Raw genomic sequence first — 144,179 nt, 5'->3', positions numbered from 1 at the left:
AATCAGTTTGTGATCCACTATAAATCCCTTTTCAGCAGTACTATCACCTAGTCAAGTATTTCCTATTTTGTAGCTTTGCACTTGATTTTTCTATCCTAAGTGTAGTACTTTGCACTTGTCTTTATTAAATTTCATTTTGTTGATTTCAGACCAATTCTCTAATTTGTCAAGGTTGTTATTAATTCTAATCCAGTCCTCCAAAGTGCTTGCAACTCCTCCCAGCTTGTGTCATCCAGAAATGCTATAAACATACTCTCTACTCCATCATCTAAGTCATTAACAAAATTATTTACTGCTACTGAACCAGGACTGAACTCAGTGAAACCCCCTATATATGCCCTCCCAGTTTGACTGCAAACCACTGATAGCTACTTTTTGAGTATGGTCTTTCAACCAGTTGTGTACCCACCTAACAGTCATTTCAACTAGACCATATTTCTCTGGTGACTACCAGATCTACATATCCATCACTGACAACATCCTTCTCTCTGGCCTCCTGGGACTCTCACATTATATCCCTCAAATCTATCTAACATGCAGTTGCCAAAATTTTCTGGTCAGCTCTAATAATGATTTTCTCATTATTTAAATGAGAAAGTGGCAAAATCATATGAAGGAGATATTTTTATTCCTGGATATTTACCAGATAGAGGAGATAAACCTATCCCTAAACTGCTGGCAAATATGTTGACAATAACAGAGAAATTATTCAGTCATTTAACAACACCATGAAATTCCCCTAGACTAGACTCTGCACATATATTCAGATAAACATACTCTATCATTATGATACCCTTATTTACTTGGCCACATTTATACTAAAGCATATCAAAGAATCATAGAACTAGAAGGGACCTCAAGTAGTTATCTAGTCCAGTCCCTTGCACTTATGGCAGGACTAATTATTACCTAGATCATCCCTGACAGGTATTTAAGTAATGATGGAGATTCCATGACTTCCCAAGGAAATTTATTCCAGTGCTTAACTGCCCTGACAATTAGGAAGTTTTTCCTAGGGTCTAACCTAAACCATCCTTGCTGCAATTTAAGCCCATTGCTTTTTGTCCTATCCTCAGAGATTAAAGAGAACAATTTTTCACTCTCCTCCTTGTAACAATCTTTTATGTACTTGAAAACTGTTATCCTCAGTCTTCTCTTCTCCAGACTAAACAAATCCAATTTTTTCAATCTTCCCTCATGGGTCATGTTTTCTAGACCTTTAATCATTTTTGTTGCTCTTCTCTGGACTTTCTCAAATTTGTCCATATCTTTCCTGAAACGTGGCACCCAGAACTGGACACAATACTCCAGTTGAGGCCTAATCAGTGTGGAGTAGAGCAGAATAGTTCCTTCTCATGTGTTGCTTAAAACTCTCCTGCTATACATCGCAGAATGATGTTTACTTTTTTTGCAACAGTGTTACACTGACTCATATTTAGCTTATGATCCACCATGACCCCAAGATCCCTTTCTGCAGTACTCTTTCCCAGGGAATCATTTCCCATTTTGTATGTGTGCAACTGATTGTTCCTTCCTAAATAAAGTACTTTGCATTTGTCCTTATTGAATTTCATCCTATTTACGTCAGACCATTTCTCCAGTTTTTCACTTGCACTTGCAACCCCTCCCATTTTGGTATCATTCGCAAACTTTGTAAGTGCACTCTGCATGCCATTATCTAAATCATTGATGAAGATATTGAACAGAACCAAACTCAGAACTGCTTGCCCTCTCAGCTTGACTGTGAACTACTGATAACTACTCTCTGGGAACAGTTTTTCAAGCAGTTGTGCACCCACCTTATAGTAGCTCCATCTAAGGCTATGTCTACACTGATGGCGGCAAAGTCACCATCGTCAGATCGACTTCTCTGGATCGACTGAGTGGTCAGTGAAGACCACCTTCTCAAGTGGTGTAGTGCTGCGTTGACCGGAATGTGGTTCCCCTCGGCGCAGTGCAGTGAAGACAGCGCACAGAACACAAACAGAGAAGTCGATGGGAGTTAACGCAAGTTTTTTGCGTAGCTTGCATAACTCTGGTCGACTGTAGCCGAATCTCCGAGGTAAGTTTAGACAAGTCCTTAGTTGTGTTTCCCTTGTTTGTTTATGAAAATGTCTTGTGATACAGTATCAAAAGCCTTACTAAAGTCAAGATATATCACATCTACCACTTCCTCCCTGTCCACAAGGCTTGCTACCCTGTCAAAGAAAGGAGTTAATTTGATTTGACATGATCCGTTGTTGACAGATCCATGCTGACTGTAACTTATCACCTTATTATCTTCTAGGTGTTTGCAAATTGATTGCTTGATTATTTGTGCCAGTATCTTTCCAGGTATTGAAGTCAATCTGACTGGTCTTAAGTCTGTAAATGATTCAAGTGCAACAAGCTGGCAAATACACATACCTTTAAAATAAATACTCTTAATTCTAAAATTTAATAGTGTTTTTCTTATTTTTAAATGGAAAATAAAATGTAGTTCTTAAAAATAGCTTGCCCTCTAATATATGTTTTCCAAAAGCATGGTATTTTAAATCAATTTTAATTAAGTTTTTCGTGGGTGTGGGGATAAAGTTAAGAATGCTCACCTTACACATTGGAATAGACCCTTTATTTGGACTGGCAGGAAAATAGACACCTGGGATCCTTCTGTTACCTGTGTGTGTGATCTCCATTTCTAACAGCAATGTTGGTCAGGAGATTTTTGGGGATGGAATTAGGATCCTCAGTGATTAACTTCACTGATAGGGGAGCTTTCAAAATACTGACACCATTCATGCAATATGTTGGAGGGAGAGTAATGAGCACGAGGATGCACAGTAAATAAAAACAGTAAGGAGCAAGCAAGGAAGGACAGAATAATGTGGCCGATGTATTGCTTTTCTGCAAATACAGCAACCCAGTCTCTCTGGCCAATTTCATTGTTATGCAGGAAAGCAGCCTAGATGATTACAGTTGTCACTTTTGACTGTAGACTCTGTGAATTGCTATCTGAAAACCACACTAATGTAATGTCTGCCAATATTTTGCTCCAATTGCATTTACTAGGTACATATGGACAATATGAGAAGGACAGGATGTCGTGTAAAGTGCCCTCTTCTGGAGTTAGGGAGAGGAAAGAGGAAGCATAAAAAGAGGAAGAGATCATGGATGTTTAAAGAGGGACAAAACTGGAATATAGCCTTTAGTTTTGCTGTGTTTAAGGTACACAAAAGTATGCTGCTTTTTACATAGTATTTAATCCTTTGGGCCATTACCAGAAACAATTACTCTTTTGTTTGACTAGAAAGGCTGCTATTTTCAGCTGCCAAAAATCTGTGCTTTTCTTTTTTAAAATACCCAAAGCACTGAGAACAGTAAATGTTCTGTTTTGCTTTAAAGTTTATGATGGAGGCTATGGAAGGGCTTAGGGAGTTTATAAGTTAAAGTGATTCTTATTTTCTGTGTATAAAACTATAATAAATGTCCATAGTAGTATTTGCCTCCCTTTTTCTTCTTAGCAAAATTATAACATTCGTATTTCAAAGAGTGAATTTAAAGAGTATCTGACATCTAATGGAAAGCTTTTAAAAACTCATTATGGGCTTAATGCTGACTAGCCATATAATATACTCACACCATAAAAAAAACGGCACAAAAATTCACTCTATAGCTGTTGAATACAGTGGGAGAAGCTGAATCTATTGTGTCCCCTCTGAAAAGTTGAAGAGAAAGCGTTTCACAGATCCTCCATTAAACAGAATGCAACATGGAAAAACGTAACTGAGCATCAGTAAGACATCAGGGGAGTGGTTTGCATGGCTATGCATATACTGACACTTGCATCAAGCTATGGTGCCTGAGCACATCTACATGCATTTTAACATGCATAGAGAGTGCTCTCAACTCCCACATATTTCACTGGGTCTTGCAGATTCTTAGCAGTACTTCTGAGGGTGTGACACACAGTGCATGTGGACTTTGCAGAGGATTTCCTTTTAGGCAGGATACAGAATCACTTTCTTGCTTACATGTATGTCTGAATAGGAGTGGATTGGGAATGGAGGGTCTATGTCAATATCTGTAGATATGCCAGAACTTGACTAGTTCTGTCAATACACGTACCATGTTTTCCAGTAATTTTCTTTATTTTTAAGAAAAATTAAGAACTTAAGAATAGCCATACTGGGTCAGACTAATAGTTCATCTAGATCAGTATCCTGTGTCCTTACAGTGGCCAATGCTAGATGCTTCTGACGGAATGAACAGAATGAGGCAATTTCAAATGATCCTTCCCCTGTTGTCCAGGCACAGCTTCTAGCAGTTGAAGGTATTAGGGACATCGGGACCATGGGGTTGTCTCCCTGACCACCTTGACTAATCATCAATGATGGACCTATCAACCATGAATTTATCTAATTCATTTTTTAACCGAGTTATACCTTTGGCCTTCACAACATCTTCTGGCAATGAGTTCCACAGGTTGACTGTGCATCATGAGAAGTACATTCTTTTGTTTGTTTTAAATCTGCTGCCTATTAATTTCATCGTCAAGTGACCTCTAGTTCTTGTGTTATGTGAAGGGATAAATAACACTTCCCTAATCACTTTCACTATACCATTCATGAGATTATAGACTTCTATCATATCACCTGTCAGTTGTCTCTGTTCTAAGATGAACAGTCTCAATCTTTTTAATTTCTCCTTGTATGGAAGTTGTTCCATACCCCTATCATTGTTTTTGCGCTTCTCTGTACCTTTTCCAATTTTAATATATCTTTTCTCAGATGGAGAAACCAGAACTGCATGCACTATTCCAGATGTGGGCACACTATGGAGTTATATAGTGACATTATGATATTTTCTGTCTTACCATCTATCCCTTTCCTAATGGTTCCTAACATGCTGTTAGCTTTTTTGAGTGCTTCTGCACATTGAGTGGATGTTTTCAGAGGACTATCCATGATGACTCCAAGATTTCTTTCTTGAGTGATAACAGCTAATTTAGACCCCATTTTTGTTTATAGTTGGGTTTATTTTTTCCAACATGCGGTACTCTGCATTTATCAGAATTGAACTTCATAAGTCAGTCTGTCACCCAGTCACATAATTTAGTGACATCACTTTGTAACTCTTCACTGTCAGCTTTGGACTTAACTATCTTGTGTCATCTTGTATCATCTGCAAATTTTGCCACCTCCTTGTTCACCCCCTTTTATAGTTTGCTTATGAATAAATTGAACAGCAGTACAGAACTGTTTTGGGGTTTACCTCTGTCCAGTGTGAAAACTGACCATTTATTTCTACCCTTTGTTTCCTATCTTTTAACCAGTTACTGATCCATGACAGACCTTTCCTCCTATCCCATGACTGCATACCTTGCTTAAGTGCCTTTGGCGAGGGCTTTTGTTAAAGAGTTTCTGAAAGTCCAGATACATTATATTGACATGTCCATGGGCTTGCTGAGTCCCTCAGAGAATTCTAATAGATTGGTGGAGGCATGATTTCCCTTTACAAAAACTGTTGACTCTTACCCAACATATCCTGTTCACCTAAGTGTCTGATAATTCTGTGCTTTACTATTACTAGTTTGCCTGCTACTGAGGTTAGCTTTACTGGCCTGTAATTGCCAGGATAATCACTGGAGCATTTTTTAAATGCAGCATTACATTAGCTACCCTTCTGTCCTCTGGAACAGAGATTGATTTAAGCAATAAATTCAATACTACAGTTACAGAGGAGTAGCTGTGCAAAACAGCGAGAGTTCTGTGGCACCTTAAAGACTAACAAATTTATTTGGACATAAGCTTTTATGGACAGAAACCCACTTTGTTAGATGCGACGAAGTGGGTTTCTGCCCATGAAAGCTTATGCCCAAATAAATTTGTTAGTCTTTAAGGTGCCACAGAACTCTCGCTGTTATACTACAGTTAGTAGTTCTGCAATTTCATATTTGAATTCATTCAGAACTTTTGGGTGAATGCCATCTGTTCCTGGTGACTTATTATTATTGTTTAATTTATCAGTTTGTTCCAAAACTTCCTCTACTGACACCTCAATTTGGCACAGTTCCTGAGATTTGTCACCTAAAAAGAATGGCTCAAGTGTGAGGATCTCCTCCACATCCCCTGCGGTGAAGACCTATGCAAATAATTTATTTAGCATCTACACAATGGCCTTGTCTTTCCTGACTGCTTCTTTAGCACCTCCATCATCCAGTGGTACCACTGACTCTTTGGCAGGGTTCCTGTTTCTAATGTGCTTAAGATTTTTTTTTGCTGTTAGTTTGTGTATCTTTAGCTAGTTGCTCTTCAAATTGTTCCTTGGCTTGACTAATTATACTTTTATACTTCACTTGCCAGAGTTTATGCTTCTTTCTGCTTTTCTCACTGGGATTTGACTTCCAATTTTGAAGGAATGCCTTTTTGCCTCTAACCTCTTTCTCTCTGCTGTTTAGCCATGATGGCATTTTTTGGACCTTTTTTGGATGACTTTTTTCTATTTGGGGTGTACATATGGTTTGAGCCTCTATGATGATGTTTTCAAAAATAGTTTCCATACAGTGTGCAGGCATTTCACCTTCATGGGTGTTCCTTTTACTTTCCATTTAACTAACTTCCTCATTTTGTGTAATTCGCCTTTTTTTGAAGTTCAATGTTACTATCTGGGTTTCTCTGGCATTTTCCCCCCTACAAGAATGTTACATTTAATTATATTATGGTCGCTATTATTGAGCAGTTCAGCTGTATTCACCTCTTTGACCAGATCCTGAGCTCCATTTAGGACTCAATCAAGAATTGCTTCTCACTTTGTGAGTTCCAGGACTAACTTCTTCAAGATGCTATCATTAATGATGTATAGAAATTTTATATCTGCATCCATTCCTGAGGTGATATGTATGTCACAGTGGCTGGATTGCGGGGGGTGGGGTGGGGATTTATTATATTATTTAACATCAGTATGTCAAAATCATAATAATTCATATGAGATACGCCATGTCAGGTACTGTTAGAAAGGCTATAATGTGCTAAGTAAGATGATGATATTTATGTTCATATGTTATATGTGTAATGGAAGTTATGGATATGGTTGATATATCTATATTTCAAATTGTGCTGTGTCTGGGCAACACCCCAGACAGGATGGCTGCAGCACTAGCCTACTTAATGGCCCATTAAGGAAATTCACAGGTACAATGGGCCCAGGGGGAGAAGCCAGGGACATATCTGATGAGTCACCAGGACTTACTCATGTGACTCTGGACTCCATCTTATTCTTGTAAAATTCCACAAGCAGCATGGAAAAGACCAAAGGACATAAAAGGTAGCTGCACGACATCCATTTTGTCTTTAGTTTCCAGCCTACCTCTGGATCATTTAATCTACAACTGAACTGAAGCTGTGAAACAAAGGACTGAGACCCATCCAGGTACTGGATGTATACCAGAGGGACTATACAAGCCTGCAAATTCCACAATTCTACTAGAAACCTGATATATATAGACTTTCAAATCAATTGTATGTATCTGATTGCTTTAATCCTTTAACATTTCTCTTATAGTTTGTTTCTTTCTTTTTATAATAAACTTTTAGTTTTATTTACTAAAGGATTGACTGGCAGCATGGTATTTTGGGTAAGATACAAAGTTATATTGATCTGGTACTGTGGCTGACCCTTTGGGGTCAGGGAAAAACTTTTTGGTAAAGAGCATAGAGTTTTAAATAACTGATCTCTTTACTGGACCTAGTGGCTGATTGGGAGCCAGAGACTGAAATGCAGTAAAGGGTACTGTGTATATTTGTATTTTGGCTTCTTGATAACCAGTGTGGGGAATCAGAAGCACTGTTTGTGGCTGGTTGGGAAGTCTGACTTCAGTGTCACCCACCTGTGCTGGGAGAATCTGCTCTCCTTTTGCAGTCTGCCCTGACCTTGACATTTTCAAGTGGCTACCCTAGGCACAGACAGGTCACAATGTACTCAGTCAGTATAAGCATAGTTCAAATCTCCCATTATTATTGCATTTTCTGCCATTGTAGCTTCTCTGATCTCCCTGAGCATTTCACAATCACCCTCACCAGCCTGCTCAAGTGGTTGGTAGTATATTCCTATTGCCATGTTTCCATTGCTCAAGCATGAAATTTTTATTTATAGAGATTCTCTGGTGCAGTTCAATTCACTTAAGGTTTTTACTTATTTGACTCTGTGCTTTCTTTCATATATAGTGCTATTCCCCCACCAGTGTGACCTACCCTGTCATTCCTATATATTTTGTACCCTGGTATTAATGTGTTCCATTGATTATACCCATTCCACCAAGTTTCTGCAATGCTGTTATATCAATATCCTCATTTAATGCCAGGCACTCTAGTTTACCCAACTTAGTATTTAGACTTCTAGCATTTGTATATAAGCATTTGTATATTATGTCACTATTCAATTGCTTGCCTTTATGTGTTATATTTAAATGGGACTATTTTATTGTTGTTAGGGACATTTATTAAAAAAACCCAGGATCTTGTTTTTTTAAAGAGTCCTTCTGCTTACCTGATCTCACAATCTTTCTACTTGTACAATGAGTGACATGTGGTGTGAGGAGGAGAGTGTCTGTGCTACAAGTTTCCTATGACTGACAGACAGAGCAGAATCCCCTTCTCTTAGTAACAGAGGAGCAGCCACTAAATTTGAAATACTCCTCTCTGAGCAAGGAGGATTTTGAATTAGAAATCTGTTCAGAAATTTATTGCTACTTGAACCAGGAGTAACTTTTCTTTCATACAATAAGCCCCCTGGGTTTGAGTCTAGTCACCATCCGGGGTGACCAGACTGAATAAATAACACTTTTTTATTGATTTTTTTATGAAGTATCAGCAGTGTGACATTGTATGTAAATTTATTTTTCTTTTTGATAGTTAGACATTTTTTTGCTTCTGCCTCCTGCATATCCTTTAGTAACCCAAAGGACTTTAAGAAAAAGAGTTATTTGATGAAGTGAGCTTCTAGTGAAAACATTCCAAGTCCAACATGCAAATTTAATTACCGAGTTTATCCCTGGGACTGAGTTACTACACTATAGAGACACAAGGTCTTCTATGATCGTGTGTTCAGAAACTTAATTAACCATGAAGGTGCTTTATGGTGAGGAATCCTGCTCATTCATGGTACTTTAACATCTATGAAAAGGAAACACCATGGGTTTTAAGTCTGATGCTGCAGCCATACATTTCCATCAACACACATAAACGGGTGTGATGTGTTCCTTAAAGAAATAAGTAAACCTGCTGGAAATGTATGCTGCTACTCTCAAGATAAGAGAATGAGGGATGATAGTTTGAACCAGGAGGCTGATCAAATTTACTCTAATTAGAAATGGGTTTCATTTTTTGTAATAGAAGCAAGATGCTGAAATGCTTCATTATCTCAGTTTTGCTGAAAGTGTTTCAATCATTAGCATAAATTAGATGAACATAAGACAAGCACTTGAAATATAATAGTTTCAAAAAATGTGTTAAGGAAAGACATATTTGCAAATGAGTGTGTTAAGAAGCTTCACTCACTGCCTCTTAGTGTCTCAGTTAAGGGCTCAGTTCTTCCACCCTTAGATTGATTAGTTCCTTACTTAGCAGTCAGTCTGCTTGTGAGGAAGGCTGGCAAAAGTAGGTCTTCGGGAACCATATTAACAAATAGAACCATGCCAATTCATACTTCTGTGCAAAACCTACATCAGAAGTTGAGGTTTACCTTAGGTGTTGATCCTGCAATCTGAATTGCATGGACAGACCCTTGCCTTGATGTGTAGTATCTCCACCGAATCTAAATTGCATAATCAAGGCCTTTGGTCATGCTTTGCAAGACTTATCATGATTTTGCACAAATCATGTACCAAATCCTAGAGTCCTTGCAAGGGCATGGGATTTTCTGTTGAGTATTGACTATGTAGGATTATTCGTATTGCATGAGGGATTGGAGTGGACCAAAATAAAATATGTGCCTGAAATGTTGTAATATAAAACATGTAAACGACAAACATGGCAGAAGAAAACAGTTGATTTCCAATGTCTTCATAAACTATAAAATATCTTCTAAAGTAAAATAAAATCTCTTTGATGGTGCCAAGTGTTTCTCGGTGGTAATTTTTCATTACACTGAATCCATTTGCAGTTGCATGAGCCACTAACTTTTGTTTGTAGCTGTCCACTGGTCTAGACAGACAATTCTTTTGAGATCCATTCCTTTTGATAGGTATATCAGATTTCCATCCCCTTCCCCCTCTCCCCATTTGTAATTTCTATTCCTTCCTTTCTTTCTATAGTGCTTGTTGTTGCTGCTGCTATGTAATGCCTTAGCTGCTGAGATGGGTCAACAGCACAAATTCTGTGGCAACAGCAACAAGAGATTGTTTAGTAGTGTTCTCTCTTCTTTTTGTATTGTTTCAAGTTACCCCATCCCTTATTTATTCAGATTTGGAAACTTACTGCTTTTATGGTAACTTTAAAGCCCACACAATACTAAAGGATGCACAACTGGCTGAGAACAGAGAAAGTTAACACACTGCTCTGACTGGGTTAAAAAACCTCAGTGCTTCACTGTCTTTATTAGTGTGTATTCTCTGAACATACACATTAGCGCAGTGTATATACTGTGGATATGCCAAGTTTAATATTGCATGATATGAAAAATGTTGATATAAAAAGAGCTTTAATAAAGCTGTTTTCTAACATGGTAATTTTGGTTTATTTTCTGAGCTCAGAAGCACAGTGCGTTGGTAGTTCTGCAGTCCCGGATGTGTAAGATATTTAAAAATCAATCCCAGAAACCAAAGTAGTTCTAGCCAGGGTAGCTCAATGGCTATATTCCAGCCATACATTCAGTGTAAATAATGTAAAGCCATCAGTCACGTTTTATAGTAAAAGAAGAAAAAGTGAATACAAACTAATACAATCATTAATATTAGTGGAAAATAACTGGCATACTGTAACAAATACAGTTCTGTAGACATACCACTTATCTCCAAAATATATATATATATATATATATATACACATATGTGATGGCTACAAATGAGCTTGTGATTCTCTTCCAAAAGTATTTGAGCAGGAAGTAAAACATTTTCCCAGTGGATGAAATAACATTCATTTTTGCCAATCTAAGCAAGGCAGATTTAAATTTTATGTGTGTCTAACTGCTTGTTCCCCCTCAGCTAATAACCTGCATGCTGGAAACCTTTCAAATGAAAGGGAGTTCACAGTTCCTAAGCCCAGCTCTGAATATATCTGCCGTGCATGTAAACAAGTAAACCATTATGTTTCTTATTGAGATAAAGAATACAATGATAAGTGGGGATTTTTACAAAACAAAGGGCTTCCTATTGCGAGTGTGGATAATCTTCCAGAAAACCCTGTGTTTTGGCAAATCGCACCAGATTAATCTATTAAGCATCTCCTTTCATTATCAAATTTCCGCTGCCTATCACAGTGACTGCCTTATCGAGCACCCTTTTTTCAATAGCAGGCCCATTCCTAAGATTTCAGGTGCTAGCCTTCCATGCTCAGAAAACAGGTGTCCCTACTGTTTTCAGGAAGGAAAGGTCCTTCCACAGAAGCCTGGGAAAGGGCAGGAGTATCAGCCACTGTTCTACCTGAAGGAACAGGTAACAGGAAACTGTTGATTCAGTGAATTGAACTTAATTGGCACACATTAGTCAGCAGTGTTTTTGTGAATTAAAATTCTGTATAAAAAATCTGACTGACAAAAGCTTTAAAGGGGGGGAAAAATCTTTAAACCTCGCAACAATAATAACCATTATTGTAATTCTGTTTTAAATATTACATTCTGTCCCAGAAAGTATGAGCTAGGATTTGAGGGCAACATGTCAAGCTTTATACGGTTATGTAGAGTGCCTAAGCTGTTAGGCAAATTGCCTATATTCAGGAGGAAATGAATTTCAAATCTCAACTAAAGGCTAATATTCCAAACCAATTAGTATGATGGATCAGGTTTTCTAGCTCTCAGTGCCTCCACTTGCCAGGCTGTCTTTCTTGCCTAGTTAATGAAACTGGGCATGTGGTTTCTGACCAGACCATTCATCTCCTAGGCCCGGGTAGCCAGCTGGTCATCCAGCAATATAGGGATAGAAAGCACGTTGCCAAGGACAAAGCAGGGGATATGAAAAGTATCATCTTAAAGATGACTGGGAAATCTGTTTTGCAGTAGTCAGTAAATCCTCGCGCTTCTTATTTAACTTTCAGTGCTTATCTCTTCTTGTCAAGCCAGCATCAAACAGCTCTTGTCTTGGCAGGTATCTCTATGCCTGTCTGCATTCACTGGTAGAAAGACCTTCATTCTCTGCCCTCAACTTCGTTCCTGAAAAATTGGCTGCATATACTTTACTGTAATAAAGTAAAGGAATTCAGGAAGGCCACCTTAGTGACAACAGGAAGAGCCAGTCTGCTTTCAGCTCACTAGTTTGACAGCAGGGCTGTTCTGAAACACAGAGATGGGTTCCTTGTTATGCTTCATGGGTAGGAAACATTTGATAAGCGCATACCTTTGCTTCCGGTACTCCACAGCATAGGCTTTGTTTCATCTACAGATGATTAAATGGTCTACAGGGCAATTATGAACTGGAGGAAGGAACAGCCAACTCTCTCCAGGTTTCCTCAATCAGCATGATTGAATTTCTCAGAGGACGGCAGCAGTAGCAAGGCAGTCTCAGTGACTTTTCCTGGAAAATGTTCTCCAGCTTAGAAATGAGCTCTCGTTTAACTACTTGCTGTTTTATTTTATTATGTGCAAATTGTGGCTTAATAGATTTACAGTCGCTATAAACCTCTGCATTGTGAAAGCTGTCAAAGTGGCCAGTTGGATTGAAAATGACCAATATGAAGCTGGATAGGGTGACCAGTTCAAACTGAGTGCTGAAAAATTCTGTATTACATTTTAATAAATTGGTGCGCGATTTAAAGAAGCACTTTTGCACATATACAATTAAAACACTTTGTGTTTCTCTAAAGAAGTTTCTTATGCTATCTCCCCTAGGAATTATAATAGATGGTGAAGATTTTCAAAGTTTTATGTATAAATGAAAAATTGGAAGGCATACCTTTTTATAAAGGTTTAGAAAAATAGCTCCACTATATAGTATTTATTAAATATCTAAAGATATAGGTTTACTCTATGTACCTATTATACTATGTTCAGTTCTGAGCATATCATTGCCAGAAAATTTAGACAAACTGGAGAGAGTTCAGAGAAAAACTTCAACAGTAATTAAGGGGCAGGAGGGACTGACTTATGTGAAAAGATTAAAAGAACTAAATATGAATACTTTGGTTAAGTGATGACAGGGGCAGAGGGCACGATAGCTGACTACAAAAGTGTTTCTAAAGAACAAAATGGGACAAATTCTGCAATCAGCAACAGCAGTGCTAATCCACTAACTCCACTTCAGTCAGCTGAATTACTCTGGATTTACACTGGTGTAACTGAGGACCATCCAAGCAAAAATAGTGGGGAGAGGGCATAGAGAAAAGAAAAGTTACTTTGTTTACTTTGTTGATTTTTCATGGAACTATATTCCATGGATTCCTGGTTATGCTTTGTGGGTAGGAAGCATTTGATAACCTTTGCTTCTGTATTCCAGGTTGAAGTTTTCTTTGTTGATTTTTCATAGAACTATATTCTTCCTTGGGAAGATATTAATATTGGAAGCTACATCCAATGGATCCACCTATATGGATACTTGCAAACTGTAGGAAAAGGAGCCCCCTTCTGCCTGGAGGCATAGCTACATTGCTGAGATGACAGCAGCTTCACTGGCCCTCTCAATGCCCTGCCATTGGCTGGCACCTCCAAGCAGAGAAGGAGAAAATACGGACCCAAACTGTACCACATCCCACATGGATTTGGGCATACAGATCCTCAACCTCTGCAGAGAACAGAGCCACAAAAAACAGCACTTCCATTGTTCTATCCCAAGAACATTAAAAATTGCCGGTCTAGGAGCATCTGCACCCAACAAGAAGGTAATGGGGATGACACTGTGGAGGCAGCACTCCTTCCCTTCTGCAGAGGAAAGATTCACATGCATGCGTGTGCATGGGTCCACCAGTGATGATTTAGGCTAGGAAGCAGAATTTGGCTAAATATGTATAAGCTTGGCTAAATGACAACTAATTGGGAGGAAGGCATGACAACTGCATTAAAAAAGTCTGTGCATGTAGGCGACACTTGCCTTATGAGATCAAAAGTGAAGAACTAATCTTTCCAGAGGAATAATTGTACAGTGAATTTCGGGCGTCCAATTCACACATCCTCAGAATATGTGTTCAGTTTATTTCATAATTCCTTACAGATTCGCATGAGACATAGCAGAAAAGGCACAATTATAATGTGTAGGTGCAGAGGTTCAAATTCTTCACAGAAAGAAGCCGGAAAAAAAGTCAAGGCTAAAAAAGAAAAGAATAAAAAAGGATAGCATATATTCTAGACCAGCATTTAGTATAGCAGCTAAATTATATTTAAAGGGAAATAATAAAATATCATTCTTACATAGAGCTGGGTGAACTTTTTCAGATAGTTTGTCAAAAAAAAAAAAAAAGCAGTTTTAGGTCAGCCATAAATATGTTCAAATTTAACACAAATTGGTCAGGTAGTTTGGCCCAATTCTTTTTTTCCAAGTTAAAGTCACAAAGGGACTTAAACTTTCAGAAGTGTCGTGAGTGGTGCCTAGAGGCATGTGGTTTGATCAGTCACCTGGGACATGGGAGACTCAAGTCCCCACTCTGCCAGATGTGAAGTAGGGATTTAAACTTGTATGTTTCTCCCATGTTGCAGGTGAGTACTTAACCACGAGGCCATAGTGTATTCTGGGGTGGAAGTCTCTCCTGTTGACGCTACTCTATTTTGTCTAAAAAACTAAATATTCAGTGGATGAGGACTGGAACCCATATGTCCCCTCTCCCAGGTACATGCCTTACCCAGCAGGCTATAGAATCACTCTCATTTGCTTACTGGGGCCCAAGGAGTACTTAAGAAGTTATGCAAGTAACTGCTCTAAACCTGAGGAAGGGGGCATTTCCAAATTTCTTTTGCTTTTAATAATAATTGCAGTTAAAATGCCTGAAATTGAAACAAAATGTTTTATTTTGGGTCAAATGAAATGAATTTTGTTTACTTGTTTGTTTTGCCAAGAAATCTGAAAGGAATAGAAAAGGTTTGTTATAGGTTTATCCAAAAAGTTCGGGTTTTTTTGTTTTTGGTTTGGCCAGTGAACTGGAAAATTGAGTATTGGCAAAGGTCTGTTCTTAAGGAAGCTCACAGTTAAGGTTGTGAGAATATGAGAAAATGAAATGCACCATATTCCTTGCAAGTCAAACTAAAATTGTATGCTTTAGTTGTCAATTTCACTGGAGAAGACCACACTAGGCACTTGTTAGTACAATCAACATTTTTTTACAGTGCTTTCATGTGTTATTACAATCAGTTTCTTACTGTAAACATCTCTTCTATACAGAGAGAAGACAACACTTTTAAAACTATCATTCTATGCAGCTATTTATGGCACAAAGCACTCTGTCACTGCTGCGTATTTTGTTATGAAACATAATTTTGATATTGTTCCAATAACCCCAAAGATTGCCTAATCTGTATTTTATTAACAAATTGCAAATGTACAGATAGTTAGACTCATTAACGGATCACATGCTAATGGGCAGCTACTGGTGCTCTGTAGCCAGCAGAGAGAATTTGTCATTCTCATTAACAGTTCTACCATTTTCAGTTGAATAAAAAGTGATAATGCACAGATCTAACAGTCATTAAGAACCTTTTCTTACTCCTTTAGGATTAATTTGCGCTGACCCAGAATTCTGTATTTGCTTAACACAAGCAGTGGGCCACTTTGATGTTATCTGCTTCTATAAACAATAACGTACAGTCCTCTCTTGGGCTAAAACAGCTCTTATTCTATGGAGAATTAGCTGTATTAATCATTTTGAAGTCCAAGAGGGCATGATCATAAATTGTGTGCAGGGACCTCACTTAGCAACTCCCAGGGCTCCCATTTATCAATAATTTTTTTCCTTCCTGGATGTTTCGTATATAGAGAGTAATTTATTTCTGAGCCGGTGTCTTGTGATGTCCGTAAGGTTGAGGTAAAGTTGGAAAACTTTCGACAACAAATATTTTTTCTTACTGCTCTAGTGTGTAAAGACACAAATTGAGGACCACAGCTGCAGTCTGATTCCCTCAAGTGGCCAGAATGGAAAACACAGTGCAAAGCACCATTAATTTAAATCTAATTTATATGAAATATATAATCATAATGTGAAATGAGGAGAATCAGGTAGCAAATTGCTTGGTTATTCAATTACAATTACAAAATAAAGTAATGTAGCATCTGTAAGAAATAACCAGGCTCCTACATAACTTTTCTTACTACTCTTTAAACTAAAATCACTAACTTTTAGTTAAGGGGTATGATCAAGGCAAAAAGAAACCTTCAGACTGTATTAGTCCGGTTTACATTTTCCTGCAAAGATCTTCAGAGCACTTTACCCAAACAAATGACGCTTTCTGTCCTTACTCACTATACTAACCTCCCCATCTCCATGGGACATGGAGATCTGTAAAATGTGTAAGGAGTAAAATGTACCAGAACAGCACAGAATAGTTACGTGACACATTCAAGATTGGCTACAAATTGGTATTTTCTATGCAATCAGGAGGAGACTTTTCTTCTCAAAAAGGTAGGTCAGATCTTAAAGACACTGAAGTTCAGGATTCATTTACAAAAGCACTTGTAAAGGGATGCAAAGGGTACAGGAAGCCGGAGTAAATGTAGGGAAAACATTTGGATTGAATGGATGGAAACCTGCAGCAGTTGGATGGCAGTCTTTTAGCCATGTGACACAATTTCTTCAGTTTTGGGGATTTTTCATCATATAAAACAAGAATAAAGCAAACACAAGGGACCTGATTCTGCTTTCTATAACAGCAGTATAAATCTGAAGTAACTCCACTATCTTAATGGAGCAACTCCCAGTTTAAGCCATTAGGAACAGAATCTGCCTGTCCTGGGCAGAACCAAACTCATAATCAGAGACATTTCTAAAGCTTTCTAGTTTCATCCTGAGCTTAACTTGGATTTGGGTATTTCAAAGCTTTCACTGTTTTATTGTAAACATATGGTTTTAAAATACTGCACTGCTCCAAACTTATCTGCATGTGAGTTTATTTTATATTAAGTACTTAAAAAAAATTCTGGACCTTAAATGCCAACGAAAACAACAAAAATATAAATAAATCATTACATTCAGAAAGAAGTTTTAGTTCAGGATGAAATGGAGACAGTCAAGTTTTAAAAAGTTTGTGCCAGAGTGTAAACTGAAGGCATTAGTAAGATTTTCTATAGACACTTTGTCACTACCGCCAAGAGATTCATGATGGTTCTCTCTCTCGCCCCCCCCCCCCCCCCCCGGCTCCCTTTTCTTTTTTTCCTTTTTTTTAAAAGACAGTGGAAAAATTTCCCTCAAGAAATTCTGATGTCTGCCATTTGGCATCATTCTCAGCCACTGAGAGCATTTGCTGCAGGAAAAGCCAAACACTTCTGTTAGAATTTTTTTCCAAATAAATTAAACGATTAGGGGCCAACTTGCATCCTCACTTATACCTGTGCGACCCCACTCACGGTGTGCAAGCAAATGTTGTGGAAGATTCACATACTTTAGGAACTGGCCTACATTTTCTCAGGTTGTTCATTAAGAGGCACCGTTGCTTTCAAAATGAGAGGGCCAAATTCTGCCATCATTTACATCTATTCTTCCCCACTGATTTCAACCCTGTGAGTCTGCAGCTATCTACTTGAGGGAAGAATTTGCTCCCATGAGTCTGAAGTAACTTTCCCCTCTGCTATATGTTAACATTTGCTTAAATTTAAGGCTAGTTTTGAAAAGTTGTAAACTCTCTACCCTATCTGTCATTCATGTTGGTTTTTTTTTTTAGAAAAAAATCCAGAGAGTTGCAAATTTTGGGTGCCATTTCCATTACGTTGAAATTCTCATAACTGGAAACTATATATATATAGTTCCTATATATATAGGAAACCATATATATTCATTTCCATTGTAAAACTACCTGGCTACAAGTTTTAAAAAGCAGAGATTCCCAAAAGTTTCAATAGTGAGGTCTGCATTAGTATTTTACCAGGTCCCAATCTAAACTACATATAACTTTGCAAATTATAAAAATGAACAACTACAACATTTGCTAGTAACTTTACCCTTAGTAAATAATTGTTTTAAAAATACATTTCCTTTCCTTTAAGTCTGCCTGAGGTGGCTTTTTTAGAAGTCTGTGATAAAATAATAGAAGTTTCAGAATACTTCCTTCTGCTTTTTCTGCTTCTCCTTCCTTCTGTTTGTTTGCTTTTACTTTTTGTTGTTGTTGCTGCAGCAGCTCTAAGTTTTAATGAAAAGAGAGCCCTCACCCCTGCAGCAACAGCCAGATGGAGCAGACAAAATGCACCCCTGCAGCAACAGCCAGATGGAGCAGACTGGAGCAGACAAAATCTGCAGGCATGGCAACAAGGTAAGCGCCAGTGGTTGAAGCAAGATGGTCAGAGTCAGCAAACAGAGCAAGGTGGGTTGAGTCAGCTAGCAAGTAGAGTGAAGATCCACCTCTGTTGTGAAAGGGCAGTAACAGGGGTACTAACTCTCATGAGCTTATTGAGAGTCAGATGATATTTGTTTTTCTTCAAGTTCCAGCTCCTGGAGTCAGGCAATTGCATGAGGACTTCAGCTTTTTATTTATTTATTTATTTTTATTTTAAACACATTTCTAGCTTTCATGCTGGAGGAGAAAAGCTTGAAAATGCAACCCTATTCTAAAGCCTCAAAAGCCAGAAGGCAAATAAGAAGAACCATAAAATCTAATTTAAAAAAAAAAAATTCTTATGAGTTTTAAGCCAATTTCATGATTTCCTGCGGTCTGACTCATTATTTCTGAGTGCTCAGGGTTGGCACTACTAAGTAGCATTGTTGCAGTCTGTAAAGAAAAATATGCACCCTACTCATTTAAAATAGCTCAGTAATATCAAAGAAACCTTCCATAGTTGAGGGCCCTTCACTAAAACTCCCTGCCTCTAGTATCTAGCCATTCACATTTTGTCAACAAAACGGACCTCTACTGACAAAGCAACATACTGGAAAAGAAGAGGTTTTTCAGGCAGCCAGAACCTAAATTATATAGAGCAACAATTTTCAAACATAGAATCCCATAGTCATATGTGCTTTGTATCTCCATCTGAGACATGGAAAGCCAGGAAGTTGCTTCTCTTTGGTGGACCTCTTTTGAAAGAACACAATCTGTTTAAGCTCCAAAATTTAGAAGATGAAAACATGTTTACTTTAATGTTACATTCAAGCTCTCTGTGATGATTTAACAATGCATCAGGTAGTACAGATCCTCTGGGGCCCAGAAGGGATCCCTCATGGTTATGCTTCCCTAACAGTGGAAGGAAATGTCTGCTTAAGGAGCAGGAAGGTCAGATCCAGAGATGTTCCCTCAGGAGCTCAAGGGGGAAGAGAAGACAGTTGAATCTACTTCCCAAAGCATGTATAAAAGGCTAGTCTGGTAGAAAGGGTGGTTGCTGCTGTTGAGAAGAGAAAAGCTCCCCCACTATTTGGAAGGGTATTTAAAATAATATGTACTTTAGTTCTGTTTATTTTGATGTGAACCTTGAATGAGCAGCCCAGAGATCTGAGGGTCTTTTGAAGAGACTATTTTGAGGAGCAATCCTGAAATAAACAAGGAAACCTCCTTTTCATAAGAGTTTCTCCTTCTAAAGCATTTCCTGTAGCTTGAGAGAAGGACTCTTGAGCTGAGACTTGCCACAAACGGCTTTATTAAAAACAAACAAAAAAAAATTCAGTCACCACCATAACTTGGGTCTCGTTGAAACTGTGTGGGTCTGTGCCTGTTTCTTCACAGCAGATCATGGCTGGAGGATCTTGCCAGCCTATGATCAGAGGTGTGACGTGACAGACTTCTCCCACAAAACCCACCTATACTGGGGTGGGAAAAGGCCATCTATTGCTCCCTCAAAGTATAATTTTAGGAGGGGAGTGGGTGAGCCCTCTCTTCCCCAGTCCTGTCCCAATGTGTATGCCACCTTGTCCCTAGGATGACCAGATAGCAAGTGTGAAAAATCGGGATGGGGTGCAGAATAATAGGCACCTATATAAGACAAAGCCCTGAATATCAGGACTATCCGTATAAAATCAGGACATCAGGTCACCCTACCTGTCACTCCCTTAAAACCCGATTTTGGCAATAGAAGCAAGGCCATGGAATTTCATTGCCAAACGTAAGCTGTGATTTGAGAAAGGTCTTACTTGAGAGATGGGATATAGCCAAGTTTTAGCCAAACAAGCAAAGTCAAGGGTCTCATTTCATCCATGATCCTGTCTGGCAACCTTGCATTAAACAGCAGGAAATGAAGAATCTGCTCCCTGTCCCCTGACACTCCCTGTCCTCTGCCCACCAAAGCAGAGAAGCCAGATGAAAGCATTTGGACTGATATATTCCTCACACTTTGGCTTTGCATCTTACACATGGTGTATCAGCCACTATTACTCAAAGGAGTGGAGGAAAAAGAATGCAAGTAGTATTCTACAGCAGTCTGCCAGCACGGTACTCATCACAGACAATATATGAATATATCTTTTTGTTTTGTTTGTGTTTTTTTAAACAAGATGAGGGGACCAACTGAAAAATTAAATTGCCACAGATCACCAGAACTATACTGCATTTAACAGGGCTCTGAAGGTGAACTGTTAAGTAAGTTTACAGGCAGTCTGCTGTTGAACTGGAGAATAGCCAGAATTGTGCCCGTGAATTATTGGAGGTCTCAGTAATTAGACTGGACTGATATATGGTGGGGTGTACAACGAATAGATACAGGTAAGATGTTTTTTTTTAAAACAGAAATCTGGAATAATGAGTTCTAAGATTTTTTTAAAAAGGGAGATGTGTAACTTACTTAAGGGGGCCATTTCCTTTCTGTCAATGAATTATGGGTAGACATATACTTTACTTACCTACACTAGCTCTCTGAACTGTGAAGAGGTAACAGGAATATATAGATTCTGTTGCAATGAACATATAAGGTCAAATTCTACCCTCAAAGAGATGTGACTACATTGAATATAATGGGGTCACATGGATTTGGAGGTAGTCCATAAGGTTGGCTTCCGGACTATAGCTAGGGCACTCAATCACTAGCCTGCAGTGGGAGGGGTGAAGGGAAATCAGCCACACCCAGATCAGTTTATAGCCAGTGCTTCAGGGCTCTGTTATTGTCCAACACACAAAAAAGGAAACATGGAATGACAACATAAATTAATAGTCCTGTTCCCACCCTAGATTGTGGGGCTCACATACTTCCAGAAGCTTAATGGGCAGGGCTACCACTCAGCTGAGAGGGGCCTAACAGGGTCTCTCATCCCCTCAGAATTCTCTTCTGCAGTTACTGGAGAGCTTTCTCCTAAGCTCATTCCTGGTCTAAAGCTTCTTTATGGATCTGGGCCCTCATCTATATGCCCTAACTGGTAATCATCAGATCCAAACACCTGATGTTGCCCAGCTGGGTTATTCCCAACACCTGCTGGCCAAGTTTCTCTCCAGAACAGGTCTCACTGCTTCTTAATCCCTCTAGTGCTTAAGGGCTAAGACCAGCCAGATACACTAATGAGTACTACAATGCCCCATGGTGTGTGTAGCACATTCTAACTTAGTTTGATAAACAGTTGCTTTTTAGAACTGCTGACGTTTGGAAACTGTTCAACAGGAAAAAAAAGAGAGAAAAACTTTGAGCCTGCAAAGTTTGAGGACACAGGTAAGTACATGGATTTTAGAAGTTTGCATCAAGCAGAGAAGAGCTCCCCATTTCACTTCATTACAAACAATTAAAAAAACCCAACTCCATTTTGCTGAATGAACAGGTGACAAAGCCCAGCAGTGGCAGCTGGAACTGTACAGATGGTGTTTCAACTGAAGTCTGAACAGCCATGGTTTATTTGATATCCAGATGTAACAAAGGATAAGGCTGTCCTGAGCTTTGCTTCAACAGAAAGGCTAACGTTTCCCACAGCCAGAGCCTGAAACAATGCAAAGACAAGATAGTCTCTTTCCTTGGAGTTGAGCCTATTTTTCATACTAGAGAGGCCCCAAACAAAAAACTTCATCTGACAAATTTAGCTGTCTTTTTTTCTGTTTGCAGAATATCTATGGGCAGATTGCAATTTCCCAAGCATACAGAATTTGAACATATTTTACCATTCTTTTATTTATTTAGCCATTTTTCTTATTTGTATGGCTTAATGGTGTGCTGTTCCCTTTGAGTATCTGATGCCTAAATTGTGTTGGTTAGATAAGTCATGTGATCCTTTTTTTTTTTCTTTTCTGTTTCCTAATTGGACATGCTGCAAGCACTATTGTGAAAATCCCATTTAGTGACTTGTGCATGTGAGTGAAACCCATTCTCGAGAAACGTTATCTGTAAATCTTGATCACGCCCATGCTACCAGAAAGTGCCTGAAAAGGGGGTGTGAACATTTAATTTAAAATTTAAAGTGAATGTTCAGTTTGGGGTGTTTTTTTGTAGGCACCCAGGAACTGTGTTCACCAGCTCAGCTCTGTTCCCAAAACAGTTTGCGATGTTGACACCCTGAAAAGCTTCTCTCCCAGGTAAAAAGAAATGAGAACTGGAGGAAGTTACACAGAGCCCCTGGCTTTGCAGAGCAGAATGGGAGACAATGGCATTAGAGGATAGGAACACTGGGGCCCACAGAGTCTTTGGCATGGGAGAGAGAATGGGGGACAATGGTATGGAAGGAGAGACATGGGGGGTACAGAGCCGCAGGAATGGGGCAAATGGGGGGGAAGGTGGCTGGCATGTGGGGAATGAGGGATGCACAGAGCCCCTGGCATGAGGGAGGGGGTAGAAGCAGTTAAAGGGAGACCTTGCAATAGAAGGAGATGGGAGATGAATAAAATTAAGCACATGCATATATGCGTGCAGGATTGGAGCCCTACTGTTGACTATGGAATCCTAGTCTTTGAACATAGAGGGGACTAGATCCTCTACCTGGACTCCATATCCTTTAGAAGGTGTACATCACCATTAAGGTCCTCTTGGGAAGACAGCAAGTAATTTCTTCCGTTTAATTCAGTGCAATGATAATGAAAATATCAACTTCTTGGTACCTATCCACTCCCTACATCCATCTCTAGTTAAATATGTGCAATTACATTCTATCTCTTCATTATTTCCCCTGTAGTTTCTCAGTTGAAGAAATGATTTATCCTAAATACTGCTGCTTGGCATTATCAGTAGCATTAATGGCACAAATATAAGGCTTTTTTAATTTGCGTGATTTCTTTTCAAGTCCAATCAGGCAAATGGATTTAAGATGTCTATACTTTTTTACAATCAGCTACCTGCAAGCAAAATCAAGCTAGATTTCTTCATTGAACTAGTTACCATTTAAAAAACAGTTTAAAATATTGTGTTCTTCTTTCCCACCCTTAGAATGAATTTTGAAGATGATGGTGGCGTCTATATTTTTAGGTTTTTTACACAATTGATGCAGGTACGGCTAGAAGAGGCTTTTCCTTTTAACCTTTAAAGATTTAACATTTAGTCTAGTTAGTGATTTAATAGAAAGACTCTGCAGCAGAAGGAATGGAATGCCAAAGTCTGTCTGAAAGTACAGATGTTTTGAACATTTTAACACACACGGCAATATCTCAGCCATTATCTTTCTGTCACATATCAGCACATATTCAAAGTATTCAATGGTCTCCCAGAACAGGAAAAAAGCTAGCTACTGGATCAGATCTGAGAGAGACATTTATTCACTTAAAAATCAAGAAGAGTGATCATTTCATTCTCAAACCTTTGGAAACTTCCCATTTGAAGTGGCTGTTTAATGTTGAGCACATCTTTGATATTCTTACTTGCCTTGGCAACGATTCTGAAAGGTCACCTGTGGATATTGTTTTTCATGGTGTTAAATAGACTGTAATGGTCTCATTATTTCTCCAGCAGGACAAGTGAAAGTCCCATTGGTCTTCTTGCTGTCTCATAAATAATTAACAGGCTGTTTTAACTGGGTCTAACCTTTGTACAGAGTGGTTGAACTTCACTGCACAGCAGAGGTAAAGGAGATTCAGAAAAATACCATCCATCACTGATAGTACTAAAACGTTCAGGTAATCTAGGAAGAGTAATTGATGACTAATAATCATCTAAGTAATTAAGTAGTTTTAGTGGCAATGTTATAGAAGTGACCTTTTTATATGCATCTGAATCTTTTTAGTTTACCCCTTTATTCTGGACCTATTTGTTTACCTTCTTTTCTCTCTGCATTTACTCTACATGAGCTCTATAATTGCATCCTCAGCTACCTTTCTCTAAAGTGGATATTTGAGTCATTGCAAAATGATGGAGAGTGAACTCAAAAAACTTCTCTTCCTTCTGCCAAGGATGAAAAGTCTCAGCCTTTACTAGCCTAACAAAAAGGGCCCAGTTCTCCTCCCAGTTACAACAATGTAAATCCAGGGTAATCCCATATGGGGGTGTTTGTAAGTAGTGCCCATTTTAATAAAAGGTCCAAACTGAAACCCTGGTTCTGAGCACCACTAACAATGTTTCCAATATCTGCATCAGGAGCTGAATTTTGTAGCTTGAGCCTACATCTGCAATAAAACTCATAAAAACAAACCACCTCCCTCCTGGAAAATGACCAGTTATCCAGGATAACTAACCAGTCTTACTTCGAGAGCCATGCTAACAACAGAACATCACTGACAGTGCTACGGACAGATATGTAGATAAGTCAGATCAAGGTTAAGTGATTTTTCAAAACAATGAAGGGGGGAAACAAAAGCATGCTTGCTATAAGGCAAAGGGGGAAAAAAGTCACCAGGAAAAGAAATGTTAGTTTTTAGCTTTAAAAAAGAGCAAAAGGTTAGAAAGCAAAAAACTAGAGATGAGCAAAAGCAGAACCTCAGATATGAACATCCTCCAACTTTGCAAAAAATCAGATCCAGATCCAAAATCATGGCTCCCTTCATCTCTATAATGGAGCAAACCAAAACCCCAGATCGGAACATCCCTGAACTCTGGAAGAGTACAGATCTGGATCTGAATTTGGGTACATCTCTTGAAAAAGAAATCCCTCCCCAAATAAAAGAACAATACAAAAGTTCTCGGCTGTGGTGGTGAGATTGAGAAGTTGATGTATCCTAGATAACTATTTCCTTACCTCTACATATTAAACCAGTAGAAATTAATCGAGTGAACCAAAATGTTTCCACTGCAACCACTCCTGTTGCCACCTTTAATTGACATCTCAGGAAAACAAAGAATCCTGTATTCAAGTCATGGCAAGTCCATAAAGGAGATTTAAATTAAAACTATTTTGCCTTTGAATTGTCTCTACATGTAATTTTCAAGTCTGCTCTTATTCTCTCATAGGGCTTTATATTCTCCCTACCATAGAGAGACATGTGTATGAAAGTTAGAGTAGGAAAGCCCCAAAACTCGTGGAAGGAAAGGAATGGGGAGGTAGGAAGACAGCTCTGCAGTATAAGCCCCCTTTCTTGGGAACTGGCAGAAGACCTTTCATGGCCACTTTACAAAGTCAGAGGGAAGGGACACACTAGGGTGGGAGGCTGGTAGGGACTCAGAACAGAATGTCTAAGGCCCTGTCTACAAGGCGATATAGTCCACACCAGAGGGGTGTAAATGTTAGTTTGCACTAGTGTGTCATGCACTAAAGGGTCCCATGTGGACCCTGCTGGCACACACAAAAAGGTTAATGCTGTACTGCTTGAAAGTGACATGTTTTTCTCACTCTCTGGTATTATTTCTATTAGGAAAAAAAAATCAGCAGATATTAGTGTTACTGGGAGCATCATTAACTTCCATTCCATATGATCAACTGCGTACAAAGGTTGCTAGTTCCTGAGAAAGCCAGGATACCAAGGGGTGGGAGAGCCCAGAAAGTAGGATAGGCTTGTCACGCTGAGGCCCTGGGACCTGCAAGTTTAGAGCTTCTTTAACCTACTGATCCATGAGCTTTATGGGGTTTAGAGGCCATGCCCCCTGCCCTTTCCACCAGGAAACAAGCCTTTCTCCCCCCCATTGAGAAGCTCATAAAAATCTCAGCTTAAAAAAAAAAAAAACCCACTCAGCAAGGTTCCTGCCATGTCTTTCTGGATGGGCTTCCTAATGCCTGTGGGAGCTCTTAATGATTTTATATTAATCATTTTTAAACAATTTGTTTTCCACATGTTAAAACAAAGACACGGATAAACGGCATTCATGTACAGGTCACTTTATTAAGCACTTTTAGCAGGCTATCGCCATGCACAAAAAAACAAGTTAAACCCCAGTTTCATGCCACTAAATCTCAGTGGTGAGGTTCACTATATTCACGATATATATTGGGGGTGAGAGGGAACCTAGAGTAAGGAATCTATTAAGTTCTTAACCTTGAATTGAGAAAAAAAATAACCGGAGATGAGTATTACTGTTTCCCCCCATGGGAGAATGTCTCCCAATGCCCCTGACAAATAGGGGGAAGAAGTGTTGACAACTCTTGTAATTTTTATCGCAAGTCTCATGATATTTGGCATCCTTCTTACAGTTCCAGATGTTAGGATCAAGTTATTACAGTATCAAACATTAGCTACTTGTCCTCAGTTTCAAGGACCTTCAGCAACCTTCATCTCTCATTCCATATTGAAAGGCTGACTCCCACCTCTGATTGGTTCATAAGGCCAGCCTCCATTGGCCATTTGTTACATTTTCAAATGAGTACCTTTGTTTTTTCCCTCATGCCTAGAAAAAGCTCCCCATAAGCATCCACCCAGCTACCTCATTATCCTGCTTCGAACCTCTGCTTAAAGCTCTCATTTGCTATGATGCCTACAAAAAACTTGTCAACAGTTTGACTGCTGATATGCTGAGACCATAGCCTATCATGCTGACCAATACTGTCCTATTGTTTCCGTGTACACCCCTGTCAGTATCCATCTGTTGTCTCTTGCCTTATACTTAGATTGTAAACTCTTTGGGGGCAGGGACTGTCTTTTTGTTCTTTGTTTGTACAGCACCTAGCACAATGGGATTCTGGTCCATGACTAAGCTCTATAATACAAATAATAAATAATGAGAATCTCAACTTTAATTTTAAAAAAGTCATTTGTAGTCCCTATGGCTGAGGAGAAAAGCATGAAAATATGATCCTTAAATGCTCCAACATCAAAGTCAAATCAGAAGAGCCGAAAAAGTATTCATTTTAAATCTCATTATTTTTAAGTCAGTCTCATGATCACTCGGGGCCTGACTCATGATTTTTGAATACTTGGGTTTGGCAACACTGGGGAAGATCGCAGCCAAAGTTCATGTATAGGAACCCTTATGCTTGCATGAGCTTCTAGCATCCAATCCAAAGTTCCCTGAAACCAGTGAAAGCCTTTCCAATGACTTCAGTGGATCAGGCCCCTACTGCAAAGGCAGCACAGGCTGGAGAAAGACAAGAAGGAAACCAAACCTAAAAAGAACATTGTGTTTATTTGTATGAATATATTTTCTATTAAAATATTGAACTGTGTATGGAAATGCATTTTGTAATCATTTTCTGTGTACTGTAACTCTTTTGAAGTATCCATTAATTCCATGTTAAAAGAGAAATACGTAAAATTAGTGCCCACTAACTGGATTCAGTTTCCTAGGGTCTAAAGGAGAAACAATTCCTGGGATAATTTACATCTGCGCAGTCTGACTATGTCTCAGTGTTAATTAACGTGACTTATGGGCAACCCGAAGGCATTAACATGGGCTGTTTGGAACACCCCAAGTTACCCTGGTGAACTCTCATGTCCATTTAATTCTAGAAAATGGAATATGGATTTTCCCTCATTCTAGATGATAAAAGCATGGTGTTATTGACTTTGCCTATTGTTTATTGAATGCAGCCATGGGATGGAAAGTAAGCAAACCTTGAAGATGCAGGTGTGTGGGGTGTTAATCTGATACAAGGCACAGCTTGTGAGTAAAACAAACAGAATTTGATGATGTGGGCTATAACCCTACGGTCATTTTTTCTTTTCTGAATATGTGCATTTGGTGACATGTGAAACCCCTAGCTTTTAAATTAATTTGGGGGCAGGGAGGGGTGTTTTCTAAACTTGTGAACCAGATTGTGATCTTACTTACATTGGCGTATAATGGGAGCAACTTCAAGGGCTTCTATGAAATTACTCCGGTTTTACCACTGTGAGATCAGAATTTGGTTGGCCCTTTATTGCCAGATCACAGTTATCACAGAAATGTGAAAACGAACAAAAAGCTAAAGGTAGGACTGGAAGGAAACCAGCCCGCAGGTCAGGTTTGCATTACTATTGGTAAAAAAAAAAAAAAAAAAAAAAAGAAAGAAAGAAAAATCCTATCTTTTAGAAAAAAAGATACTGTAGTTAATAAGAGATTTAAAAAAATCTGATTAGCACATCTGTGATGAATCAAATGCAATCAAAAATAATTTAATAAAAGCTGCCCTTTGTTGAACCCTACTTTGACTCAAGTTACAATAATTTTCTTAGCAAATGTGCCTGTCTTCAGCAATGAACACCCTACAGCACTATTTTAACTAAAAAGTTTCATTACACCTTTTACACCTGCATAGTAACATAAATTATACTACTTCCACATTTGTGCAGTACTTACACAATGGATTTATATACTTATTCTGGGTATGCATCTTTAGTTCTGTGGGCTGTGTTATGTCGTAAGATCTAAGCAAGTTTTCGGTGTGATCAGTACCTGAGTGGAAGACCCCCCCATGGAAGGTCCAGGGCAATAGCAAATGATGCAGGTGATACAGTAGGTTGTCGCTTGAATCAGTATTTGACCCAGGCTCCAATATGGTGTTAAGAGGAACTGTGCTATATAGAAATCCCATTTTTCTGTTGAAATGGGAAAGTCAGGTTCTGGCTACTTATATTCATTAAAGATCCTACAGAGCCTTTCACAAGAATACAAGTGTCCTTGCCAAATTCTAAGAGGGTAATGATGTTCTGACCACCTAAATATCCCCTGAAGTTTTTATGGACAGATTGGTTTTCACTTTCCAGCCTTAAAAAAATTCTTATAGGGTACAGAACTAAGGGCATGTTTCATCCTTGCACTGGATGCTTTTTAGTGGTGGGTCAGTGATCCCTATATATACAGCTGGTCCGTGATTCTCCCCAATCTCTGAGTTCCTTTCAGAGGTGGTGGACAGTGATGACCAATTCTGGCTTTGTGATGCTCAGCTGCCAGGTCCTGACAGAAGTTAGAACAGCTGGAGGTCTACCCAACTTCTGTCACTAGTGTAAACTCTGTAACAGAACATAACATAACAGAGGATCAGACATAGCTGAGCTCAGCTCCACCACATCCCCTACTGCCCTGCCTCACCTCCAGCCGGCCTTTGTTATGTCTTCTCCCGACCCTTACTCTGGGGATACAAAGCTGTGCTCCCTCTATAAGCTCTATGCCAGTGGAGCCCAGGGAAATTCTCCTGTGGGAATCTCCAATCCAGTTTAATGCCACTTTGTGCTGTGTAAATAGCACAAAGTGTCCTTAGTGGACGGGAGGGTCCTGCCCTATGAAAGGATTTTGGAATCTTTCTAGATGAAAGCTATTAAAGGAATGTGTACACAGCCCCTACCCATCCCATAATATATTACAGATGGGTCCAATCTAAAAACCCTATATTCATCTCCTCTCCTTCTTAACACACATTTCTTCATGAGGCTTATCAAAGAAACAATACTTGAACCTGGCCCCACACTCCCCTACACACACCATTGTGGAACTTCCAACCTATAATTGCCAGACTTTAGGATTGTACGACTGTTCTGCCTTAGCCCTACCCAACACATTGTTTGTTTTTCTTCTTTTGCAATTCATGCCACAATTCAAGGTTGTATAGTGCTGTTTTCACAGAATCCAATGGAATAATACCATTTCAGGTAAAATACAATGGAACTCCCAGGATGTTGTTAACATGATGTGATAGCACGCAGTAAAATTTGATACAGTGTTGTTACAATTCTCTACAACCACAGTCTTGGATATTGTATAAGCCCGGGAAATAGGACGGCTTCATGGATAATAAAAAAACATGAACAATGAATATCTGATCCAAACTTTGGTGGATAATTACTATTAGTACTATGAGTATTTCCATGAAGGGGCCTTCTATTATTGCTCATGGATAGTTTATTTTTGTAGTTCCTCCCCCAGCCTCCAATTACCAGGAAAAAGTCTAGGGTGGAAAACCATAGGCAATTCACGTCAAGAAGTATGTTCAAGCCAGCAGTTTTGCATTAACGTATCTCCGAGGCTGTAGTGAATTTATAACCCCTCAAAACAATACAAAGGGTTTTGGTAATAGATATAAATTATGTATAAAGCACTCAGTATGACCTGCTGTCCAGATATTGAAGTAGATACATTAGGCATAAAAAATAAATGACAAAACCTACATTCATGTTAGAGGTCCTTGACAAAATCAAGGAAATTCAGACTTATTGATGAATTTCTCTGTCAATCATATTACACCTTATTTTATTCATATTGGGCCTGCTTCTTTTCTTACGGAAGTCAATGTTAAACCTTCACTGATTTCCCTGGGAGTAAGACTGAGCCCCTCATAGAGTATGATGAGAGTTTATTGGCTGATAATGGCTAGGCAGGTGGGAAGCTGGGCACCTTGCTACTGAGATGTTTATCTCAAAACACATACGCAAGCTAGGGATCCAAAAGATTGTTTCCAATGTGAAGACATACTGCTATTACTCCTCCTTCCACCTGGCTCCCACCTAACACGCTTTGTTATACCCACTACAGACATCTGCTCTTAAAGTTAGTCTATCAGTTCTGTGAGGAAGAGAGAGACTGATTCCTACTAGCTGTTTGTATGGCACCTACTAGAATGGAACCCCTATATGACTGTGGCCTGAAGGCACTACTGCAATATACATAACTAAAGGCATTATGGTTCAATGTCCCACAATTCCTGGGGACAGCTGACTTAACTATAAAGACCTAACTTTGGCTCTGAATATCTAGAATTCTAACCTAGGCAATATAGGTAGAAAAGTAAGTGGAGCTAGCATTATGCAACAGTCAGGTGCATTCTCTCATGCAGAAGCTACAAAAACAAACCCATGTAAACAGCGCTCAGACTAAAGTGGCCCCTAGCTCTTTGGTTTATGTGTTCCCAATTAGTAGTTTAAAAATAGTGAATAAAATCCAGTTAAGTTCTTTAAGCTTTGAGCCTCCAGGGTGATTAGAGATAATTGAATTTAGTGAAGGACTGTGAATGACACAATGAGTGATAACATTAAAAACTTTGCTTAACTAGCTATTTTATATTACATAAACAGGTTTTACAACATAACCACACATGGTATTTATACTCATATTCTAAGATGAAATGATGCATTCAGACGTGATCAATCCCTGACTGAGAAGAGGTAAAATCCTTTCTTTAACACCTTGATGGTGGATGGGCATACCTGGGTAGAACAATAGTACAAGAGACAGTGCATTCAGAAAATGACAGATCATAAGGTCTTTGGCCAGGGACAGTCTTTTTGTTCTGTGTGTAAAATACATAGCACAATGGGGTCTTTCTCCAGGACTGTGGCTGCTCAGTGCTACCATTATACAAATAATAATAATAATAATAATAATATGCTGAAAGTTGTGTCACCACTTAGGTGCAATGAATACACAATACAGCATGTACATTTATGGAATCAAGTGTTGCTTGCAGTCAGTAATTACAGATTATTAACTAGTGAATCTCAGAAATCCTACCCTTAATAATAAAACATAACCCATAGTCACTCAGGAAGCCCAATAAATCAATGTGCAGAGGGGCTAGTAGCCTTTGATACAGCTTCTCCAAGTTACATCAAACACTGATTAGCTACACCAAACACTGTGTTAGCTAGATTGTGTGCCAAGCCACACTGGTAACTGTGCTCAGGGTACAGAGAGGTGACGAGGGAGTTGGCACATGGATTGTTTTTAGCCCACAATTTTTTTCATGGACACACAGATAGGAGCACCATAGTTAAGGCTGCAGCAAGATATATAGTTAGACTAGGAATAAAAATTCCTCCATAAATCCTTTAGTGAGTTCTTCAAATGAAATGCATGGGGCTAGATTCTCCAGTCCATCAAGTTTACTTTGCATGGCTTGTATGCTACAGAGGGAACTTAAATCAGCCAGAAATTCCTGCAGTAGAATTCCTCCTGTATAGAGAAATTTCCAATAGCATAGCTGTCTGCTATGCCAGCTGCCCTTTCACCCACAGCATAAAAGAAGACAATGGGGCAGGCTAGCTGCATGCCACAATGGGCAAGGTCTTGGTAGAGCAGGATGTACTGACTCGGGAGCTAATGCCATATCAGTTTATACTAACTGAGCTCGGATTGAAAGACAGGCAGTTAGCAAAGGAGGCCAATTAACTGAGTGTAGATTCAGCTGAGGGGCTTATTGGGTGAAAGGCTCCCCCAGCAGCCAGGCCTATATCAGTAAACAGAACAGCGTTGATGGGAGGAGAGTAGGGAGTGTGCAGAGCAGCAGAAACAAGCAGGACTTGTTGCTGCACACCTCTTTTCACACTGCCCTCCTCTTTTCCTCCGAATGAAGTGTGGAAGTTGGCTGCTGACTGTAATTATAATAAAGCACGGGAGTGGTTAAAGAGATCTGAAGTGGTTGTGGTTAGTGACTGAGGTTGGAAAGGAACCTCGGAGACCACCCTGTGATATGTCCCTATACGTGATCCTCTGCTACCGTACATTTATGTCACTGGAAGAGGTTAGAATAGGCCCCTTCCTATTTAACTTTCCATGGGGCTGGGCAGTTGAGGATGAGAGTGTTGCAGATGGTATTTTGCAGCCACCTCTGTCCACTATGTCCCAGTGCAGAGGACAAATCGGGTCAAACTCCTCAGAGGAATATTAATATTTCTACTGAACCTTTCCTGTGTTTGTGTTCATTTATGTTAAATTGAGACTCATTAGCTTGTTTATGAGGCATTAACCTTAAAAGTATTACCCTTGCTTTTCAAGCATTGTGTTGCATAAGGATAAATAAAACCCACCCAACCCTGACTTTAAACCAATGAAGATTTTAATCGTGTGACTTATAATTGGTTTTGGAGAAGGCATTTATTGATCATACCAAATTTCAGTAGCAAATTCAAAGACTTGAGCTAGGTAGTTCAAGATCACTTAGGATAGATTCGGTTTCTGGGCTAAGTAGCTCATGCAGTTCAATACAGAGAAAAGTAGCAATGAAAATAAACGTTTGGTATCACTCCTGAGAAGCTAGAAAAGGTAAGATTAAAACAACAGGAGGAAGAGGTTTCAACATTGCTTCTATGGATGCAATGCTTTCAAAAATGCTTAATAGTGAAGAATGGTTTATTAAGGTAGATATTTGTATACATTCATTTTGCTATTAATTTCAATAGAGCCAGGATTGCACCTGTGGATTTTAAGGCAAAGAATGACCACTAAGATCCCCTAGTCTGACCTCCAGTTGAGGGAATTATTCTTCCCTAGTATAGGCCTGATTCAAGGCCTATGGAAAGATTCTCATTATATTCAAAGGGTTTTGGACCAGGCCTTAAATAAGTGAACACTATTATCAAGACTAGTAATTTGTGACCAGAATTAGAAAGACATCCAATTTTAAAGGATTCCAATGATGGTGAATTTATCACATCCCTTGGTAATCTCTGACCAACTTGAATGTTTCTAACTTCATCTTCAGTCATTGGATCAGGTTATGCTTATGTCATCAGGATTAAAGAGCCATGTGTTGGTAATTGTAGACTGTGATCAAATTGTCTCTTAACCTTCTGTGTGCGAGACTGATTATCTGTAACAAAGCAGTTACTACATCTCTGCTACCAGTATCTGAACTACACGTGCCAGAGTTAAATCTCCTCCTCTTGTATATTTTGTCAATGGTTGCCATAGCAGAAGCCTGGCTTAATGACTCAAATTATTATGACCTGATGCTTGTTCACTGAATCCTTTAAAGGACATCTACTTCTTGTGCTACTGCAGTGCAAAGGAAGATGTTTGGAAGGACAAATCTTTTTCAGCATCCGTCTCACTTTCAGTAACTGAGATATCCACAGAGTGGAATTCTGGTCAACTCTTGGGGGTTAGTTATCAGTGAAATGGCTAGAAGAGGAGGGATACATGGGTTCTGGCTCTGCAATGCACTCACAAGAATCTATTAAATACAAATGTTACTGCTTTATGATAAGTTTTCATAGGAGCAAAACGTTGAACTCTCAAACAAGGCTGTTTGCTGCTACACCTTATTTCAGGAAGATCAGTCATTCACCACTGCATCAAATGTATAGTGATGCAGCTAAAATGAAAAACCACCTCCAGCAAAATGGTCAAGAAGAATGACCAACATAGTAATGGCACTAGAACAGGGGAATAACATTATTCCACCTAGCTTTCTTTAGTGTCATTATTTATTCTAAAACAGGGTATCCAGGGCTGAGGTTCTAAACCATCTTGCCTATCTCATATTGTTAACTGGGAGGTGAGTCTTGGCTAGGTAGATGAAGCAGGGCAATTGGGGGATGCATGCATGGGAAACGTTGAGAACCACTGTTTAAATATTTCCTTCCCATAATTACTGTTGATATTGGACACTTAGTGATCAGTGTGAATACCAGTGAGACACGGTACACCCGATTTGCAGATCAAAGATTTAATGTGCAAGGTTTTCTAGAGATATACTAGTTGAATATAAAACCTAAAATTAACTACAATCTATCATACTCACTAAGCCATGAGAGCTAAGCAGTTACTCAGAAGGCTGTAGACAGGAAAGGCTTTCTTCAGGGGTCCCACCAGGGAGTCAGTGGCCTCTGGTCTGACCGGCAGCACTCCCGCGGAGTCAGGTGTTCATGGAGCGCCCCCCTTTGTCTAAGTAGTAGCTTCTTATATCCTTCCATAAACAACTTTTACCTAATTACCTCTCTTCTCATTATCATATATGCTAATTACCTACATTGGGTTTTCACCCTTAACTACATTCCATTCTCACCATAATAATTGGGGTCGTCAAAACAACTTCTGGTGATAGATGGGCAGTGTAAAAATATGCCCCTTGGTAATGAAACAGTGTACCCCCAGACGTTCAAAGATAACTTGTTGTTCCCATCACCGTTATCTATGTGCAGCTGCAAACATACATGTTGTGTATTTTGTCTTGTTATGTGCCATGGTATGCAGAAACTAAGACATCTGCAAGGTTACTCAGTAGTCTTATTCATCTCTGCTAACTGGAAGATGTCATGCTACAGGGGTCAGAATAGCCAAGCAAGCAACTGAAGTTATGCTAGGCCTGTAGGACAGTGGTCAAGCAACTCAAATTGTAGTGTGCCTCCAGTTGTCTCCAACTTCTTTCTTCTCACAATACCCAGTACAAAGGAACAAAGTACTCCTTGCTGTATTATATATACTATAACCACTTTAGGAATGTTGAGTCAAATGCTACATTCAGTTATATGGGTGTAAATCTGGATTAAATCCACTGAAATCAATAGTGTTTCTTCAGATTTACACCCGTGTAAAAGAACAAAATTTGCCCCACTGTGTATTTCTGATAACAGTATTATAGGAAATCTATTGCTGAAACTGGAAAGGTAGAGCAGCAGATACTAGTTCATATGATATCAAATGTCCACTCTCCTTGGCTTCTCTTAAACAAAAAATGTAGATGATTTTCAGACTGTTTGTAATTATATGTAATCTGAGATGTAATTTTGGTATTTGCTGCTGACATACTTGTCTTTCCAGGATTCCATAGAGGATGAGAAGCTTAATCTCAAGAGGCTCTTGTAAAATAATTAATAAATAACCCAACTGGCTCAGGACTTTAGGGGCATATGAATTATGAAGGGGGATTAGATAGCTGTGGTTTATAACATTTAGAAGAAAATTAAACTGTGATCTCAGCGTGGTACAGAAACCAGTAAGAACAGGAAAGGTATAAATTGATGTTAAATTGTTTGAGAAAGTAACTAGTTCAAAAACAAGAGCTCATGAATGAATTAAGGGTAAAGATCCAAAAAAGCAGTTGTATGGCAGGTGACACAGAAGTTGTGGTAGCAAATTTGCTGAAGATGAATGGAACAGATTTTAGTCAATATGAAAACATTCACAGTTAAGCACATCATGATTTGTTTTAGGGGACTGAATGAGCACATTGGCTCAACCGCACTCTTGTCTTGACTTTCCCTATTTGCTGTTTAATAACATTTTAAACACCAACTTAGTCTTACCATGATATCTATCCCACCAATGTCTTTTTGTTATAATTTTTCTTGCAGGCATTATGGCTTCTGGGTACATTAAACTACCCTTTTTGTAACAACACCCCTTTCTCAGTACAAAGCAAATCATTATATGGAAAGGAGAGAAGTTAAAAGCTCTAAATCTTTGACTCCCAAGGATATTGTTACATTCAGTTAGAATGTACTTTTAATGTATGTATTTACCACTTGAATGTAGTATGTTTAAATAAAGGTATAACTGACAAGATTTTAGGGAGATTTTAATGACTGATTTATTTATATCTATATCTATATCTATATCTATATATATACATACACACACACATGCACATACACATATGTTCAACTGGCCATGTATTTTTTGCTCCTGTTTCCTCACATAAAATTATTACCTTCCATGGAACAATGAAAATGGAACAACTGCTTTCTAGGTTGGTGACTGCTCCTTCTTTGAAGAGGCTCATAATAGGATGCATGAAACATCTGGAAGAATTAAATCAAAGGGTGGTGGAATTCTCACTGGAGAACACATGTCAAACAAGAATAAGAGTCTTGTGGAACAAATGAGATTTTGCCCTGTGAATTAGCAAGTACAACAGTTAGGCTTAACATTGGATTGAGACAAAAACTCCTAAGAGGCCTATTGCTACAACTTTTACCCACCCTCTGTGCTCCAAAAAGAGAGAATGTATGTAACTCAGTCAAGGAGCAAAATGTCTGTTTTTCCCATTCACAGAACAGTATATAAAGTCTTCACAGTGCAATTCCTGGGAGCCACAGCTACATAAAGTGTGGGAAAGACAAGCTGCAAGACAAACTGTCCCTGCAGCTAAGGATCACTTTATTCAATTAGGAAAATAGTAAATCCTTAAAGCTACAGTAGAAAAGGATCCATTGAATTCAATAGAAGTTTAGGGTATGCATAGAATTCAGGATCAAGCCTACAGTTCTGTTGAGGGAGGAGTGGAATTTGTAGTGTCCTCTTAACCACTGAATCCTCTACTCCCACATCTCAGCAAGGACATCTTTTTGTAATAGGACAAGCCATTCAGAGACTGTATGTGTTTCTACGATTCAAACATCTCAAGGGGCCAAACTGATCACTGGTGAAACTCCAAAGCATTATCGCAAGGATGACTTTGGTTCAATAAATATACCAAATATATATTCTGAAATATAGTTTTAAGAAGGAGGATATTTACATATAAAAGCAACTTCAGAAATGATTCACATGGAATTCTAGGAACAATTGATTTAAATACAGAGCAGTAAAACCACAACAACATTGGAGTATTCTGTACTAATTGCCCAAATACTATAGTACAACTATTGTAAGATAAAGTATTTTAAACCATTATTACAGAGACCTGCAATATGTTATTTTATTAACAGAAAGAAGTCCATCCATATCATAACAGTTCTTTCCCCCTTGCGTTAGCTGTTACTTGTATCTTTTACACTCTGTGTAAACTAAAGAAATTGAATAAACAAAGAATTAAAATATAGGAAAAGATTGTGACTTGTCTTATGCAGCCAGGCAGGGGAATCAAGGAACATTTTACATCCCTTTAGTCTCTTGCTGGTTTGAATGTGGCTGGGGAGAGCACAGATATTGTGTCATGCCTGTTTTTAGTCCTCTTTAGTCCTAAGTGTAGGATCCTTGTGTTCTGTTTTTCACTGCTCTGCCTGCTCACAAAAATGGAGTAGGAGATCAGTATTGAAGGACAACGTGAAGTGTTGGTGTATAATTGTTGTCGCATAAAGCAAGCACTAGCTGATTCTGGGCTTGCTATATGAACAAACTGGCCAAAGGAGTTGATGGCTTTCTCTAAAACATATTTTGGCAGTTGTGGATCTATTTTTTTAAAGCCTGTCATTTCTTCTGGTTGGTAAAATGCTATCATTCCACTGCAACTGTGCTCCAATAGGAAGAGTGCTGTCTAGCGGGGAGAATTGGGATCAAGGGGGAGCAACTTCTATTCTGGACTCTGCCATTGGCTCAGTGTATGATTCTGAGCAACTTACTTAATCTTTCTGTGTGTCATTTTGTAACATTGGAGCAAACTCAGATCCTTGCCCTCCTCAAATGAACCTAAGGTTTATTTTTTTACTTCTCAGGCACCTGGAGTGTCTATCATCAACTGCTGTGTGCAGCCAGGACACAGGTCCTTCTCAGTACTCCTCCAGGAAAATAAATGAACCTTTCCCAGCTGCAAGATTATAAGATGAACATAATCGTAGTCACACATTAGGGGATACATTTCCAGAAATGCTGAGGCTTGGGCTTCCTGTTTGCAAGTGCAAATTGTGCCTGAAAAGTGTGCTGCTTTTCATGTGTCCATAACACTAATTGCATTTGTCAGCTAGAGGTGCCTTCGGTTCAAATCACGAACATGTAGTCGGTGTTATGAGCAGTGCTTGATAAGTCAGTGTGATTAAATCTTTTGTTAATAGCCATATGTTTGAGGAGTCTTCACAAACTCAACAACTGGACAGTTCTGAGCATCTCTAATGTCATTTTGAATATTTCATATATCTCTGATCATTCTCTCTCTTCTTTGAAGGATGATTTTGTGATATTTACAGACTGCTAGTATCCTAACAATCAGAAACAGAAAGTGGCATTCTGCTCTTCTTAGTTCCCAAAGTGAAAGTGCTCAGTGTACAAGTCTAGACTGCGGAGTGAAGTCGATTTATTTTAAATCGACTTTCACTCACCGAATTGTAGAAGTCGGAGGAGCGTGATCACACCACGCTCATTGCACTGGGGAATTGCGTGCCCACTAGCCGTGCTTGGGTTGACAAGCATAGCAGTGCACCGTGGGTAGCTATCCCACAGTGCAACTAGCTGCAGATGCCTTTGGGAAGGTTATCATCCTCCCATGATACAATGTACTCCCCCCTCCTTCTTGTCCCAGTCCAAAACAAACTGACAATCTCCTTTTTGTGCCATTTTTTCAAACCCTTCAGTTTCTGCCATGCGCACGCCATTGCCTGAGAGAAATGGAGCCTGCTCAGCTCTGCACTATTATTGTGAGCATCACAAACACCTCACGACTTATTCTGCAATATTTTAAGGGGCGAGACAGGAGCCACAGCACTGAAAATTGTGATGTTTCAGAGGCTGCCTTGCTACAAGCCATAGAACGAAACAATTCCCGTTTGCTGCAGGCTGTCACGTACCACCTGCAGCTGGTGGAACACCACTTCTGGTCCCAGGAAACAAGCTGTGACTGGTGGGATCGCATCATTATGAAAGTGTGGGATGATGAGCAATGGCTGCACAGCTTTTGAATGCGAAAGGCCACTTTCTCTGAACTTTGTGGAGAGCTCTCCCCAGCCCTGAAATGCATGAATACTTGCTTGAGACCAGCTCCGACAGTGGAGAAGACAGTGGTCATCACTCTGTGGAAGCTAGCAATACCAGACTGCTACCGATCAGTTGGGAATCAATTCGGAGTCGGTAAATCCACCGTGGGAGCAGCTGTGATACAAGTGTGCCGGGCCATTAATAGACTTCTGCTAAGAAGGGTATTGACTTTGGGAAACGTGGAGGACATAGTGGAAGGCTTTTCCTCAATGGGGTTACCAAACTGGGGGGGGTCCATAGATGGCACACACATCCCTATCTGAGCCCTGGACCACCCTGCTGCAGAGTACATAAATCAAAAGGGATACTTCTTAATGGTGTTGCAGGCCTTTGTGGATCACAAGGGACGCTTCACCGACATCAATGTGAGGTGGTCTGGAAAGGTGCATGACATGCACATCTTTAGGAACTTAGGTCTGTTCCAGAAGATGCAGACGGGCACTTTCTTTCCTGACCATAAAATAAATATTGGTGATGTTGAAATGGCAATAGTGATCCTGGGTGATCCTGCCTACCCATTGCTCCCCTTGGCTAATGAAGCCCTACACTGGGCACCAGTAGGGAAGGAGTGTTTTAATAATAGGCTCAGCAAGTGCAGAATGGTGGTGGAATGTGCATTGGACCTTTAAAAGCTCGCTGGGGAAGTCTGCTCACTAGGTTACACCTCAGTGAAAAAACCATCCCAATAGTTATCTCTGCCTGCTGTGTGCTCAATAATGTCTGTGAGACAAAGGGGAGAAGTTCCCATTGGGTTGGGTTCTGGAGGCAGATAGGCTGGCCACAAATTTTGAGCAGCCAGATACCAGTGCAATGCTGAGAGCCAATCGTGGAGCACTGTGCTTCAGGGAAGCATTGAAAAACTACTTTTGCAACAAGACACAACAGTAATGTGCATTGCTTATCTGTGCTGTGCTTTCACTTCACATCCCCTACCCATTCCCCACCAAACCAGTTCCCATCTCCCCCTCACCCACCGTTCCAGGCCCCGCTTTTTTCTCCCACCCTTTATTCCATTCTTATCCATAAACAAACAGTAATGAAATGTAAACCAGTACGTTTTCCCCCACAACCTTCCCCCTCTGATCCATTCCCTCCTCCCCACTTCCTCCTCCCTTTACTCCCTTTTTATCAATCAATAAATAAAGAGCACTGAATTGGAAATCAGTACTTTCTTTACTGGTGATCCTTCACATGGGGGAAAATGGAATAGAATGGAATTTTCCACATGCATTTTGTGGGGCCAGGAGTACACAGCCCTTTTGGCTGTGCACACTGAAAAGAATCACACATCCCCACTCCATAAAAGGGCTGTCACCTCTTTCTGCTCACCTCAACCGGTGAGGAATGCAGCACATACTGCACCCTGCTCAACCTCCTCTTAGATCGCTTAGAGTTAACTCAGAGTTTTGCAGGAGCTGCAGATGGAGTCTGTCTTGCCACTGAGCTTCCTGAAGTTCAACCAGACACCTCAGAATGTCTGACTAATCTCACATTATACACAGCATCTCTTCCTGTGTTGAATGCTCATGCTCTTGTGCTGCCTTCCTGTTGTCCATGTCCATATTCAGTTTGTCAGATAATGAAATCCTCCACGCTCTTAGCTCTGTGTCAGCAGCCGTGGAGGTGTTCATTAGCTCATTAAACATGGCATCCAGGGTTTTTTCCCCCCGCTTTCTTATCTTTAACAGGCGCTCCGCAGGAGTTTGAGACGGTGACTGTTGAAGGCCATGTTTTCCACTGTGAAGAAAGCAAAGCACAAGGTACACATTGTTAACTCATCCCATGGATGAAAAGCAATGTTACAATGTAAAAATAAGTCCCCTGAACATTCCCAAGGGAAGGCTACAACTGCATTCCATTGTCTGACTATTGGAGGGGTCAGAGTGCCGTTCCAGCCATGGTAAGCAAGTGTTAGTGAAATCCCCAGGGTCCATGCTGCACATGGCCATGATCCCTAGAGCAGCATGGATGTGGGGCTCCCAATTGTTCAGGCTTTTAATGGGTGGAAGAAAGGTTGAGGGGTGGGTATGGTTTAACTGTCTCTGGAGTAAAAAAATGGGAACCCATTTGCCCAGTGGCCATACAACAATGTCCTGCTTAAGAACTTGTGGTGTGCTGAACCAAGAAATCACTCCTGGCTATGCAATAACACACACTTGAAAAAATTTTATTGGTCGGTTACTGTAAATGTGTGCCATCTTCCCTAGGTAACCTTGAGTGATATCAGCCTGCTGAGGATCACAGGGGTGGAAAGGGAGGATTTCCTGCAACCATCTGGCTAAAGGTCTGGCCCTTATGCTGCTATGCTGTGTTCCACGATGATGCGTGCATAGTTAATAACGGAGTGGCAGGGGAAAGTGTTCTATCGCGGTTGAAGAAATAAGGCTGCCCTCCCAAGAAACCTTCTCCAAAGGATTGCAGAGTACCTGCCTGAAAGTTTCCTGGAGATATGCACGGAAGATTCTCTGAGCATCTCTGTGCACAAAAATAATCTTTTCCGGGATGAACCCAGTGCTTAAGCCCACCAAGTACGAGGAAGCACAGCCCCACCGCCACACACACCTCTTTTTCCCGCTGGTACAAGATTCTGGACAGGGGATATAACCAAAGACATGCAAGTTGCAGAACATACTCAGCAAATGTGCCTTCCTCAGCAACCCGATCAGTCACGGTTTCCTGCATCTGGGTGGGCTACTTCCGTGTTGCAAACAGGTCCTGGCTTTCAGGGAGAAGGGATACCACACTCTCCTGTTTCCTGTTCTTCTCATCCTCCTCCTCCTCCTCCTCGTCCACAGGCTTGTCCTCATTCATCCTGGACTCGGATTCCCCAGAGGTATCAACACTACGTGGTGGTATAGTGGTGGGGTCTCTGCCGAGAATAGCATGTAGCTCCTCGTAAAAGTGGCATGTTTTGGGCGAGGATCTTGAATGGCTGTTAGTTTCCCTAGTTTTTTGATAAGCCTGCCTCAGCTCTTTGATCTTAACACGTCACTGCTGTGCTTCCCTGTTGTGCCCCTTCCCCAACATGCCGTGAGATATCTTCTCATAGATATCCAATTTTCTTTTGCTGGCTCGGAGCTGAGCCAGAACAGACTCTTCGCCCCACAGACAGATGAGATCCAAGACCTAAGGTTGGCTCCATGCTGGAGCGCGTTTGGGGAGTGCAGTAGCCATAATCAGCTGTGCTGGCAAGCTCTCTCCATGCTGACCAAACATGAAATGGGAATTTAACATTTCCAAGGGCTTGCAGGGAGGAGCTATTTCCTGCTTATGTGGCCAAAGTGCAACAGAGTGCGAATGTGCAGAACGGTCAGAACAGAGCATTATGGGAGGCAATGATATCGATTTATATTGCGCTCTGCCTACACTGACGTTCATTCGACCCACAGAATTCGACTTCAGCACTATGCCACTTGCAGAGGTGGTTTTATTAAGTTAAATTTCACCGCAATTTAGGTAGGCAGAACTGACGTGCCAGTGGAGATGCATACTTTAGGGGGTTGACGTAAGTGGCATTACATCAACCTCCATTGGCAGTGTAGACCAGGCCAAAGATATTTTTAACTGCCAGTTTTTCAAACAAACAATCTAGGACTTGGAAGTCGATCTGTATTTTTCTGGCTTGTGCATCACTGTCAGTGACAAAGATGCTGTGGGCCAAATTCTGATCTCCGTTACACCTATGTTGCCTGTTCCAAATGTAGAATTGATGCAGACTTCCAAATGTAGAGTAGATAGAACTGCACTCAGCTCAGTAGCAGCCACTTACATAAGATCTGAATTACATCCACTGTCTTCAAATTAGGTTTTGATTAGAACTAGGCAACATTTTTTGACCATAACATTTTTTGGAAAAAAATGCAGATTTGGGTTGACCGGAACATTTTGCTAATTCATGTTAAGTTCACCAAATTATTTTGGTTGAAGAAAAAAACATTCAGAAAAAAATGAACTCTCTCAAAAATATCGAAATAAATCAAAACTTTTTCATTCAAAATAACTTTTTCTTTGGAAATTTCCTTAAATGGTATTTATTTTTTTAACCTAAAAAAATCCAACTCAAAATAAAAAAGAAATGTTTCATTTTGCATCAAATAAAATGTTTCAACTGACCCAAAATGAATTTTTAAAAAAACTTCTCAGTTCGTCTCCAAACAATCTCCCCCTCTCCCCCGATTTTTCAGAACTGCCAGAGAACTGAAAAATCAATTACTTGCACAGGTCTACTTTTCACTTACACATACATGTGCAACTCCATTTTCAATGGAATCCAGTGAAAAGAACTGCTTACTGAGGACTTGTCTATACTAAGAAGTTAGGTAGGTGTAACTACTTTGCTCGGAGTGTGAAAAATCTACACCTCTGAGCAATGCAATTAAGCCAACTTAATCTCCAGTGTAGATAGCACTAGGTTGACGGAGAGATGGAGTACCTATGTCGACTGGAGAACACTTACCATAAGCATAAGTAGTGTTTTCACTGAAGCACTACTGTGGCGCAGCTGCACTGCTGCAGCATATTAAGTGCAAGAAGCCCTAAGTTTCAATTGTGGTGCCAAATTCTGCCCTCATTGTTGCCCTCAGTTAACCTTGTAAAGAATGGTACTGTAGTAAGAATTTAGGGCCAGATTCCCTAAGGGGTTCCAGGTAGGTGAGTCCTGTGCCTGTGTGTGGAGCTCCTTTACATAAATAAATGATTTCTTAACTGATCTGGTCTCTGGCTATTTCTTTTAAGGGTAGTATCTGCTTACGTTAGAGACAAAAATAAATATTAACTTTTGCTCCTGCCAACTCTAAAGAGCAACCACGGCCATGGGCTAGTGAACTGAATTCTATTTCTTCTCAGGTATCTTCAACTATAATTTGAATACAAATTACAGGGTCCAGTCGGACAAACACATGCTTAACTTTACACATGTGAGTTTACACACGTGAACAGGGATTATGAGTCATATTAAGCCTGTTATGTTATATTAAGCAAGGACATAATGCATTATGTTAAGCATATGCATAAGTGCATATTGAAACAAATCCGCAAATCCTATGAAATAATAAAAATGAATTGAAAGGCTTCTTGAATTTTGAAATAGCATTATTTATTTTAAAGGTCATTCTGCAATTTACCTATAAAATCATTAAATGTTCTTCTATCCAAAAAATTAACTTTCATAATCTCAGCTGTCAGCAAATAGAAGATCTCAAAGCATTGTTGTTAAGGGCTCTTTTCAACAGAGACTCTGCTCCCTTCCCTTCAAAACAAGAAAGCATCTGGGTTTCTGAGGTGTCGAACTTCCAAAGCCTACTTCCAATTTGGCAGCTATTGTTTTTTTTAAACACACAAAACTCAACATTGCTTCTCTTCCTCCGCTCACGTACAAGTTGAAAATACTATACCTCTCCCAGTAATTAGACTTATATCTGAGGTTTTGACCATTGTGGTCACTAACGATCCCATGCACTTTTCGGAAGGGAAGGGGCATTAACTGTGGTTCCCTGAACAAATTCCAAGTCAGATAATCACATTCTGCCTGCCTAGAAATCTCCCATTTTGTTTCAACTGGAGACATTATTCTTCTCTTACCCTTTTATTGAAATTATAATGGAGTGTCAGTAGTATAGAATGATTGCTATGTTCTACCTGAATGCCCTTTGCTTCACTAAATATGAAAACTTTGCTACCATAGCACAATAAAGTGAATAAGTGTCAGAAATATATTTGCCATAAACTTAAGAAATAGCAAACAATCAAGCAAAAGTATTTCATAAACCAGGCCATTAAACTTTACATAAGATTAGGATGTAGTGCCATATGTAGCCAAAGGGAGTGGAAATATTGATAGCCTATGTTTCACACATAATGTATCTCTCAACTGTATCAATCAATGCAAGACTAACATTCAAAAAGGTCAGAACAACAAATACTAAAAGCAGGCATGTCCTAGGTAAATAAGAAAACCACACATTTGAGTGATTTCAGATTTTGAAGTGTGCACACTAAAAGCACTTCCTGTGACATTGGCCTCAGGAGAGCCACGCTGAGATAGCTTAAACAGGGCACAACTGCAAAGAATGGGGCAGGCAGACTCCCAATACTGGTGGTTTTTCTTCCATAAGATATATCAAGCCAGCAACAAACAACTTCTGATCCCCTCACTGGTTATTCAGAAAACAAAAACACAGTTCCCTTAAAGCCATCCAGCCCTTTGGCTAGCACCCAGACAGCCAAGTCAAATATGATGGGGGATTACTGAAAATCTTTGTCTATCATATGTAAAAAAGTTCTACCAATATCAAAGGATTGGACACATTACCAACCATGTCAATGAATATTTCAGATCTTACCAAACACACGCTGAAAGCCAATGCTTATTAATTAAACTAAAATTTATTTTAAAAGAGAGAGTGTATTGGTTAAAAGATCATATATATGCAGATGAGAATAAAAGTTTGTAAGATGGTTTCAAAGTAGAAAAGATAACTGAGTTGCAAGATTCTTAATTTGCAGAAGTCTCTGGAAATTACCCACACAACTTGAGAGGCATCAGTCCTTGTTTAAAGCTTCCTCATTAGAAATCCAGTCCAGAAAAGTGAAACAGAAGATGAAAAGAAAATGGAGACGTTTTCATGGCCTTAAAGGTCCTCTGACATGTGGGTGGATGCTCTTTGTTTCAGCTTGTGAAAATTTACAGAAACAAGATGGAGGCCAGGGTCACATGAGAAAGTCACATGTCCTTGCATGCTTTGTTGAGTCATAGGAGCAGCCATTACATATTAATTGGCTAAAGCGTCCATAGGAAGGCTTACCAGGTGAGAACGAACTCCATTTATGGCCCATTGTAAAAACTAAGTATCCCTTTAATGGGCCATCAACTGGCACTGTTCATTCACAAAATAGCTAGACTGGATAGAAAGAAGTGTTATCCCAGGAACAAAACACATTTGAAATCCAGCTGGAAAGTCATATTTATAACTTCAGATACAAAGATGATACATGCATATAAACAGGATAATCATACTCAGCAAATCATAACTTTTCCATTGATACTTTACATGACATACTTTGTATAAGATTTGTTGCAATTATATAACAGTGGTAGCAACAATGATATGCATGGTCAGATTTTAATCATACCATGTTATATTTTAATCATACAGCGTCACACTCCCCATTTAGCATCACACAGTTGTTTTCTGTTATTTGTCTCTTAGTTCCTTAATGGAAGACAACAAAAGATCAGGAGGCTCAGAAAGAACTTCAGTGGTAAAACTTAGAAAGATTTAAGCAACACAGCTTCCCAGATACACTCAAAAAGATATTTAACAGGACCTGTCATAATCCATATGTTGTCCTCAAAAATAAGAATAAAACCAGCTGCCTTACAATAAATCCTAACTACAGTATGAGTTAATTTTAAACTGATGTTACGTTCAGTCAGTTTTCATTTAAACTGCCAGGGGATATCTTTGCCAGAGTATGTTTGCATTTGTAAAAACAGATAAGGAACCATAACATGTTTTTACTTTCCTCCAGCTAAACATTACTTTTTAACATAGAGCTTTTCATAGTAGAACAAGTATTCAAGTGAAGAAAGACTTAACAGTCATTGCCATACTGTGGTCAATTTCTACGATACCTTACTTTTGGCCTCTGTCATAGGTCCCCGTGGGACAGTTTACAGCAGAGATGGTAAATGGTGCATGATGCCAATTCTGCTGGCATACACCCTGAATCAACTTCCTGATTATGTGGAGGCAGGGGTAGTCAATGTGACTAAGCACTTAATGTGATGCCAGCTGATTGGAACCATAAATGTCAACGAAGCAAAGAAAGCAGCAGGCAGGGCTGTGTTTATGCATTTTGTTTCTTATTCCTTTAGATTGATAGAATTGCCTATGCAGAGCTCCAGGCGAGTCATACATTTCAAAATACCATTTCATGCAAATAATTGAAAAATAACAAGAATCCATCTTAAAGCCACCAGCATCCACGTAACAAAATAAAGCAGCTGGCTGACAATCCACTAACACCCATTGCTCCAACAATCCCATTCACTCCCTACCTCTCATCTGACCCCACATGCCTGAGAAAGGAAGTGGGTCTGGTAGCGTGTCTGAAAAATCAAGGAGGAAGAGGAATGAAATCAAAATCTGAAGGTCCTTGGCAGAAAAAGTCCTTAGAGCACCCCAGGTCAGGTGCCTTCAGTGACTGCAACTATGGCACCGCCACATGGGAAGAGAAGCATGCCCGCAGGCATGAAGGTTCCAGGCCATGGCTTGCCCATCCTGGAAGTACAGATGTCATGAAAGTTGGTCAAATACTGTTGTTTCTCCTGATAGCCAGGCCATTAGTTTCTATAAAGACTGGTTCTTCTCTGTGATCATCATCCACTTGCAGCTGTCTTCCCCACTGAATTTGTAGCAAGGTTCATAAAGTTTGTCTTAGCAGCCATGCTTTTGCCTGAGTAGTTTAGGGTGGTCCTAAGAAGTAATAATGAAATTAAATTAAGCAAAGGTATGGGTGGCGGGTATGATAGGCTAAGCCTCTCCTGACACAGCTGCCGTTGACCTGCCACCAGACGCCTGGGCTATGGTGGCCCTGCCTCTTACCGTCCCGTTCTCATGGGCGGTGTGTTATGGAGTCTGGGGGGCCTGGCCATGGCAGGGATCAGAGCTCCTCTGGGTGTTGGTTGGGGCTCGGGACTTCTCTGGGGGCCAGGGTTTGGGGGCCTAGGGCTGGGCGCTGGGGCTCGGGGCTGCCCTGACAGCCTAGCCAGTGAGATTGGGGGGAGGGGAGGCGGAAGGGGAAAAGTGGGGGTGGGGTCTCGGGCGGAAGGTCCCTGGCAGGACAGGGTCTCGGGTGCAAGTGGCGGAGCAGTGGTCTAGCTTCCCCTGAGGGGAAGGTGCACGCTCCATTCATGAGCAAACGAGTATTAAGAAAGGCTGAATAGTAGGAAATAAGCAGCAAGATCTATGGAACTATGAAAGAGAAGACCCATAGCTGAAATTCTTTAAAACAACATTGGACAAAACACTGTAGAATATACTTCAGGGGAAAGGAGATGGATACATTTTATTGGTCTAATTGCAAATCTTCTCCTTCTAAGTCTGAGTTTGACTTGAACTCAGATGTTAATAGTTTTGAGTTCTCCTTAGGAGAAACTTGTGGGGAAGAGAATGGGGAGGGAAAAGGGCAAAAAGAGATTAAATACACAAGAAAAGCAGAGCATACAATGGAGTAGAATGGAAAAACAACTACAGAAAAGGGACCAGAAGAGGAGGGAGGAAAAAAACGTAATGAAACACTGCAGAAAGTATATTTCCTTACACAGCCATCCACTTCTAACATCATACCTTTTATTTTGGGAGTGGGAGGAAGGGAAGAGGCAAAAAGGGAGGTCATGGACAGGATATTAACTAGGTAAATACAAAAGAAAACCTGAATTGCCTTTTAAAATGGGTTTAAGGGATAGGAAAAGATGGTCATACTACTTTGTGAAGCCCTGTGAGCACAAAAAATAATTTGCTAAGTTTTCCCATCCCTACTAGGGACTATCATAGACTCCTATCGTACCTATAAAATATTTTCCATTTCTAAGGCCTAATCATTCAAACAGTTTTACACATGCTTAACTTTAAGCATGTGAGTAGTCCCATGCGGGCCATATTTCTGTGTTTCAGCGCTGTGTTGATATAATGTCTGTTTAGTTTCCTGTTCAGAGTTCAATTATATGTAAAAGTGGACATGTGCACTGATGCTTTAATGTTCTCTGTGTGGCTTAGAAACTATTAAAATGTGTCTCATCAAAGCCTCAAGAATAAATCCTATCAGTATCTTCAATATTGGAGCAATGATACTGTGTGCCCAGGCTGAATGTAAGCACCTTTATTTTAAAATATTTTAAAAGCAACTAAAACACAGAAAAGTACTGCCACTTTAAGACCCATACTTAAGGCGTTCTTCAATTGTTGTTCTCAAAGTACCAGAAACAAACCCTTGTTTCAGCAACTGTGTGGGCTGAGAGCCCAAGAGGAAGTGTCCTGATCGTCCTCTGATTCCCAACTCTCCCTCCCCCTCATCACGGTCCTGCAGTTCTACATGCCTCATCCCTCTGGGAAGTAGCTGGATACAGATGATTAGCATCCCTTGGGGGGAGCATCTGAAGACTCACCCATCCCTGTTAATCAAATGCAGAGACATTTGGCTATTTGGAGGATTTCCCTGCTGGCATATGAATTGTCTCAGTATGATAGGAGAAATAAATCTATTTTTATACAGTAAATGTTGTACTTGCATGGTTAGTACTTATGCGAATGAAAACTTTTGGGCCAAGTTCAACAGTAGAAGTCACGCAGACAAACCTGGCACTTGAGATCTTGACAAATGAGATATCTTCATGACTCCTGGAAGCTAAAGGGTTCATCCTCCCTGCTCTGTAGAATATTTCTCAGTCCATGACTCACTCGCTCACTCTAATGATTTGCATTGCTAGGTGTGATATATGTTGCCAAAATGTAAAAATCAGGGCCTAGCTTTATTAGAAATAAGCAAAAGGAAACAGGAAAAAGAAGTTAAAAGCAAATAAGAACCCACAGCCTTTATTTAAATAGAAAAACGTTTACTGCCAGGCCAGGTTCTTAGAATTTTAGTTTTGTGTTCTAAACATGAAAATACACTATTAACAGATTCATTTATTATAATATCTCAGGGAACTATACATTACAAATTTTATGCAATGATATGCAATTTTTAAAAATGGAAAGCAGTCTTAATGAGGTGTAAATAAACGGAGATTATAATTTTATCTGGGTGCATGAATGATTTTTCTGAGACTTGAAAATTTTTGTTTGGCAGCTTGTTGATGGGGTTAGTTTATAAAGAATGGCATAAATAATAGTAATAATACATACTTTCTGTGCTGATGGCATATTCCATTTGAAGTTCTCAAAGCACTTTACAAATGTTAACTAATCCTTGTGGCATTCCTGTGATATGGGGAAGTATTCTTATGCACTTTGACAAATTGGAAAATGGAGGCAGAGAGCAGTTAGATGATTTGGCCAAGTTCACAGAGGAAGTCAGTGATAGGGCTGGAAACAGAGCTCAGGTTTCCTGGCTCCTTGTTCCATGTCTTAACCATAAGACTATCTTTCCTTCCTTCATATAATGCATATTACTATTCTATGATTTATTGGGTGTTAACAGTATACTTGATACTGTACACACAAAAGGAAAGACAGTTCCTGCTAGAGTAAGTTTCTTTCTACTACAGTTGTAGACAAAAAAATCCAAGTGCCAATCTGAGTTTTAGCTGAAGTGGGAGACATAGATTCCAAAGCCAGAAGGGACCATTATGATCATCTAATCTGACCTCCTGTGTAATACAGGCCGCAGAACTTCACCAAACTAATTCCCATACCAGATCTTTTAGAAAAACATCCAATCTTGATTTCAATGTTGTCAGTGATGGAGAATCCACCACAAACCTTGGTAAAATGTTCCAATAGTTGTTCATTACTCTTACTGTTAAAAATGTATACCTTATTTCCCATCTGAATTTGTCTAGCTTCAACTTCCAGCCATTGGATTATGTTATACCTTTTACTGCTAGATTGATGATCCCATTATTATTTTTGTTCCCAATGTAGGGGAACTTACAGACTGTAAATCAAGTCACCCCTTACCCTTGTCTTTGTTAGACTCAGGGATCTTAATCTATTTAGTTTATCAGTATAAAGCATGTTTTCCAATCCTTTAATCATTCTCATGGCTCTTCTTTGAACCCTCTCCAATTTATCAGCATCCTTCTTGAATTGTTGGCACCAAAACTGGACCAAGTATTCCAGCAGCCATCTCACCAGTGCAAATATAGAGGTAAAATAACCTCTCTACTCCTGCTAGAGATTCCCCTGTTTATGCATCCCAGGATCGCATTAGCTCTTTTGGCTACATTGTCACACTGGGAGCTCACGTTCAGCTGATAATCCATCATGAGATTCCCCCAATCTTTTTCAGAGTCACCGCTTCCCAGGATAGAATTTCATCTCTAGTATAAGTATGGCCTACATTCTTTATTCCGACCTGCAGAGATGACTGGTAACTGCTGATCGTGTGTCTGGGGGGCTCTTTTGGCACTTCCCTGCGTTCTAGCTGGCAGAGAGCTGTGCTACCAGCCTAGTCTCGCTTTCCAGCTCTGGGCGCCACCTAATGAGGCTCAGTGGCTCCAGTTGCTTGTGCCTTTCCCTCCCACATACATCTCTTCAGCCACGTTCAGACCGACTCCCACCCTGGGAGAAATCTGGGGGGGCATGTGATCCTGTGTGGGCCCCCCCACATGTCCCCTATGCCTATCTGTATACATATACGTTTGGCCATATTAAAATACATATTGTTTGCTTGCACCCAGATTACTAAGTGATCTAGATCTAGTGATCTTCAGAACAAATCTCTCAACCTGTCTGTGCAGTGATATTCAGAGCCAAACGCTCCCAAAGGGCAAGGATGTTTGGCTCCAGACTTTGCTTCGAACTATTAAGAGGTAAGAGTCAGCTACAAAGGTCAGGTCTAGAGTTCACGTTCCCCCAAAATCAAGGGTGTTTGGATCTGGGGTTTAGATCAAGCTACACAAACAGTACAATGTACACGGGCCAGGGACTGCCCTGTTTTGTGAGTCACTGCGTACATGCAAGAGCTCATCTAGCTACCACCTCTCCTGATAGCAGCACCCACCCATTCACCGACTGGCACATGGCAGTGCTATTAGCAGAGGCTTGGTTGGCATATAATGTGTGTAGAGAACCCTTGGATGTACAGGGTCTTATGAGACTGCATAAGTCTAAAACCACCGTTAATTAATTTAACAAAACTGGTTTCTATTTTAATCATTAAGGTACTGTATGTACATACAAGATGTAGCCGTATAAAGAAATGTGTGGTGGTTTACGGAGCCAGCCCCCATGAAAATGGAAACTTGTCCTTGAAAATTCAAATGAAAATGTTTATGAGGAAGCTAGTAAGGTAGAATAAATCCCTCTAATTGAGTAACCTAATCTTTCAAACAATCTCGTTGAATACCATTCTATTTACTTTGGATTCAGAGGAAAAAAGGAGTTCAAGTCCTGATGGGCTTTAGGTTTCCCACTAAACTAGCTACACTGAAGGACTGGGGGAGAGTCTGAGGTGGTATTTACTGAGTACAAATATTTGTTAACAAAGCATGAAAAGACAACTACTCAGTAACTGAGGCAACTAATCATCCGCTCATGGCTGGAATTCATGTGGAAATAATTCAAAGCACACACTTTTCACTCACGAAGATAATGTAAGATGAAGTTTACATGGCTAGAAAATTCTTCAAATTATCAGGCATTTTAAAGAAAGCCAGTGGTCATTATAGGACATCAGATAAAGAGACAGTACAGACCAAAGTCTCCCGAGCTCTTGCAACTGTGAAAAATATCCTGTAGGTACCTTCAACTGATTCTAATGGATGGACTCTGTTTAGTACTCTAAAGGAAGAGAACTTCATAAAACCCTCTCTGGGCAGTGTAACCCCAGGGACTAGAGTAAAACTCCTTCTTTAAAAATCGAAGCCCATGCATACACCAAGATGTTCTTAGCATTCATTTAAAAAACAAAACAACATTTTGCCAGCATTTCTGTAAGCTGGGAATTCACACCGCCCAGCCTCAGGTTGTGGAACAGCTGTTCCATGGCCTCTTCTGCAGCCTTGGGGCTCCAGTGACTGCTAAAACACAACTCCTTCATGGGGATTAGGGAGGGAGAGCCACAAACCCACACACTGCATTCCCTGCTTCACCCCACCCCAATGCTCCTGCAACCCCTGAACCACACCAAGTAGGAGGCGTTCATCTCTGCACAGTTCCCTAATTCTTGTTTCACTTTGCATAGCATAACCACATCATTTCCACTGCCCGGACACCCTCTGCACTCTCAGAGGAGGGAGTAAAATATGCATATCATCCAGTTGTGAGAAGAGACCATACAGCACATTCTTTCATGTTATAAGAGTGAGGTAGGTAGCTTTCACGAATGTCTTGTGGTTGAAATTATTAGAAAGGGAGAAGGTAAATAACAGAATCTTCATTTACTGATGTGAAACCCATGATTTCATTCTACTCTCATAGCACTGGTGTAAATCCGGAGTAACTCCATTTAATCAGTGATGCTACTCCAGATTTACATACAGAAGGACAGAATTTGGCTCAGCATGTTTAGCACTGATTGTTATCCACAGTTTAATTTTAAATGCATTAATACCATCAAGCTGTTTGCTTGACCACCCACTCTACAGAATGGAATTGAAGTGGTAGAATATTTCCTTGTCAAAAAATTGACACACATGCTTATTCAGATAAGTAATACATGTACTGTACAGTTTACGTTTCAGTGTTACTGCTCTTAAAAACACTAATATAAAAAAAGTATAAACAATATGACTAGAGTGATCCCTAGTTTACAATAAATATCTAGCATGCAGTTATAAGGATTAACTGACAATCTACTATTTGTTTAAAATGCCTGCCAACTATGTTTTAGTCTTCTTTGAAGGATCCAATATGCGTATAATATCTCCTGTTAAGTCTAGATGACTCTCTTAAATGGAAACTGCACACTACTGACCTGACCTCATCCAAAGTAGCTGTTTGGACTACTATAAATTTACTGCAGAACCGTTTACATTTCTTAGCTGTTCTTTATCTACTATGTTTACTGAATATGACAGGTTTAAGTAGATCTAAAGTGGATAATATTTTTAATTGTGTTGCTGCTACAATTGTAACTTTTCAGACTCCTCTTAGTTTCAAACACAGGAAGAAATGTAATATATAATTTAACTTACAGAATTAAGGCAGTCAGGCAACCATCTTACACCTAAGATATAATAAACTTTTCTACTACCAATTTTGAAAAACTAAACGGAGTACAAGATCATAGGGTCAGATTTTGTGCACAGCCTAGTACATGAAAGTCCAGCAGGAGCTAAGGGGAGTTGTGCGCATTAATCGGAAGCAAAAAATTGAACTCATAAATGACAATGTGTAGTAGAATCTCAAATATTTTACGAACACCAATCTTACAGATGACCAGTTATATGAATAACTTTTTCCTAATAGAAAAAAAATCATATAACAAAAGTGATGTCGATAAAGAACAAGAACAAGTCGACATTCATTATTCCGATGGGCATACGAATGGCATGATCTCCCTTTACAAAAGCTGTGTTGACTCTTCACCAACGAATCATGTTAATCTATGTGTCTGGTAATTCTGTTCTTTCCTATATTTTCAGCCAATTTGCCTGGTAGTGAAGCTAAGCTTACCAACCTGTAATTACCAGGATTGCCTTTGGAGTCTTTTTTAAAATTGGTGTCACATTAGCTATCCACCAGTCATCTGGTATAGAAGCTGATTTAAGTGATAGGTTACATACAACAGTTAGTATTTCTGCAGTTTCATATTTGAGTTCCTTCAGAACTCTTGGGTGAATGCCATCTGGTTTTGGTGACTTATTACTGTTTAATTTATCGATTTGTTCCAAAACCTCCTCTACTGATACCTCAATCTGGCACAGTTCCTGAGATTAAAAAGAATGGCTCAGGTGTGTGGGCATCTCCCTCACATCCCATGCAGTGAAGACCTATGCAAATAATTCATTTCTTATTTCCATGTGATGCTGACATACCAGGTGCCAGTTCATACTGAAACCCCAGGTCAATATATCAAAGCAATTGTTAAATGTATAAGAGTGTATTTGGTGTTTAAACTTCATGAAAACTAATGGGATGCTACTTGCATTGTTTTCCCTTATCTGTGTCCTCTGAAAATGTAATGACAAACATTTACATTGGGTATGCCCCTGTAACTAAATAACCCATCAAAAGAGCCATAAAACAAGAAAGAAGCATTGTGAAATGCAAATGAAGACCTTTAACAGAAATGTGCTAATTTCAAAGCACATGGTCATTGTGTGTGATGATGTGAGGTCAAAGACTCAAAATACATTCTTCAATCTCCATCATCAGAGGAAAAGCCCATGTGCATAGTGACACTGTCAGCTTGTTTTATGTGAGAAAAAGCTGTAAGTATGGATTTAACAAAAGATCCTTCATCTCTGGACTGTTTGGATTCTAACAGGGCAGGATAACTGAACGAGAAGACAGAGATCCCCATAGTTATTCTGGATAGCCCTGAGAGACTTTTGGGAAACTGGCGGATTCTGTATTTCTGCTACCCTTTAGAATGATAGACTGTGACTCACCTGTACATATATTTTATCTGCTTTAACCTCTCAATATTTCTCACTTCCTTTTCTTAGCTAATAAACCTTTAATTAGTTTACTATGGAATTGGCTACCAACATTGTCTTTGGTGTAAGTTCTAGAGTACCAATTGACCTGCAGTAAGTGACTGGTCTCTTGGGACTCAGAGAAACCTGATCTAGAGTGATCTAGACAAATTGGAGGATTGGGCCAAAAATATCTGATGAGGTTCAACAAGGTCAAGTACAGGGTCCTGCACTTAGGATGGAAGAATTCCATGCACTGCTACACAGACAATCCAGGAATTTTTTTGGAGAGCGTTGTGGACAACTTCCTGGTGCAAGTACTGGAGGAACCTACTAAGGGCTGTGCACCTCTTCACCTGCTGCTCACAAACAAGGAAGATTTGGTAGGGGAAGCAGAAGTGGGTGGTAACTGGGCAACAGTGACCATGAGATGATAGAGTTCAGGATCATGATAAAAGGAAGAAAGGAGAACAGCAGGATACGGACCCTAGACTTCAGAAAAGCAGACTTTGACTCCCTCAGGGAGATGGGCAGGATACCTTGAGAGGCTACTATGAGGAGAAATGAGTCCAAGAGAGCTGGCTGTATTTTAAAGGTACCTTACTGAGGGTGTAGGAACAAACCATCCCTATGTGCAGAAGGAATAGCAAATATGGTAGGTGACCAGCTTGGCTTAACAAAGAAGTTTTCAGTGACCTTAACCACAAAAAAGAAGTTTACAAGAAGTGGAAGCTTTGTCAGATGACTAGGGAGGAGTATAAAAATACTGCTTGAGCATGCAGGAGTGAAATCAGGAAGGCCAAAGCACAATTGGAGTTGCAGCTAGTAAGGGATGTAAAGGGTAACAAAAGGGTTTTTACAGGTATGTTGGCTACAAGAAGGTCAGGGAAAGTGTGTGCCTCTTACAGAATGGGGGAGGCAACCTAATGACAGAAGATGTGGAAAAAGCTGAAATACTCAGTGCTCCCAGACTATTGCACTGGATGGGGAAGAGGTGAGCAAACTTCAATGCTGAAAGTACAGGTTCAGGACTATTTAGAAAGGCTGGACATGCACAAGTCCATGGGGCTGGATGCAATGCATCCGAGGGTGCTGAGGGAGTTGGCTGATATGATTACAGAGCCGTTGGCCATTATCTTTGCAAAATCGTGGTGTCTGGGGGAGGTCCTGGATGACTGGAAAAAAGCAAATATAGTGCCCATCTTCAAAGAAGGGAAGAATAAGGATCCAGGGAACTACAGACCAGTTAGCCTCACCTTTGTCCCCAGAAAATCATGAAGCAGGTTCTCAAGGAATCCATTTTGAGGCACTTAGAAGAGAAGAAGGTGATCAGGAACAGTCAACATGGATTCACCAAGGGCAAGTTATGCCTGACCAACCTGATTGCCTTCTATGAAGAGGTGACTGGCTCTGTGGATGAGGGGAAAGCAGTGAATCTGATATACCTTGATTTCAGCAAAGCTTTTGATACAGTCTCCCACAATATTCTTATCAGCAAACTAAAGAAGTATGGGTCGGATGAATGGACTATAAGATGGATAGAAATCTGGCTAGATCATCAGGCTCAATGGGTAGTGATCAATGGCTCCATGTCTAGCTGGCAGCCGGTCACAAGTGGAATGCCTCAGTAGTCTCTGTTGGGGCCCGTTTTGTTCAATATCTTCATTAATGATGTGGATGATGGGGTGGATTGCACCATCTGCAAGTTTGGAGATGACACTAAGCTGGGGGGCAGTGGTAGATACGCTTGAGAGTGGGGATAGGATACAGAGTGACCCAGACAAATTGGAGAATTGGGTCAAAAAAAATCTGATGAAGTTCAACAAGAACAAGTGCAGAGTCCTCCACTTAGGACAGTAGAATCCCATGCACAGCTACAGAATTGAGACTGACGGGCTAGGCAGCAGTTGTGCAGAAAAGGACCTGGAGGGTACAGTGCACAAGAAGCTGGATATGAGTCAGCAGTGGGCCCTGGTTGCCAAGAAGGCTAATAGCATATTGGGCTGCATTAGTAGGAGCATGGTCAGTAGATCGAGGGAAGTGATTGTTCCCCTTTATTTGGCACTGGTGAGGCCACATTTGGAGTATTGTGTCCAGTTTTGGGTCTCCCACTACTGAAAAGATGTGGACAAATTGGAGAGAGTCCAGCGGAGGGCAACAAAAATGATTAGGGGGCTGGAGCACAAGACTTATGAGGAGAGGCTGAGGGAACAAGGTTTGTTTAGTCTGCAGAAGAGAAGAATGAGGGGGGATTAGATAGCAGCCTTTAACTACCTGAAAGGGGGTTCCAGGGAGGATGGAGCTAGGCTGTTCTCTTTAGTAGTAGGTGACAGAACTAGGAGCAGTGGTCTCAAGCTGCAGTGGGGGAGGTCTAGCTTGGATATTAGGAAAAGCTTTTTTATTAGGAGGGTGGTGAAGCACTGGAATGGGTTACCTAGAATGGTGGTGAAATTTCCATCCTTAGAGGTTTTTAAGGTGCAGCTTGCCAAAGCCCTGGCTGGGATGGTTTAGTTGGGGTTAGTTCTGCTTTGAGCAGGGGGTTGGACTAGATGACCTCCTGAGGTCCTTTCCAACCCTGATCTCCTATAATTCTATGATTTTTGGTTTAAGTGACCTTTTATCACAAAGTCTAGTTTGTCTGGATGGTAAAATAGACTGGAGAGTCCAATGGGACTGTCTGTGACTCCATGGTAAGACTGGTATAGTGATCCAGGAGTTCACGTTTGTTCCTGGGTTGGTGAAATCTAATTTTAGAACATAATGCCAGTTTGGGGTGTCTGTCCTGTGTTCTGACAGTCTGGCATTAGGTAGGCATTTACAGTTGTGAGCCACTCCAGCCAGCATGACACTCCACTTTGTCTTCTTTAAGTGTTCCTTCAGCACCTCCATCATCCAGTGGCCCCATTGATTGTTTGGCTGGCTTCCTGCTTCTGATGTACTTAAAAAAATTTACTGTTAGTTTTAGTGTATTTTGCTAGTTGTTCTTCAAATTCTTGTTTGGGCTGCCTAATTATATTTTTACACTTGGTTTGCCAGTTTATGTTCCTTTATATTTTCCTCAGTAGGATTTGATTTCCAATTTTTAAAGGATGCCTTTTTACCTCTAATTGCCTCTTCTACTCTGTTGTTTAGCCATGGTGGCATTTTTTTTGGTTCTCCTACTGTTTTATTTTATTTGGGATATACATTTAATTTGAGCACCTATTATGGTGTTTTTAAAATTTTTCCATGCAACTTGCAGGCATTTCACTCATGTGACTATTCTTTTTAATTTCAGTTTGACTAGCTTTCTCATTTCTGTGTAGTTCCCCTTTATGAATTTAAATGCTACTTTGGTGGGTTTCTTTGGTATTTCCCCCTACAAGGATGTTAAATTTAATTATATTATAGTCATTATTACTGAGTGGTTCATCTATATTTACCTCTTGGACCAGATCCTGTGCTCCACTTAGGAATAAATCAGAGGATTGCCTCTCTCCTTGTGGGTTCCAGGACTAGCTGCTCCAAATAGCAGTCATTAATAGTGTCTAGAAATTTTGTCTCTGCATCCCTTCTTGAGGTGATGTACCCAATCAATATGGGAATAGATGAGATCCCCCATCATTATTGGATTTTCTGTTTTCATTGCCTCTCCAATTTGAGCATTTCATAATCGCTGTTACCATCCTCATAAGGTGATCAGCAGTACATTCCTACTGTTATACTTGATTGCACATATGTATAGTAAATTATATAGATAATATACAGTACTTGGAGAAATAAAATGCCCATAAATCATTTTTTTCACAGAGTGAAAATAACGCCCCCTAGCATTCTGTTTATATAAATATTGTGTGTGTACACACACATACACACACACTTTTTATTTTTCCTGAAGTTCATTGCCAGCAGGATATAATACATTTAACTTTTTGTTTAAAATGCCCCACATTCTACCACAATTCTACCACACATTCTAACAATATTACAAAAATATTTTATTTGCGTTCTAATGAATAGTGGAAACTGTAACATGGCTCCGTAGTGAGGAAAATTCAGCTAAACAGTGGCTACCCCAAGAATGTAGATGTAGGAAGAACTACAAATATAGCTTTCTATACTGTATAATGATTTAGGATTTAAATATAGAGTATTATTTTCTTATGTAAAACTTTCTTTCTGAAGTGCTACCCCCACACACATCATAATCTTTAAAGTTGCACCCAATAATTTTTAAGAAGTCTCTGCTAGTAACAGAAAACTCAGTAATGAGTCTAAGCAACAGCATAAAAAACTGGAGGAACTCATTTAATATTCAGTATATATTTTCCTCAGTGTGCTTGTCACGTTGTCTGGTGTGGCTCACAACTGTGAGTGCATACCTTAGGGCAGACTATCAGAAAACAGGCCAGACACGCTAAACTGGTGAAATGTTCTATAGTTAGATTTCACCAAGACAGTAACAAATGGGAACTCTTGAATCACTATGTCAGTTTTACCATGGAGTCTTGGTCCATCCTCTTAGACTTTCCAGCCTATCTTGTCACCCAGAAAAACTGATCTTAGTGATACAAGGTTACTTAAACCTAAAATCACATCATGTCAGGTTTCTTCAAGTCCCAAGAAACTAGCGACTTACGCCAGATCAGTACATATTCCAGACTTTACACCACAGACATTGCTGACAGCCAATTTTATAGTAAATTGACTTAAGATTTATTAGCTAAAAAAAAAAGAGAGAAGCTAAAGTGGGTAAAATATAACAGCAGGTGAATCACAGTTTGTAACTCCAAATGGTGGCAGTGATGTAATAAACTGCCAGTTTCCCAAAAATCTTTCAGGGCCACCCAGAATTTTTAAAATATAAAGTGCCTTTCTCAAGCTCTGGGAGCATTTCCAAATGTTACAATGTACACTTTTAAAACAAAAACCCGCAAAACAAAAGTGACTTTCCAAATCCTGCCAAATATCCTACAAACACTTATGATCTTATCAGCAATTCATCCCTCCCACTCAGAAGGAATTACCAAGAGGCTGTTAGCACATAATTTAATATTATTTATTATTTGCATTACTATAATTCCTAGGAGCCTCATTGGACTAGTATCCCATTGTGCTGGGCATTGTACAAACACAGAGTAAAAACATGGTCCCAACCCAGGCATAAAGCATCTAAGCATAAAACAAGAGACAACAAATGGACAGGTTGATAAGGGAGAACAAGAAAACAACAAGACAATATTGGTCAGCATGATAAACATCATGGAAAAGGAGAGTTTTAAGGAGGGATTTGAAATTGGATAACAAGGTAGCTTTGTAGATGTTTGCAGGGATCTCTTCCCAAGCATGAGGGGAAACGTGAGAGAAAACACGAAGGTTCTTGTTTGAAAAGCTAACAAGTGGGTGATGGCATCTGGCATCATTGGTCAATTCGAGGTGGGAAATAATAGGTATGGTGGAGTTAGGCCATGAAGGGTCTTGAAAGTGAAGGCAAATAGTTCACATTTGATATGATAGGGAAGGGGAGTTAGTGGAGGGATTCTAAGAGAGGACTGAGATGGTCAAAGAAGCAAATGAAGAATATAAACTTTGCAGAAGAGTTCTGAATGGATATGATCAAGGTAACATTGCATTTGTCAAGGCCATAGAAAAGGATAATGCAATAACTGAGATGTGAGATGATGAGAGCTTGGACAAGGGTTTTAGATTGTAATTGAATTTGTGTTTGCTGATAAGATTACCAAGTAAAAGGCTGTAGAGAGAGAAGAGAAGGGGACCAAGGACAGAGTCCAGTGGACTCCCCTCCCCACACATCTGGAGGGGTGGGCGATGAAGAGGATGTACTGAAGGAATGGTTTATATAGAGAGCAGTAGATCTAGCCAAGGAATGAGCCAAAGAAGCCAAAGGAGAATAAATTTCAAGAAGAGCACGTCCAATGGTATCAAAAGCAGCTGACAGGTCAAGGAGGTTAGGATGGAGTACTGGTTCTGAGCTTTGGCTAGGAACAGGTCATTAGAGATTTTGACAAGAGCAGTTTCCATGGAGTGTAATGGACAGAAGCTGAATTGGAGCAGTTTTAGAATGGAATTGGAGGAAAGGAACACCAGCCAGTGATTTTAGACAGTGTTTTCAATGAGCTTAGAAATAAAAGGGAAAAGATAGCTATGGGACAGTAAATGGAGATGCAAGCAGGATCAAGGTTGGCATTTTTTTAAGATGGAAGAAACTAATGCATTCTTGTATTGTGAGGGGAAAGAACCAGAAAAGAGTGAGAAGTTAAACAGAAGAATAAGTGAGAGGATGAGAGTGGGGATAAAGGAGATCATGGAATAGGATGGGGTCACTGGGGTATGTGGAGGGGTAAAAGGAGGCTAGTAGATCTTTGTCTGTGACAGGGACAAGGAGGAGAGTATTGGAGGAGGAGAAGAGAAGGCAAGCCAAAGGGAGGGGGAAGGTCAGTTTTCTGTTGGAAGAAATCAGCACGATCCTGTGCAGCAAGAGAACTGGAGGCATGAGGAAGGGAAGGTTTGGGGAAGGAGCCAAAGGTGGCAAAAAGGCAGCTGGGAATGTGGGCATGGAATTCAATTAAGTCTGAAAAGTAGAGTTGTTTGGCTAGCACCATAGGAAAAATGAAGGAGAAAAGGACCAATTTGTAGTGGAAGAAGTCAGCCTAGTCAGTAGATAGATTTCTGCCAGGGACACTCTGCAGAACAACAGCAGGAGTGGAGGAAGTGGATGTTGACGGGTAAGCCAGAACTGGGAGTTGTTACGGTGAAACGTGTGATGGGATAGAGAGGCAAAAGAATCAGTGGTGGAGGAGAGTGAAGCATGGATAGAATCAATATCCATATTAATAGAAGAAAGGGAAGAGAGGGCAGGGAAGATGAGGCAGAGAGCAATGAAATTAATCAATGCTGTTGGACTGGAGGCTATGGAAAGGCCAAGTGACAGGGTGTGAGGAAGGGGATTGATGGGCGATGCCAAATGAGACCACTTGATATTCAGAGAGGGGGAACTCAAGCACTTTGGAGGACCTCAGCTTTCACGATATGATGCAGTCTGTTAAATAATTATGGCCCAACCCAATTTAAGGCTTTATAAATTAAACCAAATGCCTTAAATTGCACCCAGAAATAAACTGTGCAGATTATAGAGCAAGGCTGTCCTGTATTCCTAATAAGAAACAGCCCTCAACAAGTAGGCTGCTGTATTCTGCACCAGCTCTAGTTTCTGAGTGGTCTGAAGGTCTAGCCCCATGGTGAGCAAACTTCAGTAATCCAATGTAGTTACAAAGGGTAGACAAGGAAGTCATTAATGAGACATTGTAAAGTTTTGGAACACTGCACAAAAGTGCCAAAATTAACATTTTGCTGAGTATTTGATGTCATCCTGTTGGAGGAGGTGCTCATGAACTACCACTAAGCATTTAGGAGACTTGCTCCTGGACTACAGAAGCAATGGTGGCAGAGGTTCAGGACTCCATTACCCAGATTAGATAGGGTACAGGTCAGAGCTACAGCTATCCAGCGACAATGCCAGAACCAATAATAAACTTGAACTTAGAGACAAAGTGTTTGGTTTGACTTTCGGTTTTGGCTGTGTTTAGAGTGTAGCAGGGAAAGAAGGATCACAGCCAGGAAGGACCCTTCCATCCTCCACATTCTTACCCAAAGGAAGACTTTGAGTCCTTTTGGATTTCTGGGACACTGAAAAGTGTAATCTCAGCAGAAACCAGAAATCCAGGAGGCTGAGCAGAGTCACAGTCATGCTCCAAGAACCAGCCTAACTGCACCTTGGAATCCAGACCAGAGAACCACAAGGATGATTTTACCATCCTTGGTGTGGATACTTCGTAAGAACACCCTTGTTTATTTATTTTGCTATTTTGTTTTAAACTGGCCACAGATTTCAGCGGTGCACCACCCATCAAAGAATGAACTTAAACTCACTATTTGTCTGCACAGGTGCAGGAGGGAGCACAAGATGGTTTGTATGGGCTCTACATTAGGGAGGGGTAGAATTTATGTATTGTTGTTTTTCATCTTTTAGTATCCTGATCTGTTTTTCCATTGTCCCCTATCCTGAGTTCCCTAAACCTAATAGAGCCCTGGTTATTGTTTCATTACTCTAGGAATTATATCTATTTCATTTTTTTGTTCTGTGACTGACATTCTTCTGTAACAGATTGTGTGCTAAATATCTTCCCAAGTGACAAGTCCTCTGTGTTCTTTGCACTAGTAGGCGTTTCATTGGGTGGAGGCACCAGGTGCCCTTATAAGTGAACACAGGAGCCAAAACCCTGAGGAGAAAAGAGAGAAGGCCACACCTCCAGAGCGGGAGGAGTGGAGCGGAGAGCCATTTATAAAGAATAAATACTAAAGTCACACCTTTGTCAGATTTTCAAGAACCCTCGTAGTTTTACCAAAAAAAAAAAAAAAAAAAAAAAATCACAGAACTAATTTCAAGTGAGGAAATTGGAATAGAAACCATTGCTAGTGAAAGTTTAATTTTAAAATAAATTCTTTGTGTGTCATTTAGGTGTTATTCAGCTCTCACTCATGGTCACACCAGATTTTCCAGACAGTCTAGTGTAAAGACAAGGGGCCAGTTCCTCAGCTTTTGTCAATTGGTATATTGATTTTCACTGACTGAAGATGTGGCCTTTGGTACTTTGGTTGTATCATTCTAATAGCGTCAACCTGGGGCCAGATTTCAAAGTCAGTCATGTACAAATATTTACACATGCCTAATTTATACCTACAAATGCCAAATGTGCACATACAAATCAAGTATTTTCATATGTATTTGGCCTGTAAGGCAATGATATTTTGTAAGTGTTATTTGCATGCATGAGTTAAGCAAATATTTGTGCATGCTTAACATTAAAAATTTGGCTCCTCTTCTGCCTAAGCAGCTAGTTACAATAGGGCTCACTCAGCCACTGTATAAGATTATTAGAAGACTCACTGAAGGCCAATGCCTTAATTCTCTATCCATTCATAGTTTTACATTGATGCAACTCCATTGACTTCAGCAGAATAACTCCCAATTTGTGTGTGTGAAAGGAGAATCCAGGTATATGTTAAAAACGTTTCTCTTGTATTTCAAGATATGTCACCAACTGGATTGGAGAAACACCCCTGAATAAATATATGGACCAGTCTAGTAACAGTGTCAGTTAATGAGATTAAAAACCTTTGGATAGGCTTAGCTAGGAGTAAAATTGGGCAAATAACTGATTTTTAAGTTTGGTGGCAGTTCTGAAAAATTGAATATTGGTTTGGGTCAGACTGATTCTGCAACTTTTAGGAATTTCTGGTGAATCAAAAAGTCCATTTTGTGTCTGTTTCAGAGTGGAAGTTCAAACTGGGGGTCTCCCCCATTCCAGCTAAATGCCTTAACCATTGGGATAAGGATACTGGGGGCAGCAGCACCAGCACCGCCTCTACCTCTTCTGGCTGTTTTATATATGGCCAAAACTATTCATGCCAAATTTGTGAATAGTTTTGGGTGGCCCAAAGCTGCACTTTTGCTAGAATAAACTACTTATGTGAAAAATTGTCACCCCATTTTAGTTAAGAACAGTATCACATACCAGCATAGGGAGATGGAATCTATTGGCTTGATTCTGATCTCACTTTCACTGGTGTAAATCAGAAGTAAATTCAGTGAAGTCAGTGCAGGTACTTGGGTGGGAGAGCAGAATCTGGCCTAACACATTTTTTTCTTTAAACAGGCTTGGGGCAGCGATGTATGTTCATGTAGTTTTTAACTGCTACTGCCACAAAATGCAGCTATCACATATTATTTCTCTCTTTTCATTCACTCCATTTTCACAACACGAGATCTAAAGGACAGAGGGTTATATTACGTCTCACACCATTATGAATGACAAATTTGTAAATGATTGGGTGCAGAAATAGGAAAAACCTGAATATAAAGAAGTTAGATTTTTATCACATGTTATACTGTTAAGTGATTAGCTGAGAAAAAACTGTACCATGGAGCAAGTGATTTATGTTAATTTCCTATCCCTAAGAACGGGAATACATTATATTGAGGAAACTAGAAACTAGACATTTTGAACTGTTTAATGCAGTAAAAAATGATGGCTTGAATAGCTTGATTGTTCTTCTTTTTAAAGAAAAAGCAGCTATCAGAATGGGATACTTTTTCAATAGAATTTAAAATGTTTTCAGTTAACACTTAAGATTGGGTGGAGCATTAGGTTTATAGAGAAAACAAAGTCAAAATATACATAAAGCCACTGCAAAGCTTGCACTTGAATATTTTAAATATTAAAATCTGATTTGCCATTTTAAAAAAAAGAATGAAGTTCCCCTTTGAAAAATAAGCAAACGGAGGGTGTCATTTTTCTACAGTTATATAACTGAGATCACAAAAATCCATTTTTATCTCTAGAGAGTTCTGTTTTTTTAAGTTCTAGGCTCTATACATTATATAGTGTGTGTGCGTGTGTTGACATTATATATACATCTGGTGTTTGTGTAAAATAATTTACAAAAACACAGGGAGTATAACACGTAGTGTCAATATCTTAAAGCAGAATTTACTTGAGATAAAAATGGGCGGTCACAATTTTAGCTTTGGGTAGCATTATTTTAAAATTTGTAGGACCAGATTTTGACAGGATTTTACATGGCTGCACTAAGAGAGGCAAGTGTAAGAATCCCCTTCTTTGTGTCTCCTGAACAATTGTAGGCCTTGAGTTTAGGGAAGAGGTGGGTCCATGACTCTGCCAGTCTCTGCACTGGCCTGTGGAGCAAGGATGCAGTGTGGCAGGCACACCATCCTGAAGGAAAACATTAATTGGAAGACTGTTTTAAGCATCAAAGAAGATATGAAAAAGGACACAAAGTTGGAACTGGATGAAGGAGGCAAAGGGAGAAGTGAAGAGAGAAGCTTGTAGGAGTAAGATGATGTGTGGGAAGAGATGCATATGATGGTTATATTATGAAGGGAGGAGGTGAAGACAAAGTTTGAACTTGATGTGGAAGGAAAACAGACTAACAATACTTAGTACATTTTTAATGCTGAAGATAAAGTACTATGATCTTGGCTGTAACATCATTTTTGGATACATGGAAGGGAGAAGAAATGAGCAGAGCTGGGTGAATAAAAGCTGGGTGAATTTTTTAGATTCACTGGCAATTTTCAAAAGTTGAAAAAAAACAAAAGTTTTGAGTTGAACATAAAGATTTTGCCTGACCTAAAATAAAGCATTTTGAAAGTGCTTGAAATATAAACAAACATTTTAAAATAAAAAAATAAATAAAATTTTAAAAAGTCCCTGTGAATCAAAAAAACCAAAATGTTTCATTTAGAAAATGTCAAAACAAAACATTTCAATTTATTTGTGTGTGTGTGTGTGTGTGTGTACGTGTGTGTGGCTTTTTTAAAAAACTGAAACAATTGGCAAAATCAGTCCAAATTTGGTGTAGCTGCATTTGTATTTTTTGGTGAAAAAAAAGTTTCGGTAAAAAAAGTTTGCCCAGCTCTAGCAACGAGATCCAGAGAGACAGATGATTGTAGTCACGGGGTGGGAGGATGGGAAAGGTATACATGCATATACACGCTCTGAACCTGTGCTGCCTGCTACCTAACACATTTTTGTGCTGTATGTCTTCTAGTCATTCCTATTTGCCACTCTTGTGCATACTGGCTTGCTGCTTGACCTTCCACTGCTGCCCAGCATTTGGCCATTTCCATTGGATGCAGTTGATGTTCCATGTTCACTCACAACTTCCAGCCTGTCTCTCTCTCGCTATTGTTACGAACATCCAGAAAAATCCCCTAACAACAACAACAACAACAACAACAAAATGCTTTCATTTTCCTCCCTTTTTTGTCTGCTCTAATTATGCAACTCTGCCTTCAATCCCCTGCTAGAAATAGTTTTCCATAGAACATGATCTCTGATCAGCAATATCAACTAAAGAAGACTGGCTTATAATCCATGCCTAACAGACTCATCCACAAATACACTTGGATATCTGTTACATATTTACTAGTTTTTGTTTTAGAGATATGTCTGCAGGTGCCAAGTTCACGTGCTGTAGAAGGGTTATGAGGCACACTGAGGTTATCAGCAGGGAGATTGTTTATAAAGCTCCTTTCTTTAGATTTGAGAATAGAAGAGCCAAGCTCAGCCTTTCCAGATAATTGAATTGGTAGGACAGAGTCAGTGGAGGAAGTGAACATATTTTGGTACTCATGGTTTGTAGGTATTTTACTTCCAACTCCTCTCTAAACCATAACTAAAAGCATCTGAACATTAAAGATTCCGCAGCATCTTCAGAATCATCCGAAAGCCTCAGTAAAATAGCTGAACCTTGACTCAGTCCCTGAGGAGCTGTTACAAAACCATTTTGTGAAAGTAAAGTAGAATGTTGGGTGGGAAAAAGAATAACAGATTTTGTCACTCTCAAAATATGTTCAGATTCAACCTTCACTAACCCCATTGTGTAAAACATACTGGATATTATTAAGAGAAAGGTTGCAAGTGTAAATATACTTATTCTCAATGAAATCAACACCATCAAACTGATTTGTAACTATTCCCTTAATACTGCTATAAACTTTACTGCAGTGAAAACACTGGCTATACAGATTGCTTTCCTCTTCCTCAGGATGTGTTTCACCTTTGTGGCATTGCCACTATAAATCTCATGGTCCAACAACCCCTTGTCTGCAAGTGATTTCAAGCACTATCATAAAAATGAAACAGACAGACTTAATTTGAGTTCCAGACTTAAGGAAACTCAACTAAAATATTAGCATAATTTCTCTGAAGACGGAGGAAATTGTTAAAATGTGTGTATTAGAGAGTGTCTGCAATTCAATACAACTCTTAGCTGGCTCTTGGGTGCCACCCAGTGATTGATTTAACAGCAGGTTTATAATGGTGTCTGTGGTGCAGCACAGGCCATGTTAATAAGCAGCACTGATCACAGGAGACCAAAAAACAAAAATGTTAGGAAGTTCAGGGAGAGTCATGACATGTTAAATCTGAACATGTGAATAGTAAGCTTTATGTTTGATCTATTTAGAAGTTGGAAGATTTCTGTGCAGAGCAACACTCCTGTTTGTTTCATGGAGTAACTGTCTGACCACACAAGCACTTCAGATGTTTCTTCCTGTGAAGAAGTGATGTGAGTTTTCCATCCTTCAGTTTGTTGCATTGTTTTTTTCCCCTGTTGTTCAACTGTTATTTATTTACTCTGAGAGCTAGTGAGGCGTTTATTAACGTTTAATATCTGTGAGGCACTCACTAGTTACAATGACAATGGATGATGTGAAAATAAATAAGCAGAAAGATTACAAGGACAGACACACACACAGGCAATGACTGACTGGACGAGGCAGCATACATTCCTCCACCACAGAAAGATACAAAGTGTGTAGAAATAAAGTTATGTCTTTGGCTTCTTATGCAAACAGAGTACACAGATTTTGTGTTGATTATCTTCAAAGGAGTTGAAAAAAGATGGAAGAGAAAGAAGTGAGGGAACAATAAGGTCATAAAATGGGCATGAGGACACAGTGTAATGAAAATGCTGATGTTTAGGTGTATCACTGCTCCAGACAGAATATTTATATCAGCCCAGGCATAATGAGATCCACTGGTTAGAAGCTGAAACTAGATGACAAAAAGACTAGAAATAAAGTGAAAAATTTTAACAGACATGGTAATTAACCATTGAAACAACTTACCTAGGAATGTTGTGGATTCACTATGGCGTGAAGCCTTGATTTAAAGACTGGATGTCTTTTGCAAAAACTATGTTGTAGCTCAAACAGAAGTTACCGGCTTGATGGAGAAATGGTCCCTTAAGGCCTATGAATCTTTAAAACAGGACAAGACCTTTACTTTGATAATAATAATGAAAGCCATAAGTGAATAAAATCAGTAGTCACAGTTACAGTGCAAAAGTTTTTGACTCAATGTGTCATGTCAAGCTCAAACCATGGTGCAAAGGTCTTCATAGTAAGGATGCTAATTAGGGATGGGTGAACAAAAGCAGGAAATTAAGACCTCATCTTGCTCCCAAACTTAAGGTAGTTTCTAGATAGGAACCAAGGCCCAGCTCCTTAAAGGTGTTTAGGCTCCTAACTTCCACTGAAATCACTGGACGTTATGAGTCTATATCCATTGTGGATTGTGATGACTTGTGTATGTGTGTTGCCTCCCTGCTTCCTGCTCCCTGTTCCTCTTTGTTTCCAGATTCCTGTGCCACTACGATTCTAACACTTCAGGTCCCAAGCCCACCTGGCAGGATGTTGTGTTTTGGAATTGCTGTTCTGGAGTGTATCAGAGTGTAACAAGGATCTAGACTCAAATCTTTTGTGACGTTCTGAAATGTTTGATTTCTTTTTTTTAAAACCTCCAGTTGCCAGGTGGGTTTGGGTGCTGACATGTCAGTCAGAAGCTCACGGGAAAGTGTGTTCTCATGAGATTTCAAGCCAATTGGAGACGTATCAAAAATTCAAATAAGCATCAGACTTTTTAGATACTTCTCCAGACTGATCCCAGACTCAGAGCATTAAGTTGTATTCCTCACTTGTAATGATGGACACAACCAGCTTTGCTCTGTTCTTTCGGAATGGGTCAAATTCTTTAAGAAGAGTCCTTGGAGGGTGAGGGTGGAAATGTATTATGAGCTGTTCCTCCAAAAAAAAAAAAAAAAGTTAGTATACCCATACAAACTGGGAAGGGTGAAGGATCTGTGATATATTTCTTCATATTTCTTAGCCATATTTTCTTACATTTCTAAATGTTAGTTGATGAACTAAGACAAATAGACCAGATCCCTAATGCCTTGTTCTCACAGGCTACTATACCTTTGTGTATACTCTTTATAACTGGCATTGAAGTAGTGACAACAGGCTCCAGTCAGGTATTGGGGCCCTTTTGTGCTGTACACACACACGAAAAGATGGCCGCTGGGCCACCATTGCTCATACTTCACAGTTGAAGAACAACATGAGAGACAAAACGTGAATACAACCACCAGATGGTGGGGAAGCACCAAGTAATAGTGATATTGTTAGGATTTGTGTCAAAAAACAGTGGTGGCAGTGGTCACAGGTCGCATTTTAGTTATTTTACAGACAACTTTTGAGGATGAAATATAAGGCATTCAAAAAAGCTCAATACTCTTACCAAATCAAAATGACTGTCCCATGCCAATGTATTTTCCACCCATCTGGCTGTTGCTGTGACCTACGTAGGAACATTTTGAATCTGTAGAAGCTACCGAACTGATGAATTAATTAAGAATATGTGAACTTTAGGAAGAGGAAAAGATGATGGTCCTAGGTTAATATACTGTGCAACAGCACTTTACTGTGTATGGTGTATTAGTGTGCTTAGTTAAGGTTACTGAGATAGGAAACAACTTTGCTTGGGGATTTAGATACCCTCAGACTATGCAGTGCCATTCATTATAAATGCCTGTCTTTCTATAGCAAAATAAAATGATATATTGCATAAACTGGTTAGCTACCAGTGAGCTCCACGTTAGTACCCCTATTTTCCTCTCAAAGTAGAGAGAGTTTTTTAGTCAGATATATATTTAGACTATAAGGAATGAACAGGATTCTGTCAGCCTAATCTCATTACACTTGTAGTCATTACATTCAAAATGAGTTTCCTTTGCCTTAGTTTGGGTTGGATTCAAAACTAGTTCTCAGAGGAAAAGGGTCATTACATTAAAGCAGTAAGTTACTAAATTGAGCTTCCTATTATACTCGGGTATTTAAACTCATGTTTTCTTAAACTATGGAGGGATGAGATGAATAAGCCAGGTATTGTTCAGTGATTAGAGTCATACATGTCATTCAAATGAATGAAATAAGGATAGACAATCAAAGGAAATGTATAATATTTTAATTGAACTAGAAATGGACTGAAACCAAAACACCAAATGGACTAAAACCAGATGGACAGAAACCAATCCCCACACCTTGGGAAAATTCAGATCTAGGCCTAAACTCTGTGGCTCAGGCTCATCTCTAAATTGAATTAAACAAATACAAATATACAATAATCAATGTTCCTTTGGCCCTGATCCTGAAAACACACATGTAACTTTACGCATGTAAGTTCAATGACCCTATTCATGTGCATAAAGTTACTCATACACATAAATGTTTGCAGTATTGGAGACTCTGTTTGTGGATTTTAGATGGAGGGCCAAAATCCACAAGCAAAGGCTCCACTGCTGCAAATGCTACAAAAGTGAGTAACTTTATGCACATGAATAGTCTTATTGAATCACATGCGTATAGTTACTCATGTGTGGCCCCTTCTGAATTCCAGAAAGGAGCACAAGCCTCAAAACTGGAATATTAAGTCTCAGACCAATGTAGATTTTTTTCTTCTAAATTTGAAGCAAATCGGATGAAAGATTCCTGAGTTATGACACCCTAACATTAGGGACAATTAATTACATTCAGAAAGTCTAATATTTACTTTTGCTTCTTTGCACCACAGAGAGTAAAAAGTTTATTGGACTCCTACAGTCTAGCTCTAGTGTACAGGACAAAGATTAGTTCATTAAACTCTAGTTTTAAGAGTTGTGATCTTAAGTACCAACAGCAGACTGGCTCATCACCACATTCCCACCTGCACAAATGCTCCAACCATTGCCACTCCATAATTCATATTAATAGGATTGATAATAAAAAGGATAATATTAAAAGAATTTGTTTCACATTAATTAAAATACCTATTAGTTATTATTTTATTATTGCAAGTCACTGGGAAGATAAATTGGTATGATTATTCACAGGCTTAAAAGAGAAATCCTCTGCAGAAGAAGGTGGGATTTTTAAGGGCGCATGAGCACAAGTGATTTTGGACAGGTCATGCAGGAGTAGATTGTCCTTTTAGCACTGAGTTATGAATAAGCATCAGGGTACAGCAGCATTACCCTAGGAGGAGTACCAGAAGACATTGTGGTTCACAGTCACATTTCCTACCATGTTCCCTTTTTGCTCCACCCTATGGGCCTAGCTCGTTCTGGAAGGACAGTCCCATGAGTAGGCAAACGTCTAGAACTTGGGAGACACTGACTCAATTCCCTGTTCTGCCAGAGACTTCCTATGTGACCTTGGGCATGTCAACGAACTGCTCTGTGCTTCAGATCCCATCTGCAACATGGGAATAATAGTACAGCTATAATTCACAGGGGTGTTTTGGGGATAAATACTGCTATGTTGGGGGGCTGGGTAAATCTCCTTCAAGCTGGTGAGTGGTAATAGCTACCTTTCATTCAGTAGAAACCCAAAAAACAATCAAGCTTCTGTATGTAATGAGATAGCTGAAACAATAGGAACCCCCCCACCTTAAACACAGCTCACATACAAGGCAGGTTAGGAATCAAATCTATGTGAGCAGAGAGGTTTCATTGGGGGCTGACTGCAAATGCAGGGAGGGTTGGGCAGGGCCCCCACATGGGGGGGGAAAGGGTACACTTTATCCGGGGCCCAGAGGCCCTGGGGGGCCCAGCCCAGACTGCAACCCCCACTGCCATGAGGAAAAATTTTTTCATGGCTCATGAGATCATATGTATGGAATGAGGGATTGTGGTATGTGTGTGGGAGAAGGCCCGTGTTACAAGTTTGTACTGGGCCCAAAAAATTATGCTTAGGCGCTAGGGCTGGGTATTGTTTTGGTGGAGCTCTATGAGTGCGTGAAGAGAAGTGGCAGAAACACAAGAGAAACCACAGAAAGCAAAGGAAACAGCCAGAACAAGCACTGGGAGCAGGGCCTTGGCAAGAGTGTTTTTGAGTTGAGGGCTGAGTGGAAGAGCTTTGGAACGGTGAGCAAAGAAACTCTCTCCTGCTGTTTGATTCCTGCTGTGTTCAGGGAAACAGGACTTCATGTACTTTCTTTGTAAAGAAACAGGACTGCATCAAAGAAACACCTGACTCAAATTTCAATTTCTCCTCCTCATGGAAAAACCCCTATGCTCCTGAATATTAGCAAACCACTTGGATCAAAAGGGATAACACTATGTTAAAGATTTTGAGGAGCTCAGATACTACAGTGAAGGGGGTCATAAAAGTATGCTAGATATATAGATAGAAGGGGTGAGCTGAGCATTGGCTCCACCTCTTTTTGCCCCTTTTTATCTCCTCCTCTCCTACTTGCTTTCTGAGTTGAGTAGCTGGAGCTCAGACCCTTCATTCCACACAGAGCCTGGGCCCAAGATTTGGAGAGCCTGAACACGGCCAGGTGCCGGCAGAAGTGCAGCCTTAGTCTTCTCCTTTGTCATGTTGGGGCTAGTCACAATTTAGCCCTTAACCTCTTGGTGCCTCACTTTAGTCATGTGTGATTTAGGGACGATCAACAATTGAGCTGGGGATGGTAATTTCCAGCTTTTGTAGACATAGGCATGCTAGCTTTGATGGAGTTAGTGCTCTAAAAATAGAGTTGTAGCAGTGGTGGCACAGAAGCAGCCGGATGGGCCAACTGCTGGTGTAAGTACCTAGCGTACCAGGCAGGACTGTACTTGAGTGGTTAGCTGATCCTGCCACCTCTGGTGCAACAGCTACCCTGCTACTTTTAGTGTATCATTTTGTTTTTCTCATTTCTCTGCCCCTCCCTCAGCTTTCTACTGTGGGCAGCTGTCCCAGTTGCCCCACTCTGGTTACAGCCCTGTAGTTGCAAATTGTAGTTGCAAATTGTCTGGTTATCAAAAAAAATTTGCAGGCCTAATATAATAGTTGAGTGTTTATATTGTTCCAGCAATTTTTCCTTAAACAAATAGATCTGCTTTAGCTTTTCCAAATTACTGCTATTAATAAAGGTCTACTATTACTTTTCCATGATTTTCCATGTCTTGTCTGCCACTCAGCTGCAATTAGTTGAAGATCATTTCGTGATTCAAGTAGGGTCTTACTCATGTCCCACCTTTCCCTTAGTCCATTTTGTCTTGTCTCTTCTGATTTTACCCCCATATCATCTGTGTTGACTCATAGACCTTTCCTCTACCACAAGTCTCCTTTCTGGCTGTGAGTGCTGGTTCCACAGATGTACACTGAAATGTACATGTACACTTAAATGGCTTGGATAGATGCAGCAGTAAGCTCCCTGGACAAAGAAACAGATGATTTCACTCAACTCAGAGCTTTCTCTCCACCCTGAATCCAGCCAAGTCTTTATGGCATCAAGGTCTATTCTATTCTATTCTATTCTATTCAGGTTTTTGTACTGCTGTCATTACCTTAGTAGATGGGCACCTTCCAGATGTGCACTAAGCAACATGACTAGCATGTGTCACATGTGATTTGTTCTCTCCTCCTCTCTGCAGAGGGAGAACTGTGTGTGCGGTGAAGTGTTTTGTTTTGGAAGGGATTTTTTGGCTTGGGGGGGAGGTTGGAATGAGCAGACGGCTCTGTGTTTATGTTAGAGAAGGTAAGATCAAAGGAATGTGCCTTGCACATGCAGCAGAAGATGGTGAGGTTTGGGATGATCCTTAATTCCTAAGGGAGTTCATTCCATGGTCTTGGACTGGCTCCTGACAAAGCTCTGTCTCCTGGACAGACAAGTTTTACTCGTACTGTAGAGCATTCCATTGAGGAGCACAACTGTCGACCCTGCTCTTTATCTGAGAACTTAGAATGATCTTTCAGATATCCTGGGCCCCTGCCAGTGAGCACCCTGAAGACAAGGACTAAACCCTTGAACTTGACTCAGTGTTCTATGGAAGCCAATATAGAAAAGAGAGGACAGATTTGATCTGCTCAGTAGCTTGTGTTGCTGGGAAGACATGCTGCAGAGTGCTGTACTAGTTGGAGTTTCCTAAGGGCCAATGTCTTCATGTTCATGAAGTGGACAGCAGTTGCCATGCCAGAGGTTCTGAGGTTATGACACTAATGCTAGCTTGTACAAGTTTTTGGATAGAACACTTACTCCCGTAACCCTTGGTAGCAGAGGATGGGAAGGAGAAGCACAAGTAACCATGGAGGGCGTGCACTGGTATGGGAAAGAATCTCATGTTGCATAGTGGTCAATTTAAGGAGCAGCATTGATGGACTCTGAAAAAAAAGAAATCTCATCTAGTCCATCATGGTCATAGGGAATGGGGTTATGATGAAAACCTCTTGTTATGCTAAGATCATTAGGGCTTCAACTGGGATAAAGAGCATCTTTCAGCCCAAGAATAGAAAATACCTGGTAAAATTCACTTCAATACTTGTTCACCACTGCATGAGAGAGAACCTAAAAAGGAACATTACTAGTGTTCTTGAAGTGAGTGAAGCAGAGGCCTGTGCATTCATGAAACCTTTGTCCTTAACACACCAAGCTGAGTGCAAGAGATAAACCCCTCCACAGGCAAGTGATCCATTTTGGACAATCCTGACTCATGGAATCTAAAGGGTCAATAGGTCTGTTTTTGTTGTTACAATTTTTTGCTGTTTAGGAAAAAAAAAAATTTGTGATAATTTTTCCCTCTTTCCACTATTTCATTTGAGTGGGCACTATTCTATCAGACTATGTTTTTGCTATGGTGCGCAATGACTACTTTTTAACCCCACCCACCCTGGATAAATGGACACTGAATGTTTCTTCCATTTTGTAAGGGTCTACATTTTCTTATCCTTAAAATGGGGACTACCAATAGAGCCAGTGCGCTCTCTCTCTTGAAACTAGCTTTCTAAAAATGCACTTACTGTACATGAGCTAGGATAATAGCTATTCACATATGGGGACTCCTTCTGTCATGATAATTGGTAAGTTGATCACTAGAAACTGTACTAAGACCAACAACTAATTCCATACAGGCCATTGAATGACTGACAGATGATAGAGACTGAGAAGTAAAAGTCTCCAGTTCCCTTTACAAATTCCTATACACATCTAGTTGTCTGTATGTCATGCTTTTAACTATCGTGGTGCGAGCTCCAAAAGAGAAGAAGAAGAAAAAGAAAGAAAGGAAGAACAGCTACCGTTGCTTTTGACTCCCCCCCTCTCAGTTTTATTCCATTTTTGGCTAAAGCCTTCAACATTACTGCTGGTGCTGAGTGTGAGGAGCGTGCTGCTCCTTTCACTAGTACACACATTTTGCTGTTTTTGTATTCAGTGTCACTAAAAACCCCAGGGAATTTCTTTAAAACAGGAAGCTGCTCACGCAATTTATTATCCTAAGAAAAACAGATCTATAGCCAAAAGAAGGAAAAGGCCAATTCTCACTTCTTCCAGGGAGTCAGTACTAAGTATGAGACAGGAAAGCCAAGACATGCTGCATAAGCAGAAAGCAGTAAAAAACATAGGTTAGTATTTCCTTCTTCTCATACAGTAAAGTTATTAACGTTATTATCAGAAGGGGTAACGCAAGTTACTGCATAGTTAGCATTGTTTCCAGTGAAGTTCTCTCTTCTTTTATGGTAACTCACTATGGGTCTCATCCAAACACTACTTAAGTCAATAGGAATCTTTCCACTGACTTCAATCGGCTTTGGATTAGGCCTATATGCATTTTCCAAATTTCTTACTTTCTCAGGCCTTGATTGTGATACCCTTACATTGAATAGTATCTTACACCTCAAGTAGTTCCAGTGAAGTCAGTGGGGTTCCTTGCAGAGTAAGGGACTACTCAGTGTGAATAAGTGTCTCACAATCTGGCCATCAGTGATTAAATGGAGCCTGGCACACTTAGGGCCAAATTCACTTTTGGCCTAAGAGAGCACAGCTCTATTCACCGCAGTGGAGTTGCACTAATTTAGAACAATAATGAAATTGGCCTTTGCACTTTTATGTTTAACTTGCCTGCTGTTTCTCAGATAGTTTCTTAACACAGTATACTGTTTGCCAGGTAGCTGGGAATCAGGGTGGAAAATCACCCAATCTGATAGGGTTCGGGGGTGGAGGGGAGTTTCACAAAGAAATTAAATCCTGCAGAAACAACATAGGTGAAAGTCAAGGTATCTTGAGGAGATTTTCTGTTCTGTTTACCCTTTTATTCAGTCTTTATACCTTGGTATGCATTTTTAATTAGCAACACTTTTTCCCCCCACTGCTTGCTTACAATTTTATTTGGAAGCACAGTTTTCATTAGCCCTACAAGTATCCACTGTTGTTTGCAAAGTCTAGTCCATTTTCTTGCAATAACATTGCCTTGACCTGGTTTTCAGTTACAACAAAGCAGTTGATCTTTAATTAGACCCACTTGTTATCTGTTCATTTTGATGTGACTTAGCTTTATTATGTATGTCTGTAACAAAATGGTCAATGGTCTCATATAGCAACAGATTTCTTGCAAAGAAAAAGATGCCTACCTAATAAGATCCAAAGGGATGTTTCAATTGCTTCTAAAAGTTTTGTTTCTGAACATTTCCACCCAAAACAAATTTGTCTTTTCTTCAGAGTGAACAGTCACATACAAAGCTTGGAAGTTTTTTGGTCAGTCATTTTTGTGTTGTTCACAGTGAGGACAAAAAATGTTTTTAAAGTACATGTATGTATATCACCTTATACAAATGTACGCTATGTTATGATAGCCCTACAGTAAGCACAAATATGTAAATACAAATCTCCATAAAGTACAAACTCAATCAAGCATATCCCACTAGGCTACAAATCTCAACATTTCATTTTCACTGTACCTGAGTCTGTTATTAATATATATTTATATACATTTATGACAAGGTAAGCTGTGTTCGAGTTTACATATATAAACTGTACATTTATCGAAACAACTATTAAAATGGGTGAAAACAGATAAGCGTTAGTCTGCCAAACTATTAAAAACCTGCACCTTTGAATGTTGTGGTCATGAATTCTGACAATGATAAATCACTTTTCAGCAGCTGTGGACAGCTGTTAAAGTCTGGGGCCTAGAAACCTTAATTGGGGAAGTGTGCTATAAAGTTAAAGTGCCAATGATTTTTTAAGTTATGTGGAGACTCTGTGCAGCAGACCCATAACAGTGCATTCCAAGCTTTGGGAAAGGACGTGCCAAACTCTTCAATAATGAAGGGCACCTCCAAGTGTTTAGGTTTGCTAATGTGCAGTGTTTTCATATTATAGTATCTGCGAAAGAAGAGGCACAGCACAGAAGAAGAATCTATTCAAATCTAGAATAGATTTATTCATTCATTTATAAAATCTAAATTTATAAAATTTATAAATTTATAAAAGTGCCTAATCTGATGCCCCAGGTGCTTTTGCATAAATTTTACTCTATCAAAATATTCTAGCTCCACGTCAGGAACTATCCATCCTGCAGTGAAACATAACTACATGATTGGTGAGATTAAACCCCTCCCACAGAAGGCACATTAATAAAGCCCCTATAATTCTCATTCCACCCCAAAGGATGTGGGAGAAAAGAAGGGTTTTACAGTGTCCAAGAAGGATAGCAAATCTAGGTTCTAGAGGACAAGCATGGGGGAGCAAATTCCAGGCCCAAGGGTCCTCCACAGAGAATGTCCTGCTACCATCTTTTAAAATTTTATTTTAATGTCCAACACTGAAAAAACAGAAAAACCCAGACTTCCAGTGAAAATGAGGTAGGATATGAGGTTAATATAGGGAAAGAACAAGTTAAAAATGACTTTCACAAGTTAAATATCTTCAAGTCACCAAGGCCTGATGAAATACATCCAGGAATACTTAAGGAGCTGACTGAGGAGTTATCTGAGCCATTAGCATTTATCTTCAAAAAACTCATGGAAGACAGGATAGATTCTAGAGGACTTGAAGAGGGTAAATATAGTGCCAATCTATAAAAAGGGGAAGAAGGACAACCCAGGGAATTACAGACTAGTCATCTTAACTTCAGTACCCAGAAAGATAATGGAGCAAATAATCAAGCAATCAATTTGCAAACACTTAGAAGATAATAAGGTGATAAGTAACAGTCAGCATGGATTTGTCAAGAACAAATCATGTCAAACCAACCTAATATTCTTCTTTGACAGCATAACAAGCCTTGTGGATAGTGGAGGAAGCGGCAGGTGTGGTATATCTTGACTTTAGTAAGGCTTTTGATGCTGTCTCATATGACCTTCTCATAAACAAAGTAGGGAAATATAGTCTAGATGGAGCTATTATAAGGTTAGTGCATAACTCATTGGAAAGCCATTCCCAGAGAGTAGTTATCAGTGGTTCACAATCAGACTGGAAGGGCCTATCGAGTGGGCTCCTGAAGGGATAGGTCCTGGGTCTGGTTCTGTTCAAAATCTTCAGAAATAATTTAGATAATGGCATAAAGCTCAGAGGGACACCAAGCTCGGAGGGACTGCAAGTGCTTTGGAGGATAGGATTAAAATTCAATGATCTGGACAAACTGGAGAAATGGTCTGAAGTAAATAGGCTGAAATTCAGTAAGAACAAATGCAAAGTACTCCACTTAGGAAGGAACAACCAATTGCATACATACAAAATGGGAAATGACTGCCTAGGAAGCAGTGCTGCGGAAAGGGATCTGGAGGTTCTAGTGGATCACAAGCTAAATATGAGTCAACAGCATAACACTGTTGCAATAAAAGCAAACATCAGTCTGCGATGTATTAGCAGGAATGTTGTAAGCAAGACACGAGATTTAATTCTTCCACTCTACCCTGTACTGATAAAGCCTCAGCTGGAGTATTGCATATAGTTCGGGGCACCACATTTCAGGAAAGATGTGGACAAATTGGAGAAAGTTCAGAGAAGAGCAACAAAAATTATTAAAAGTCTAGAAAACGTGACCTGTGAAGGAAGATTGAAAAATATTGGTATCTTTAGTCTGGAGAAGAGAAGACGCAGGGGGACATAATAACAGTTTTCAAATGCATAAAAGGTTGTTACCAGGAGGAGGAAGAAAAATAGTTCTTGTTAACCTCTGAGGATAGGACAAGAAGTAATGGGCTTAAATTGCAGCAAATGAGGTTTAGACTAGACATTAGGAAAAACTTCCTATCAGGGTAGTTAAGCACTGGAACAAATTGCCTAGGAGGGTTATGGAATCTCCACCATTTCAGGTTTTTAGGAACAGGTTAGACAAGCACCTGTCAGGGATGGTCTAGTTAATACATAGTCCTGCCTTGAGTGAAGAGGACTGGATTAGATGTCCCCTCGGGGTCCCTTCCAGTCCTACACTTCTATGATTCTATAATGGAGAGAGAGACAGTCTCTCAGGTAGGCAGGTTCCCAGCCAGTTAGGGCATTAAAGGCCAACAAGCAGCTAGTGTAGATCATGGATCACTAACATCACAGGTTCACAACATGATACTCCACTTAACATTTAGGTCATGGCATTGAGCCTTAATTCAACTTCTGAATAGCTGAAGGCACAGTCCCATATACAGTGTAGTGCAATAATCTAATCTCAAGGAGACAAAAGCATGAATTACACTAGCAATGTCTTCATCTGAAATAAAGTTTGCACCAATATAATCAGAACTCTGCTGCCAGGAGTGGGTGGTTAGAGGAGGCAGGAGTTGTCTTTGCAGATGCTCCTATAACTGCAGACCTGGGATGTCCCATCTCCATAGATCCCCAGGATCTCTGAAACTGGGAAGCCTTCCCCCAAAACTTTGAAGGGCCCCCAATCCTCTGTTGCCCTTGAGGAGATGATATGCAGGAGCTCCAGGAATGGAAGATCATAGAGTTTTCCTGCTCCCCTGGCCACCTACCACAGGAAACAGGCAACATCACCTTATACTGGCATATTTTTCCACTGTGTAGACAAATCATTTACAAATGTATCACTGAATGTTAGAGACACAATGGGTCCCGGATTTTCATCCCAGATCCTGGACACTACATCTGAGTTCTCCTTAAATGCCCTCTCATTCACCACATCCAAGAGCAGATGGAGTCTTTTGTCTAAAATTTTAAAGTTCCCCAATTCAAGAAAAAAAAAAAAAAAAAACCCACAACCAAAGGTGAATTAGATTTCATTTCCTGTGACAGATACCATGGTGCTAACACTAAGCCAGAATCGCTCTGTCTTTTTAAACACTGTGATGATGAATCTGCAATAGCTTTGTGCATAATATTTCATCCAAAATAGGTTAGAAATTATTAATGGCAATCTATTTAAATACAGCGTTGGGGCTTATTTGTTCGTTATGTCATGGTCCTTCAACATATCTACATAGAGTGAAGAAGGAAAGTATCCTACTCGGCTCCTGGTGAATACTTACTGTGTTACTGTTTTGCTAATAAAATTTAACTCTATTTGGTGCATTTTTACTTCTTGAGCCACTCTTACTAACCCATACCCATCTCTTCTTTGTACTACCTGGTTGTACCCCAAACAACTCCAATCACCATACTATGTTATATTTTGAGTGTACTAAAGATTATGCTTTGGCTGCATTTCCAGAGAATTCTTGATTTTATTGTTTTCCTAAATTTTGACTATTGAAGAGGAACCTTAACATTAATTTTCTCACACATAAGGGAAATGTACTGCAGATATAACAATGCAATATAAAAACATCTTTCAGTTATCTATGAGTTTGAAAGTGTTCTGGTAATCTGAGTGCACCCAAGAGGATTGCAAGTTGGATAATGAACTGAATATGTTCTGGTGCTAAGAAAAGACTTTAAATGAATTTTGGTATCACTGATGAATATATTAACAACAGACAACATTGTGTTTTGTGTGCAGCTTTGGGGGAAAAAAATCTATAAACTAGATCAAAACAAGTCCAAATTGTGATAAACTAGATTAGAACAACTGTTAAGAAAAAGTAACAAAGGAAATATGGACCAAATAGGTCTTCAGCTTTTCCAAGTGAATTATTAAATTGGAGGACGAATGGGGTATAGGACAAGAGGAGAGCAGAAAAAAATATTTAAAGGTCAAGTTCAACCACAGGAACTGAAATTTAACTCACTTTTGGTTGTGTTTTGTTCTTGAATTGGGGAACTTTAAAAGATCAGTTTGATGACTGATTTTATGTAGACAGAGATGCATTAAGTCTTCTTAAGCTGGTTTTGATGATGTGCAGGAATTTGACAACATCCTCCTGTCAACATGCCCTGCAGCCAGAAGAATAACACAGCAGATTATCCCACAGGATAGTTTCTTGGGCAGCTGTGGAAGGTTTTTAATGGAATATTCTGCATCCATTCCACATACAGATTGCATTTGTTTGTGTGAATGATAAGCCTTTTCACTTACATAGAGTGCCTTTCAACACAGATCTCAGAGTGCTTTACAAATATGCATTCATGAATTCTCACAATCCCTTCTTGAGGATACGAACATAATATTATATTTATTTCACGGATAGGTGAACTCAGGTGCAGAGAGGTTAAGTGTCTCACCCAATGTCAGAGCTGTAGGTCCTGATCCAGGCAAAACACTTAAGTATCGACAGATCTTTAAGCAATAGGATTACTCCCTGACTTAAGCTACACACATGCTTAGGTGCTTGGCTGGATTGAGGCCTAAAACAGTGGCAGAGTTGAGACTGGATTAGGAGTCTCAGTCAACTGTTTCAACCACAGGATCACACTTTTACCCAATACTTAATATTTTCCTAGTCAAATAATGCTATGAATAATGCTCACATTTTACTGGAACAAGTAATGATTACTTAGGGAATTAAGATATTCTAAATGCTGCCCATATAAAAAGTATCATCTGTGCTCATATCAATGTATTGTTTAAACAAAAATCCTAACTTGCATTTAGACTGACTGTCTTAAAGGATACTAAAGTAACAGATTTTTCGTTTGAAGGAGATGTTGACTTTTTAATATAGTCAATTGCAATGACAAATTCTTTTGTATACTTAAGTCACAATATTTACTTCATTTTAGTAAGTTGTAATGAAATCAGTGTTTGATCATTTCAGAGCACTGAAGGGCTCTCATGTAAACTAAAACCAAATATTTTCTTCTGCCCGATTTTCCTGCTACTTCTCAGTCACAATGTCAATCATTCTTCTCTCAGCGGTCACTAACCTGGTTATTTGTGTTTTTCCACACTGCTGCATCACAAAACATCATGCCCACTTGCCTCAGAAAGATAATATCTAACACACATGGGGTCTGCCTTTGATCTCCATGGACTATCTAGAGGTCAGAGGCCTGTCTTCTCCTCTCCCTCACTTCAAATGGCCCCTTTCATTTACTGTGAAACCAAACGTTCCAAGGACAAAGGCAGGAAAAATAAAAGCCTTGATTTAATAGCAATATATGTCTTTGGCTACTTCAAGTAGATTTTACTCTTTTTAGGTCACATTATTAATTGCTTTGCATTTCTACATTATGGCAGAATGTATTTGTTTTATGCACTCAAAACACATTGCTCTACAAAAATTATAGCCACTTTCTAAATCACTACTTGCGTTGCTGATAACTAAATGGCCATGAAGGCTTCACTAATCAATTTGCAATACTCAGCACTGGGGCCAGCTCTGGCTAGCTGCATGGGAATGTTTGGTAATTTGATTTGTTTTTGTAACATAGATTTTGTATTTCTCATTACTCAGCAAGCCAGTCAGCTGGTACACTGCAGTTGTAAAAAAGTGATTCCATAAGAAACTAATCACCAAATTCACAAATTAAAAAAACAACAACTTAGCTTTGAAAGATAGGTGAACAATCAAATGCCGAATAGTTTAAGAGAGTTTGTCAAAGTAAATATTCGATAGACGTAAATGTTCTTTTTGTTACATTTTCCATACACAAAGAACAACCATATTCTTTTAGTTACAATGACTTTCATTTCAAATTAAGAGAACAATAAAACAAGAAAGAACAAAAGTGAAGTTGCTATGAGAGAGAGCTCAGTTTTTGTGTTCTCTGCAAGAATTTGAGTAACTGCTTTCACAAAATTGCATCTGCCTCCCCAGGCAGCAGATCTGCAAAAATGTAAAGATGCAGTACCAAGAAAACAAAATCCTACTTTACAGATATATATGTTCACACATATACACCTCCACACTTGTGACTTTCCCTACCAGTTACTTTGTATAAGGCTATTGCTTTTACAAGTAGCTGGCCACAGCATCATGTCCTCTGGGTAAACAGGCCAATGAAAGTTACTCATGTTTCTAATTTAATAATCTTCTGTGGAGCTTTGTTGGATGAAGTTACTGTGAAACCAAACAGAACTGGAATTATCTTGTTTGCTTGTGCAGTTGCAGTCATTCAGCTGAACGGATTTCTCTTGATGAACCTAATTGCTGTTTCTCTAATTGACATCATAGGTCTTTTGTTAACTATTTAGTCCATATGCAACTGACGGCACTACTTGTGGAGCAACATGCTGCTCAGTGTCAGAGCAGGGCCCAAGTATAATTTTTTCGGGCCCAGTACAAACTTGTAATATGAGCCCCCTCCCACACACACACCACAATCCCTCATCCCATACATACAATCTCATTGAGCCATGAAAAATTTTTTCCTCATGGCAATGGGGGTTGCAGCCTGGGCCGGGGCCTCTGGGCCCCGGTAAAGTGTACCCTTTCCTCCCACCCCCATGTGGGGGCCCTGTGTCAGGATGTCAGAATCTGGCCCTAATGATCTGTGTTGGTACAGTGACAAAATTTATGGATGGAACCACAATCCAAAGTAGCATCAATACTTTAAGTGACATAGGTCATCTTCAGGATATTTAAATAGCAGAAACGTGAAGATGAAATACATTGTTCAAATGCATTAAAAAAAACCCCTAATAAATAAAACAAAAGAAATTATGCTGGTGCCACTTCATTTCCAGTACATCATCCAGGCTTAGACTGTAAAAGTTCTGGAGAAAGTCAGCGGAAGAGCTGCTAAACTGATGAGATGTATATTGAGTCTCTGACAGTAGGTTGAAGAGCTTAAGCCTAGTATACAGAAAAAAGTCCAGAGCAGAATAACAAAAATAATTACAGATGTGGGAGTAGGGATGGGTGAGAACTCAATATGAGGAGAGATTAAACATATTAGGTCTATTTTGTTTGGAAAGTAAAAGGAGACTGCATGTCAGTATTAAAAATAATGGAATAATAAATAATCATTAGAAAGTCATCAGGGTTCTATTTACGCTTTCCAAAAATACAAGAATGAAAAGGTACTCAGTGAAATTAAAAGCCAACAGATGTAAGGAAATGTTATTTATGCACACACTGCATAAGTAACATATGGAACTCACTCCTGCAAAATATTATTGAGACAAATCGCTTATTAGGATTAAACAGAGAATTTGACATACATAGAAATAAGAGCAGCTTCTGCATTTACAGTAGCTAAGATAAAATAACAAGGGAACAGAAAGGATGTTCCTTCTTTGCTATGCAGCAAATGGTGACATTTCATCTTGAAGGGAAATGAGGGTATCAATGGTAGTTTTAAGCAATGGGTGACTTATTGCTGAGGACACACAGGAATTAAAAAATAACACATACACACTCAACCACTTAAAACTCACACAGCATAATAAATATAGCATTTTCTTGTGGGTTGTCCTAAGATCTGAGGACACAAGAGAAATCATCTCATAACTCCACATAGCATTATTGCAGACCAGGCCCCGTTTTCCAGTCTCCCATGGTCCCTTTTTTCTAGTTACTCCTTCAATTAAGGGCAGTCCCTCAATACAAACACATGTAGAGTTTTCTATGAGAATAGCAATTTGTACTTTTATTCAAAGATCTTAAAAGACATTCTACAGAGTTGTCACTAGACAGAGTCAATGGAGAGTGAGCGCAGACAACATACTCACATTTAGAGAAGTCATCATAATCCTAACAATAGGGCCTTCACAACCTGCTCTACTTCAGGACCTGAGTCCTTTCTAAGAGGGAATCCTGCCACAAGTTGTATCTGTTAAGAATCTAAATAAAATCTTCAAGACTATTGAAAAATAAAGCCATTGCCAGCAATAAAGGTTTTACAATAATCTTATCACAAATCTTATCACAAAGAGCTAGATGAATCACAAATCCCAAAGGGCACAACTGACCACAACTTTAGGGTGGTCTATAAGGTACCTTTTTCAACAGCTTTAGGTAACGTAGGCAGGTCATACACCCCTAGGAGTGCTGTACTGCAGTATCTAGTGCATTATGGAGTCTTTATTCTCTCTTTTTTTTGGAAACAGGATACCAAAGTAGAATAACCATAAGTCTGTTCATCTCCGCCAACTCCATCCTGAATCTCCTGCAATATCTCGCTTAGTAATGTATCTTCTGGAAATTCCTAAGTCAGTTCCCATCGGCTCCAAGGTTTGGTGGAAATAGGAGGCCTGATTCTCCTTTATACTCAGGCTAAGTCTACACTACGGAAGCCCATTCCAGAACTTCCAGGCTCCCGGATGCTTGCAGAGAATACTTGTTATCTGCTGGTGGGGTAAAGTAACCAATGCTGATGTGAAACAAAGGACTGGCCAACAGATCGTAGAGACAATGGTTTGAGAAAAAAGGCTGAAGTGGTCTGGACATGTTGTACAGATGTCAAAATCTTTGTTCCTAGACAAGCCCTTGACTGATTACCACCTGGTGGAAGAAAGAAAAGAGGAAGATAACTGATGACATATAAGAAAACCGTTGAGAACATGTTGCTGTCATGGAAACAGATGACAATGAAGCTAGAAATATGGCAATAAACATAGGGAGATGGAAATACTGGGTTGCCTCATGCATTACAAGGTACAAGAGCATCAAATCTAATCTCCATGGCAGGGAACTCGGAAGCCCTGAGAGCCTCAGCTTGAGACAGAGTTCTCAGGGTTTCTTGTCTCCATGCTGCAGATCTGGGAGCTGAGCCCAGTTAGAGCTGGGGGTCCCAGAGATTTCATACTCTCAGCTCTGCAGCAGGAAGTCTGGAAGCCTTGACATGGCAGGTTGCCCTGGAGCTGCCGACCCTGGAAACCTAGGATCCCTAGCCCTGATGCAGACCACCTGGCTGACACTGAGACATAGAAGCTGGAAGGCCAGTTCCTTAGCAGCCCACAAGTTGAGCTGGTGGGAAACCAGGCAGATATCTGATGGAACCCTGCCTGCAATTCAGTAAAACTTGTGGAACCCAAAACTCTGTTTTGTTGGGAAACTTTCAGCAAGCTCTGCATCCAGGCCTTAGTGGTGGAAGATGTTCCGCTGCAATCTGGAGCAAGGAGAAGGTGGTGATTTACTGAAGAACTTTCTAATAAGAATGGATGTCTTATCCTCGTGTGGTAGTGGCACCACGATAGTTAAGGTTCAGACTAGGGCTTGGTCTATACTTAAAACATAAACAGGCTTAGCTAAGTCAGTCAGGGGTGTGAAAGACTCACCTCCCTGACTGACACAGCTATGCCTGCAAAGTCCCCAGTGCAGACAACTATGCTGACAAAAGAAGGCTGCTTTTGTTCAAGGAGGTAGTGTTCCTACACTGGCAGAAAAACTCCTTCTGTCAGAGTGTACTGCAACTGTGCTAGCGGGCTATGCCGACATAGGCTCTGAAGCATAGACGTAGCCTAGCTCATTGTCTACCCTTCAAAATGTTCTAAAATCACTATCCTTGTACTGGGTTTAGGCTGCCATTGTACTGAGTCTTCCCAACTGGCAGCTGAAATCTCCATGGACAGAAGAGTTTTGGTTGATTTGTACAGGGTTGTTACAAATAGAAAAAGGCTGTTCACTGGTTTATGTTCTCGTTAATGTTATTTTGCCAGATGACCATAAATCCATAAAGTCCTATAGAGGCATGAAATTGCTATTAAACAATATCCCTGGAGTAAAGAAGGGGTCTGAATGTGAATGGGGCTTCCACAACAGAGAAACTCACTTCCTCATTCTTTGCCCACCACAGTCAACAGGTAAGGCTGCTATTGTGATGGATTGTGATGGATCCCTGAGACGAAGTCCACTATATTTATTTGCTTTGGCAATGTGCATGATGCACAGACTTTGAAGAACTCTAGTTTGTATGAAGAGTTGAAGTAAGGATTACTTTTCCCAGTCTCAGGACAGTGTTTATTATTTTAATGGTTTATGCCATAAAACAGGAAAAAGTAGAAAACTAGATGCAGGTAAATCTCCTAAATAAAAAACCAGATAATTGGAGTTACATATGACACTCTCTGCACTTGATCAACAGGCTCCTGATAACTCCTTTTTCACAAATATTCTAATAAATGCTATTTCAATTATAGAGGGAAAGCTAACCTCTCTGTCCCCTATCACCTCACTTAATGACCACCAAATTCAAAGGAATCACATATAATAAAATGAACTGACTCTTTGTTAGTCATAAACTCATATTCAAATTCATCAGTAAGACAGACCTAGTTTTCTGACTGTAACGGCAATTGAAACCCTGTTTGTACCAGAACATTTTTAATCAAAACAAGCAGAGAGACCGACAATGCTCAATGGGTAGATTTGTAGCTTTTTCATTCACAGCTTAAAAATAATTCCAGATATCGATTAAATTCTGGAGGGATTTAATACCGGTATGATTTTTGAGCAGAGATTTTGTAATGCTGTGAGTGGAAAACTGGGTTTCAAATAAGAAAGTGCATTCTACAAACCTATGTACCATAAAAACCAAACCAAATTAAAAAAAAAAAAAAAAAAAGTAACCAGCTAATAATATTTTCCCCATGGCAACAAACCTGAATTGTAGAAGTTAAATTGTTCAAGGCTAATCAGGCTAATCTGAAAGAGAGGAAGTTTACCCTTCATCTCCCAACAGATTCTCTTTAATTTTGCAGTCACATTGACAGGTGGCCTCATCACTCAGGGCATTACAGACCACCTTGAAGATATCAGCACCAGTGGCCTTTGAAGTCAGAATAATCAACAAGCCATTTGATACTCTATCAGATGAAATAGCCCTGTCAGAAAAGGCCAGCTCTCAGGTATACTGATTGTCTATCAGATGGAGATAACTTGATACAGTTTACTGGAGTGCAGATTCATAGACCTTATGGAACATTATAACAGATGCTTTTTAAACCCTATTTTTCACCAAGATAACTGTAGATTGTGATTAGTATCTTTTAAAATTCATTTTCCCATAAGTTCTGGACACAAGTCATTACAATACACACAGGGCTAGTTGTCCATGTGAATGCTTATGCCTGGGGAAGGAAGAGGTTGGATTTAAAAAAAAAATTAAGTTCTATTCAAGTCTTGATTCATGTACTAAGTAACAGTCGTAAGTGTGCAAGGACCACTAGCAGTGCTGCTTTCCAGAGGGAGGGAATGGAAGGTTAATATTATGGCAGTTGTGGAAGTTGGCACAGTATAATATCTTTTAAAAATGAGAGCATTGTCTTTAGAATCATGAAGAATACTTGTGAATTATTCCCGGGTAATTTGCCCCTTCCGATCTATTTTATTATCTTATTGTTCATTATAATAAACTATTTACTTAAAATGAAAAGTTAAAATACTTTGAAATACGTGATCGGATATTGGGAACCTAATTTTAGAACATGGAACCTTAATAATGGAACACTCAAATACTGCCTTTGGATGCTCAAATTTGCAAGTAGGTACGTATTGTCACAGCTCCATCAAATACTGATTTGAATGACTAAGTGCAGAATATAGATGTCCTACTAAGGTACATTGGAAACTTGGACTCACCCAAGATTCAGAAATACAAAGGTTTTTCAGCTATAATAGAATAAACTGTTAATGCGCACTGCTGTGGTTCCTTGTAAATGAAATAACATTTTGAAATGGCTCCAAACTCACTGGATAATTTAAACAAGTTATTGATTCTTCCATTTATAGACAAGTAACATGCAAAACAAAACAAAAACCAAACACCTCATTGTTTAACTTCAGCATTTAACTGATTAGTAAGTTTTACCCCAAGAAAAAACCTTTATATCAATGTTAGCAGTAGGCCCTGCAGTTTTTTATGTCAAGAGTTTTGAATTTATGTTATGAAAATGACAGACAGGAAGCACTTTTCTCCATGAAAGGCTGTGGATTTTAATAGTAATTATACACATCAGGGAGAAAAGTAGAGAGTTCAGCCTTATAGTGGTGAGTGATCTATTAGATATCATGATACTATTAGATATCATAAGCCCAAGAATTTAGAGAAACCCTTTTCCTTAGTTTGCAGGTGTGTCAGATCTTACAACCTTCATGCAGGCTCACACCAGAGTCCAAAGCAGAGGACCACTCCCCTGACTTATTAGACCAGTGCAAACAATATTGCTGCTGTTACCTGCACATAATCCTTTAGGATTGTTTGACAGCTAAGGCCTCAAGTAACCCTGCTGGACATATCTTCAAGTAACATCTTTGACATTGACAATGTGTGCTGGGTGTCTGTGTAAGGAATATCTTTTGTGGACCTTAACTATAGATTGTTTTGCTTCAGGGAAGACTAATAAGTACTTTCATTCAGAGCTGCATTAAGGATTTTTAAGGAACTTGATTCAGTTACTGATTTTTCTTAACAGTCTCACCTTTTGTAATAGTCACGCTCATGAGCAATGATAGATTGGAGATTTTCACTGCAGGGTAAAAATAAATCAAGGGAAGTTAAATGTACTAAGCCTGTTCTAAGTCACTGGGCCAAATTCATTCCTGGTGGAATTCCATAGATTGATTGATTTGGTTGCAGTTGATGCTTATCACAGAGGCCTTAAGAGTGAGGTTTACAGTGACTTTAATGAAGTTCTACCAGGCATTAATTTGGCCTATTTTGTGCAATGTAAGAGGGTGTGACATTCCCCAGGGTACAAGCTGGACCATTGAACAGTTGTGTCCCCTTAATTCTCTAGCCTGGGGTGCCTTTTACACTGGTATGCTGTCAGAGCATCCACTCCTGGCCTGCCCACACAGTCTTCAGCAGGCAAATTCATTCCCAGCTAAATACATGAGCACTCTGAGCAGTCACTCCTGAATTACTTACAGGGAGACACCCACACATTCTTAGTCCCAGTTTTGTCTCCCAGAAATGTGTGTTGTGTACTACCCAGCAAACTGTTGAACAATGCAGGCTCATAGAAATCTGTCATTTCATCAAAGGAAAATGATACATGTGCCAGCTTTATTATCCCAAATGGAGTTTCCCGACACTCTTCAATCCACATACACTGGTTAAGATAAAACAATAAAATAAGTTTATTAACTACAGAAAGGGAGATTTTAAGTGATTACAGATGATGATGCATAAAAGTCAAAATTGGTTAAGAGTAAATTGGGTAAGAGTAAAATGCAAGCTAACACCTAACTTAACAAGCTAAGTGAACTTAAAAGCAAAGGTTTTTTCTCACCATATGCTGGAACCTCTCTCCCAGTTCTTTGAGATTCGCTGATGTCATGAGCAGCGATGAAGGAGGAGAGGGTGAAGTGGATGACACTGTCTCTCATATTGATATCACACTCCCCTCTTTGAGGATTACCCCCAACTGGAGTGCAGGCAACAAGTAGTCTTTTGTGGATGTGAGGGTTGAACTGTCCCTGTGATGAAATGTAAATTTCTTGTTTACACCTTCCCTTCGCTAGAGAATGGCTGCTTAAGTTGGTGATCGCTCTTTAAAATGAGCGAATGGTGCGCCAGTGAGGCTTTGTCTTTGAAAAACTGGTTTGGACCTGCTTTTTTTACCCTTGGAGCATGTTATAACAATGTTATACAATAGAATCTTGTAATTTTACATACAGCACTAACGCACATATTCTACCAGGACAATAATGTTCTTCACGCTCTGATATTTCAAATGAAACCTCACAAGCCATACTTTGTACAAAATGTATCATAGTCCTGTAAAAGTGGTGACCATAATAGTAAAAACAGTCACAGAGAGTCCTGAACCTCTCTCCATTTTTAGATAAGCTTCCTCAGTATTTCTATTGATATCTTACTTATTTGTATTTGTTTCCCATTAAGTACAGTAGTTGCTTCACAGAAGAGACATAAATGCCTGTCCTTAAAACCTTACAGTCTTGATGCATATGACAGACAAGTAAGAATAACTAAAATATTAAGGAGAGGGTCAAGGAGGGTGCCGCTATGTTTTGCATGTATGACCTCTAGGGAGACATGCATCTCAATGGTTCAAAGGAGCTTTTTTCTTAACAAAGTAGAAAAGACACACATAATATATATTGACCTCTGGTATCTTTCAAACTCACAGATCACTGAAAATTTTGCTCATGGCCCTTTTTAAGGACTCATAACTCATAAAGGAAAAAAGGTTGGATTTGAGGCATGCAGATTTGACCCATATGCCTATTTACATGGTAAATATAATAGCGGGTACTGGTAAATGTAACTTGTACATTTTTGTAAAGCCCGCTGAAGATGAAAAGCGCTATAAGGACTAAGTAGTATAAATATGTAAAAGCTGGATAGAATATACCATTTAAAGCAGTGGTTGAATCAGGGGAGGTGCTGAGCTGAATCAATGCAGGGGGAGCTGTGGAGCCATTGTGTCCCTCTTCAACAACCTGTGCACAGGGGACGTGCTCCCATGGACCTCATGAACTGTGATCATCTCATCTTTGCATGGGGTTCAGAACAGAAAAAAGCTTCATGTGTTCTCCCTACACTTGTGAAGGTAAACCTAACTTCAGTACTGGGATTATTGGTTGAAATTTGAGTAAAGAACAGAATTATCAGACACATAGATGAACACAGTAAGTTGAGGAAGAGTCAACATGCCTTTTGTAAAGGGAAATCATGTCTCACCAGTCCATTAGAATTCTTTGAGGTGGTCAACAAGCATGTGGACATGGGTGACTCAGTCAATATAGTTTACCTGGACTTTCAGAAAGCATTTGACAAGGACCCACACCGAAGCCTCTTAAGCAAAGTAAGCAGTCATGGATAAGAGGGAAGGTCCTTTCATGGATCAGTAAATGGTTAAAAGATAGGAAACAAAGGGTAGGAATAAATGGTATGTTTTCACAAGGAAGAGAGGTAAATAGCAGGGTCTCCCAATGTACTGGAACTTATGCTATTCAACATATTCATAAATGAACTGGAAAAAAGGGTAGATAGTAAGGTGGCAATGTTTGCAGACAATACAAAATTATTTGAGATTGAGTCAGCTTTGGATTTAACTAAGAGTTACAAAGGGATCTCATTAAACTGAGAGACTAGGTAACAAAATGGCAGATGAAATTCATTGTGAATAAATGTAAAATAATGCACATTGGAAAACATAATCCCAACTATATATACAAAATTATGAGATCTAAATTAGCTGTTTCCATTCAAGACAGAGATCTTGGAGTCATCATGGATAGTTTCCTGAAAATATCCACTCAATATGTAGCGGCATTCAAAAAACCTAGCTGCATGTTAAGAACCATTAGGAAAGGGATGGATAATAAAACAGAAAATATAATGCCACTATATAAATCCATGATACGCCCACACCTGGAATACTGCATGCAGTTCTGGTCATCCCATCTCAAAAAAGATACATTAGAATTAGAAAAGGTACAGAGAAGGGCAATGAAAATGATCAGGGGTATGGAACAGCTTCCATACAAGGAAGGACTAAAAAGACCAGAACAGTTCAGCTTAGAAAAGAGATAACTAAGGGGGGGATATGATATTCTATCAAATCATGAATGGTATGGAGAATGTGAATGTAAAAGTGCTATTTACCCCTTTACGTAACACGAGAACTAGAGATCATCCGAAGAAATTAATAGACTTTAAAAGAATTTAAAACAAAGAAAAGGAAGTACTTCTTCACACAATGCACTGCCAGCCTGTGGAACTCTTTGCCAGGGAATGTTGTGAGGACCAAAAGTATAACTGACTTTAAAAAAGAATGAAATAAGTTCATGAAGGATAGGCTCATCAGTGACTATTAGCCAAGATTATCATGGTGTCCATGCTCCAGGTGTCTCTAAACTTTCAGCTGCCAGAAGCTGAGACTGGATGACAGAGGATGGATCACTGGAAATTGTTCTGTTCATTCCCACTGAAGCATCTGGTACCGACCACTGTCAGAGACCGGATACTCAGCTAGACAGACCTCTGACCAGTATGGCCATTCTTATGTGTTAAAGCCAGGAACAATTGGCCTAAATGTACATGATCACTGAAGGCATTTTGAGACAAAATGTGGCTGAGAGTTTGCTCCAGTATATGCTCAAAAATTATAAAGTAAAACATTGAAGACTATATGCAAATGTCATCCATTTTTCTACCTGATATACACATGCTTATTCCCTGATGGAGCCTAGGAAGGTACGTGCATGCACAAATCTGACTGGTATGTACATATACAATTGTGCACACACAAATAGACATATAAATGTGCACCAACAGACTTACCAATAATCAGCCCCAAGCAGCTCACCTAAACCAACACATTGAGTCAGCAGCAAATCCAGGATTATACCTCAGGAATTTTTGGCACCTAACCTTTTTCCCAGTCTACTTGGCCTCCCTGGCTTCCTTTACATCTGAATATGTTACACTTTGCAACGTTTTGACTGCCATAGGGCTCTAGTGGCTTGATGTTGTATATATACACATTTACATGGATTTGTAATGTTATATAGAATTTATAGTCTCTGTTGTTTTACGGCCTTGCTCTCACTCGGGGTCTTTTTTTCTCTTCCACATAAGCTTTGAATACATATTTGTCTTTAAGTTTCAGTCAAATGCCTCCTGTCACCTTTAATAAGTTGTCAAATACAGTATGCAAACAGAGAATTTAATAATGAGTGAAAACCGAGTTGAGCTGAATTATACTTCCAGATGTAGAGAGGCAATCTTTCAACTCCCCCTTGTAACAGAGTTGGTGCTCAGGTGCCTTCAACCATTGGAAGTTCCAATACTGAATATACTAATTTGTTATATAATTCTTCCAGTATTAATTTAAAACCTATTTAAATCTGTTCCCCCATTATTGTTGTTAGTGACTTAGTAAACTTATAGGAGTTTACTAAGTCACTAACAACAATAATGGGGGAACAGATTTACAAAGCTTAAGGAAATAGGGGACCAGGAATAATGGAGATAAAATTGGTAAATGAAAGGTAAATTTGGAAGAAAAGGTGTAAAACCTGACGAGGTCTGATGTGTCATCAAATGTTTGGGATTAAATAAAAATCCTATAGAGACACATATAGTGCTTATTGTAAATATTTAATTGCAAGAATAACAAATGCCCAACACAAAGCACAGAAATTAGCCTCATGACTTCTTCTAATGCTAAGAAGAGTTATGCGTAGACAGCCTGTCCACACCTACGGTGAATATTTACCCCATAATTTTCCAGTTTCTTAAATTTATTTTTAAAGCACAAGATATGAAATAATTTGTTTAAATTTCAAAGAAAAAGTTAGTTTAGTGAATTTAAATTAAATAGTGTCCGTACTTTATCTGTATTCCTAGACAGAGAGAAAACAAACACATTTCATCTCATTCTTGGATGAAAAGTCAAAAGTTATTACTTTTCATTCAGTGCACTTTTGTTTCTTTCCTCTTAAGGGAAAAGCAGTTCTTATAAGTAAAACCTACTATCTACATGCAAAACCTTGAGGGCCTCACTCAGAGCAAATTACCATTGACAGACCTGAGTTGATGGAGAAGGGGTTAAATCAAATAGGAATTGTAGGGTTTAATGGGGGAAAGCCTGTAGTTTAGCAGGTGCCTTTCCCAACCTGCTCTATAAATACAGTCCACACGCCCTGTAGAATTAATCTTCCTGGAGTTTGGCTTAATTAACAAAGTAAACAACAATAAAATCATATTTTGAAACATCACACTAGATTTGGCTGCATCTAGGGTTCCTTTCTTAAGACTGCTCAGTCCACATATTTCCCCGGAGAGCTACTCCCACCTCTCATATATCCAGGTGGGTTAATGACTTCACCATAGTGACTCTGGTGAGCGCACTTAGTATTTCCCCAGAGGATCAACAACCAATAATTGGGTGGGAAGTTTCAGGCAAACCTGCTGTTACGAGTAGTCTCTAACAAATGCCAGATTTGAGGAGAGCTAAATACTATGCCTGCCCTTACCATTGGAACTGAAGAATTGTTAGACAATTGGCAATCCCCGAAAAAAATCAGGATAGGATCAACTTTTGGTTGTGTCGCATCTGTTGAAATTTAGATTGTAAATAACCTGGGGGAGAGGCCTTGTCTCTAATGTGTTTGTGAAGTGCAAATGCACTTATAAATCAATAATAATAAATACAAATAATAAAGGACACAGAATAGACAGTTTCGGTCTCTTGTGGCAAACTGTCCATAATGGCTCTGCCACAGCCTTTGTGATCTATCATGTCAATGTGACCATCACATACACCATATGCACGTATGTATTATGAACCTGCATAATAAAATTCACGATTAAACTGAAAATAAGCAGCAGCCAGTTTGCTAAATGAAATACCTATCAGATTTTGTTTGTCTCCAAACAAAAGCAATCTTTACACAACAATATTCACTTATGGGGAATATTTTATTTTAACACAGGAAGCCATTTTTGAGTAATAAATGCAGCAAGAAATGACTGGGATTTCGCCTCCCAGTGCATGGGGGTGGGAGGGAAGAGAACATGTGTAGCACACTCCCCCAGGTACAGCAGGCACACTGTATGGACCACTGAGCATGGGGAAATGGGGTCCAGGAAGTAGGGTGGGAACACTGCAGTTAGCCCTTGCAATAGTCACATAACATTAGCTACATATTTTCCACATAGTATTCATAGATTTTTAAGGCCAAAAGGAACTACTATAATCATCTAGTCTGATCTAATACATAACAAAGGCCATAGAGTTTCATCTAGTCATTCCCACACTGGAGGGAATTATTCTTCCCTGCTACATAACTGAACCCAATAACTTGTCGTTGAAGTGGAGCATTTATTTTAGAAAGTCATTCAGTTTTGATTAAAAGATGCCATGTGATGATGGATTTACAACATACCTTGGTTAATCTGGTCCCATGGCTAATTATTACTCTCACTTAGAAAGTTGCTTCTTCTTTTCAAAGTTGAATTTGTCTAACTTCAACCTCCAGCCATTGGGTCTTGTTTTACCTTTATCTTTTAGCATAGAGGTCTCCTTAATGTCTGATACCATTTTTCTGTGTTGGGCTTTTCACTTCTAGTACTTTAAAATGGCTAAACACAATGCAATGAAAGTAGAAGTAAAAAAGCCTGGTCCAGAATGAGACCTTATATACTGAGTTTCATTATTGGTGAATTTTTACACCCAAGTGATAAATTCTGCAATTAGGAGTTTACAATGCAGGTACTAGCAGAGCTTTAATCATTGTGGTGCCAGCGCAGTTAACTTAGTGATAGACGTTTATTTTCTTTCATTGTTGGCAACTGGCATTTCACTGGGGAAACCCAACTCCCAGCACCAAAGGATTAAAAACCACAGGAGATAGCCATGCCTAATTTACAACTGGATACAGTAAATACATCACAACTAATGTTGTTGGCACGACATTAGGGATGCTGTGATATTTGCTTCCTCTCCACAATCTTTACAGCCACTGTTAGGTACATTAATCACAGAGGGAATAGATTTCAATGCCCAGTTACTCTAAGTGGAGGTTATGCATTCACCCCACAGAATATTTATCCTATATAGTCCTCAAATTGTCTGTATTTATGAATAGGTGTTTCATGTCAAAATCTGTCATCAAGGTGTTATGAGCCCAGACAATGCCAACTTGAAAATTTGTTTAGGTACAATTAAAACCATTTCTGTAAGTTTATTCCTCTGTTTTTGTTTTCAAATTAAGATAGCGGTTATACTGAGGAAAACCGCTAAATACCCATCACAACAAAGAGCCAGTAGTGAAGGGACAAAATATCAGCACATTTACAAGTTGTTGGATTCCAAATGAAATGAAAGGAAGTACCTTGGGCACTATCCTAGGCTGTAAATTGACATGTCAGTCTGCAGCCCTTAGCCTGACCTTCTTTTAACATCAGCAGAATAACAAAGAGACTATGCTGTCAGAACGGTTGCTCTATCTCTAGGCAGGTAACAGTATCAGCTTCATGAATGACATCTATGTCACATTTGTGGCTTGCCAGGAAGTCTTTAAAACAGCAGATCAAAACACAGCAATATTTTCATATTGACCTTGAGGAGCTGATTAAATATTGTCACCTACAAACTACAGATTATTTCCTACCCTTAGACTTGTGGAGGCAGTCTGGAAAGTATGGATTTTTTCAGCTATTCTAGACAGACTGAAGATCCATTTATACACTGACTGATGTGTCTGTCAGGTTTTGTTGGTAGAGGAAGCAGAACAAGCACTGCCTCTGTTTTAGTAAGATTGGTTCTGTTGGGATTATGAGCAAATTTACTAACCCACAGTATTGTTTGTTAAATTTATTCTAGATTTAAAATAATTACAGATGCCTATCCAAAGGTGTAGGAGCCCTAACACATTCACTAGATACAGTGTAATCCCAGCAGAATTTAAGTAACCAATAATGATCTTATTTTCAGTTAAGCAACAAGACAATAAGATACAGAAAGAAAGCTGATAGTTACATTCTTTGTTTTATAAAATTGTAGATTGATTAACTTCAACAAGGTCCAATGCTTGAATTTTGGATTGTCTCTTTTCAAAAATATTAAATTATCTTGATAGCCACATGAAGACAGACACCACAAATGCAGTTTAACCAGGCAGCAACTTCATTAATTTAACATATCTGGCAACAATAACTCATTCAGAGCAGGTCAGCCTTCTCCCAGTAACCCTCCTTTCTCTCCTACCCTGTTCTCCACATCCTTGACCTGGACCCAGCACCACTGCTGAGAGCCCACTGACCTCCCCTGTACAAGGGTTGAGAATACAGGAAAAAGGGGGTTGGGGAAGACATCCATGGTACCAGACATTTGAAGCCCCACTCTCTGCCCTCTACTTCCAGATTACCAGTGAACCAGATCTTCTGTGAAATAAGTACTGGATGCCTTAACAACAAGCTGCAATAACATGATTTAGGGCATGGGAGACATTGTGACGTGAATATAGCATAGTGACAAGACTAGGCCCAATGACCCAGATATGAGCTCAAGATAAAGCAGAAATATGCTAAACACAAAACTGGTTTGAAGCAGCTAAAGAAGTAAACAAGTCCCCACAGCTTATAGTGGATTGAGCACTGAAAAAACACCAATAGTAAAAAGAATAACAGGTGCCAGCAACCAATCCCTTAACGAATTAACCAATAGGCCAATAGTCAGGATGAGGGAAAGGGTCATATCAGGGTAAGGGATGACATGCTGCTGTGAAGCTCTCTGTGGACTCATGGCCTGCGAGGGTGCCATGTGACAGGTCCGATCCTGGGGCAGCACGCTTAAGGGAGAATGGGGCTTCTCTCCCTCATTTTGGTAAGCATTTGAACTGTATTGCTAGCAGCTTAAATAAACAAATCTTGTGGACACTGGCTCGCCCGACTGCTCTTTTCTTGCCACCGAGATCTCAAATCATGAACCCTCCATCTCGGCGGAGCACACACGAACACCTTAACAACCAGTTGTACCCTCAGTCTCAAGGCTGCTAAGGTGAAGGTGAAAAACCCACCACCCAGGCTATTATGGCAGCGAAGGAAAAATTTCTTCTGCCATTCTGGCTGGATTGGTGGGGAGCATTTATTATATTATTTAACATCAGTATGTCAAAATCATAATAATTCATATGAGATACGCCATGTCAGGTACTGTTAGAAAGGCTATAATGTGCTAAGTAAAATGATAATGTTTATGTTTATATGTTATATGTGTAATGGAAGTTATGGATATGGTTGATATATCTGTATTTCAAATTGTGCTGTGCTTGACCCCAGACAAGATGGCTGCAGCAATAGCCTGCTTAATGGCCCATTAAGAGATTCACAGATACAAGGGGCCAGGGGGAGAAGCCAGGGATATACCTGATGAGTCACCAGGACTTACTCATGTGACTCTGGATTCCATTTTGGTTCCTGCAAAATTCCACAAGCAACATGGCAAAGACCAAAGGACAGACAAGGCAGCTGCATGACATCCATTTTGTCTTTAGTCTCCAGCCTACCTCTGGATCAACTCATCTACAACTGAACTGAACTGAAGCTGTGAAACAAAGGACTGAGACCCATCCAGGTACTGGATGTATACCAGAGGGACTATACAAGCCTGCAAACTCCACAATTCTACTAGAAACCTGATATATATAGACTTTCAAATCATTTGTATGTATCTGATTGCTTTAATCTTTTAACATTTCTCTTATAGTTTGTTTCTTTCTTTTTATAATAAACCTTTAGTTTTATTTACTAAAGGATTGGCTGGCAGCGTGTTATTTTGGATAAGATCCAAACTTATATTGATCTGGTACTGTGGCTGACCCTTTGGGGTCAGGAGAAACCTTTTTGGTAAAGAGCATAGAGTTTTAAATAACTGGTCTCTTTAATGGACCTAGTGGCTGATTGAGAGCCAAAGACTGAAATGCAGTAAAGGGGGCTGTGTATATTTTATTTTGGCTTCTTGATAACCAGTGTGGGGAACTGGTGGGGGGGAACTGGTGGGGAACTTCAGTGTCACCCACCAGTGCTGGAAGAATCTGCTCTCCTTTTGCAGCCTGCCCTGACCTTGCCATTTTCAGGTGGCTGACCTAGGCACGGATGGGTCACACCTTCCCAGTTCCAAAAGGTTACCAGTGTCCTGCCCACAGCAAGGCCCACAAACCTGGTCCTTCTCTAATCCTGACAGCCTTTGCTCTCCGGCAAAGAATGCCTCAGCAAGAATGGGGGGGGGGGAGGGATAAGAGCTGATAAGTGCTTTCCTCAGGTGCACAGAAGTCAGTGAGTCAGCCACATACTTTAATCTAGTGAGTCAATTGGTCAAGTCATGAGCTGAATCCTTATAGGGAGGGGGTGGGGTGAGCAACTCTTCAGGGGCCCCAGAGGTTTCTTTCCCCTGCTGGCCCAGCCAACACTGAATTTCATTTGCCTCAGTGCTGGCCATCCACCCAACTTGGTTAGGTCCTGCTGGAATGCCCCAATCTTCCCTAGTCTTGACCACTTTGACAAATAATTTTGTATCCTCTGTAAATTTCTCTACTGTAGTGTTCACTCCTTTAACAGTTCACTAATAAGTATATTTAAAAGCCATTTGCGAGGTTGAAAATTAAGCATGTAGTAGTACTTTTTTTTTAAATCTCTTGGTTAGTTTCTAATCCAAGGCAGAACTTTACCTTTCTCTTTGTTATTCCTTATTAATACCTGAATAAATTTGATAACATTCACACACAAAAAATCTTTGTTAAAGTGGAGTTAAGGTTGCCAAAAATCAGAGTCCTCTGCTCCTTTTACTCTTCTAAAAGTGAGAGTTTAATCTCCAAAACAAAAAAGTTGGAAAAAATCAGGACATGTAAGGTTACACTTCCCAGACCACTCACCTGCCTTTCTCACCTGGAGTCTCCACAGAACCAAATAAAATGGCTAATACATTTTCATTAATGAATTCATAGAGCCTTACCTGGTGCTGGTTATTAGACCAGTCAGTCTAGGGGCTGTTCAGATATGAGTTTTTTTTGGATGCTTGCCCCAGTTTGTTCTGAATCTCTATGTAGAAAAGCTCTATATGAACCTGGCAATTTTAAAAACAGGTCTTTTAGGAAGAAGAGCTGTATCTCAGGGTATGTCTACACTGCAACCTAAGCCCGTGCTTGGCTTGGGCTCTAACCTAACTTCTCTTGCATCCATACTGTAATTGTGCTAACCCAGGGTTCGGAACCAGGGTCCCAAGGTCCAGCTAGGACTAGGGTTTGAACCCTATTACTTTGCAGTGTAGACGCAGCCCTGCTTGACTCAATTCCCAGTAGTCTGTCAGAAGTATCCCACAATTCCATGGGACAACTTCCTTAGTCCTCTCTATTGCAACAATCTCCAATCCACTCTACTGAAAATGGAAGCTATCCCCCCTTGACATATGACAGCAGTTCAGATCAGCATTAACCCATTCTCTTCTGATCACTGAGCTACAAGGACACTATTTGAGAGCCTCTTGGGTTTGCAATGCAGACTGAACCAAACAAGCCTTATGTCCAGAAACAGTATGAGGCCTGAGCATCCCCTTCATGATATGTGTTGATTCCCTTTAAAAAAGTTACATTTTTTGTCGTTGAGATTCCACAATAATCACTTCTGTGCTCCTCAGCTGAGCTACTTTAGACAATAACCCTTTGTTTCTTATCCTAGTTCAGGCCCCAGAACCTGTATTACTTGCTGTTCTTCAGGAACTCAATCCCTGGCCCAATGTACCTTCACAAACTGTCCTAAGAGGAAGCGTTTCCATGATGAAGTTATGGGGTTGATGTTCTTGAGAGAGCTGATCCAGTACCAGAAGCAGAGGGATGAAAGACTAGAACAGCAGCAAGCTGCCAGGCTGAGGAAAGGCTGAGGCTCACCGCTCAGGTGGAGGACAGGGTTTCAGCGAGGGAGCAGGCACTTCCTGGAACAAAACAGTGGCTAAGGGAGGAGGACAGAGTTCCATAGAGAGAACTGTTTCAGCTACTCCTGTCCATAACAGCTGCAAAAGCAGTGGCTCCTGCTGCCTCCCCCATACCATGGCATGATCATCCTGCAGCATACCCTCAGTCCAGCAATAACTTGGACAACTCCATGTCGGGGCAGCCCATGCATTCAGGACTTATGTGCAGCTGGGCAGAGCAACTAAACTCCATTCTTCAACCCCTCTCCAGTGGAAACCTTCACCTCCCTCCCCTGCCCCCAAGTGAGTGGACAACATGGAAAGAAGGGAGAGGAGAACATGGGGCCAGGGGAACGAGTGGTAGGGGGATTGTGATGTGTATTCCCTATATCCTGCCTTTTTTTTTGGTGTGTGTGGTTTTGTAATGGCACCTGGCCTGCCCAACACTGTGTGAGTGTTGCTCTACTTTAAGACATGTTTACAAATAAAGCAGGCTCTGTTTTCAGAAACGTGTATTTCCTGTCACTGCATCACATCAAACAATCATGATTTGAGATAATAAAGCTAAAAACATGTGCAGGAGCAATTAAGCATTAGTAAGCAAACGGTATTCAGCTAGATACAGCAATTCACATTTCATGCAATTCCATCTGTAAAACCATGATGCCTTGCCTACCCCCATATTCATTATTCATCATGTCATACAGGCTTACATTGTAAGGTAATCAAGCCCACGCCTCTCCCAAGCACTACCTCCTCTCCCCACAAGCACCTTCGTATAGGACTATTTCCCCATTTGACTGGACTGTGCAAGTCCACCGTGCGAGAACACAAAGCATCCCTGGCTGCCCAGGTGCAACCAGTCCCGCAGTAGTAGTTGCACTTTCTGGTTGAAGGTATCTATCTAGTGGCCCCTCGCTGTCATAGGTCCATGGGGGGGGGAGGGGGCGAGGGGGAAATGGCTCACCCCTGGCTTCACAAAGGTTGTGAAGAGCACAGCAAGCCACACTAATGCAGACAACGTTGATGACACTGGCATCTGAACTGGTTTGTAGACACATCCAACGTGATTTTAATCTGCCAAAAGCACATTCAACAACCATTCTGCACCTACTGAGAGTGCAATTAAACCTTCTTTTGCCAAGCCCTCTGAAATCATAAGCCAAGGCAAAAGGTGGTATATGGGATCCCCTAGAATAACAGTGGGGATGATAACACTATGTCAATGTCATTTGGTGGGAAGTGTCCCAGCCTATCCTTGAATATAGACTCCCGAGCAGTGAAAAACTCTGACATCGTGAACTTTTTCATTGCAGCCCACGTTGACAGTGATAAATCTACCTCTGTGGTCAACTAGTGCCTACATAACAGTACCCTTTGTGGTTTATGTACTCATGTGCTCCTTGTGGAGTGCAAACTATGGGCACATGACACCAATCAATTGCCTCAGCACAGTTAGGACATCCCATTCTCTCAAAGCCAGCAACTACCTCGAGAATATGTTTAATGCCCACCACCTTGATTGCTCAGATACCTCCACCACCACTTTACCCACAGCTGACTTCCCAACCCCAAACGGGTTGACAATGACCTTGTAGCAGTCTGGGGTAGCCAGCTTCCAGAGAGTTACAGTAACCCACTTCTGGACCAGCATGAGTGACCTCAGTAATGTCTCTTTATGCTGGAGGGTTCGGACCTGTGGCTCACAAAGCGCCAGCCATGTGGCTTTTTTCATGCAAAAGTTCTGGACCCACTGCTGATCACTCCAGGTCTGCATGACGATGTGATCCCACCAGCCTGTGCTTGTGGACCTGTGCCAGAAGCAGCAGTCTATATCGGGGGCATCGGCGGCTACGCCAGTTATGATGAGCAGCATCTGCCAGTGCATGTCTGCGATGCCAGGGTACTCCTCCTTCTGCAGCTCCATCAGGAAATCCATCAGGTACCTTTAGTAGGGCAGAAAACCCTGCTGAAATGTTCACCAGTGCCTTGTAGAAGCTTTGCCCATTTCCTGACACAGGAGTAAAAGCACAAGCAAGAGACCTTCATCAAAAGACTCCTTCCCCATGCTGCGGGGAGTGCACTGATCAAAATGACTGCTTGGCAGGCAGTGTCGGCGGGCTGCTCAATCTCCCTGTGACGAGCAGGGCGGGCAGTAAAGTTTTTCCACAGTGCACCATGATCCGAGAGCTAGAGCAGCTACATTTCAGAGGGCACTAGGGATATGGATAGTTTGACGTGCTGCAGTGTGGTCACCAGAGCCTTAGGCGCAAGCAAGGGTTAGAAAAGTCTTAACATAGGGTTAAAATACAATGTAGATGCTCAAGCCTAGGGTTGACCTAATATGGGTCAGCTGACTCGAGTCCCACTAACCCTGGGCTTACATTGCAGTATAAACATATCAGGAGCACCTTGACCAAATGAGCACAAAGTTGTGTCATACATTCAATCCTGCTACTTCAGGTTGGCTGCAGGCTCAGGAAGACATCACCGCATTGGTTACGTTTAGTGTGACAGATATCGCAACCACATGCAGTGTCTTTAGGGCCCACATTGTATTTTATGTTTAAAGCATGAACATCTCCAAAAGCCAGTATACTGAGATAGGCCGGCAGACAGTAAAAGCTGTAGTATATTTATAATCCATCTGCCATTACCGGTAATATATATTTGTGTGTTCCTGGCTCAGGCTGTGTGAAGAAGAGTGGGAGGTTATTTCAGAATCTGGAATTGCTAGGGGGTAATTAAAGCAAAATCACAAGGCTGGCTATGTAGATTTCCAGCTTTTGAAGCTTGACCTTCTGGAAAAGGACTGGTTTTACCTGTTTTCAGGAGGCTGGGGCAATAAGGAAGACTTTGGTATAAAAAGCTGATTTTGAACTGACACAGGGCCTTCATTTTGATTCAGCAAACAGATAGAACTTTCTGTCCAAGGTGGGGCCGGGGCCCCCAATCATTGTGGAAGGGATGTTGGCTTACTAGGGCCCCATAAGGAAGACTGACAATTCCTGGTAGGTTTATTAGTAAGCATATAGGAACCTTTGTTTTTAATATGTTTTCTCTGTGGTGCTTTTGCCCTTAAAATAAATGTGTTCTGCTGGGAAGGAATTGTCTGGGAACTTGTGATGGCTCTCACTATACTGTTCATAGCCCTCTGAGAGAATGCAAAGCACTCAAGGGCTGGCCCTTAGATAGACTGGCTTGCTGGGATATCACAAAGTAAGGCAGAGGGCTGTGCAGCCTTAAATCTCCTGGTCAGAAGGGAGTGGGACAAGGGTCCCTATCCAGAGACAGGTGACAGCTGGTGACCTGAGACCTGACTGAGCTCTCCTGGAGTTTACCACAGAGGGGGACACAGGTGCAGTAACCCTGACCTGTTACACTCAGAGATCCCCTTTACAGCTTTTCATGAGGGCTAGACACTTATCTTTTATTTAAATGAAAACTGACAGACTGCTACAATCACATGACTCCAGGAGCTGCAGCCCTAGGCATAGGCCTATAACACCTATGTCTTAACTGAGCCCTGTCTGTTCACCAAACATGGATAACTTTTCTTGGGACTTTGATGCTCAGCATCAACCTGAAGTGATAACATCCCCTAACGCCCTATTCAGAGTCATGCTCCTTTTACCTACAGGCAAGGTCAACTAACAAGTTAACATAATTAACCTGCTTTTGAATAACTTACTGCGCAGCAGTTACACATATTCCATGCTCTTTACTTTCCATGCTTGTTCCTGAAATCACGCCATAATATTATTATACCTTTCCAAGAAGCTCCAGATACAAAGTGAGTCAGATGTGCTAAGCACCGAATACCACAGTGGTGATTTCCATAGCAACAGTAACCACCACATGGAAGCAAAGAATGTAAAATACCAGTCCTGTTCACAGACCAAAGGGATAGCTTGGGTCATTAAGTACCTGAATTCTGGAGTTAATGTGATGCCTGTCTAAAATCTATCTTTTTTTTTTTTGGCTGATCTTGAAAAGAGTCTACATTGTGCAGCCTCTATTAAAGGCTCGTGCTGTGAACGAAAGCTGGAGCTGTGCAAGCTTAATAAAAGCACTTTCTTAGATTCCCTTCTATGCGCTATGCAACGACATTATGTGGTGGGCTCAGCCACAAGTGACCATTTGTGAATTTTCAAAGCAAAGCCAGATGTTGCACGGTGTAGATAAAGTAAAATTTCAGGTACATCAGGTATAGACATAGTTATAAAGCTAAGGCCTTTTGGCCAGTATATTAAAAGCCCACAGTGTTTTTCAAATAGCACAACTTCAAAGGTTGTTTCTAAAGATTATTTAGTGTCAAATATTGAAATGTAATAGAAAATTTCCAAGAAGTAATTACTGGATATGAATTTATCTGGTTACAGCCAACCTGGGAGGAATGTGCTAAAAGGGAAAGAAATATCTATCTAACAACATTTATTTAGGAAATAATCCTGTGATGTATTTCTTGCCTATTTAAAAGTAACAGCCTCTTTAACATGTCATCCCCACTTAAAAGTGGTCTGGATGTTAGAGTTCACCAACTAAGATTAAAAATAAAATCTAAAATATTGCTAACATTCATGATATAAAAGAGAATGAAGAGGCATCCACACACAATAGTCTTTTTGAGAAGTTTAAATGAAAAACCGACCCCTGGCAGTTTGGGATGGGAAAAAAATTGTGTACCAAGACATGAGACAGTAAAAGCTCACACAGACTTTATTGTTTTATGGCAATTAAAATAAAAATGAAGCTGAATGAGCAAGAACTCCTAATTAGTTGAGAGCCATCTAATTTTTTTCAGCCAATTAAAATGACTGGTAGCGGAGAAAACAACAATGATAGATATCTGATTTTTCCTCCACTCTCTCCATTGCTGGACCTTTTAATCTGCGAGAGAAATAGATAGTACTGAACTCCTTAGGGCTTCTTTTTTCAGCCAGGCTCTGCATGGGCACAAGGGCCGTATTAGTTAATCCAACTGCACGATTAGGACCTTAGATTTTATAAAACTATGGTCTATGTTACTTTCATGCTTTTGTGTTTTTGTCTTTCTTTTATGTAATGCAGCTTCAAAGTGTTAGCAGTGTACTATCTGCAATGAGCTGCCACTTTGTGAGGCAGACACGATGCAGCATGTTACAAAGAAGAAACACATTGTACTCTCTTGTGAAGATTTTATCATCGCTATTTCTCTTCACCTAAAGTAAGTCTTTCAGATTTATTATTAGCTCATAGAAAATCAAAAATTAGCTTTTATAAAATCTAGCATTTATGAGGCACTACATATTTTTTCCATTTAAAAAAATTCCAATGAGGAAAGTTTTTATAATTAATAAATATCCCTACCACTATTTTCAATGCAAACTTTGCAATATTTATTATCCTGGTGCATGAGAACCTGCATGTGAAATTGACTAGAAATGGACTATAAAAGTAAAACTAACTAGTAAAACTTTATCGTCTTTGTTGGAAGAGCTGCAGCAAACCTATCAAATAAGTCACTTGCTATGGTTCTTAGGGTTTTTGCTCTGCAAGATTTTTTAATTTTCTTTTTAAACGCAGTTGGAACTATTTTTTCATAGTTGGAACTCCTGTTGTTGACATTCTGTTCCAGATATTAATTATCTTACCTGTAAATAGGCATTTCCTAAACTTCTTTACATTTTTTCTAAAGGGGAAACATATTTTGATTTATTGAACATAGAGGATTTTTTCAGTAGATCTGCATACAGGGGCTCTTGTATCCCAACTCCACTTATGCTTTTTGAAAATCTTTAAACACAAAACCCAGAAATCCTACATAGTGCTACCTCTAATGCAATTCAGAAACAGAATTAACTATCACAGGTGCAATCTTCATATTTTGATTTTGGAATCAGAATTCTCCATTCTCTTCAAGTCAGTGGCCATTACTAAACATGTGAAAAGGCATGAATGATTGTTAACATGACAAGACCTAGTATTATATACCATTACATAGAATTTTTATTTTAAACCAAACTGTTAGTTTTTTTCACTTCATTGCTCTAAGAAATTCAACACATTTTGAAGGGGGCTAAAAATGTAACTTTATTTCTTTAAAAGCATTTTCCTAATACTTTCCTATGTTGCCAATTTACTGGTGTAATCAGATTTTCACTAAAATTAAAATGATATTTTCATTGAGTAATCCTATACTTATTTTCATACTTCTAGTAAAACTTGCTTTTAAACAAGTATTTGGCAGTTTTGTCTAGTACAGTTAGAGATGGGCTTGGGTCACAGATTTCCCCTGGATTAAAAGTAGTCTAACTTCCTTGATATTTTGAATCCTAGGTTGGTTTAGCTTGGAGTATAACTGATCTCAAACTTACATGTTATTATTGTTCATATAGTAAGAGGTGTGCATGATATTTGAATGTTTTAACACAAACTGGTGTCCCCAAGCCTGCATCAGAAGAATCACCATAAGGCTTTTGCATGGTTCTTTTCCTCTATATGAAGTCTTTCAACTGGCCTTTGGCTTTCAAACGAAAGCTGTGCCCGCTCAGTAGCTGAAGGATGATAAGAGCATCTATGATCCTGTAACTGGGTATTCTCTGTTCCCACCCTCTGATACCCCAGAAACTCTGACTGTCAGCAAGTAGCAACTTCATGTGAATTTATTTGTATTCCCATCACCAACATCAATTCTGTCTCAGGCAGCAAAGTATTTATAGTGTTTCTTGCCCCTTAGTCCTTTCCCACAAATTTCTCCTTTCCTTGCTCAGGTAGGCTAACTCCTGCCCCCCCTCTCTTCCTTCCTGTATCTTCTTTTATACCTCTCAGCTGATGGCTGATTGATTCATCAGCCTTCCAGGCCTGATCAGCTGATAAGCTGCATATCCCCAGTCAACTGTCTCCAGGGGAACTGATTGGTGCCTAAGCAATCAGCCTACAGGCTCACTTGTTTGCTCCCCAGTAGCTCTCTTGGCCAGAGCCCCATCTGCTGGCTAGCTGCTGCTGTGTGGGGGCCCTGCTGGCCTTCCTCCTAGAGGGGGGCGAGTGACCCCATCACCATCACCTGGGTATCTCCTAGCTGGCTGTTGCTGCTGAGTGGTTGTCCTGCTGCTGCCACTGTCAAGGAAGAGGCGCTACTGCTGCTGGAGGAGGAACACATGGAGCTGTGGCTACTGCTGCTGCAGGATGCTGTGGAGGGGGTATTGCTGCTGCTGTTACCACTGGACTGAGTAACTTTGCCATCTTTGTTGCCTCTGGTGGCAGCTACTGTTGTTGGGAGGGCTGGTGAGGGGGAAGTGGCGTCAAGCCCTTCTCCTAGTTCAAGCACCCACACCCCCTCCACTACTTGCCACCGCCTTCTGGGACAGCCTCCACTCCTCTGCCCAGCTGTTTGCCCTGACCCTGTTACCATCTGGGACTTTTTTGTTTGCAGCAACAAGCAGTGACTTTATTCCCTTCTGCCCATCCATTGGCCCCTGACACAATTTGCCCCCATTCTCCTTGCTACCCACCCTATCTGCTCTGTTACTGCCAGTTTATTTCTTTCCCCGGCCCTGCCCTGCCCTAGCCCTTTTGCCGGACTTTGTTTGCCAGTCCTGCTCTGCTCTTGGGGAGTTTGTGTGTTGTTTTTCCTGCCCTGCTCGGCCTGGGGAATGACCTGGCCACCCTTTCCTCCATGGGCCCCACCTGACTGTGCACAGCAGCGGTGGGGCTCACTCATCTGGGCACGACAGGGGCACTACCCCCAGGGCCTGAGCAAAGGTGATGACAGGTGAAGGAGGAGGAGGGGCGGCAATGGGGACCAGGAGGCCAGGATTACCAGCGGTGACAGGGCCAGCACCCTTCTGGGTGTCAGGGGTCCCAGACCTCCTCTGTGCTGGGCCAGGGGACAGTCCCTCTCGACATGCTCCATCACCTCGCAGAGGAAACACCTGAAGAATGATGCACCTGGTACTGGTTCCCCTGGTGAGCACCAGAAAGGACCCCTCAAGAGCCTCTCTGTCACATGCCCCCTATGATAGCTGGTTCTGTACTTGCCAGTGGAATAAGAGGATGTGACTTAGGGTGGGGTCCTTGCAGCCCAACGGGAGAGAGCTGATGATGGAAATGTTTCCCCAGGGTGGAGAGGAAGGGCAAAAGGGCAGCACTAGGGAAGAAGGGCAGGACAGAGTTGAGAACCACCTGTATGCCCAGGTCCTTCAGGGACTCAAGGGGGGCATAGAGGCCTCCCACCATCAGGCCCTTCTCCATTGCCTCCTGGGCAGTGGCCTCCACTGCCAGGAAGAAGATAACCTTCCTGTATATCTTGGAGGCTGCCATGATGACTGCAGGCCCCATCACTGCACCAACGCCCGCATGTAGGTCTCCACCAGGAGGCAGCAGATGCCATGCTTCCTGGTCAGCGTATGGAAGGGGCCCCAGCCACTGAATATAGAACTAGAGGAGGTGGCAGAGGCAGATGAGGAGGTGGTGGGCAAAGGAGCCGTGGCCACTTGGGCCTACGCTCTGGGGCTGAGAGATGTGCACTCCCAAAGCTCTTGGAGGGAACAGTGGGGATAGGGGGGCTGTGGCCAATGGAAGGACTGTGACGCAGGGAGTGGCCCCTGCCATGGGAGGCTTTGTCCTCTGGGCAGGGCTCTTGCCCTTCTTCATCCAGGGCCTTTCTGCCAGCTGAGGGGACGCCTCACGGGAGTAGAGATGGAAGCCATGGCAGCAACGGAGTCCCTACTCATGCCCGCCACTGCCGGTGCCCCAAGGGGGGGGGTAGCTTTGGATCCGGCAGTGGTGATCAAAGTGGTAGTCACAGCAGTGGATAGGGAATAAGATTAGGGGGCAATGGAATCATCCAGGAGGCCCTCCTCCAAAAGTCTCCCCCTGCCCATCCACAGAAAGGGGACAGGAATAGGGGGAAGTACCGGAAGCAAGGGAAAGGGGAAGTGGGGAGGAATGGCTAATCATTCCTCCCTGCTAGGCTGCAGGCAGGGAAGGAGAGTGCCAACAGGAAGGGGTCATGGGGGCCTTACACAGGGTGGGGATACTGCCTCCTCTGGCTGCACTGGGGAAGGGGGTGGGACTACAATGACATTGGGAGGATGTGGTGAACAGAGGGGAATCAACATAAAATGGGGCAGGGGTGCATGCAATAGACAGGGCAGTGCGGGGCAAGGGTCAGGCTGCAAAAGAGAGAAAGGGGAGATGGAACAAACTGGGGAAGGGCCTGGGGCAGGGCAGGAAAGGTACTCTGTGGACAGCCCATTCCCCTCTTATACTTTTCAGCTTGCTTTTTCCCTTAATGCCTGCTTGGCCAGTTCTTACTTCTTTCTGTTTTCTTCTGGGGCCTGTATCCCATTTAGAGTTTTCCCCTCCTTCAAGCCCTTTCTCTATCTCCTATGGCAGCTCAGTTCCCTTCTGCTGTGAATGCCTACTTTCTTCCTAAAGGGAAGGGGGCTCCAGTCCATCCCTAACGCCACCAAAAGGAGCATACTCTCTATAACCCCAGCCCATTTTCATCTGAACTTTCCCTGAACCTCCAGGGGTAACTTGGCCATTGGGAGGAGTCTTCTCTCCTCAGGAACGCATTCCAGACTCAGCCTTTCCCCTGGCAGGATCCTGTGTGGCTTTACCACACCTTTCCTAGCCCGCACACACCCTGATGCAGAGTCCCGTATCCTCCCCACCTTCACCAAGATGGTTGGCATTTTTCTCCATCATGCCCCCAAGGTCCTAGTCTAACCACAAAATTCAGCCAGCCCACAGTCCATTTAGAGGCAATCTCTTCTTATGTGTCCCTGTCTCCCGTGTTGGTAGCTGGTAATTTCCTGCCTCCCCAAAGGAGTTCCTATGCTATCCTCCCTTTTCTTCTCTGATGGCTTTTCCTCTGCCAATTCTCCAGCTTCTTTCCTGTCATGTCCATTACAGGGACACATCCCCTTTCAGGGAAAGTCTGCTTCCTCTGGGTTTGACCACTGCCTCCACAGTTGTGGATTGATGCCTGCTAACCCAGACAGGGATGGTCTCAAGGAGGCCTTGTAGAAACTGCTCCAGAATTATGGCATCCATAATGTCAGACTCTGGCTTTAACCAGCAGGTAGCAGAGTCCATTAATCTTTGGGCAATTGCCCTGGATCACACATCTCCAGCCCATCTAAGGTCCTAAAACTTCCACTGGTACTTCTCCGTAGACAGGCCCATTTGGTCTAACATAACTGCCTTAACAACATCATAGTCTCTGGGCTGTTCATCACTGAAGGCCACTTGAGCCCCCACACCAAATAGGGTGCTAACCAGAGGACGCACATTCCTCTGTCCCAACTAGTTCCATCGCTACCCTTACAAATGTCACTAGAAATGCTTTGGGGTCATCCACAGATCTCATTTTACATAGGACAAGCCCCTGGGTCCAATGGCTGTTCCTTGTACTGGGACTCACCAGTTCCTAAAGCAACTGCTGCTGCTGCACATGGGCTTGTACCCTGATAAATTCCTGCCAGCTCCTCTGTGGCTCTGCTTGCCACACCAGCAGGGATTGTCTCTTCAGTTGGTGTGATCGTTGGAAGGGCTCTGTGGACGGCTGCAGTTCTTTCTGCTGCTCCACTAACCATGTTAGAATATGTGCCATTGCCCAGACACTGAATCCTCTCAGCAGTTTCCCCTGCCCATCTCTTAATCACCACAATTTGGGGGAGTCAAAATCCCAGACAAGTCCCCATCCTCATTGTCTGATGCTTCAGAAATGTCTCAGATTCTCCATTTTGTGGCAACTTTGTGTGAATTTATTTACATGTCCGTCACCAGCACCATACAGTCTCCTGCAGCAAAGCATTTACAGTGTTTCTTGCCCTTTAGCTCTTCCTCCTAAGACCTGGAAGGAGCAGAGGTCACCCTGCCTTGAGATTTCATACAGTACTGGGCTCCTCCCCTTACTGGTTTCCTGGGTCATCTTTTATATCCCTTGGCTGATGGCTAATTGTTTTATCAGCCCTCCTAGCCTGATCAGCTAATTAGCTCCATATCCCCAATCAGCCTTTTCTAGTGAAACAGACTGGTGCTTAAGTGATGAGAGTGCTGGCTCACTTATCTTCCAGCACTCCGTCACAGACCCAAATTACTGTTTCATAAGGGCTTGGGGGGGAGTCCCACAAAATGTAAGTTTTCACACAGTAAAACTATCACGTGATTTCTTCTGTAACCATCTGTATATTGTTTTTAAATACCCTTATGAGTAATTAGGGAAGGGGAGGTAAGGTATTAATAAGATGAGCAGCAATTCTGACCAGATAATTCAACTAATCGATTATTAGATAAAATCTGTGTTGCTTAGATGTAAATGGAGAACCTGATATATTTTAAAATATATATTTAGATGGTTCATAGATCTAGTTGATTTATTGATTTAGCCCTCATCCATTTAGATAGACTACAGAGATCACAGTTTCTAAAAGTTAGTTTGATCTAAATTACTCAATGAATATTTCAGCTTATGGCTTGTTTGTAAACTGTTCTTTCTTTGCAAATATCACTTCAATTATTTGATATTCACAGCATAAACTGAGCTGCTTCAACTGAAAACACTGAGGTCAGAATACATAGCGATGGACATAATGTATAAATCTAGAGTGTACAGAACGGCTTTTACCTGATTCTAAGAGTTATATTATCTCAGGAATCTAGTGAAAACTAGTGATTTAAAATATACTTTGCCCAAACATACTACACCATTTAACTTCAATTTTTCTGCATTGCACTTGTTCACTCATATTTCAGGAAAGCAAATCCCCAAAAGGTGCGATTACATATAAAGTCAATCCATTTAAAATCTTGATTGAAAGTCCAAATATTCTTTTGCAGTATTCACCCAGCTCTACTTTCAGTACACATGAAAACCTGGTAGGATTTGCAGAAATGAGGTTCCAGGTTGTTTATTACTTTCACTCTGAAATAAGTCATTTAAACTAAGTACTGGACCAGAATCTACACTTCTAGATTTACCTTTACGGTTTTGATATTTCCATCATTTACAAGGTGAAAAAGATTTTCTTAAAGCTTTCCACAGCTGCTGTGCTTGTAGGTACGGGTCATGGCAAAGGCACAAATATGAAAACTATGTTTACTACAGTGCTGGTTGTATAATTAAATAAAAATGTTTATGAGCTTCAGAAACACCTGTTGTAGCCTCTTCAGATATTGCTGTTGCCACTAGTTTTCAAAATAGAAAAGGGATGGACAAATGTCTCCAAGCCAATTTAACAACATTGCTTTACACTGAGGGCTAGATTGTGTGATGTACACACAGCCCCATGTAGGATCAGCAGAGCTACCTCATCCCAGGGATTGCTCCAGGAATGACTATGCCTTATCAGCAGAGTGCGAAGGAGGCCATGTCTATGAGAAGGCCTGTCCTTCAAAGGACACACCAAGGGAGCAACTCCTGAATGCCCCTGGTGGCAGTGTCTGCAATTGTTACAAGCAGCGGTGTGGGTTGTGCTAGGGGGGTGGGAGGATAGGCAACTGAATGAACAAATAAATACAGTAGTAGCCTATTGCAGGATCAGGACCTGAAGCATGTATATGCCTGTTATGACAGTTTACAGGTTTTCCATTTGGTTGGTTTTGATAAGAGATGAAAAGGGCATCAAAGGTAGTATCCCTGGTACCATGCTTAAGACCACTCTTTGGGCAGGAAGTGCTGTGGGCTGTTTAATAACCTAAGGTGGGCAGGCACTCAGCTGGCTGTTTGTTGAAAGTCCTTCAAGCAGCACAGCATCACCCATGCTACACTGGAACACTAAGGGTTCAGAGGGTAGAGTGACAGCTACTGCCTTTGAAAAATAACAACAACAAAAACTCTCTTAAACTGTTTGACTTTTCGATATCTCTGTATTACTGGAGTATGGGAGTGCCTGGCTGAGCTGAAAGAGCTGTGCTCTGCTTCCCATATTTTTCAAGACACTGCTATGCTATTTCCTTCTGGGAAGGAGCATGGGCAGTTGCACTGGGATCCATAATGTGCTCAGGCCAGGCAGCATGTAGGAACTGTGTGAGGATGAAACATGCTGTTTGCAGACTGCGTCTTTAGAGAACTGAGTTGCCAGCCTCTATGGAACATGTACAAGCTGTGGTTTTCACAGGCTCATGGGTGGATTTTACAAGGCAGTCAAGAGGCACATCATTGATACCAGGGCAACCCTCATTGCCACATTTCAAGTTCCTCTCCGAAGTAGAGAGGCACTACAGCTTCTCAGTGAAATGATTGTAATACATTCCCCCTAGTATTGTTATTGGAAACAGCGGAACCCTTTTTGCTGAACCTTTCCAAAGAAATTCAGCTTGAGACATACATGAAAAATCTCAGCCTGAACAATTAAAGTTTGACAAATTTATAAGCAGCTGAAAACAGGGTCTTATAATGGAAAGCGTTAGGCAACCTTAAGTTAAAGTAGCACTGCTAGTGCCTTCTAGAATAACCTTTATACAAACCTATATCAGAACTATGACATTTTTTTAAAAATCACAAAAGCTTTAGGTCCCCCTCATCCCCAAAAGACTAAAGCTATAGATTGGAGGGGTACAAAACACAAGATATCCACCCTATTTTTTTTAAAAAGGACTATTTAACGCCTAAATTACTGAACAAATTTAATTTTAACTATTCTAAGGCCCTGTCTACACTGCAGAGTGAAGTCGACTTACTTAAAGTTGACTTTCAGCCACTGATTTTTAGAAGTTGCCAGATCGTGGCCACACCATACTCCTTGCGCCGGGCTCATGCATCCACACTCGCCACGATTGTGTCGGCAGTCAAAGCAGTGCACTGTGGGTAGCTATCCCACAGTGCAACTAGCCGCGGTGGCTGTTGGGACAAGATTCAATGTCCCATAATGCAACACTCCTTTCCCCTCCCTTTCCCCAAACAAACAGGAAACCAATTTTCACACCGTTTGTTTATGCCATGCGCTCGCCATTGCTGTGGAGACATGGAGCTAGCTCAACTCTGCACTATTATTGTGAGCATCACAAATACATCTCAACTTATCATTGAGTATTTTCAAAGAAGAGCAAGAACCCGAAGCACAGGTAACCGCTATGCCACCAACGCTGTCCTGCTACAAACCATCAAGTGGAACACTTCTCAGTTGTTGCAGGCCGTAACGCATCATTTGCAGTCCATGGAGCACCGGTTCTGGCCCCGGGAAACAAGCACAGACTGGTGGGACCACATCGTTATGCAGCTGTGAGATGATGACCAGTGGCTGCAAAACTTTCATATGAGAAAGGCCACTTTCCTTGAACTTTGCTCAGAGCTGGCCCCGTCCCTGAAGTGCACGAATACTCACTTGTGATAAGCTCTGATGGTGGGGAAGAGAGTGGCCATCGCTCTGTGGAAGGTGGCAACCCCCGACTGTTACCGCTCGATCAGGAATCACTTTGAAGTCGGTAAATCTACAGTGGGAGCTGCCATGATTCAAGTTTGCAAAGCCATTAATAGACTTCTGCTACGAAGGCTAGTGATTTTGGGAAATGTGCAGGACATAGTGGATGGGTTTGCTGCAATGGGGTTCCCAAACTGCGGGGAGAGTGGGGACATTGATGGCACATATATCCTTATCTTAGCACCTGCCTACCTCTTGACTGAGTACATAAACCACAAGGGATACTTTTCCATGGTCCTGCAGGCCCTTGTGGATCACAGCGGTCATTTTACAGATATCTAAGTGGGGTGGTCTGGAAAGGTGCATGACGCGCACGTATTTCGGAACTCAGGGCTGTACTGTAACATGCAGGCGGGCACTTTCTTCCCAGACCAAAAAATTCACATCAGGGGTGTTGAAATGCCAATAGTGATCCTGGGGGATCCTGCTTACCCCTTGCTTCCTTGGCTAATGAAGCCGTACACCGGTCACCTCGACAGTGACAAGGAGCATTTTTATAACAGGCTAAGCAGTTGCAGAATGGTTGTTGAATGTGTGTTTGGGCATTTAAAGGCCAGATGGAGAAATCTCCTCACTAGGCTGGACATGAGTGAAAAGAACATCTCCTCAGTGATATCTGCGTGCTGTGTTCTTCATAATGTGTGTGAAGCGAAAGGGGAAAGGTTCCCCCAGGGTTGGGCTGTGGAGGCAGAATGACTGGCCGCCAATTATGAGCAGCCAGATGCCAGCAGTATGCTGAGAGCTAACTGCGGAGCGCTTTTCATCAGGGAAGCTTTGAAAACCAGGTTCTGCAATGAGATGCAGGACTGATTTATGTTCCTGTATTTTATGTGTTTTTGCTTTAAATTCCCCCTACCATGGATATCAGTACCCTCCCAAGCAAGATATGAATTAATAAAGAAACATGTTTTGAAACGATGAAAACTTTTATTTATGAATATTCAAGTCAGTGGGTGCGGGGGGCTAGCGTTCATTCACAGTCTCCAATGGTAGTGTGGTTGCTTGCAGGACAGCTGTTAGCAGGGCCGCTGCTGCTTTCTGCTTGCCTCCACCGGGGTGGAGTGCACAGCATACTGCAGCCTGGCCGTTCTCCTCGACGACCACTTGGGGGTGGGGCGGAGGGAGGGCAGCAAAGCCATAGGCTGAGGAGCGTTATGGAGGGGCTGCAGTGGGACTCTTTCCGGCCACCACTCCTCCTGAATCTCCACAAGCCACCGGAGCATGTCTGCCTGGTTGCGCATGAGTCGCAGCATCTCATGTGTGGTGCTGCGATCATGCTCCAGCATCGCTCTTCGACTCTCCCTATCCATGTCCACGTTCTGGGACAAGGTCATCCGCCACGCTCGGAGCTCTGTCTCTGCGGCTGCGGAGGCGTTCAGGAGCGCGCCAAACATGTTGTCTCTTGGTTTTTTTTTTCCTCTTCCTAATCTGCGATAGGCTTTCCACAGCAGTTTCAGCGGGCTGGGCCAAGGCTGAGGTGTCAACAGAACGAAAAGAAATGCACAACGTTGCCATTGTTAGCACAGGCAGGGAAATGAAAGAAATGCAACAATGTATAAAAAACTCCCCTGGCTGTGCGCAAGGGTAAGACAGACCCTCATTCCATTCCGCACATCCCAGAAGGGTTGGCTCGCTGTGCCGTTGCAGAGATGGTAAGCCAGGGGCACTTTACTCTGCTTTAGAGAGGATTACAAAAGCTCATTTCCAATGCCCTGTATGAGAGGGGTGCCTGGGCGCTACGGTTTAATTAACATGACCATTTTGTCACGAGGTGGCCACAGGGGGCCTGAGGACAGTGTGGAAGGGGCAGTTAATAGTGTCATTTGAAACCATAGCCAAATAATTAAAGTGACTTTAGTGGGACAATACAATGGGGAGTAGACATGCGCCATCTTCCCTAGGTGACCATGAGCGATATCAGTCTCCTGAGGGTAACGCACCAGGAAAGAGAAGATTTGCTGAATGCAGTGGGGTACCGGCCTGGCCCTTATGCTGTGTTCCGCCATGATTCCAGCTCCCTTGATTGCAGCGTGGCATGGCAAAGTATCCTACCGGGAGGAAGGAACAAGGCTGTCCTTCCCCCAAACCTTTTGAAAAGGATAACAGATTACCTACATGAAAGTTTCCTTGAGATATCAACTGATGATTCTCAGAGCATATCTCTGCACATAAATAAACTGTTCCGGGAGTAACCTTCCAAGGTAGTACGCTAAATCCCTGAAATCCCCTTTCCTCCCCACTCCCCTTAAAAAAGAACATAACTGCTAAGAAGAAAAAAAAACCTCACCAGATGTGCCTTCCCCGGGATCATTAGTGCTGTGCTGCATGCTGCTGGACTGCTCTGGAGTCAGGAATAGGTCCTGACTGTCTGGGAGAAGGGACACCCCACTCTCCTGCACCCTGCTCTCCTCATCCTCATCCTCGTCCATGGAGTCCTCATCATTGTCCGTGGAGTGGGATGGAGTGGAAGTAACGATGCTGCGTGGCGGCACCGTGGTGAGGTCCCCGCCGAGAATGGCATGCAGCTCCTCGTAGAAGCGGCATTTTTTGGGCAAGGAGCCAGGACGGCTGTTAACTTCCCTGGCCTTTTGATATGCCTGCCGTAGTTCCTTGATCTTCACGCAGCACTGTGCGCCCCTGTTGTGCCCCTTCTCCAACATGCCCTGGGTTATCTTTCCATAAATGTCCAAATTTCTTCTGCTGGCTCTGAGCTGAGCCGTAATCGACCCCTCGCCCAAAGACCAATGAGATCTAAGACTTCTGGTCGACTCCATGCTTGAGCACGTTTGAGCCTTGCAGTAGCCATGAGGAGTTCAGCCACAAGCTCCATCCACACTGTCCAGATAGGAAATGAAAATTGAAATTTTCCTGGGGCATGAGAGGAGGGGCCCTTTCTGGGTAGCATGACCATGTAACAGCGTGACCATGTAACCAGAGCGGTCACAATGGGGCATTATGGGATACCTCCCAGAGGCCATGGCCGTCGAATTACGTTACGCTCTGTCTACACTGATGCAAAATCGAAACAATAAAATTGAATTAGGTGCTACACCACTTGTGGAGGTGGTTTTATTACGTCGACTGTTGCCGCTTGTTAAGTCGATGGGACTGCTGTGCCAGTGCGGACGCAGGCTTTCAGAGATCGATGTAAGTGACATTACGTCGACCGCTGTCACCACTGTAGACCAGGCCTACAAGTAGGGAATTTTATTTTGGCTATAATCAACATTTCACACATAACAAGGATTGAAACCCTGCTTTAAGTGAAAAACAAAACACAACTGTAACAATGGAGTTATTAGCAACAGCTCCATTATAGCATTAAATCAGAAAATGTCTGGAAAATACCAGCAAGGTAGCATACCCACAATATCTCCTACTGCCTAGCATGATGATTAGGGTGCTATTAGGGGAGGGAATGAATATCCTGGCTAGTTATGACAGGCAACACTTACAGGTGAAGGATATTATTTAATTAGTTATTCCAAATGATTAATAGGTTGAGGGAGTTCTTCAGCTGTTTGACCTTGTTAGTTAATACTTTTCACCTGTGACAGTTCTAGGTAAATTCCATCCTGGACTCAGATCTGCACAGCTGTGGGTGTACCGCAATTAATTCATCTGCAATACAAACCACAATTTCATTTTCTAAGGTTGTGTTGGAATGGGAATCTATTAAGGAAAGTCCAAAGCCCACATGAAACATTGCCAACATTATGCTGCAGTTTCATTGAAATAAGCAACAAGTCAGTAGGGTTAAACCATATTCTTTATTCAAGCAAATTTACAAAAAAATAGAGCTGGACAGAGAAATTTCAGTGGAAACATAATCTGTTGGAATACGTGGTTCTGTCAAAACAGAAACGTTTCACAAAAATGGGTCCAATCGATATATCTATATCTACACACATACAATTGTAAGAAGTCAACATTGAAGCAAAACATTTTAATGACCCAAAACAACAAAACTTTGGAATTTTCCTTTGCAGAGAATTTCAAAACTTTTGGTCTTCATTCCAATTCAGAACCAGCCATATTTCAAAATCTTTGTGAAACAGAACTTCCCAGTCCTGCGCATCTCTACACAAAGTATAGCAGCACCAACTATCTCATTGCCTTTGGTTAACTTCGCTGGCACGGGTGGCAGAGGTCTCCCTGTGAAGGGCCCTGTAGGATCTCCCTCCAGGAGGTTGGGGGGCTTAGCAGAAAGTCCCTCTGGATTTCTTGCTGCTGGTCAACAATCTCCCAGCTGCTCCTGCCATGCTGCTTGGGTCTGCTGCTGGGTCATCTACTGCTGCAACACCTGCTGCTGGAATTGCTGCTTCTGGTTGGCCTACTGTTGTTGCCTTGTCACCATCCACTTACACCACTGCTCGCCTTGGGTCCATCTCAGCTGAGGTCTCCTTTCAGGTCTGGTGAAGTACTTGTTTCTGTGTCAGGGCCTTTTATCAGGAATAGGACTTTTTCCCCCACATTCTCCACCAATTTAGTTGGCCAACCTTCAGCTTGGGCTCAGCTGTAGTATCTTTGAATTTGTTGTCCTTGGGTCCTCAGTTATTCCTGCGGGTCTATTCAGAGCCCAATTTACAGTCCCCTTATCCCTAATCCCTGGCAGCGCGCCCCATGTCCCACTGCACATTGTTGACTGGAAGCAGCCCTTCAGTGCCTGCGCTCATATCAAGCTTGTAGTGTCAGTCTGCCCCAAATGGGAGGATGAAGTAAAAAGGTTAGCAACTGCCTCAGGCTACCGGACCTCACTAGCAGTCCTTAGTCTTGGCAGTAGCAGCAACCGCAGCTGCAGCCACCGTTTCTCCTTCAACCCCCATCTGTGGCCCGTCTCCCTCTTTTAACTGCCACTTCTCTTGGTGGAGAATGTTCTGTAGGTGTGCCTAATTGAGGCTGCCTGAGTGCAGGAATGCTTGTTAGCCTTTCCAATAGTGGGAGGGGGATGTATCCCATCACACGCACCAACCTATTAGTGATCTAATTTTCAGAACTGCTGTACACCCATATATCAAGCCACTTTCATTATTTAAGTGCATAAATATGGATTCCCTTATTTGTCAGCCTCACAGTTCACTCTCAGCTCCTCAGCCTACTGTGCGGGTGGGGGAGAAATAGGGATGAGGTAAACTTGGCTCCATTCTCTTCGGCCTAGTTCCTACTTCAGCTCTGAGTCAATGATCTGCCCTGCTTCTGCCTCTCTCCAATCCTTCTCCCTGGCATGCAGCATTTAGCTATGTTCTCAGGACAGAAAATACTGTAGCTGCCCTCATTCAGCTAAGGCAGGATGGTAACCACACAATCAACATGATATTTGCTGATATAATATGGCAGTAGCCACTGCATTCTGTGATTAGTATTACTGGCCCTTGCCATCTGACCGACTTCTTGTCTGGATGACCCAAATCATCTGACTGGGATGATGCACAGGAAATCCAGTTTGTTCCCACCAGCCCTGCAGGTCAGACCACTATCACAGGAGGGGGAGGTCCTGGTTGCCCACTAGCTATTAACCAGCTAGCAAGGGCCAGGCCAATTCCAGGGTTTAACATTTTAAAATAACACTAATTGAAGACACCCATTGGCCATGACTCCTTAAAAAAAAAAAATCAAACCACTTTGCATTGTTTGGAAAGTTAAATAAAAAAAAAGAAGGAACCAATTTCTGAAGCAAGAAATTATAGGCTGTTTCAAGGGAATTTTTAACCATAAACCACAGACTAGCCCCTGTAAAGTGTACACATTGCACATCAGGAAGATGATCTCCCAAGGATTTTAACTTACACCCCAACTGGTTCCTTGACCTGTTAATTATTTCCAAAATTTCAGCATAAAAATACAGGTAGCAGAATTTTAAAAGCAGAATAAACTGCCCAAGTCAAACCAAAAGGAGACAATCTGTCCTTTAATCAGAGTCGGGATGTGGTTTGGATGCAGAGTCAACTTTTCCAAAGTTCTGGGTGTCTGGATCTGGGGTGTTGGTATGCACCCATCCCTCCTCTCAGTAAAATAAAGGTGGAAAGATGCCACAGAAGGGGTTTAAAATCCATTCTCTCAGGAGAGAGGTTTCACTCTTGTTGTGGGTATTTTTATTACAAGAGAGTATAACAAGAAAAACAAATTGTTAGCCAGAAGAAGTTAGCTGATGTCTTCCTCCTCCGAGGTCCCTGAGAGCAAACTCTGTTATCCTCATGACTCTTTTCTTTATATTTCATTCTTCCTGACTCTCGGTTGTACTGCCCCAGGGCCCAAACAAGACCTGCTATTGCTCACTTTGAACTGTAACTCTTTCAGACTCTGCATCTAGGGTATTGACAATCTATCCTTTTCCTAACAGTCCTAGATACCCTTTCACTTAGCAGTGTATCCAAGCGGTTATGGGAACCCACCAGGGCAGTCACCTAGCTTCTGAAGCAGCTGCAGCGCTTGCATCTGAGTCATGGTACACCTGGCATGCTACTGGTAACTTAGGGGTATTCCACCAGTGATCTGTCTTGATAATTACACTGGTGACACAGGTTGGATTCCAGTTGGAAAATTTGGCTGGTAGGGCTTAAGGGCCAGGTGTCATAGGTTCAAGGGCTATGTCATGCTCCTGTATCAGGTATAGACTGACTACAGATCTTCTGAGCAATATACACATTGCTCATCATAAGATCCTTTATTGCTCTTTCAGGTATAGCTGGGGTTAGCTTAAATAATGTATTTTACATAGTGCCACCTAGTGGCTGAAAAGTATAATATGGTTTAGTATTCTATTACATCTCACCCTTTAAGTTCTATATTCCTACCATTTATAATATTTACACCATCACACTATCTTTGAAGTTCAGTACATATTAGTCTGCTACGTGTCTCTGAATTGTACTGGTTTTCTCATCACATGACCTGAATGCGTAACAACTTGGTCATGTGTCCATTAGTTGCAATGACTGCCTGTGGTCAGTTTAGAATCCTTGAGTCTTCTTCTTCTTGGTCTTCATCTGCCATCTGTAGAGTTTGCTCTGTTGATTGTTCTTTCTGTAGATGTTAATGGTTTCTGCTGAACTCTCCACTGCTGGCCTCGGGTGCAGACTTCTTTTTCTTTACAATAGCTGGAACTGTCCATCCTTTTTCTCCATCTAATTCTATATAATTCTAATTTCTATATACCTGGAAAAATAGACCACATCAACCAGGTTATATGTCATCTGAATTCACATAAATCTGCTGTTACTCTCTTCCAATGTTTCACTGGTGGTGTTATTAATGGTTCTTTGTGTTGTGTTGATCTGTTAGTTCTGCAATGTTCACATGCATATAGTTGATTCTTTATATCCTTGCTGATGCTCAGCCACTACACTGGTTGGTTAGCCCATTCACAGCATTTAATTAATCCTTGATGTCCTTCATGGATGAGGTTTAGGATTTCTCCTCTCATTTCATTTGGAATTATGATTCAATTGCCTATAATCATGAATCCACTTGACTTACTTAATTGTCCACACAACGCAAAGTAGTCTCTGGTCACTTCCTTAGTGTACTTTAGATACTTGAGCCAGCTGCTTCTAGTATAACTTAGAACTTCCTTAAGTTGTGTGTCTGTCAAAGTTGCTATTTGTATTTGGTGTAATCCCTTTACTGACACTAGTCTGTATTTGTCCACAGTATCCACATATGCCTTTACGCCATCTTTGAGTTCATGGGTAGTTGAGCGCAATGCTGGGCCCTGTGACAGAGTGTCTGTTACTACCAGATTTTTCCCAGGAACATATTTAGCAATTGGATTAAATCATATTAACCTTACTAATAGACGTTGGCACCTCAGCGGTGCTTGAGCCAGGTGTTTTCCATTGATGATGGTTATAAATGGTTTGTGCTCCTTTATCAGTGTAAACTGATCCAATCCACGCAAATACCTGTAAAAGTTCTCACATGCCAATATGCTTGCCAGGGACTCCTTTTCAAACTGTGCATATTGTTTCTCTGCTTCTGTGAATGTGAGAGCGCAAAATGCAACTAGCTTCCACTCGGATCCATGTTGTTACAACAATACACCACCTAGGCCATCACTGCTTGCATCCTCACTTACTATTGTGTGTTTGTTTACATTGTAGTATTTGAGAGCTGGAGCTGTTCAGATCATATCTTTTACCTTTTTGAAAGGCAATGTCCTGATTTTGCTCTCATAGCCAAGATGTGTTGGACTTTAACAGTTTATTGAGTGTTTTTTGCCACTGAAGGAAGGTCTTGTAGGTAATTTACCATCCCCAGTATGTCTCTGTTTTAGTACAGTCATTGGTGCATTCAATTCTCAAATTGCTTTTAGTTTCTCATGGCTTGGACTGATTCCATCTTTGTTCATTGTGTGTCCCAAAAACTTGATTTGGAGTAGGCAGAAAATGCACTTTTCATTCCAGATTGACTAATTTGGCTTAGGACTTCATTGAGGATGTTGTTGTGTTCTTCCATTGAAGACCTGTATATCAAAATATCAGCCATTAAAGCTACAACTCCACTAGAGTTCATTAACAGTTCTGCCATCTTTCTTTGGAAAATTTCAGGTGCACTGGTAATCCCAAAAGCAAAATATCCCAAAGGGTGTGATAAATGTAGTCACTTTAGCATTTCCTTTGGCTAAAGGAATTTGCCAGAAACCACTCAAGACATTGGAGAACAGAGTAGCTTCTTCAGGAGGAAGTTATCCAGCATTGGGAGGATATATTTTTCTCGCACAATTGCTTCATTAAGTCTTTTAAGATCCACACAGATTCATATTTTCCCATTTTTTAAAATAGCTGGTACCACTGGGGCACACCATGCTCTTGGCTGAGAGATATTCTTGATTATGCCAATCTGCTCCAATCTCTTTAACTCAGTTTCCACTTTATGAAGTAACGGGATAGGAATCCTGCAAGGTCTATGTACATTATATGGTTCAGTAGAATCTTTTAAGGTTACTTGTACTGGAGCTCCTTTCAAAAATCCAATATCATCAAATATTCCATCGAGTTCTTCCTCCTTTTTCACTAGGCCCATCATGGCTGCCACGCTGCAGTTGAGAAAGCTGTTCATCTGTGGTCCTTTGATAACATACATTCTGAATGCATAGTTTTTGTTTTTGTAAGTTGTTTCTGTGGTGAACTCGCTTACACAGTTCAGAATATCTCCAGGGCTGTGTCAGGTGACTTTAGCTCTGGGAAGGTTTGAAGATGATTGTGATCCCTTCTGAGATGACTGTGATGCCAGCTCCTGAGACAATTTTAAAGTTAATGGTCTTGCCATTTGCCAATTGACTTTTTCCGTTTCACTCTCCAGGCAAGTTCTGTGCCATCACAAGTGATAGATCCCAGAAATAATGGCTTTTGAGTGTCTGTAATATAAGTTAACTCCCTGACTGCTTTTGTGTGGCAAATAGCTGCAAAATGTCCATATTTTGTGCATTTATTACACCTTTTTATTACACCTCTGTCTGGACTTTCATCATCTCTTGGTATATGACTTTTTCCACATCTTATGCAAGTGGGCTAGAATGTCCCTTTTAGCCTAGGAGTTCTTTTTCCTTGCCTTTTATGATAATGGCTTTTAGCACTCAAATGTCTCTTTATAGTTTCTAAGCTAGTTTCAGGTTTTCCACTTGTTCCTGCCTTTTGTTCTGCTGTTCGACTAGTTCACATTCTTTGCTCTCTGTATAGCTGTGGCCAGGGTTAAGTCTGTGCTCAGTTGTAGCTGCTGTGAAAGATCTGTTAACCCAATAACCAGCCTGTCTCTGATATTTTCATGTTTTACAGTTCAGAATCACAGTGCATGCAGACCTTTTATAAAACACATAACATTTTCCCCTGGTTCTTGAATTCTCTGATGAAATCATGCTCTTTTATAAATCACATTTCTCTGAGGTATAAAGTATGCATCAAACATTGACAGATCCTTTTCATAGTCATCGCTGTGACTGTCTTCAGTAAAGTCAAAGGATTTAAAAACATTCTCTGCCTGCTTCCCCGTAGTATAAATTAAAGAAGATACTGGTATATCTCTAGTTTCCTGGTGGAACTTTGTAGTAATTTGAAATCTTACAAAATACAGCAGTATTGTCTGTCCATTGTCTGTTCAGTCTGTCCATTGTGAAGGTTTGTCAAAGCTGAAGTTCTCTGAAGCATGGAAGAGTGGCATGTTGATGAGATCCTGCAACTTTTGTTGCTATTTTCCTCCTCATTCTCTTTTCTTCTGGCACTAGTTTACTTCTGACACCATGTTATGCTCCTGTATCAGATATAGACTGACTAAAAAGCTTACTTCTGAGCAAGGTACACACCAGATGTGTTCATCATAAGAATCTTTAAGGTACTGCCAGGTATGGCTGAGATTAGTTTAAAGAAGGTACTTTTATGTACAGTGTCACCTAGTGACCTTGTGGTGTGTGTCCCATTGAATAGGGCCAGGCCCTGGTCCAGCATATCTCGGTGTGGCCCTATTAGAGAGAACTGAATCAACTGATTAGAGGGTCACCCCACCAACAGAACCTGCCCCAAAGAGTAAAGGTGAACCTATAATGGAGATCAAAGAACCAATACAGGAAAGGGATCCCAATAGCCTGGGCCAAGACAAACCTATCAGTGGACAACACACAGAACACCCAAAGCTAAGGGAAAACCTGAGGTCACAGAGAGTGCAGACTCCCCTCCCCCCACTGGCCCAAAAACATCCACATGAACTAGAGCTGGATGTGAGGACTCATCCTGTCTCACAGAGACGGGCAGTGTGATGAATCTGCTAAACAGAGACTACATTTCCCATCAGCATCCTCCCCACTGCACTTTCCTTTTCCCTGGCCAGGTAGGAGGAAGGATCCTGAACCAGGAAGTAATTAGGCACCATTGGGGATGTAGCAGCAGCATGGCGAGCCAGGAGCTGCAGAGAAGCTGGATGCAGAGAGGAACCTATGGGACCTGTACACAGAGCTGTGACTGCCAGACATTATAGCTGGCTGAAGGTCTGTGCAGGGCTTATGGGGGAGCAGTAGTGACTGGGCAGGGAACCAGTGCAGAGGGGTCCCAGTAACTGAGCCTGACCTGAAAAACCTGCAAGCTCTTATTTGCTTGAACAGGGACTAGACTGGAGTGGCCATCCCAGCACCAGATCTGAAGAGTCCTGACTCTCAACTGGACTGCCCCACTGGCCCAAACAAGAATTGCTATTACTCACTTTGAACTGTAATTGTTTAAACCTTTGTATCTAGATTATTCTCAACCTCCCCTTTTCCTACCAGTCCTAGTAACATACCCTGTCATTTAGCCATGTTTCTGAATGGTAACTGGGACCCACTAGGGCAGGTGCCTACAAGACCTAGATTCTGAAGCACCTTCAGTACTTGCCTACAAGTCATAGTACACCTGGCACCCTACTGGTAGTTTAGGGGTTCAGTGAACCCCAGATCTGAATAATAATAATAATTATCCCTAATAATTAGGCTTCCCAGTCCCTGCTCTTGAGGTCATGGTGAGTTGGCCAAGCAAGAGCCAGCAAGGAAGCAGCCATTTTTTCAACGGCAACATCAGCCTTCCAGTAATGTGAGCATGTATTTCAATGGGAACTGCACCAGGGCTTAGGTGTGAAATCTTCCTCTCCCTTCACTGGTTTTCCTGGGTGTCTAGCTTGACCATGCCCCTGTGATGGGACCTCCATTATTTGGCAGTTTGCAAGCCGGTAAGGCCAAATGGGTCTATCAGAGGCCTTTTGACTGTTCAGGAATGTGTCCTCTCTCCTTTCATGCCAGCATACCATCTCAGATATCCTGTACATAAAGCACATTTTCTAACACAGAACGACATTCACTATGGAGCACCCCCACTTCGGTCACACTTATAATTAAGATTACCTAAGATTTTCCATTATATGAATGCTGTTTTCAGTTGTTTATAACTTTGCCAAACTAAGTGTTCAAGCTGAATATTGCCATGCTGGGTATTTGCCTCAGGCTGAATTATTTGGGAACATTTCAGCAAAAATGGCTCAGCCATTTCCAAGACAGAGTTTAGGGGGGAATTACTCTGTTTTGTCCATGTTAAAAAGTTCTTACAACCATTTCATTGAGAAGCTCTGATGCCTCTGTGCTGTGGAGCTGGAATATGAAATTTGGCAAGGGTGCCACCCTTGTGTTAGGGAGTTGCTATTCCTGTGAATATCTGATCCATTTGGCCAAAGAATAAGCATCTGAAAAATCTCATTTTGCACATATGCAGTAGAGATTTGTTAGATTCTGGCAGCTAAATTCTGTGAAGATTATGTCTGCATTCAGCATGCTCCATTTCCACATAGCGCCTACCTGGCGAACGGAATGCATGCACATGCTCCATCCCCACAGAGTGATTCAGTATGTTCCTTCAAGGCTGAGCAGGACTTTACCTGCAGTTGCTTCTCCCAGCAACTGGGGGCAGCTGTGCTGCTGAGCACCAGAAATAAGAGCAGGGAGACTGTCTTACTAAGCGTTTAGTGCTCCTGCTGCTGACACCCGGACAGTGAGAAGGAAGCAGCATCTTAACTCATATGCAAAAGGGTGGGGAGCAGAGGCAGCAAAGTGCAACTGGCAGGACGAGGGGGAGATAGAAGCAGGGGGAGGCAGAGACAGTTTGGTGGGAACAGGGGCAGATGGGTTTTATAACCACTAGGAAATGCTCCCCTCTATAACCAGATTGTTGCACAGGAAACATTAATTCTGGTATTTCCAAATTTTGGAAGTGCTTGATTTCACAGCCTTAATGTTCTTTTAATGTAGGGGTGGGGTTTTTTTGCGTGTAACATATATGTACATAAAAAAATGAGGCTGTAACTTCCAAATGTTATACCTTATGTCAGGAAGCCCTGTGTGCCAAGTTATTTGACCAGTCATGGGGGAGGAAGCCCTATGCAGGTGGTGTCGGACTTCTGTCCTTTCCACCCCATCATGTCTTCCTGCAAGGGCTGGACACAATCCCGATCTTTGCATTCAGGGTGTGCAAGGATTCTAACAGCTGCTTAGCCTACTGAAAGTAGCAAGGGTGGGGCCAAGCCAGGCCCTCCCCCTCCCAGTCACCAAATAGTAGCTCTAGTTCCATGCAGGGGCAGCCAGACGTTTCCTGTATTCTTGGAGGTATATGGCCTTTCCACTGCTCCCACTGTAGCTTTACAACCACAATCTGGCCCTAGGCCTGCCTTGTTAGAGACATGAAAATATAGTTAGAAACTCATATTAAATCACAAATGCTTTTAACTGATGCCATCTATATCACAGATTTATAGACTACCTGCCTTTCTTGCATCAATTGGCATGTTGTTGGACCACACTGAGGAAAAAGAGAGTTTTCTATAGGTGCAATTTGCATGAGTCTGTAATGTTTTACATGTCAAATGGCATCTGCTTTCTTGAAAATTAGTTCAGAGTATTTATTGACCACTTTGCTACTCTGACATGATAGGTAGGTTTCACAGTGACACATCAATACAGAAGACACCTGTGTTCAGAATCACCTTTAAATCCTGACATATTGAATTCTACCTGTATTGCTAGCTTATTAGAAGGAAGATGTTCTGACTAGGGTGCCAAAAGTTATTATTTTAGGGCCTAAGTCTACCGTTCAATAAAATATGTGCTTAACTTAAGTACATGTTTAAGTCCATTCCTCTTCAGCAAAGCTTTTAAGCAAATATTTAAAGTTTAATTGCTTAAAGTTAAGCACGGGCTTAACTGCTTTACCAAATCATGACCAGATAACTTAAATATGGTACAGAGCATAGACTCAATACCGTATGTGAGTAAACCTGAGTAGCATAGAAGAGCCAAAAGAGAACTTTGCAATGAATTTATAAGAAAGGAGCCAGCCTGAAGCTAAGATTCTGTAGGTGATTGTCAAGAAAGTGAAGTTGGTTTTTAAAACATAGGCACAATATAATAGGGAGAGACCCAGGAAATATCCTAGTAGTGACCTGTTTGCTTTCCAGGACTAAACTGGCAGTCAGAGAAAACAAACAACAACAAAAAATACGTAGAGAGGGAAATTCACAGCCATATTCTACGGAATAACATTAAGTGTTTTCTGTTCCATAAAGCTGACTCCATGGATGAGATATATTGGCAAAATTAATGACCCATTACTATACAGGAAGAACATGCAGGCTGGTGCTAAATAATTTCATGATCTAGTAACTGGTTTAGTTTATCCAAATCTTATTTTTTTCCCTCAGACAATTCCTTTAGAAAAAGAAAATGAGTATAAGTGGATTAGTAAGTTAGTTATGACTAAATGAGAACTTCATGCTTAACATTTCAAAAGGATGAAAATGTCATGTATGTAAATAGATAAAATCAAATAAGGGCCTGATATAATAAACAAAGTGCTTATGTACTACATATATGTACTCTCAAGTTATTTTTAATATCCATCAGTGAGTTAGTTAATGGATACTTAAGGATTCATCAAAAATAGTTGCAAAAAATAAAAATAAATGAGAGAAGGGACTTGAAAAACATGTGGGAAGAATAGAATGTGACTAAGCAGAAGACAAACTATATTTAAGTCGTGCGTCCTATACGGAAGAGTTAAAGGTGTGAATTCAACATACATTTTTGGAATTGCGTGACTTTCAGGTGCTTGATTTCTCAACCCTGTTGTACTAAGGCTAGTTTTTGCATTTTCCCCTTGGTTTTATAATGAAAATTTTAAAAAATGAGCTACTGGGTTTGTGAAGCCTGTAAACAACCTGATGATCTGGCAGAGCTGATCATAAATGGATGGAAAAAAGTCCTGACTGAACATTTTGTCAGAAAATTCAGTGATTCTCTTCTCTCCTTGCTCAGATTCAGCAATTACCCAAAATTTATGATCAGCTCTATTTATTGGGGCTGAGATCTCCTAAACCCAGCCACTCTTAAGTGTCGGTCATCTCAAATTCTGGCCAAACCTGAAATTTTCAAGCTCAGGACATTTGTACAAAGTTCAGCTACTCAAAACTTTCAATTCTTCTGAAATGATCTTCTGTTTTGTAGATCTCACTGAGTCAGATTGATCCAAATCCATTTTATTTTTAACTAATTCTGTGAAAACCAAATGTCCATTAATATTACACTTAGCCAGATTTAAAAAAACCTCCTTTTAAGATGAATAAAAGAATGATCTTTTTTATCTCTACACCAATCAATAAATTAGGACTCCCCCCTGTTTCTATAATTAAGAAATTTTCTTATCATTATTAAAGTGAATTCCACTTTCCCCCTAAATTTGCAATTTCAGCATGCCAGATTGCAATTTGGAAATGAAATTAATTCATCACAGTTAGAAAAATTATTGTAACTACACTAGAGATGTCCCAGTTACAGCTACTTCCTGTAAAGCAAATGATTTATCAGCAGGCCTCACTGCTTCTCACAAAGCGATGGCCAAAGGAATCCATGATGAACTATAAGTGACCAAGAATTATTTTCTTATTGATCCTTCTCACTCTGGGAAAATCTAGGGATTTTCTGCTAGAAATGCAGACATTACTCAAGGGGCCCAAGCTATCCCATGCTTTTCCCTAGCCATAAGTCCCTCCGGCTTTTGTAGTGGACCTGCTTGTTGGCCCTGTCCAGAACCTCACCCATAAATTCATCACGGAAATGATTCCTCTTAGAACAATCCGTGACAGTACAGTGGCCCAGACTTCTGCTGCAGTGTGGGTGAGCTGTGGAGATACTGCAGCCAGTAGGAGTAGAAGGGCCTGCAGGGGGCGACATTTCAGATTTTGGGTGGGGGGCAACTTTAACTGTGATTCCAGGGGCTACTTAGGCACCTGAACACTCTAGTTATTTTGCAGATAATAACTTAAAAATTAGCTAATATGTATCTAATCCTATATAAAGAAAAAACTAAATAAATATTGGACACACTCACCTCTAATACTAACATGTTGTGACAACTTGTGTCAAGTCACTTAAGGGACACTGGTTAGGTTTAAAATTTTAATGTATTTTCTTACTTGGCTACAAACTCTTGAATACAACAATTGAAACAACTGTAGAAAAATCTAGGTTACTGTCTATCATTCAGGCTACTTATTTTTTTCAGGTCACCAAGCTTGGAATGGTTTATTTAACTTTTGAAAACCTCCTACTAAGGCAAGACACTGTAAATTTATACTGCACCTGCCTGGAGTTATAGGGGGTACTACCAAACTAGAAAGAATAGATTAGAAACTGACTTTAAACAGGAACAAAACTGACTCTTTTAAATCACTTTCACAGTACTGCCAATCCCAAGTGTTCAAAAATCATGAGTCAAAATCATAAAATTGGCTTAAAAATCATGAGATTATATAAAAATACTAGATTTGGTGTTCTTTTCACTTGTCTTCTGCTTTCTGAGCCTTTAGGGTGCACTGAGGTCACACTTTGATGCTTTCTCCACCGCCATGAGGGCTAGAAACTTAGTTTTCCTTTAAGAATGAAGGCTGAAATCATTACATATCCGCTTGACTCCAGTAACGGGGGCTTTAAGGAAAATAATAATTATCATGAGACTCATGACAAAATCATGAGAGTTGGCAATACTGCTTTCACTTCTGTTTAAAATCAGAAGGCTCTTAAACACTGCACTACAGTGACTGAGTTGCAGTCCTCACAGGAGAATATTTAAAACCAAAGACCAAGAAAATTCCACATTTTAAAATTGAGAAAAAAATTGAGTCTTCTGAGATATATCAGGACCACTGCAGGCAGGAAAGGAAAATAAACAGGCACAGGAATTCTGGGCAGCTCTTCCTCTTGAAAAAAAGTTGGAGGGTCAAATCTTCCAGTCCTTAATCAGGTAAAACTTCTATTGCCATCAACTCCTCCACTCATAGATATTAACATGTGCTCAGTAACTATACACTTTATACTTAAATATCTGAGCCATCTTATCCAGGACTATACATTTTATATGCATTGGCTCAGGGATTGATGCATTGTCTGATGTATTTTGAAAAGTGCTGAGCACACAGATGGTGCCCAGTGAATAAAACAAATCATGACAATAATCGTCAACTTTATGGACTCTGGGGATGCAATTTCTGTTCTTTGTTCTGGAATTGGCCTGAATACAGCTGAAAACCTAAGAATTAGAGGCATAAATGCAACTGATATTCATACGACGCTTTCTCATTCCTTCCTTTTCTCAAACTTAGAACAAAAAAATGACAAAACGAAATGGTTTTCAGTTAAAATGTAAAATTTCACAGCAGCCATTGCTCTACAACCCAGCAGAATCTGCTACCCCTTGGCGGTTAAGCAATCTCATCTGACTCTCATTTTCTTTCTTTCTTTGTTTCTTCATCCTTCCTGACCTCTGTGCTGCTTTTCATGCTGTCAACCAATGTGATGAAGTGGGAATGTTCTTAATGAATACTGTGTGTGCCTCAGTTTCCCCATGTATTATTTAAGTATTTAGGTGTTGTGTTAAGGGTGTGTTATCTCTGTAGTGACCACTAGAGGGCAGGTGTGGCTATCTTTATTTACCTGTGCATAGACAACGGCCAGAGCCAATCCTCTTGCAAGGTGTTGGAGAGAAGGCTGAGGTCAGGTGACTGCCTTGCCTGAGGAAACAGACAAAGACAAGGGGAGGCGTAGCTGATGCTGGCCAGCTGGAAGGGGTCAGTCCCCAGTGGGGAAGCCCGGGGAGCAGAGGCCAAGGATGGGGGCTCTGGTACTCCCCAAGATGGGTTTTGTTGTAACTTCTTGATTCATCTGCTATCAAATTCTGTGCTACATTTTGTTCCTAATAAACCCTTCTGATTGCCATGCTGGCTGTGAATCGCTTCTGACTGCAAGGCAGGGTGCATTGCCCCTTGGGGGCATGGAAGAGCTCCCCAGGCATCCCATCCAGGTGGACTCATTTAGGGGAGCTCATGGTGGAACAGGGATGCTGAATGCTCTGAAGGCAGACCCAGGAGGTGCTGAAGCCCTAGTTCCTGTGGGACTCCCTCACAACCATGACACCCTTCCTAATCGCATGAGACCATTTGCTGGAGTCTCAGAGAACTGGCCTTCTTGGTTTAGTTCCCATCTATCAGAGTCCTCTTTTCTCAACGTAGAGAGATAGGCTGGGCCAGTGGATAGGGAGCTAGCCCGAAGAGACCTGTGTTCTACTTCCCCCATGGACTTCCTGTATGACCTCAGGCCAATGCCTTAGGGACAGAGTTTCAAAGGGCTTTAGGCACCCAAAGATGCAGCTAGGCATCTAGTGGGGTTTACAAAGCACCTAACCTTCTAAGCACTTTTGGAAATCCCACAAGGTGCCTAAATACCTTTTGAAAATCTGGCTCTCCATCTCTCTGTGCCTCAGTGCCCCACCTGTACAATGGGGATAACAACACTGCTCTACCTCACTAAGGGACTGTAAGGAGATACAGGTTAGACAATGTGAGGCACTTAGATACTATGGTGATGGGGCCACATAAATACCACAGGTAGAGTGGGAACTTATACCACTGTTATCCCTTCCCTTGGTTTTGGCCCCTTCCTTTAACTTACCCCCTCACATCTCCCTCTTTTCTTAATGTAACCTTAGTTCAGAGGGCTTGGCCATATTTCTTTTGCGTCCCGTGTCCTCTCTTCAACACCTTTCCCCCCCATTCCTAGGGATTCCTCTTTTACAGGTCATCTAACAACTTCCAGATCCTTAATTTAATCCCCAGCTAGCCCTTTCTTGTTTTAATCACCCTGCCTCTGTTTGTAAACAAAATACTGACTGCCTGCCCCAGGGGCAGCACCTCTCCTCTGCAAAAATCACATTCCATGTTCACACATTCTTAATGCACTGTAGTTAAGAGCTCCGCCTGAGGCTAGGACGTGAGCCTTGATCAGACCTCGTGTACAAAACTCGGGGCAGAGGGGGCTGGAGCCCCCCTGCACCTCCGAAATGGCACTCCTGTGAGCCTGGAATAGGACAAGACAGAGGGTTATTGTCTGAAATAGCTCAGTGCAGGAGCACAGAAAAAAAACTTTGTGGAATTTCAATGACATAAACTTACTTTTCAAACTAAACTTCAATATATTGTGAGAGGGATGCTTCAGAGTCAGACAGCAGAAGCTACCTGGATGCAGCCTGGTTAATTGCAGCAAAGGAAGTGCAGAGCAAATGGTATGTTAAAATTTCAAAGCTGTTTTTTGTTTTCTAAAAATTGCAAAGCTACTGGGATTTGAAGTGGGGAGGTGCCCATCAATGGCAATGCTATAAAAGCTTTTTCTATCATTTCAGGCCTTTCACATTTTGAAAGACATAATTGTTCTTGTGATGCATGACTGGCAAAGGGAGACATTATTCCAAGCTGCTGGTGGGAAACCTGCAGCACATGCAACCAAAGTATTCAAAAGAATAGCACCTGAACAGGAAGCACGTCTATGAGTGGAGTGGGCTGGTCAGCTACTGAGGAGGCCCTGGAAAATACACACTTCCCTGCCATGTGAGACTGACTACCTATCTGGAGTTCCTGCTTCAGGAAAAGTTTGCAACTGCCAGCACCCAGCGATGGGTCGGAATTCATGCATTAGCTTCCACATGACTTACCCTGTTAGGGCTGCATGCCAACATGCAAAACTCCACAGCCATCCTCCTTACTGTCCCTACCACATTTCTAGACACAAATTCAAATCCCAGTCAGATTTGGCACACCTATGGACTGCATGGACTACCTTTAACTGAAATGGACTAGATTTGTAAATGGAACAGACTTTCCCCACCCACAGTTCATTGTTTCCAGGCAGCTCATTACCCTGCTGAGCGGTTACGGAGCAGCGTACTTACATGCATGGCAACGTAAGGTTATTATTTTGAAGAAACAGGCATGCCTCAGCAGAAATCTGTGTCGTTCCAGTCAAAATTTACTTTCAAGGTATTTGCACTGTTTGCATTTCTCAGTCACCATTTTGAACTCCATGTGGCGAGGGGAGGAGCCAATCTGCGGGCATGCAATCTGCCATTAGCAGCTCCATGCTGCTAGCTGGGGCTTCTAATAACTTTTGCGTTGGTTCACAGAACAGAAATCCCTCCCCTTACAGGAGAGCTAGAATCTTACTGCGCTCTGGCATGGCTCCTGTTCCTTTTGCGTCTCTGCAGTGAGCTGTTTCTCAGAGGTGGGCATCACACAGCTCCTCTCAGTACGGTCACCAGTCTAATAAATTTACAACATTGCCAGCTTCGTCGTGATTATGCATGGTCCTGCCTGGTACTCTTACTGAAGTCCACAGTATTGCTGGCCTCAGATAGAGTTTTACCAAAATCTGGCTGTACTCCCCGACTTTGAAGCAGCACACTTCGCAAGAGACTTCTGCTGTTCAGTCTCTATTGGAAACACAGAAGGCTCTCTGATGGTATGTTTGCAGCTCAGTGTTCAGAAGACATTGGAAGAGCTAAATGCTAACTCACTAAGCTGCTGCAATACACCAAGCAGATTGCTTCTAGTTCCCTGGAGTCAAGTGGGATTCTTGGGCTAGAAAGCACAAAAGAAGTTAGCCCGTAGGATTGTGGGATACTTTTGGCAGACTTTCAGCACCCAAATTGGGGGGTTGTGTCTACATGGTAAAGCAATAGGGCTCAAACCCTGGGTCCCTACTTGACTTAGGCTCAAAACCACCACCCCATGCAGGGTCCTAGGACCCTAGATACAAGCCCAAGTCTGAGATTAGGGTGTAGACGGAAGGAGGGTTTGGATTCAAGATTGAGTCTGAGCCTGGGCTTACATTGCAGTGTAGACATACCCTTAGAGCTGCCTGGCTGCAACTCTAAATAGTGTTGAAAGTAGAGTTGACCCTGAGAAACATGGAGCCATATCTAGCTCTAACCCTTTTTCCTGCACCAACCATACTCTGAAGAGAAGAGAAGAGAAGAGAAGAGAAGATAATCTGCCCCACTGTGTTTCAGTCCTCTCTGACTCACAGGCAGTTTGCAAGGTGCCAATCCAGTAGTGGATGGTTTCATCATTTTTAAATGATCACAACACAATTTTCAAAGTAGGACGTAAAAAGGAAACAATTTTTCATGCTTGACTGGCTGCACCATTTTGGATCAAGCTTTCTAGAACACTTTGTCTTTGGACCAAAAATGGAAAATATCAGCCCCAAATGAATTTGTTTAGGAAAATTATGAACAATTAGCAGATATAGGTTAGAATGTAATTTGGACCTCAGTTTTAATGACTGTGCAGTACTCAGACCCCAAGCAAATAGGCGAGCTTACTCCTTGGTGTGTTTGGGACCTTGAATTTAGGCTCCAGGATAATTTTGCTGAGTGTAAGAACCTGCTCTTGAGAAATATCTGAGTAAATAAGGATGTGATCAACTAACTCATAGCTCTACAGGGACTTTTTTGCACAAGTCAATTCAGTTTTTAGATGTGCACAAGCCCCTGAATTCTCAGTGTCTGTGCTATTTTCAGCATGTTAAGAATCAAGAAAACCAAGAACAGATAGGATTTCTTGTCCTCTTTTCCTTTTCATATGCCAAAGATTTCTCTACATTGGGCCTCATTGTGACATGCAACGGTAAAAATTAGGTGGAAGGAAAGTTCAGCCTGCAGCAAAGCCCTGGCAATATTGACTATTGATCCAGCTGTACGGAGTCAAATTACTTGGAAAACAACCCTCCAATTTTTCACTCCACTGACTCTGTGGGGCAGTCGTTCTTAGGATCATTACCCTTGTCTGTAAAATACAGGAAAGTGAGACCGTGTTTGAGTAAATTTTGAACCCATCTGAACTTTGTGGGTTTGGAACTTGCCCTCAGAACCAAATCTTTGCTTTTCATGAATGCAACACCTTCCCTGTTAAACAGGGCATTCTCACCAAGATTCTGTGGTTTAGCTGTTCCCATGCCACTATAAATCATAGTTACACTATAATGAGTATACTAAGTAGGACTCAGGCTACCAACACCCTAGCACTTGTGACAGTGGCCTTAACACAGAAAAATGCAGAAGGAACATACTTCTCACTGCATTAATTAGCAAAGAGATTCATGTCACCAATGGGCTGGCAAAGGATGCCAGAACTGTCTCTAGGTAGAGAGCTCTGCGATGAAAACTAGAGATGCATATGCAATGTTTGGATAGTGGCAGCTTTAAATGTAGGGGACAGATGTGAGCAGAGAACAGAATCTAGGCCAACAGAAGGAAGATAAGCACACAATTTTTTCACACTCATGAATTTCCCTTCTGTCTTCATGGCATGTTGTTTCCCAGACAGGAAAGTTGGGCTTCATGCAAGGAGAGTATTAAAGATAAATGTGGTCTAGATCTATTAAAAAAATGCCCAAGTGAGGCGAATGTAGGCAAATCAGATATACAAGAAGTGAAAGGAGAAGTCAGACACACAAGTAAAGACATGGGGGCATTCAGACTAAGGCAAATGTGAGAACTGGGGGCACAGGCGGGGGGGGGATGGGCGGTCTATCTGAAAAGCTTATCTTTGAAGCACAGAAGGGTTTGGAAAGCTGGTGGAGGGTGCAGTTGAGTTGAGGACTTTGGGGCTGACTGTGTCTATGATTTTCCCTAACCACCCCTTTTTTCCTTTCATCTCTATTAGCCTCTTGTTCTTCACCCATGAATCAAGCCTTTCCGATTGCACTTTAAAGGAATTTGGGGTCAAAATGCCTTTGTGCTGTGCATCTAACATGGCATTTTTAAGGGGCGCTCCAAATCCAAATCCCAAGTACAACGAGTTGCCTCCTTCAGAAAAGGTTTCACTCCAGAAAGCCAGTAGTTTCTTTAAGGTATGGAGGAGACACTCAGTAGGGAAGTATTTCAAGGTGGGGAGAACACTCCTGGGGACATAGGCAACAACTGCAGGGAAGAAGATATTATGAAAGGTGGTTGTCGATGAAGGGTCAGCTGATTAAAATCAAACTAGGACAAAATCTCAGTTTCAGTATGATTAGCCTGGAGCCATGTCAGAACCTGGGACTTGAGTCAATTATTGATCTAGACAGAGAAGAGACTAGAGGAACAACACAAAGAAAAAAAATGGGCTAAAGAAATCATAGAACAGGAGGGGAAAAGGAGACATTAAAGGAAAATAAGCGTCATGAAAAAGTAAAGGTCTAGTACAGTATAGAAAAAGAAGCCTTAAAAAGAGACAAGGAAAATAAAGATCACCCTCTTTCTCCCAAGACACAAATAACTTCCATTGATTTCAGTGAGTAACTGGAAACCTATGAGTATAGAATTAGGCCCAGAGAGTAGAAAGAGGGTATGTCTACACTGCATTGTAAACCCAGGCCTGTTGGCTTGATGGTTCCAACAGTGGCGTACCAAGGGTTTCCCGCGCCTGGGGGCCAAGCCTGCATTTGCTTTGCGCCCCCCCCTCCCCCCCACACACACAGGACAGAAGAGGTCCACCGGGCAGCTGGAGGGCAGCACCAGGAAGTGGGGGTCTGTACCTGCGGGAGGGGGTGTGAGGCCTGGGGGGGCACAAATGCAGGCTTGGCTCCCCCACCCTTCCCGCACTTATCCACCGCGCAGTGCCCGCCCCTTCCGCTCCAGCCCGGCGCCAGCTCGAACAGGGGCAGCCTCACCCTCCAGCCTACGGGGGGCAGCCAGGCCGGCCCTTCACGACATGTGGGGGAGCTCAGGAGCAGACGCCCCTCAGCCTCCTGCGCCTCCCACCCCTCATGAAGGGCCGGCCCGGCGCCCCGCACTTACCCACTGCTTTAGCCCTTCAGCCCAGCGCCGGCTTGGATGGGGCAGCCTGGTGGGGGGGTGCCAGGCCAGCCTTCATGATGTGCAGGGGGCTGACCAGTGTCCCCCTCACAGGCCGGTGCCTGGGGGCTTGCCCCCCCTCCTCGGTATGCCATTGGGTTCCAAGCCTACACTTCAGAGTCCACACTGCATTATAAACCAGAGCATACAATTGCTGGACCTGAGTCTCACAGACATGGTAATGTGTCCATTCTGGACAACAAGGGCCTTCTGACTGGGGTCTATAGTTTTAGCTGCATACTCAGTGCAGAATGTCAGAATTTGGACCCAAATCACAGCAAGACTCAGGCTGTGACCCACCCACCAAGCAAGGTCCTAGGGCCTGGCTCCTGAGTGCTTGCTGACCTGAGTTTGGGCTCCAGTCTGAGTCAGAGCCCAGGTTTAACGTGCAGTGTAGACATACCCAGAGAGGCCTGTGAAAGGGATGCATTAGACAAACATATAGAATGATGCAAAGTTGTAAGTTATAAGTTTTGAGTATATGTACATGGGCAGGGGGAGGAAGGAGCAAAGGGGGACAGACCTCAGGAGCAGAGAGAGTAAGAGAAAAACGGCAAGGATCCAGTATTATCTAGATATCATATATTTGGATTTGATAAGAAAGATGTGATCTAATGCCCAGCAACACTGCTCAGGGATCAAACCCTATGAGATCAGCCCAGACACAAGGGCTCTAAGTCTGATCTCTTTTCATGCCACAAGTTGTAAAGTAATTTATTCAGTGAAGAAACCCCACACATTTGTATTGCATTAGAAGAAATTTCCCATGGAAAAAAAATCACTGTTTTTCACTTTGAAACTTTCCTGCAGACATCAGAAATCTCAGAGTATTCTCCTGTCTCTCATAAAATGAATAACAAAGGTTAAAGTTTTCAATTTATGCAATAATTTTTACAGTCGAGCGTAACAAATAATGTAACAGATTTTCCAGATGTCTGGAGTTCTGAGTCTACATTAACAGGGTTGGGCTGCCCTCTCTTGCACAAAGAGAGATCTGCATCAGTTACAATATTTCAGACATTACAATCACATGGGAGATTAGTTTACCCACTATGTGATGATGGAAAAGGAGGTGTTGATAAAAGACATCTCTGTTCTCTGACCAGAGCTAATACAGAGGGGAATGGCTGTAGTTTTACCCCTTTGATTATTAATAGGAGTAGCTCTATAGTATAATGTTTTCACAATTATTTTGAAAAAACTCACTGCTTTCATTTAGGGCCTATGACAGGGTGCTCAGAGGTTCAGGAAGCCTAGCAGTTAGCACACCTGATGTCCAGCCCCTTGCTTCTCTAAACTGGAGGCAGAGGTGCCTTAGGCCAGTAATCTTCTGGCCTCCACTCACATCTGGGTCTCAGCCCTGAAGAGGGTCTGGGAGGGGGGCCTTCCCTCTCCACTAAGTCCCAGCCCAGGGCCCTGTGTGAAGCAAAACCACCAGGGTCCTCCCAGCAGAGAGTCTAAGTCCACCGCCCTGGGCTACTTCCGACCTATGTACCTTCAGTTTGGGGCATAGCCCCTATGGTCCAGACAGTCTGAGTGGCTCACCTGGAGTAGCACCCCCTTGTGGACCTTTAGCAGTATCTTGCTGCAGCCTCAAGTCCCTCCAGGCAGGGGCAGGTGTAAGGTTGGAGGGGCTTAATCCCACAGTGTCCTTACAGTCACACAGTAAATTTCACTCATGGCTGGCTGCTCCTCAGTCTCCTCAATAGTCTCTCTCAGTCAGGGATAGAGTGCTTCTCCCACGCTCACCGACAGCACTTCCGGGCCCCTGGGCAGAACAGTTCATGGTCCCCCTAGAGAGGGATGGCTGAGGTCCGAGTGGGCTTCTACTAGAAGCTTTTTTATTATGTGCCATGGGGGTTCCCGGGCGGCTGAGGAGACAGTATCTGCCGCCCAGCTTCCTGGGTCCCAAGGACTGCCCAGGGAGATTACTGACGAACCCGGGAAGCAATAGCAGATATCGCCTCCTCAGGAACCCGGGAACCTGCATGGTGCATAATAAGCTTGGTTCCAGGGGAGGAGCAGAGAACGTGAGTGGCTGGAGCCTCAGGGGAAGAGGGGGGTGTGGATGAGAGAAGGACAAGTATCTATCCTCCCATCCACCCGGGCCCCTTTAAATCACCAGGCCACTGGTCAATTGCCCGTCTTGCCCCCCTCGCCTCTGTCAGCAAGCCTGGCTTCTCCCCTGGTGGCTGTCAGGCTTGTAGTGAAGCTTCCCTCACATAGAGAGTTAGAGCTACCTCCAGCGTCTTCACCAGTCAGCCCTGAAAAGAGCCAGGTTCTTTCCTTTTCTACCACTTCCAGGCCTGGAACTGGCTGGAGGTAGAGTGGGGCAGGGCTAGCTGGCCCCATAGGTTCTCTTTAACTCTTCTTCTGCTCGTGTGAGGTTTCTCTGCTCCATCACAAGTCCAAATCCAGGGACCCAGCACTTAGGCCGGATATTGGGTATCTCTACAAGTGAGCCAGGTAAGAAGAAATCCTCCTCTGAAGATTGGCAGTGATAATCAGTGGTGGCTATTTTAGTCCAAAGGCTGAAGTAGCCCTCAGTGCTTCTCCCTTGCCTCTGCTGCAGATGGGGTGAGAGACTGGGGGATCTGCACATTAGCAGAACC

This window comes from Emydura macquarii, unplaced genomic scaffold (assembly GCF_026122565.2).
Source record: "Emydura macquarii macquarii isolate MOO-44397 ecotype Brisbane River unplaced genomic scaffold, CSIRO-AGI_Emac_v2 contig_1477, whole genome shotgun sequence".
NCBI classification, from domain to species: domain Eukaryota; kingdom Metazoa; phylum Chordata; order Testudines; family Chelidae; genus Emydura; species Emydura macquarii.
This window is presented reverse-complemented; position numbering follows the sequence as displayed.